The sequence below is a fragment of the Spinacia oleracea genome, chromosome 6 (genome assembly GCF_020520425.1).
Source record: "Spinacia oleracea cultivar Varoflay chromosome 6, BTI_SOV_V1, whole genome shotgun sequence".
NCBI classification, from domain to species: Eukaryota; Viridiplantae; Streptophyta; class Magnoliopsida; order Caryophyllales; family Amaranthaceae; genus Spinacia; species Spinacia oleracea.
This window is the reverse complement of record NC_079492.1, coordinates 10,333,039-10,477,217: the sequence shown is the minus strand read 5'-3', so window position 1 is coordinate 10,477,217 and position 144,179 is coordinate 10,333,039. Positions and strand designations below refer to the sequence as shown.

The window sequence follows — 144,179 nt, the reverse complement described above, 5'->3', positions numbered from 1 at the left end:
GTTTAAAATTAGTAAAGTATATAAAGTTATTGGTTTAAGTGGGAGCAATTTTAGTCATAAGCTCTTGATTAGGTCTAAAATCCTTTAATGTTAAACAACTTGATTAGAATTAATAAAGACTGAATAATTTACAGATTATTGGTGCCCTTGACTAATTGCTGCAAATATTTATGTGATGCATACAATGTGTTTTCACTAACCAATTATGTGGGCCATTCATGATAATGAATGGGTGAATGGTATATATTGTATATGTACTGTTTTGCAGGTTATGAAGTGACTAGTATGGCCCAAATAGGATAGAAAATATGGTCTGCGTACCATTAATTTGAATGTAATTGGTCTAAAGCACCAAATTTGTTTTTCAATTCAAATATGGTCTGCGTACCATCAAATAGTTGTAATTAGTTTAATTATAGCTTATCCTATTTGAAGAAAATGGCGCCTCCCACGGTGAAATTCAAGACGGAGTTTCCAATCCATTTTCAAGATGGACTTTGAAGTAGAAGCTTCAAGATGAAGTCGGGCCATACTAGATCACATTTATCTTATGCATGCTTTAAGTTATTTATTGCTTTTAAATATGTCTTAAATATGCATGAGATCGAAGCTTGATTATGTTGCATGATTAAAGATTTTAGTTCACTTAAAATCTAACCAACATAGTAAGAGCCTTAAGTTCCAAACTTAAAAATTTAGTTAAAAGGTGCCATGCCAAAATAACACTTACTTGGATATCCTTTACAATGATCTTAGTAATAGTTTTCCGTCATAGCGAGGTGTTACTTATCGATACTAAAGGGGTAAGGTACACAAATAATTGTGAGTACATGTTAGTTTTGGTGAAACTCAACGATATAAGTAAGGAGTCCTTTTATGTCGTGGCAAAATCGATAGGTTTACCTAATAAGTTCTTAGACGTACCTATCAACCAAAAGTAGTTTCTAGACTATTAGCAAAAGGCTTTTGCTTACCTAAAAGATTTTAGAATTGAGTCTAAATACATAATGTGCTTAATTCTTCAATGGATTTTAGGGTCTTGGAATCATTTTATTCACACCTACCGGAACAATAAAATCGAATAAAATGCCAATAACTTGTTTGAATTGCATGATTGCTTTAATTTTCAAGTTATTATTCATGATAAATGTTTAGACTTTGCATGCTTCAATGTATGTTTTAATTATTAAATATCTTGCACTGTAGTAAACCCTTTTAGAAAGGTAACAGTAAATTTCCTCGATTGGTAGTGAATCCAAGAACGATTCACTAAAATGAGAGAAAATGACCAATTTAAAACGTACGTTTCTTTTAGAGACTTTTTTGGTTGTTTTCGAGTATCAAAGTCGAATGGCAAACTGATTGGTGCTTGTGAATTCAAAATACACTGTAGTTTTGAGATCATAAAGCATTGAGTTTAAACACTCAGCTTTACCAATGGTTAACAACCTAAAATCTTTTTCCATTTAGTTCTCGAATGAGTCTAGTCCCTAGACATACGAATAGATCGATGCTTAGAGATCTTTAGAAGCTTCTGGTAAGATCATCTAGTTGAAACAAAAATATTCAACATAAATGGTAAGAACTTTGTTGGAGTGACATTGGACATGTCTAAACAAAGTATAAAGGTCAACACTAGAGAATTCAATTCTTAAGGCTATTAGAAAGGGTACAAGAAATAGGAAAACAAAGGAACAAATGAAAGGAGTTTACGATTCCGTTTCTACCTATAAGTTTATGTTTAAAGAGAAGTATCCTAGAAATCAAACTTCCTTGGTATCATATACCGCTTGAGGTTGTTACTTCGGTAATAACTCAAACAATGGAAGCTAGGCTACACTAATGACCTACAAGTGGGAAATGAAGCATGGCAATGCTACATTAGTTGTAGGGTCATCTGGTTTGTTTAAGTCCTTTCAAGGCTGGAACTTAATGGCTATTTTGTTCCACAATCAGCATACCTAAATTTCTGTTTTCAAACACAGAAAGACTCACATTTAGAAGAACAAAAATAATGTTTGTTTGTTTATTTGGATTAAATGGTCATTTACGGGTTGAGTAAATATGCTTGATTAAAACAAACAACTCTTTAACAATAAGAACTTTACTAGGTTCAAATCAATCTCTTAATTTGAGTTCCACAAACCTTTAGCATTGTTGCTTAGACCATATCAACAAGTTAACATTCATAAGCTCTATTTTGATGGAGTTTTGAAAGCTGATTGATTTCTAGATCATTCAAGACAAGCTAGTCTTACTTGTTGAAAGTAACAAAAGATATGAACTACTGTTAGAACGACTAGACGATAGAGTTCAAAGCTAAAGAAAGAGATTTTATGACTTTATTATTTCACCTAGATTTAAGTGAATATTGGTTTATTTACTCAAAGTGATATAAGTTTGAATCTGTTTGGCTAGTTCAAAGATTCAGAAGTATAAATCCCACTTGGCAAGAAATCATAAAGATCTAGGTTAGATCATGTTGATGATTACTTAACTCAAGAATAATCATCAATGATTGTGTGTAGTAAATTCACAATCTAGCTCCATAAGATATGGCATATCTAAGCTGGAATGATCGAAGTCAATTAGTACTTGATTTGATTAATGATGAATCATAAAGAATTTTCCTATAATTTCTAAACAAAATGCTCAACTACCTTCAAACTAAACCAAATTCGTCAAAGCTATTGAATATTAATTTCAGAATATCTTTTCAATAAATTATATATCTAAAGAGTTTCTAAACTCAGTGGGAGCTTAGTGTTTGTTATTCGACAAACTAAGGCCCAAGTATAGATATATGTTTCATTGTGATGAGACACAAGGGTATTATTTCTACCTCGAATTTTTGAGAACATAATGTTGTTTGCTCGAAATAATGTCCTTTTGGAGATTCGTTTCCAAAATGACAAGTGGGAGAAAATAGACCTCGAAAGTCTTCGAGGCGAACAACAAAAATAAACGGACATTCCGGAGGCTTTTCGAAGTTCTTTAGAAAATCCGAACAAGTATTCTTTAAGGACTTTAGAAGTGGCTTTTAAGAATAGGCATCTCTTAGAAGACTTTACAAGTGCTTCAAGGAGAACGGAATATTCAAAGGAATTTTAAGTGGCTATTGATATTCTATTGTTTACTGTTTTGTACCCATGATGAAACATGGAGTACGTTCAGGTCACTGAAGCTATGCGATTCTTCTATTAGATAGTGAAGAAACCTACAACTTACAGTCAAACTATTATCATGTAGATTAATGAGTTTGTGACTTATAAGAAAGCTATGAGGAAACCTAGATTCTCTAAAATGGTTAGAGGCCATATATAGACTCAAATGTTTTAAATGGTTAGAGGCCATAAAACATACTCAATGTTTTGATGACAAAATTGAAATTTTGTTGATTTGCAAGAATAGTTTCACACCTATTGGTTGCAAGTTTGTTTTAAGGATAAAAACCATCAAACATGAAATTGTGTTCACACACAAAGCTAGATTAGTTGCTAAAGGTTACAAGCAAATTCACGGTGTGGATTGTGTTGAAACCTCATGCAAAATCGTAATGCTTAAGTCTATAATTCAAGCAATATGGCAATTGGATGACAAAACGTATTCCTCAATCAAATGTTGGAAGAAAACTATGTACATGGGATGTCATAGGATTTGTGGATCCAAATAATGCTTGAAAAGAATAGCTAGCTTATGAAATCTAAGTACAGATTTAAGCAAGCAATTGGGAATTAGAAATTTATTTTAGTGAAGCTAATAAGTATTTTAGTTTCATAAAATGTACATGATTCTTATAGATATATAAGAAGTTTAGTGGGAGTATATAAAACTTAATTGGTCCTATGTATATCACACAGATATCTCTCTATTGTGAAATGACATTCAAATGCTAATGACTTAGATTTGAAATTATTCATCAATGATGGACCATGGCGAAACTTAGTACATACTGGGTATTAAGATCTATTTACAAAGATCTTATAACATTGTTTTGGATTAAGTAATGGCATTTACTAAATCAAACACGAAAGACTCCTTAGGAGATATTCGACCCATGTGAATAAATCTAAGTAAAGAATGTTTGAATTATGTATAAGCATTTACTAAGTTAAACATCAAAGGATCTAAATGAAATTCTTCACCTATATGATGATACGGTTATGGATGAAAGTGATAGTCTTATGCTAGCAATTGGAACCAAAACTGATTTGGGTTCAATGGCTCATTTTGTGTGCATGGTGACTTGGATTGAGTGAGCTCGTTATATGGTCCTTATTATCAAGGTGGTACGTTAATCAAACTGGTCCATTTAATCACATTGGTCCGTTTGTTTAAACAGATTGTACGCACTTATTATTTTTAATTGCTTTGGTTAAAGTCGGTTTAATAAAGAGATATTTGTTTAAATCCCCAATTTAAATTCAGTCATTACTTAGCTTTGATTATTGCTGTTTGTAAGGAGAGTTTTAAGCCTTTGTAACCTCCAATTTAGTGACTGAATTAGGAGGCTTTAGAGCTTGTAACTGCCAGTTTTAAAGGCTCTTAAATGGCTCTTAATTAGCCGTTTAAAGCTCTTGTAGCTGTTGGTTTTTGGCTATTTATAGTCAGCTTCTTGATTGGAATAAACAACCAACAGGATGATTAAAACACTTGTTTGTTACATTTCGAATTATAGTTTATAATTCAGCCTTTTTCTTTGTTTTGGACGCGTTTCCTATTCAAAGAACTGATTGTGAGTCAATAGGTCTTGTCTTGCATTCACGATCAACGAGTTAAAGGTCTAGCTTGTTAATCAACTATCCTTGTTTATACAACGAGTTTTTAAACTCGTATCATTAGTGGTATCAGAGCTGCTGTTCGTGTGATCCGCCCAAAAAAAAAAAAAAAAGCTGCTGTTCGTAATTCTTACAAACTGAAATATGGATTTTGATGATCCTGACTTTCTACAACATCTCCAAGAAGCCTTGAAGAACGTTAGAGATGGGGGGTATCGTAGGCCTCCTAGGCGTGATCTACGGGCTATGGATGAATTCAAAGTCACCGAACTTTCCTTAATTTGTTGGTGGAACAGATCCGGAAGCCTATTTGGAGTGGGAGCGCAAAATAGAGAGAATGTTCGATTTCAAGGACATTGATGATGAGAAGCGTTGCAAATATGCCATATTGAAGCTAGGACGAGGGCTTCATTGTGGTTCGAGGGACTGAAATCCAAGAGAATACGTGAAGGGAAGGAGAAAATTACCTCTTGGGAGTCTTTGAAACGTAAGCTACGTAAAAGGTATGTGCCAACAACTCATAGAATAACAACTTATCGTAAAATTGCCGAATTGAGGCAAGGAAAAATGAGTGTGGCTGAATATATTGATGAGTTTGAAAAGTTGTCCTTAATGGGAGAAATTGAGGAAATTGAGGAACAAAAACTGTCCAGATTTTTAAGGGGTCTAAATTATAATATTGCCAATACCGTAGACCTTTATCCATATTCTGATTTTGACACTCTTTGTGGACTTTGTTTAAAATTGGAAAATCAAGGGAAGGAAAAATATGGGGGAGGGTCTAGTATGGATGGTAAAGCCAAGTCTTGGGCTAAATCCAAACCTAGCTTGAAACCAAACACATCACCTAGTACCGTAGGTTCAAGTAATTCTACGGCTGCCCCTAAACTATCTAACCCAACCAAAGAAACAAGTCTGTCCAAGGTGCGTTGTTTTAAGTGTCAAGGGTTTGGGCATTATCAAAATGCGTGTCCAATTAAACGAGTAGTGACCTTGAGAGAAGCTGTTGAATGTCGTGAGGAGTTGTTTGAAGAGGAAAAGAAGTTGGGGGAAGTATTTGTGTTTGATGAGAGTGGTGATGAGGAGGAAGAGGAAGGGTATGAGGCTCCAATTTATGACACAAATCTGGTTCTTAGAGCGCTACAAACTCAAATTTCACCTACTGATCTAGACCAACGAGATCAGTTGTTTCATACTAAATGTCTAGTGAAAGATAAGTGGTGTAGTGTAATTGTTCATGGGGGGAGTTGTACCAATGATGCTTCTAGTGAAATGGTGTCAAAATTAGGCTTAATCACTACTGCCCATTCTAGGCCATACGCACTCCATTGGCTTGATGATGGTAATAGTGTAAAAGTGTCGAAGCAAGTAAGGGTTGGTTTGACTATGGGTTCGTATGTGGATGAAGTTCTTTGTGATGTTATTCCTATGGATGCTTGTCATATTTTGTTGGGTCGTCCTTGGCAGTTTGATAGGGACGTGATTCATAAAGGGAGAAGCAATGAGTATGAATTGAGAGACAAAGGCAAGAAAATTGTGCTAAAGCCTATGTCATCTCAAGCGGTTCGATCCATGAGTGTGAAACAAAAGAAAAAGCCGAATCTCACCATGTTGGCTAGTGAACGAGAAATTGAGCAAGCTCTTGATCATGGAGAGTTGGTGTATTTGCTCGTGGCTAAGGAGAGTCCAATTGAAGGCCAAGATTGGAAAGAAGACAGTCCCATTGCCGAATTGCTGTTTGAGTTCAAGGATGTATTTCCGGATGAATTCCCACCAGGTTTTCCCCCTATTCGTGGTATTGAACATCAAATTGATCTTATTCCAGGAACTTATTTGCCTAATAAGGCTGCCTATCGTTGCAATCCGGAGGAAACAAAGGAATTACAAAAGCAAATTGATTAACTTGTGAATCGAGGCTATGTTAGAGAAAGCTTGAGTCCATGTGTTGTTCCGGTGTTGCTTGTGCCTAAGAAAGATGGAACATGGTGAATGTGTGTTGATAGTAGGGCTGTGAATAACATTACCATCAAGTATCGTTTTCCAATTCTGAGACTTGATGATATGTTAGATGAGCTCCATGGTTCGAAGTTGTTCTCAAAAATTGATTTGCGAAGTGGTTATCATCAGATTCGGATGCGTGAAGGAGATGAGTGGAAAACGGCTTTCAAGACAAAACATGGTTTGTATGAGTGGACCGTCATGCCATTTGGTCTCACTAATGCTCCTAGTACGTTTATGAGGCTAATGAACGAAGTGCTTAAATCATTTTTGGGCAGATTCGTTGTGGTATATCTTGATGACATCTTGGTGTATAGTAGGAACGAAGAGGAGCATCTGATTCATTTGAGGGATGTTTTTGAAACACTTAGAGCTCAAAGACACTATGGGAAGCTAGAGAAGTGTTCATTCCTTGTTGAGAATGTTGTATTCTTGGGCTATGTGGTTTCAAAAGATGGAGTGTCCGTGGATCAGTCCAAGATCGAGGCTATCAAATCGTGGCCTAATCCTAAAACTATAATTGAGGTGCGTTCATTTCATGGTCTTGCTTCATTTTATAGACGTTTCATTCGTGATTTCAGTACTATTACTAGTCCTATCACTAGTTGCTTGAAGAAAGGTGCTTTTGTGTGGGGAGAGGACGCTCAAAAGGCGTTTGATGTGATTAAAGAGCGTTTGTGTGCTGCTCCTATTTTGGCGCTGCCAGATTTCTCTCAACCTTTTGAGGTCGAGTGTGATGCTAGTGGAGTGGGGATTGGTGCTGTTTTGATCCAAGGTAAGCGTCCCATAGCTTATTTTTCGGAAAAGTTAGGGGGTGCTCGTTTAAATTATTGAACTTATGATAAAGAGTTCTATGCCATTGTTAGAGCTTTGGATCATTGGAGTCATTATTTGCGTTCTAGCCACTTTGTTTTGCATTCTGATCATTAATCTTTGAAGTATATTAATGGGCAACAAAAATTGAGCCCAAGGCATGCTAAATGGGTTGAGTTCTTGCAATCCTTTCATTTTTCTTCGAAATACAAAGATGGTAAAAGCAATGTGGTGGCTGATGCATTATCACGAAGGTACACTTTGCTTGCTACACTTGATGTTCGTTTGTTGGGGTTTTAGACCTTAAAAGATTATTATCATGATGATGGTGATTTTGGAGTTGCATTCGAGAAATGTGCAGTTGGTGCTTATGGGGAGTACATGTTGCAAGATGGGTTTCTTTTCAAAGGTAATCGCTTTTGTATTCCTAAGCATTCAATTCGTGAGTTACTAGTGCGTGAGGCTCATGGTGGAGGATTGGATGGTCACTTTGGCATAGCCAAGACCTTGGAAATCTTGAGAGAACATTTCTTTTGGCCTAAAATGTTAGGTGATGTAACGAACATTGTGAATAAATGTGTGACTTGTCATATGGCCAAGAGTTCTTTCAAACCCGGTTTATACTCACCTTTGCCGGTTCCAGTTCGCCCTTGGGAAGATGTATCCATGGATTTTATAGTGGCTTTGCCTCGTACTCAAAGAGGTAAGGATGCTATTATGGTCGTGGTGGATAGATTTTCAAAAATGGCTCACTTCGTTGCTTGTCACAAAACGGATGATGCTTGTAATGTGGTTGATTTGTATTATAAGGAGATTGTTTGTTTGCATGGAATTCCAAAGACTATTGTTTCTGATCGAGATTCCAAGTTCTTGAGTTACTTTTGGAATACATTGTGGAGAAAGGTGGGAACCAAGTTGTTGTTTAGCACTTCACATCACCCTCAAACTGATGGGCAAACAGAGGTGACAAATCGAACCTTGGGAACGCTATTGAGAGGGTTGGTAAGTAAAACGCAAAAGGATTGGGATGTCAAGCTTGCTCACGCTGAATTTGCTTATAATCGGTCTCCTACTTATGCTACTGGTCATTCTCCATTTGAGGTAGTATATGGGATTAATCCATACTTTCCCTTGGATTTAATTCCATTACCAAAAGATGAGTTGGTTCACAACGATGCCGATGCTAAGTTAAAATCTATGATGAAACTGCACCAACAAGTTCGTGAGCGAATTGAAGCTATTATTGCCTCTTATAAACAGAAATCAAATAAGAATCGCAAACAGAGGTTGTTTGAAGAAGGTGATTTGGTTTGGGTTCATTTAAGGAAAGAGCGTTTTCCAAGAAAACGCAAGAACAAGCTTATGCCTAGGGCTGAAGGTCCCTACAAGGTGGTTGCACGTGTGAATGATAATGCTTAAAAGATTGAGCTTCCGGGAGACTATGGTGTCCATGCTACTTTCAATGTAGGTGATCTTTCACCTTATCTTGATGATGATGGCCTTGCTGAATTGAGGTCAATTCCTTTTAAAGCGGGAGGGGATGATACGGTTATGGATGAAAGTGATAGTCTTATGCTAGCAATTGGAACCAAAACTGATTTGGGTTCAATGGCTCATTTTGTGTGCATGGTGACTTGGATTGAGTGAGCTCGTTATATGGTCCTTATTATCAAGGTGGTACGTTAATCAAACTGGTCCATTTAATCACATTGGTCCGTTTGTTTAAACAGATTGTACGCACTTATTATTTTTAATTGCTTTGGTTAAAGTCGGTTTAATAAAGAGATATTTGTTTAAATCCCCAATTTAAATTCAGTCATTACTTAGCTTTGATTATTGTTGTTTGTAAGGAGAGTTTTAAGCCTTTGTAACCTCCAATTTAGTGACTGAATTAGGAGGCTTTAGAGCTTGTAACTGCCAGTTTTAAAGGCTCTTAAATGGCTCTTAATTAGCCGTTTAAAGCTCTTGTAGCTGTTGGTTTTTGGCTATTTATAGTCAGCTTCTTGATTGGAATAAACAACCAACTGGATGATTAAAACACTTGTTTGTTACATTTCGAATTATAGTTTATAATTCAGCCTTTTTCTTTGTTTTGGACGCGTTTCCTATTCAAAGAACTGATTGTGAGTCAATAGGTCTTGTCTTGCATTCACGATCAACGAGTTAAAGGTCTAGCTTGTTAATCAACTATCCTTGTTTATACAACGAGTTTTTAAACTCGTATCATTAGTGGTATCAGAGCTGCTGTTCGTGTGATCCCCCCCAAAAAAAAAAAAAAAAAAAGCTGCTGTTCGTAATTCTTACAAACTGAAATATGGGTTTTGATGATCCTGACTTTCTACAACATCTCCAAGAAGCCTTGAAGAACGTTAGAGATGGGGGGTATCGTAGGCCTCCTAGGCGTGATCTATGGGCTATGGATGAATTCAAAGTCACCGAACTTCCTGAATTTGTTGGTGGAACAGATCCGGAAGCCTATTTGGAGTGGGAGCGCAAAATAGAGAGAATGTTCGATTTCAAGGACATTGATGATGAGAAGCGTTGTAAATATGCCATATTGAAGCTAGGACGAGGGCTTCATTGTGGTTCGAGGGACTGAAATACAAGAGAATATGTGAAGGGAAGGAGAAAATTACCTCTTGGGAGTCTTTGAAACGTAAGCTACGTAAAAGGTATGTGCCAACAACTCGTAGAATAACAACTTATCGTAAAATTGCCGAATTGAGGCAAGGAAAAATGAGTGTGGCTGAATATATTGATGAGTTTGAAAAGTTGTCCTTAATGGGAGAAATTGAGGAAATTGAGGAACAAAAACTGTCCAGATTTTTAAGAGGTCTAAATTATAATATTGCCAATACCGTAGACCTTTATCCATATTCTGATTTTGACACTCTTTGTAGACTTTGTTTAAAATTGGAAAATCAAGGGAAGGCAAAATATGGGGGAGGGTCTAGTATGGATGGTAAAGCCAAGTCTTGGGCTAAATCCGAACCTAGCTTGAAACCAAACACATCACCTAGTACCGTAGGTTCAAGTAATTCTACGGCTGCCCCTAAACTATCTAACCCAACCAAAGAAATAAGTCTGTCCAAGGTGCGTTGTTTTAAGTGTCAAGGGTTTGGGCATTATCAAAATGCGTGTCCAAATAAACGAGTAGTGACCTTGAGAGAAGCTGTTGAATGTCGTGAGGAGTTGTTTGAAGAGGAAAAGAGGTTGGGGGACGTATTTGTGTTTGATGAGAGTGGTGATGAGGAGGAAGAGGAAGGGTATGAGGCTCCAATTTATGACACAAATCTGGTTCTTAGAGGGCTACAAACTCAAATTTCACCTACTGATCTAGACCAACGAGATCAGTTGTTTCATACTAAATGTCTAGTGAAAGATAAGTGGTGTAGTGTAATTGTTGATGGGGGGAGTTGTACCAATGCTGCTTCTAGTGAAATGGTGTCAAAATTAGGCTTAATCACTACTGCCCATCCTAGGCCATACGCACTCCATTGGCTTGATGATGGTAATAGTGTAAAAGTGTCGAAGCAAGTAAGGGTTGGTTTGACTATGGGTTCGTATGTGGATGAAGTTCTTTGTGATGTTATTCCTATGGATGCTTGTCATATTTTGTTGGGTCGTCCTTGGAAGTTTGATAGGGACGTGATTCATAAAGGGAGAAGCAATGAGTATGAATTGAGAGACAAAGGCAAGAAAATTGTGCTAAAGCCTATGTCATCTCAAGCGGTTCGATCCATGAGTGTGAAACAAAAGAAAAAGCCGAATCTCACCATGTTGGCTAGTGAACGAGAAATTGAGCAAGCTCTTGATCATGGAGAGTTGGTGTATTTGCTCGTGGCTAAGGAGAGTCCAATTGAAGGCCAAGATTGGAAAGAAGGCAGTCCCATTGCCGAATTGCTGTTTGAGTTCAAGGATGTATTTCCGGATGAATTACCACCAGGTTTGCCCCCTATTCGTGGTATTGAACATCAAATTGATCTTATTCTAGGAACTTCTTTGCCTAATAAGGCTGCCTATCCTTGCAATCCGGAGGAAACAAAGGAATTACAAAAGCAAATTGATGAACTTGTGAATCGAGGCTATGTTAGAGAAAGCTTGAGTCCATGTGCTGTTCCGGTGTTGCTTGTGCCTAAGAAAGATGGAATATGGCGAATGTGTGTTGATAGTAGGGCTGTGAATAACATAACCATCAAGTATCGTTTTCCAATTCCGAGACTTGATGATATGTTAGATGAGCTCCATGGTTCGAAGTTGTTCTCAAAAATTGATTTGCGAAGTGGTTATCATCAGATTCGGATGCGTGAAGGAGATGAGTGGAAAATGGCTTTCAAGACAAAACATTGTTTGTATGAGTGGACCGTCATGCCATTTGGTCTCACTAATGCTCCTAGTACGTTTATGAGGCTAATGAACGAAGTGCTTAAATCATTTTTGGGCAGAATGGTTGTGGTATATCTTGATGACATCTTGGTGTATAGTAGGAACGAAGAGGAGCATCTGATTCATTTGAGGGATGTTTTTGAAACACTTAGAGCTCAAAGACTCTATGGGAAGCTAGAGAAGTGTTCATTCCTTGTTGACAATGTTGTATTCTTGGGCTATGTGGTTTCGAAAGATGGAGTGTCCGTGGATCAGTCCAAGATCGAGGCTATCAAATCGTGGCCTAATCCTAAAACTATAAGTGAGGTGCGTTCATTTCATGGTCTTGCTTCATTTTATAGACATTTCATTCGTGATTTCAGTACTATTACTAGTCCTATCACTAGTTGCTTGAAGAAAGGTGCTTTTGTATGGGGAGAGGACGCTCAAAAGGCATTTGATGTGATTAAAGAGCGTTTGTGTGCTGCTCCTATTTTGGCGCTGCCAGATTTCTCTCAACCTTTTGAGGTCGAGTATGATGCTAGTGGAGTGGGGATTGGTGCTGTTTTGATCCAAGGTAAGCGTCCCATAGCTTATTTTTCGGCAAAGTTAGGGGGTGCTCGTTTGAATTATTACACTTATGATAAAGAGTTCTATGCCATTGTTAGAGCTTTGGATCATTGGAGTCATTATTTGCGTTCTAGCCACTTTGTTTTGCATTCTGATCATGAATCTTTGAAGTATATTAATGGGCAACAAAAATTGAGCCCAAGGCATGCTAAATGGGTTGAGTTCTTGCAATCCTTTCATTTTTCTTCGAAATACAAAGATGGTAAAAGCAATGTGGTGGCTGATGCATTATCACGAAGGTACACTTTGCTTGCTACACTTGATGTTCGTTTGTTGGGGTTTGAGACCTTAAAAGATTATTATCATGATGATGGTGATTTTGGAGTTGCATTCGAGAAATGTGCAGTTGTTGCTTATGGGGAGTACATGTTGCAAGATGGGTTTCTTTTCAAAGGTAATCGCCTTTGTATTCCTAAGCATTCAATTCGTGAGTTACTAGTGCGTGAGGCTCCTGGTGGAGGATTGGCTGGTCACTTTGGCATAGCCAAGACCTTGGAAATCTTGAGAGAACATTTCTTTTGGCCTAAAATGTTAGGTGATGTAACGAACATTGTGAATAAATGTGTGACTTGTCATATGGCCAAGAGTTCTTTCAAACCCGGTTTATACTCACCTTCGCCGGTTCCAGTTCGCCCTTGGGAAGATGTATCCATGGATTTTATAGTGGCTTTGCCTCGTACTCAAAGAGGTAAGGATGCTATTATGGTCGTGGTGGATAGATTTTCAAAAATGGCTCACTTCGTTGCTTGTCACAAAACGGATGATGCTTGTAATGCGGTTGATTTGTATTATAAGGAGATTGTTCGTTTGCATGGAATTCCAAAGACTATTGTTTCTGATCGAGATTCCAAGTTCTTGAGTTACTTTTGGAATACATTGTGGAGAAAGGTGGGAACCAAGTTGTTGTTTAGCACTTCACATCACCCTCAAACTGATGGGCAAAGAGAGGTGACAAATCGAACCTTGGGAACGCTATTGAGAGGGTTGGTAAGTAAAACGCAAAAGGATTGGGATGTCAAGCTTACTCACGCTGAATTTGCTTATAATCGGTCTCCTACTTATGCTATTGGTCATTCTCCATTTGAGGTAGTATATGGGATTAATCCATACTTGCCCTTGGATTGAATTCCATTACCAAAAGATGAGTTGGTTCACAAGGATGCCGATGCTAAGTTAAAATCTATGATGAAACTGCACCAACAAGTTCGTGAGCGAATTGAAGCTATTAATGCCTCTTATAAACAGAAATCAAATAAGAATCGCAAACCGAGGTTGTTTGAAGAAGGTGATTTGGTTTGGGTTCATTTAAGGAAAGAGCGTTTTCCAAGCAAACGCAAGAACAAGCTTATGCCTAGGGCTAAAGGTCCTTACAAGGTGGTTGCACGTGTGAATGAAAATGCTTACAAGATTGAGCTTCCGGGAGACTATGGTGTCCATGCTACTTTCAATGTAAGTGATCTTTCACCTTATCTTGAGGATGATGGCCTTGCTGAATTGAGGTCAATTCCTTTTAAAGGGGGAGGGGATGATACGGTTATGGATGAAAGTGATAGTCTTATGCTAGCAATTGGAACCAAAACTGATTTGGGTTCAATGGCTCATTTTGTGTGCATGGTGACTTGGATTGAATGAGCTCGTTATATGGTCCTTATTATCAAGGTGGTACGTTAATCAAACTGGTCCGTTTAATCACATTGGTCCGTTTGTTTAAACAGATTGTACGCACTTATTATTTTTAATTGCTTTGGTTAAAGTCGGTTTAATAAAGGGATATTTGTATAAATCCCCAATTTAAATTCAGTCATTACTTAGCTTTGATTATTGTTGTTTGTAAGGAGAGTTTTAAGCCTTTGTAACCTCCAATTTAGTGACTGAATTAGGAGGCTTTAGAGCTTGTAACTGCCAGTTTTAAAGGCTCTTAAATGGCTCTTAATTAGCCGTTTAAAGCTCTTGTAGCTGTTGGTTTTTGGCTATTTGGCTAAGGAAGTTCATAGGTGAACTTAGTGTAGTCCCCTCCATTAAAGGACCAATAGCCCTATATTGTGATAATAACGGAGCTATTGCACATGCAAAGGAGCCTAGACAACACCAAAGAGTCAAGCATGTACTTCGTAGATTTCACCTTCTACGAGAGTTCGTTGAAAGAAAAGAAGTTGAGAAAAGCAAGATTGGAACTGATGACAACATATCAGATCCTTTGACTAAACCTCTGCCGCAGGCGAAGCACAACTCGCACACTGCAGCTATGGGAATCAAGCATATTGGAGAATGGATTTGATGCCCTTATTTAATGTTTTAAAGTTTAATACTTTGTAAAACATTATTGGTTAATCGTTCACAATAAAAGAATAGAATTCATTTTTCCATTTAATTTGTGGTTTATTAAATGATAAGTCCCTTCAATTTGACGAAATATTCAAGATAGACTGTCAGGACCAGTCCTGTGACTAAGAAATATCTATCAAGTGAACATGAATGTCAAAAGTTGAAAATGGTCCCTGGTAGGAGTTTTCTATAAAGATGGACGCATAGAAAACGTTAGACGACTAGAATGCAAGATGACTAGTAGTTCTGTTTCTTGAACTATGTGGACATGGCAATGTCATAATCATTTGCATAGATACTTACTTTGGGAAGACTAGTATCAGACAGACCTATGAAACTTTACTGTAAGAGATGAAAATATGTCATAATTAAATTTCATTAAAGTTATTAGACACTAATGAAGGAAATAATGCCCTTGGTCCAAGTATGCATATAATGTTAAGTCTAATAAATGCGGTTCAGTATTAATTAACAAGTTAATAATTCAGTGAGATCAAGTGAGCTGAATGCCTAGCTAGAGGCCGCTTCAGTTCAAGTGGAATTAATGATATTAATCCCCAACTTACTCTTGACTGAACCTGTAGGGTCACACAAATAGTACGTAAACGGATCAAGTATTTAATGGAATTAAATACTCCATCTATGGATATTCGGAATCGACGGATCTTGGTTTCAGTGGGAGCCGAGATCGTGAAAGGCAAGAAATGAATACTCCGGAAACGATGATATTGCCGGAAACGGAAATATGGATCGTATCGGAAATATAAATATTATCCAAGTCGTAGATGTTGCCGGAAACGGAAACATGGTACGTATCGGAAAATATTATTGGAAATGGAAATATTGTCGGAATCGAAAATATTGCCGGAAACGGAAATATTGCCAGAATCGGAAATATTATCGGAATCGGAAAATAATTCCGGAAACGGAAATATTAAATAATTGTTCGAAACGGAAATTAATTTCGGAATCGGAAATATTAAATATTGTTCGTATCGGAAATGAATTCCGGAATCGGGAATTTAATCGGAAGCGTATCGTACGAATTAGCATCGGACGAGGCTCGCTAGACGAAGGCCCAGCAAGCCAAGCGCAACAAACCACACGCCAAGCCTCGACCAGGCCCAGCGCAATGCCAGGCCCAGCCAAGGCCTGTGGCGCGCGTGGAGCAGTCGTGGGCTGCGACATGGGCTGCGAGCAAGAGCAGCTCGCGTGGGCCGCGAGGCTTGCGCGGATTGTGCCTGTGCTCGTGCTCGTGTGCGATTGTGTGCAATACAAATCCTAAGGCTATTAGAATTTGTTCTATGATTAAATCCTAATCCTAATAAAGATAGAATTTGTTTAATAGAGTTTTAATAAGATTCTAATTAATAAATTAGTATCCTAATAGGATTATAATTCCTTTCCAAAAACTCTATAAATAGGTGCCTAGGGTCACATATTTACATCGAGGATTGAAGTATTCACAGGTAAGATTTTCAAGCAAAAATCAGCCACAAACAGTTGCCCTGTTTAGCCGAAAATCCTAGTACCTTAAGAGCGATTCTAGTTGGTCAATCTTAAGGCGGATCCGGACGTGATGTGGACTATCTACGGAGGGACGGCACTTGTAGTCCTAAAGACTTGTTCTTGTTCGGTTCGGGCGCAGCTAGGGAGGGCACGCTACAAAGTGTATGCATCTGAATTATGCTAAATGATTATGTGTAAATAATATGTTTCCGGGCTTTATGGTTTTTCCGCATGATTTATGTTTATTCATATGTATCATAAACTAACAGTGGTATCACGAGCCTCTTATTATTTTCATAATCTAAATTGCATGAACATGGTTAAATTTTACAAATTTGCAAAGAATTAAAGGGGTGATTAATTTTCGTAATTAATTGCAAATTGCGTTTATTTAATTATATGTACGCAGTTTTTCGGCAGTTTCTTCGTTACTCATCCAAATTGAGTGATTTTTTTCGGCCGAACCCAGAATTCCCAAATTCGAAGCCTAACTATGACTTTTCGGAGCTTTTCGTTTTTCGAACGCAAAATTTTGTAAATTTAAGATGTTAAATTAAGTATTTGCAATTCTTGTTGATAAATCTTGAGTTTTTTATTGACCTACTGTATATGTTTAACAATTATGAATGCCTAGACTTGTTAATTATACAACCTAATTTGTAATTATGATTCATTTGTTGAAATTCGAATAATTTAGAATTGATTTGATTTTCATGATTAATTAATAATTTAATTAGGTACCAATGATTAAAATCCACCATAAAAATTGTTCATTTATGTTAAATTTTTAATTTTTATAACTTAGATTTGAATCCATGTTAATCGGAAATTAATTGATTAATAAATTTTCGATTTTTCGCCCTAAAATTATGAAATTAATATGATTTATTAATTTGTCATTAATTTTGGAAATAAAAGTTTTAATTTTTATGCAATTCGCTCATAAAACTTGCACACACAAAGCAATGGACGCTACGTGTTACCCTTAAGGGGTGTTGTATAGTGCGGGCATGCGACGACGAGCACGGGAGCTCGTCGCCCATGAGGTACGATGCAACGAGCAAGAGCCATGGAACACGAGCACAAGGCAGCACGCTGCCCTGTGTCGAGTGCTGTGCGCATATGGGCGAGTGGGCAAGGGCGAAGGGCCAAGGCGCAACCATCGGGCAGACGCGTGTGGGCATCAAGCAGGCGCGAGGCAAGCAGGCCCGACAAGCGAGCGGGCGCGCGCAGCGTGGCCTGCACTACTGCGTTGCGTGTGGCCTGCTTGCGTATTTCTACACGAACACTCGACGGGGCTTGGGCGCAAGCCCAAGTGCTCGCCGTGTTACGATTGTCGCGTTTTAAATTTTAATTTGAGATTTTCAGTTCGGGTAATTGTAATTAATTTTAAAATTAATAATTTAAATTGTTTTCTCGGGATTTAATTTTGATTATTATAATTATTATAAATTTTAATTTATACTAATTATTTTACTAAAGTTAAACCTTGAATTAATTTAAATTCGTTATATTCAACTGAAATAAATTAAATAAGTGGATTCAATTATAAATTTATATGAGCTTCAAATTTTAATTAAATTTGTATGTTTCCGGTTAGACTAGAAATACATTTTTATGTTTAAAATTAGTAAAGCATATGAATTTATTGGTTTAAGTGGGAGCAATTTTAGTCATAAACTCTTGTTAGGTCTACAAATCCTTTAAGGTTAAACAACTTGATTAGAATTAATAAGGACTGAATAATTGGTAGATTATTGGTGCCCTTAATTAATTGCTGCAAATATTTATGTGATGCATACAATGTGTTTTCACTAACCAATTATGTGGGCCATTCATGATAATGAATGGGTGAATGGTATATATTGTATATGTACTGTTTTGCAGGTTATGAAGTGACTAGTATGGCCCAAATAGGATAGAAAATATGGTCTGCGTACCATTAATTTGAATGTAATTGGTCTAAAGCACCAAATTTGTTTTTCAATTCAAATATGGTCTGCGTACCATCAAATAGTTGTAATTAGTTTAATTATAGCTTATCCTATTTGAAGAAAATGGCGCCTCCCACGGTGAAATTCAAGACGGAGTTTCCAATCCATTTTCAAGATGGACTTTGAAGTAGAAGCTTCAAGATGAAGTCGGGCCATACTAGATCACATTTATCTTATGCATGCTTTAAGTTATTTATTGCTTTTAAATATGTCTTAAATATGCATGAGATCGAAGCTTGATTATGTTGCATGATTAAGGATTTTAGTTCACTTAAAATCTAACCAACATAGTAAGAGCCTTAAGTTCCAAACTTAAAAATTGAGTTAAAAGGTGCCATGCCAAAATAACACTTACTTGGATATCCTTTACATCGATCTTAGTAATAGTTTTCCGCCATAGCGAGGTGTTACTTATCGATACTAAAGGGGTAAGGTACACAAATAATTGTGAGTACGTGTTAGTTTTGGTGAAACTCAACGATATAAGTAAGGAGTCCTTTTATGTCGTGGCAAAATCGATAGGTTTACCTAATAAGTTCTTAGACGTACCTATCAACCAAACGTAGTTTCTAGACTATTAGCAAAAGGCTTTTGCTTACCTAAAAGATTTTAGAATTGAGTCTAAATACATAATGTGCTTAATTCTTCAATGGATTTTAGGGTCTTGGAATCATTTTATTCACACCTGCCGGAACAATAAAATCGAATAAAATGCCAATAACTTGTTTGAATTGCATGATTGCTTTAATTTTCAAGTTATTATTCATGATAAATGTTTACACTTTGCATGCTTCAATGTATGTTTTAATTATTAAATATCTTGCACTGTAGTAAACCCTTTTAGAAAGGTAACAGTAAATTTCCTCGATTGGTAGTAAATCCAAGAACGATTCACTGAAATGAGAGAAAATGACCAATTTAAAATGTACGTTTCTTTTAGCGACTTTTATGGTTGTTTTCGAGTATCCAAGTCGAATGGCAAACTGATTGGTGCTTGTGAATTCAAAATACACTGTACTTTTGAGATCATAAAGCATTGAGTTTAAACTCTCAGCTTTACCAATGGTTAACAACCTAAAATCTTTTTCCATTTAGTTCTCGAATGAGTCTAGTCCCTATACATTCGAATAGATCGATGCTCAGAGATCTTTAGAAGCTTCTGGTAAGATCATCTAGTTGAAACAAAAATATTCAACATAAATGGTAAGAACTTTGTTGGAGTGACATTGGACATGTCTAAACAAAGTATAAAGGTCAACACTAGAGAATTCAATTCTTAAGGCTATTAGAAAGGGTACAAGAAATAGGAAAACAAAGGAACAAATGAAAGGAGTTTACGATTCCGTTTCTACCTATAAGTTTATGTTTAAAGAGAAGTATCCTAGAAATCAAACTTCCTTGTTATCATATAACGCTTGAGGTTCTTACTTCGGTAATAACTCAAACAATGGAAGCTAGGCTACACTAATGACCTACAAGTGGGAAATGAAGCATGGCAATTCTACATTAGTTGTAGGGTCATCTGGTTTGTTTAAGTCCTTTCAAGGCTGGAACTTAATGGCTATTTTGTTCCACAATCAGCATACCTAAATTTCTGTTTTCAAACACAGAAAGACTCACATTCAGAAGAACAAAAACAATGTTTGTTTGTTTATTTGGATGAAATGGTCATTTACGGGTTGAGTAAATATGCTTGATTACAACAAACAACTCTTTAACAATAAGAACTTTACTAGGTTCAAATCAATCTCTTGATTTGAGTTCCACAAACCTTTAGCATTGTTGCTTAGACCATATCAACAAGTTAACATTCATAAGCTCTATTTTGATGGACTTTTGAAAGCTGATTGATTTCTAGATCATTCAAGACAAGCTAGTCTTACTTGTTGAAAGTAACAAAAGATATGAACTACTGTTAGAACGACTAGACGATAGAGTTCAAAGCTAAAGAAAGAGATTTTATGACTTTATTATTTCACCTAGATTTAAGTGAATATTGGTTTATTTACTCAAAGTGATATAAGTTTGAATCAGTTTGGCTAGTTCAAAGATTCAGAAGTATAAATCCCACTTGGCAAGAAATCATAAAGATCTAGGTTAGATCATGTTGATGATTACTTAAGTCAAGAATGATCATCAATGATTGTGTGTAGTAAATTCACAATCTAGCTCCATAAGATATGGCATATCTAAGTTGGAATGATCGAAGTCAATTAGTACTTGATTCGATCAATGATGAATCATAAAGAATTTTCCTATAATTTCTAAACAAAATGCTCAACTACCACCAAACTAAACCAAATTCGTCAAAGCTATTGAATAGTAATTTAAGAATATCTTTTCAATAAATTATATATCTAAAGAGTTGCTAAACTCAGTGGGAGCTTAGTGTTTGTTATTCGACAAACTAAGGCCCAAGTATAGATATATGTTTCATTGTTATGAGACACAAGGGTATTATTTCTACCTCGAATTTTTGAGAACATAATGTTTGTTTGCTCGAAATAATGTCCTTTTGGAGATTCGTTTCCAAAATGACAAGTGGGAGAAAATAGACCTCGAAAGTCTTCGAGGCGAACAACAAACATAAATGGACATTCCGGAGGCTTTTCGAAGTTCTTTAGAAAATCCGAACACGTATTCTTTAAGGACTTTAGAAGTGGCTTTTAAGAATAGACATCTCTTAGAAGACTTTACAAGTGCTTCAAGGAGAACGGAATATTCAAAGGAATTTTAAGTGGCTATTGATATTCTATTGTTTGATGTTCTATACCCATGAAGAAACATGGAGTACGTTCAGGTCACTGAAGCTATGCGATTCTTCTATTAGATAGTGAAGAAACCTACAACTTACAGTCAAACTATTATCATGTAGATTAATGAGTTTGTGACCTATAAGAAAGTTATGACGAAACCTAGATTCACTAAAATGGTTAGAGGCCATATATAGACTCAAATGTTTTAAATGGTTAGAGGCCATAAAACCTACTCAATGTTTTGATGACAAAATTGAAATTTTGTTGATTTGAAGAATAGTTTCACACCTATTGGTTGCAAGTTTGTTTTAAGGATAAAAACCATCAAACATGAAATTGTGTTCACACACAAAGCTAGATTAGTTGCTAAAGGTTACAAGCAAATTCACGGTGTGGATTGTGTTGAAACCTCATGCAAAATCGTAATGCTTAAGTCTATAATTCAAGCAATATGGCAATTGGATGACAAAACGTATTCCTCAATCAAATGTTGGAAGAAAACTATGTACATGGGATGTCATAGGATTTGTGGATCCAAATAATGCTTGAAAAGAATAGCTAGCTTATGAAATCTAAGTACAGATTTAAGCAAGCAATTGGGAATTAGAAATGTATTTTAGTGAAGCTAATAAGTATTTTAGTTTCATAAAATGTACATGATTCTTATAGATATATAAGAAGTTTAGTGGGAGTACATAAAACTTAATTAGTCCTATGTATATCACACACATATCTCTCTATTGTGAAATGACATTCAAATGCTAATGACTTAGATTTGAAATTATTCATCAATGATGGACCATGGCGAAACTTAGTACATACTGGGTATTAAGATCTATTTACAAAGATCTTATAACATTGTTTTGGATTAAGTAATGGCATTTACTAAATCAAACACGAAAGACTCCTTAGGAGATATTCGACCCATGTGAATAAATCTAAGTAAAGAATGTTTGAATTATGTATAAGCATTTACTAAGTTAAACATCAAAGGATCTAAATAAAATTCTTCACCTATATTATATGTCAAAGAACTTAGCTGGATTCAGTATCTGCTGAAATTGAATGAGCTGAAGTTACATGTATAGAATTCAATTGGGAATTATTCTGCAAACGAATTTATCATGTATGATATAATATAAGGATCGCCAAAATATATCGTATGGCTTTAGGCATGACAAACACATACCAATCTCTATTGATCTAAGTGAAGATCAACTAGATTGAGATCAAGGAGAACTTATGGTACTGGAAAAGGTACATAAGAATAGTTCTTGATTCAAGGAAATAAAGATATGCTAAATATTGATGCTACACGCATAAACACTAGGCAAAGGATCAAGCAAGATCCCTTGGAGTTAACCATTGACAAGGACGAGCTAAAGAGCATCGTGTTTTGAAATGGAAACATGGATTGGAGACCATGAGTTGTTGCGTGGGAAATTAAATATTAATTTCTATGTTCTAAGATACAGCTGGAAAGTCTTCCACATATCTGTGAACTGTTTGGATAAGTAAATCCAACCAAAGCATCACTAGCAACCTATACAGTTGAAGTAAAAGTACTTATTGCCTAAGAAGCAATAAAACAGGGTTGTTTATGTTAAAGAGTTCTTCACTGAACTTGGGTAGATCACATGTCTGTTGACTTAATGGTTCTTCATTGCAAAATGCGTAGAACCACTATTGTAGCAAGAGAGACTAGATCAAAATAAACAAACTCAAAAAGATCTTATAATCTATCTCGAAGAACATTCGATGAAAAGGATATTAAGATTGGCAAAGCATGATAACTAAACCTATGCAACAAGTGAGAAGCAACACTCACATTGTAGCACTGGAAATCAAGCATAGCTTTGAATTCCATGAGCTGTTTTAGAAGATGGGTTTGAGGCCCATGGTTGTAAAACATTGGGGTTGAACATTTATCATATATGAAATGTATTTTCATATTCCATTTAATCTTCGTTTAGTATTAAATGATGAGTCCTTTCAATTTGACGATATATTCAGGATAGACTGTCAGGACCAGTCATGTGACTAAGAAATGTCTAACAAGTGAACTTGAATCTCAAAAGTTGAAAATGGTCCCTGGTCGGAGTTTTCTATAAAGATGGACGAATAGAAAATGTTAGACGACTAGAATGCAAGATGACTAGTAGTTCTGTTTCTTGAACTATGTGGACATGGCAATGTCGTAATCATTTGCATAGATACTTACTTTGGGAAGACTAGTATCGGACAGACCTATGAAACTTTACTGTAAGAGATGAAAATCTGTCATAAGTAAATTTCATTAAAATTATTAGACACTAAATCCTCAATACCTGAGTGATTTGAGATTACTTGTTTGAGAACTGGTTACTTTGACGTTGACCAACCGTCGCACCGTAAAAGGAGGCTATAAAGGCAACGCTCAGGTAATCACCTATCAAACGAAGTCTAATCTCAAGATCGCAAGATTGATTTTGTCCTCCCATAAATCGGGATGAGATGCTTAAAAGTTGTACAAGGCCACTCGGAGAGCTAGAAACTGTAAAATCCATGGCTGTGCTCAAATGAATCATAGGCTATGATTATCTGTTTATTTGATCAGTTGAACTCTGAAACCGAGAAACACCTCTGGACATTATAAGGATGACAACTCTTACCTTATGTTCAAGAGCAAGCATCGAGCGACAAAGGAATTAGGAAATGCACACTTGTCCCTAAGGACAAGTGGGAGACTGAAGGAAATAATGCCCTTGGTCCAAGTATGCATATAATGTTAAGTCTAATAAATGCGGTTCAGTATTAATTAACAAGTTAATAATTCAGTGAGATCCAGTGAGCTGAATGCCTAGCTAGAGGCCGCTTCAGTTCAAGTGGAATTAATGATATTAATCCACAACTTACTCTTGACTGAACCCGTAGGGTCACACAAATAGTACGTAAACAGATCAAGTATTTAATGGAATTAAATACTCCATTTATGGATATTCATAATCGACGGATCTTGGTTTCAGTGGGAGCTGAGATCGTCAAAGGCAACAAATGAATACTCCGGAAACGATGATATTGCCGGAAACGAAAATATGGATCGTATCGGAAATATAAATATTATCCAAGTCGTAGATGTTGCCGGAAACGGAAACATGTTACGTATCGGAAAATATTATTGGAAATGGAAATATTGCCGGAATCGGAAATATTGCCGGAAACGGAAATATTGTCAGAATCGGAAATATTATCGGAATCAGAAAATAATTCCGGAAACGGAAATATTAAATAATTGTTCGAAACGGAAATTAATTTCGGAATCGGAAATATTAAATATTGTTCGTATCGGAAATGAATTCCGGAATCGGGAATTTAATCGGAAGCGTATCGTACGAATTAGCATCGGACAAGGATCGCTAGACGAAGGCCTAGCACGAAGCCAGGCCATCGCCCAGCAAGCCAAGCGCAACAAACCACACGCCAAGCCTCGACCAGGCCCAGCGTAATGCCAGGCCCAGCCAAGGCCTGTGGCGCGCGCGGAGCAGTTGTGGGCTGCAACGTGGGGTGCGAGCAAGAGCAGCTCGCGTGGGCCGCGAGGCTTGCGCGGGCTGTGCTTGTGCTCGTGCTCGTATGCGGTTGTGTGCAATACAAATCCTAAGGCTATTAGAATTTGTTCTATGATTAAATCTTAATCCTAATAAAGATAGAATTTGTTTAATAGAGTTTTAATTAGATTCTAATTAAATAAATTAGTATCCTAATAGGATTATAATTCCTTTCCATAAACTCTATAAATAGGTTCCCAGGGTCACATATTTAAATCGAGGATTGAAGTATTCAAAGGTAAGATTTTCAAGCAAAAATCAGCCACAAACACTTGCCCTGTTTAGCCGAAAATCCTAGTACCTTAAGGGCGATTCTAGTTGGTCAATTTTAAGGCGGATCCAGACATGCTGTGGACTATCTACGGAGGGACGACACTTGGAGTCCTAAAGACTTGTTCTTGTTCGGTTCGGGCGCAGCTAGGGAGGGCACGCTACAAAGTGTATGCATCTGAATTATGCTAATTGATTATGTGTAAATAATATGTTTCCTGGCTTTATGGTTTTTCCGCATGATTTATGTTTATTCATATGTATCATAACCTAACAACTAAATCCTCAATACCTGAGTGATTTGAGATTACTTGTTTGAGAACTGCTTACTTTGACGTTGTCTACCGTCGCACAGTAAAAGGAGGCTATAAAGGCAACGCTCAGGTAATCACCTATCAAACGAAGTCTAATCTTAAGATCGCAAGACTGGGATTGTCCTCTCATAAATCGGGATGAGATGCTAAAAGTTGTACAAGGCCACTCGGAGAGCTAGAAACTGTAAAATGCATGGCTGTTCTCGGATGAATCATAGGCTATGATTATCTGTTTATTTGATCAGCTGAACTCTGAAACCGAGAAACACCTCTGGACATAATAAGGATGACAACTCTTACCTTATGTTCAAGAGCAAGCATCAAGCGACAAAGGAATTAGGAAATGCACACTTATCCCTAAGGACAAGTGGGAGACTGAAGGAAATAATGCCCTTGGTCCAAGTATGCATTTAATGTTAAGTCTAATAAATGCGGTTCAGTATTAATTGACATGTTAATAAATTCAGTGAGATCAAGTGAGCTGAATGCCTAGCTAGAGGTCGCTTCTGTTCAAGTGGAATTAATGATATTAATGCACAGCTTACTCTTGACTGAACCCGTAGGGTCACACAAATTGTACGTAAACGGATCAAGTATTTAATGGCATTAAATACTCCATCTATGGATATTCCGAATCGACGGATCTTGGTTTCAGTCGGAGCTAAGATCGTCAAAGGCAAACGATGAATACTCCGGAAACGATGATATTGCCGGAAACGAAAATATGGATCGTATCGGAAATATAAATATTATCCAAGTCGTAGATGTTGCCGTAAACGGAAACATGGTACGTATCGGAATATATTATTGGAAATGGAAAATATTGCCGGAAACGGAAATATTGTCAGAATCGGAAATATTATCGGAATCGGAAAATAATTCCGGAAACGAAAATATTAAATATTTTTTCGAAACGGAAATTAATTCCGGAATCGGAAATATTAAATATTGTTCGTATCGGAAATGAATTCCGGAATCGAGAATTTAATCAGAAGCGTATCGTACGAATTAGCATCGGACGAGGCCTGCCAGACGAAGGCCCAACACGAAGCCGGGCCATCTCCCAGCAAGCCACGGACATGCAGCCGAAGCCTCGCCAAGCCAACGCGGAGGCCAGGCCCAGCAAGGCCGCGGAGCCATAGCTCGCTGGCTGTGCATCTCGCGTGGGCCGAGTGCTTACGCGGGGTGTGCGGCTCGGGCTTGGGCTCGTGTTCGTGCAACGCTTGTGTTCGTTACGAATCCTAAAGCTAATGGAATTCGTTCTATGATTAAATCCTAATCCTAATAAAGATAGAATTTGTTTATATAGAATTTTAATAGGATTCTAATTAAACTAATTGGTATCCTAATAGGATTCTAAATCCCTTTCCATAACTCTATAAATATGAGCCTAGGTTCACAATTTTAGAGAGACAATTCAAGTATTCAAAAGTGATTTTGAGAGCAAACATTCAGTCACATTATTGCCTACAATAGCCAAAAATTCTAAGTACCTTAAGGGCGATTCTAGTTGGCCAATCTTAAGGCGGATCCGGGCGTGCTGAGGACTATCTACGGAGGGACGACATTTGGAGTCCTAAAGACTTGTTCTTGTTCGTTTCGGGCGCAGCTAGGGAGGGCACGCTACAAAGTGTATGCATCTGAATTAAGCTAAATGATTAGGTGTTAATAATATGTTTCCTGGCTTTATGGTTTTTCCGCATGATTTTTGTTTATTCATATGTATCCTAACCTAACAGAAGTGGGTTAAGAATGTGTGCCCCAAAAACAGTAAAAAATAACAGTTTGAGAGCGGGAAATCTGGTGATAAACGATCTTCATCTTGTGGTTCTTTCCTTCTGCCATTGAAGAAGCGTTCTTGTTTTTCTTGTTCTCAGTTGGATAAATCGCCCTCTGTGGGCAAGATAGTGAGTGCTCTAGGTGGTGTAGTCGACCTAATAGGCCACCACCTAATCAGTCAAGATATGTTCCTGGAACTGTAGGGTTTGGGTAATGCGGACTCACCTAAAGTTTCGTATTTGGCTTCTCTAGTTCGCTCGTTTGTTGTAGATATTATGTTTATTATGGAAACTATTGTTTCTCTAGCTAGTGCTCGTCAGAAGTTAGCTTCACTCGCTTTTTTAGGTTTTTGTGGGGTGGATGCGATAGGTTTAAGTGGAGGTTAACTTTTGTTGTGGTCCTTGCTGTACAAATTTCTCATGTCTTTGTTACTAGTCATTTTATACTTTGTACGTGTACAAATTCTAGTAATGAAATAAGTTATATGCTTATTGTGTACCGTGCTCCTCATTTAGCTGACCGTCCTTCTGTGTGGAATGATATCCCATCTATCATTTCCGAATATCCGAATATTTTACTTATAGGAGACTATAATCAGATTGAATATCTAGATAATAAACTAGGTGATTCACTTCATATTCCGGGAAGTGTTGATTTTATTCATTGTAGGTTAGAAAATGTCTTAATGGATAGTCCCTTTTGTGCCCCCCCGTTCGATCACTTGACTAATAACCACCATGATAATTCTGTTTCTTTTGAACGCCTTGATAAAGCTTATGCATCTCATGTTTTGTTTAATTTGCATCCCTATGCCTCAGCTAGTCATCAACCTATTCTTCTCTCTGATCATGTTGTAATCATTCTCAATTCGGATTCTATTTCTCGGGTGCTTAGCCTTACCGCATGGATAATTGGTGTCTTCGAGCTAAACCAGTGGTTATTTCCGCCTGGGATCAACATTTCTTATGTTCCCCTATGTTTTCCCTGTTATCAAAGATGGCTTAAATAAGTCATTTTCTTTTGCCTTGGTGTGATCAAAATTGTCGTTTCTCGGTATTAACTGGAGAGATATTACCTCGGAGGTTTTGCTTGTGCTTCTTCCATTGCTCTCGGCCCGTCTGCAACTCTTTTTCTTACTACTAGAGATGAATGTGTTGGTCGAAACCATGTTCATGTATTGGAGGCAACGCTGTAAGGTTAATTGGGATACTTTTGCGGATTCTAATTCCAAATTTGTATTTGCTTCGGTTTAGGCTCAGAAGCGAAAAAATTACATTTCAGCTTTGGAGAATAGTTCGGGGGATCGGATTTCTTCAGCTCCCGCCCTCCGTCTTTTAATTTCAGATTTTTACTCTCATTTTTTTGAGGGGAATAGGACAGATTCAGATCCCCTTCTTTTTTGTTGGAGTACTCTCCATCTCTTGTCTTTGTCAGCTGGTAATCAAGGGTCACTGATGGTTCCTTTTTCTCCCGAAGAGATCCTCGCGGCCATGTTCAATATTTCGGATTCAAAATCTCTTGGACCAGATGGGTTTTCTGCGGCTTTCTTTAAGGTACACTTGAATATTGTTGGAAGTCATGTGATTAGGGCGGTCCAATTTTTCTTTTCACATGGCTTTATGCTTAAGGATTGGAATTGAACATTCATTTTTCTTCTTCCTAAAGTTCAACATCCGGATCTTGTGTCCCATTTCTGCCCGATTGGTTTGTGAAACGTCATCTACAAGTGTATTTCTAAGTGTATTTCTAATCGGCTAAGAGCGATTTTTCCATCTTTGATTTCTAAAACTCAAAATGCTTTTGTTCCTGGTAGGCTGATTTCAGATGAGTGCCTGATTGCTCACGAGGTTATGTCTTATGTTATTGGTGCTAAGGCACAGAAAAAGTTTTTTCCCGTGATTAAGCTAGATATGAATAAGGCTTACGACATAGTTCTTTGGGATTTCTTATTCCAGGTCTTACATAAGTTTGGCTTTCCTCCTTACTAGATTAATATTATTCGCCAATGTGTCTCCACTGTAGCCTACCAAGTTCTGGTTAAAGGTAAGCCTTCTCGTTCGTTTCATCCCCGATGTGGGCAACGTAAAGGAGATCCCTTATCTCCATATTTGTTTGTCTTGTGTATGGAAGTTCTTTCGGACGGTCCAACTACTAGTTAGAGACAAAATTCTGCATCCCTAAAAAGTGATAATTTTGTAATGGACAAATGTATAAACTGAATACTAATCTATTTATTATACTAAAGCACAATTATTTTTTTCCTTCAACATTTCGCATGTTTATTTATTATTGTTATTATTATTATTATTATTATTATTATTATTATTATTATTATTATTATTATTATTATTATTATTTTAATTTAGTGGTTTCATTAGAAGCTAATTGTACAATAAATTCTTCTTGAATGTAATAAAAAGTTTAAAGTTTTACGAAGTGAATATGTTACTTTTGTTATTTTTATTACATCTAAATGACTAAATGAAGGAAACAATGCCTTTGGTCCAAGTATGCGTTTAATGATAAGTCTAAATAAATGTGGTTCAGTGTTAATTGACAAGTTAATAATTCAGTGAGATCAAGTGAGCTGAATGCCTAGCTGTAGACACCTACTTTTGTCCCCATTCCCGAAAGAGAAGGTTCGATGATGAGAACATAAATCTCCGCTTGGCAACGCATCTCCTATAAAATAACGAATCTCGATCGCCCTTTTCATTTCACCCGAACCTGCTATTTATAGAAACCTGCTAAAAATAGTAACTGCCGTAACGGGTAGTTGCTAAAAGTGGCAAGTCATAAAAGATAGAAACCTGTCAGAATTAGGTGTTGCACTCCAACATAAATCCTAAAAGAGATAGAATTTGCAAGAGGAATCCTATTCCTAGTATAATTCGAAAATAAGAGTTACGTATTGATTAAAATCCTAACGAACCTAGAGTTTGTAACGGGCCCAGACGAATTCCGTCATAAAGTTAATAAGCACTAAAAGACTCTGATAAGTCTCAAACACTCCGGATTCTAAGAGTCCAAATCTGACAAAGAACTAGGCCCAAACATCTTTTTCAACGCCCAGCCATGGGCGCTGAAATTGCCTGGATCCCATTTTCATCGCCCAAAGCTGGGCGCCGAAATCTTTAACGCCCAGCCCTAGGTGCTGAAATTACCTAGGTACGTGTTCTCTCCTAATTCTTCTTGGATTAGTGCTCTAAAATTCTATCTTTCCACGAACTCTTCCCTATAAATACAGCCCCAAATTCGACGTGAAAGGAAAACACACAATTCATATTCTGAGTATTGACTCCAACCCCTAATCCTAAGCCTCACGCTACGAAATTAATCCCGCGTTCTGTCGCAATCGATCCAATAATCGAACAGAACGTATCCTGTCCCTTGTAGCTGAAGAATTAAGCCCGGAAACTTGAGATTCGTTAAATAAAAGGAGAAATACCAAAGCCAAAGTGGTTAGTTTTCTGAGAACCATGACGCACCTCTCAAGGGTGCGTCGTAATGTGTCCCTTCGCATGATTTAATCGCTTTCCTCGCCCTTTTATAAAACTGCTAAACTATTAAATCTGATTGTTCTATCACGCCTAATAAAGATAATATCTTGGGAAATTGAACTATCACGCTAGGTCCCTTAAATCAATCTAAACAAGATAATCACGATCGATCTAGTATTATGTGTTGCATATTTTTAAAATCAATTCAGATTAGTTTAATAGTTAACGCATGTCCCTTCAATTATTTATGCTGAGCTAGTAAGGATATCCTGCCTCTGGAGTTATCGAAGAGCGAGTACTCCTCTCGGTAGTTACAGTCCCCTGAACCTTCAATCTCTACCTTGCGGGTGTACGTTGAGAGATCCCCACACCAGGGATCACAAGGGAACCTATGGCCGTCGTGGTCAAACATAATTGCACTCCCTTTATGTCACGATAACCGGGTTTTGTCATTTTTTCTCATTGTCGTTAAAAACTGCATTGGGTGTAAACTCACAGGAAATCCAATTACACTTGATTTGACAAAAACAAACGTCACGCCCAGGAGCGACGAGGTCACGCATTAGCCTCGTGATTTTTCGACCCCCTCATAGTGGCGACTCCACTGGGGAATAGTGAAGTAAATACTTGTGCTCGTAGGTAATCAAAATAGCCGAAGGGTGAAACGATCCTACCCCGCGTTTATTTCCCCATCAAGTTGGGACGACCTGAAAATCAGCATATTAATGTGAACGGGCAGAACCGCATAACGAATATTGTCTCCCTTGGATGTTTCATCTCGGGAGTTGGGACTAAGGATACCCATCGCCAACCGGGGGGTGCATACGCTTCTAATGTTGTCCACTCGGCATTTTCGCTAGTAGTACACCCGTCCCAAACCCAATCGCTCGCCCACTAGGTCCCTCTCATTGGTGCATGCCCCCTTGGCTTACATCGTGATTGGCCTCTTGGGCGAAATTCGTCTGCTGAAGGCACTACCTCGACCGGGGCATGTGTTGGATCTACGATAGAAGAGGTACCAAGCCGGTGCAAATACTACCCATAGAAGCCTATCATAAACTACATGACATATTATTATTCTGCCTCATGATGTAATGTTAGTTATGTGTAGCGAATTATGTGATTGTGTGTGACAAATAATGCTAGAAAACCAACGACCTTAAAAATTTCCCAAACATTCATAAACCAATTGGCCAAGGAGTTATACCAAAATACGTGTTCCGCAACCCCGGGCGATCGCCACAAAAATAAGCGATGCCCAGGACGGCCTGTAACGGATCCCACAACGCTGCACAACGCGTAAAGGACGTTATTAGGCAAGCACGCAAAATTAAGTCGCATGTACAAAAAATATACGCGAACAGAAAACGAGTACCAGTCAGGGACGCATTTTCAGCGCCCCTGGCTGGGCGCCAAATATTCTCATGCCCACCGCTGGGCGCTGAAGTTGCTGCCTGGCCCTTTGGTCAGGCACAGCAGCCTCGGTGCCCGCGCATAAAGAAAATACGTAGCAAAAAAAAAACTTTTCGTAAAAAAATTGCTGCGAGGGCATATGAAAAGGCACTCGGTTCTAAAAACGACTTATAAAAAATAAATAACTCTTTGTGTCGTTGTTAGACCTCCTATGACGACAATGTTCAGCACCAAAACCGAGCAAGCTAATTGAAATAACCTTGAATGTCACATGGGCAAAGTATTCAAAAAATAATGTTCAAATAAAGTTTTCAAGGAAAAAAAATGTTCGAATAAAAAAATAAATAAATCCGAGTCTAACCTAGGCTATACCAAAGTACAATCTAAATCCTAAGTCTTAGTTGTCTTATACATAGAATCGGTCCTAATGCTTGGTGTCGTCCTGCAAGTTAAAAGGTTAAACCATATTGAGTCTCCCTTCCTAACATTTAAATCAATAAGCACCCATATGTAATTGTCATCCCTTGCTAAGAATCTATGGCCTCAATACTCTCTCTCACTAATAAAAAGAATATATTATGTAATTCAAGTATTTGCAAAATGGAAACAGTCACATTCTGAAAATCATTCCCCCATAGTCGCACAACCCCCAAAGTGAACCTAAGGTGTCAATACCATTGGCAAAAAAAAAAATTAATGGCCTCAAGGCTTATGATCACATTGGGTCACGACTATCATGGTCCTCTCGAGCCACTCGCTCCTTGAAATGCTCCTAAGTACGGACTAAAAGATTTTCCATGAATGCAACATGACGAACCATGAAAATACCCAAATCGGCATGCCATAAGGCTACCATCGAGGTAAAGCAATACACACTAAGAGGGAAACCGCACTAATGATTCTAGTCTTGCAAAAATGAAAATTCGATCTCCCCGACTAACTACCTTGCCAACATTAAGCAAAATGGCGCATGACAAATGAACACCCAAGGGTTAAAATCTAATGTGTCAACCAACGAAAGTTATGGTCCAATTAGCCTAAGTCAGAGAGTTGCTTGGTCAAGTATTATAGGCTTACGCCACGTCATTATTTTGAGTCTAGGCCACCTCCTTATATTCATACACGGGTTATAATCAGAAAGATTAATGAAAGTTCGAGTCTAAATCACAACTTCCAATTAAATCCCAGAAACTGGAGTCTGAAAAGAAACAAAAAATTATTTTCGATGTAATTCTTTCGTTAAATTTCAATAAAGTAAAAACAACATTTTTAATCTACGCTATTTGCACATTTTAAGAAACGACTAAATACGCTTGCAAAGTAAGACAATTTAAAGGTCCACCCTAGGCCTACTAAAGCTAAAGGTCCACCCTAGGCCTACTAAAGTTAAAGGTCCACTATAGGCCAACCAAACGAGGCTCACTCAGTCTCGCCTCGTGACTCAAAGACCACAACCATCTACCTTTTAGCCCAATTAAAAAAAATTGAAGGATTTATGTTGGGGAGAAGTCCCAAGCAAAAACAAAAAAAGAGAAAGAGAAAAGGGAAAGCGAAAAGAGCGATCCATGAAATACTTAGCCCGTGCCTCCCAAAGTGCGGAATTTACCCAAGTAAACAAGGGAAAAGAATTGAGTCAACCAATCCAAATCATGCCACAAAAACTACATAAAATTCTACGATGTCTACCCTTTCCAATCCTTATGTTCTTAGACGCCTTCGCTCTGGGGCCCCTGTTCAGCTCATTTAACCCATCCATGTTCTCATTGCCATAACCCAAGAAACCATTACCTCGACTCTTGTTCTTGAACTTATTGTCAACTGCAAACCACGTACGGCCATTGACATGTGCGTCATACCCATTATTTCCAAGGCCCAAACCTGCTCTTACACCACCATTAGTATAATGACCATATAACTTGTTTGGATACACCCTTGAGCCGTCCCCATGCTACTCATTGGCCTTGGTTGATGTAAACTCATGACACTAGCACGAGGCTGCAAATTGTGAGTCCTAACAGATGTAATCCTCATGCTTGACTAATACCTATACAAATTATCCTATCTCATTCGACCCGTCTTTCAAGCCGTCTTGAGTCACGAATAAAAAAAAACAAATGCTCTAAAATTATGAAATTAATATGGTTTATTGATTTGTCATAGATTTTAAATTAAAATTTTAATTTTTTATAAAATTCGCTCATAAACGTTGCACGCACAAAGAAAAGGACGCTACGTGTTACCCTTAAGGGTGTTGTATAGTGCGGGCATGCGACGACGAGCAAGGGGGCTCATCGCCCGTGCGGTACGAATGCAGCGAGCAACCAAGGCATGGCGCGCGCCAAGGCAAGGGAGCCTAGGCGTGTGCGCTGTGTGCTATGGGAAAAGGGCGATGGGCGTGGCACATGACGAGGCCCGCGCGCGAGGGCGAGAGCTGGGTCGCCCAGCGATCGCTGCTCCGCGCACCAACAAGCGTTGCCTCGCCACGAGGGCTTGCTTGCGCCTAGCAAGCGAGCACTCCTTCGGTAGCTGCTGCGATGCATGCGGGCATGCAGGCTGCGCGCAAGCGTGGCTTGGCTTGCTGCGTTTGCGTGTGGCTGCTGCTTCGATGTGCCATAGGCGTGCGATCGGTCGTGCACTCGATGGGGCTTGGGCGCAAGCCCAAATGCTTGTCGTGTTACGATTGAGTCGTTTTGAATTTTAATTTGAAATTTTCAGTTCGGAAATAATTTTAATTAATTTTAAAATTAATAATTTAAATTGTTTTCTTGTATTTTAATTTTGAATATTATAATTATTATAAATTTTAATTTATATTAATTATTTTACTAAAATTAAAAACCTTGAATTAATTTAAATTCAATTAAATCAACTGAAAATAAATTAAATTAAATGGATTCGATTATAATTTTATATGAGCTTTAAATTTTAATTAAACTTGTATATTTCCGGTTAGACTAGAAATACAATTTTATGTTTAAGATTAGTAAAGCATATAAAGTTATTGGTTTAAGTGGGAGCATTTTTAGTCATAAACTCTTGATTAGGTCTACAAATCCTTTAAGGTAAACAACTTGATTAGAATTAATAAGGACTGAATAATTGGTAGATTATTGGTGCCCTTGATTAATTGCTGCAAATATTTATGTGATGCATACAACGTGTTTTACTAACCAGTTATGTGGGCCATTCATGATAACTAATGGGTGAATGGTATATATTGTATATGTACTGTTTTGCAGGTTATGAAGTGACTAGTATGGCCCAAATAGGATAGAAAATATGGTCTGCGTACCATTAATTTGAATGTAATTGGTCTAATGCACCGAAGTTTGTTTTTCAATTCAAATATGGTCTGCGTACCATCAAATAGTTGTAATTAGTTTAATTATAGCTGATCCTATTTGAAGAAAATGGCGCCTCCCACGGTGAAATTCAAGACGGAGTTTCCAATCCATTTTCAAGATGGACTTTGAAGTTGAAGCTTCAAGATGAAGTCGGGCCATACTAGATCACATTTATCTTATGCATGCTTTAAGTCATTTATTGCTTTTAAATATGTCTTAAATATACATGAGATTGAAGCTTGATTATGTTGCATGATTAAGGATTTTAGTTCACTTAAAATCTAACCAACATAGTAAGAGCCTTAAGTTCCAAACTTAAAAATTGAGTTAAAAGGTGCCATGCCAAAATAACACTTACTTGGATAACCTTTACATCAATCTAGTAATAGTTTTACGCTCAGCGAGGTGTTACTTATTGATCCTAAAGGGGTAAGGTACACAAATAATTGTGAGTACATATTAGTTTTGGTGAAACTCAACGATATAAGTAAGGAGTCCTTTTATGTCGTGGCAAAATCGATAGGTTTACCTAATAAGTTCTTAGACATACCTATCAACCAAGAGTAGTTTCTAGACTATTAGCAAAAGGCTTTTGCTTACCTAAAAGATTTTAGAATTGAGTCTAAATACATAATGTGCTTAATTCTTCAATAGTTTTAGGGTCTTGGAATCATTTTATTCACACCTGCTGAAACACATAACTTGAATAAAATGCTTAATGAACATTAAATTATGCATGTATGCTAGAACTTAAGTTTATTAAGAGAAACTGTGAATGATTATTTATATTGTTCATTCTTTTTCATTTGTAGTTTTAATTATGGCAAACAACAATCAAAACATCATCATGGGGTCTGAGCTTATGGTCAAGCTGAACCTAACGAATTTTCTTGAATGGGAAGCTAAGATAGTTGAAATAGTCAGACTCAATGGACTTGATTATGTACTGTTACATCCCATGCCAAGCTACTATGCAAGAGACATGACCCCTGAAAGATTTGCCGCCTGGGATGCGGATCTCAAAAAGGTTATGAGTCTCATGCTGAGCAATATCCCTGATGAATGGGCTAGAAGGTTTGTAGCTTACGAACCTTTTACGCTCATCAAGAATCAGAGGGATATCTGTCGTGGAAGCACGGAGGACAGGGACCTGAACGTCCATGAGTTGATTGAATAAATGTCTTGTCTAAAGTTTATTTCTCCCAATAGGTGTTATAGGATGGAAGTCGAAGAAACACATGCTCAGCTCCTTCGCACTAAACACATGGTAGGCGTCCCACTAAGGTACCATGTGGAGCTTATGCTTTCATATTTTGATCGCCTTGGTCTACTAGGAACCCCAATAAGCGAAAGGATGGCAGTCTCTATCTTGCTCAATTCACTGCAAAGTGGGTTTGGTCGCTTCAAGCAACTATACCTAAGTGAACCAATAGAAGAAACAGTTGCAGAATTTGTTCACCTTGTCAGAAAGGCTGAGATAATACTGGACTGTGAAGCCAAAGATTTACTCAAGGCTAAAGGGAGACCCTTCAAGAAAGGTGGAAAGTCCAAGGGCAATGCTAAATCAAAGAAGGACAAGTCCACATCGAGCTGTCTTTATTGTGATGGAATAGGCCATTACAAAAGAGAATGTACAAAGCTAAAGGAAGATCAGAAGAACGGAACAGTCGTTCCATCTTCAGGTATTTTCGTTATAGACTATATACTTGCTAATTCAACTTCTTGGGTATTAGATACAGGCTATGGCTCACACTTATGTTCCAATACACAGGGACTAAGAAGAAGTAGAAGGTTAAGCAAGGCTGAAGTCGACCTACGAGTGGGAAATGGAGCACGGATTGCTGCATTAGCTGTAGGAACTTATTATTTGTCGTTGCCCTCTGGGCTAGTTTTGGAACTGGAAGAGTGTTTCCATGTTCCAAGTCTTACTAAAAACATCATTTCTGTTTCTTGCATAGATGCTAAGAGATTTTCCTTTTTAATAAAAGACAATAGTTGTTCGTTTTATTTTAAAGAGATATTTTATGGATCTGCTAGATTAGTCAAGATTAGTCAATGGACTTTATTTATTAGATCACGACAAACAAGTTTATAACATAAATACCAAAAAGGCCAAAAAGGATGATTCAGATCTCACCTATCTGTGGCATTGTCGATTAGGCCATATTAACTTGAAACGCATAGAAAGACTTCAAAAGGAAGGAATTCTAGAACCATTTGACTTAGAGAATTATGGTAAGTGCAAATTATCTTTACTTGGAAAAATGACAAAGCAACCTTTCTCTAAAGTTGGAGAAAGAGCAACTGAACTATTGGGTTTAATCCATACAGATGTATGTGGACCAATGAGTACAAATGCTAGAGGTGGTTTTAGCTACTTTATCACTTTCACTGATGACTTCAATAGATATGGTTATGTCTACCTAATGAAGCATAAGTCTGAATCCTTTGACAAATTCAAGGAATTTCAGAGTGAAGTAGAGAATCAATTAGGCAAGAAGATTAAGGCACTGCGGTCTGATAGAGGCGGTGAATATCTGAGCTATGAATTTGATGACCATCTGAAAGAATGTGGAATTCTATCAGAATTGACTCCTCCTGGAACACCACAATGGAACGGTGTGTCGGAACGGAGGAGCAGAACCTTGCTAGACATGGTTAGATCAATGATGGGCCAAGCCGAACTTCCAATAGAATTTTGGGGACATGCACTAAATACAGCTGCACTCACTATAAATAGAGCTCCGTCTAAAGCTGTTGAAAAGACTCCATATGAGTTATGGTTTAGAAAGCCTCCAAATGTGTCTTTTCTTAAGATTTGGGGTTGTGAAGTATACGTCAAACGATTAATTTCAGACAAACTTCATCCAAAATCTGACAAATGTATCCTTGTGGGCTACCCAAAGAAAACAAAGGGGTATTACTTCTACAATACATCTGAGAACAAGGTGTTTGTTACTCAAGATGGTATCTTTTTGGAAAAGGATCACATTTCCAAAATGACAAGTGGGAGAAAGTAGACCTCGAAGAAATTCGAGTCGAACAACAAACTCTAGAGAATGCTCAAGATGACATTCAGGATGAAACTCAGAGATCTTTAGAAGTATCTGGTGAGAATCATGGTCAATCTAGAAATGTAACCCCGCGTAGATCGCAAAGGTATAGATCTCACCGGAAAGGTACTTAGGTTTTTTGACGAACGAGAGCTATGACGTTCTATTACTTGAAAGTGATGAACCTGCAACTTACAAGCAAGCTATGACGAGCCCTAGCTCAAAGCAATAGCAAGAAGCCATGCAATATGAATTAGACTCCATGTCAGAAAACCAAGTGTGGGATTTGGTCGATTTGCCAGATGGCTACCAAGCCATTGGAAGCAAATGGGTTTTCAAACTGAAAAAGGACAAGGATGGGAAACTTGAAGTTTTCAAAGCTAGATTGGTTGCAAAAGGTTACAGGCAAGTTCACGGTGTGGATTACGATGAAACCTTTTCACCAGTTGCAATGCTAAAGTCTATTCGGATAATGTTAGCAATCGCTGCATATTACGATTACGAAAAATGGCAGATGAATGTCAAAACCGCTTTCTTAAACGGCGTTTTAACAGAAACTGTGTTTATGACACAGCCTGAGGGTTTTGAGGATCAAAAGAATGCTAAAAAGGTATGCAAGCTAAAGAAATCAATCTACGGATTGAAGCAGGCATCAAGGAGCTGGAATATACGTTTTGATGAAGCAGTCAGTGACTTTGGTTTCATCAAGAACGCAGACGAATTTTGTGTATACAAGGTCAGTGGGAGCAAAATTGTTTTTCTAGTACTATATGTCGACGACATATTACTTATCGGAAATGACATTCCTATGTTGAACTCTCTCAAGATTTGGCTTGGGAAATGTTTTTCGATGAAGGATCTAGGAGAAGCAAAGTACATATTAGGCATCAAAATTTACAGAGATAGATCTAAAAGGATGATTGGACTTTGTCAAAGCACTTATATCAATAAGGTGCTTGAAAGGTTCAAGATGGCAGACTCCAAACGAGGCTACCTACCCATGTCTCATGGAATGACTCTAAGCAAGACTCAGTGCCCAAAAACACTTGATGAGCGTAGACGAATGAATGGGATTCCATATGCATCATTTATTGGTTCAATAATGTATTCTATGATATGTACACGCCCGGATGTTGCGTATGCACTCAGTGCTACGAGCAGATACCAGTCACACCCAGGAGAGGCATATTGGACTGCTGCCAAGAACATTCTGAAGTACCTGAAAAGGCACAAAGATAACTTCCTGGTCTATGGTGGAGATGATGAATTAATTGTTAAAAGCTAACGGACGCAAGTTTCCAAACCGACAAGGATGATTTCAGATCACAGTCTGGGTTTATCTTCTGCCTCAACGGAGGTGCAGTATGCTGGAAAAGTGCTAAGCAAAGCACCATTGCGGATTCTACAACTGAAGCGGAGTACATTGCTGCACATGAAGCAGCAAAGGAAGCTATATGGATAAGGAAGTTCATAGGTGAACTTGGTGTAGTCCCCTCCATTAAAGGACCAATAGCCCTATATTGTGATAATAACGGACCTATTGCACAGGCAAAGGAGCCTAGACACCACCAAAGAGTCAAGCATGTACTTCGTAGATTTCACCTTCTACGAGAGTTCGTTGAAAGAAAAGAAGTCGAGATAAGCAAGATTGGAACTGATGACAACATCTCAGATCCATTGACTAAACCTCTGCCGCAGGCGAAGCACAACTCGCACACTGCAGCTATGGGAATCAAGCATATTGGAGAATGGCTTTGATGTCCTTGTTTAATGTTTTAAAGTTTTAGAGTTTAATACTTTGTAAAACATTATTGGTTAATCATTCACAATAAATAAATAGAATTTATTTTCCATTTAATTTGTGGTTTATTAAATGATGAGTCCCTTCAATTTGACGAAATATTCAAGATACACTGTCAGGACCAGTCCTGTGACTAAGAAATGTCTATCAAGTGAACTTGAATGTCAAATGTTGAAAACGGTCCCTGGTCGGAGTTTTCTATAAAGATGGACGCATAGAAAACGTTAGACGACTAGAATGCAAGATGACTAGTAGTTCTGTTTCTTGAACTATGTGGACATGGCAATGTCATAATCATTTGCATAGATACTTACTTTGGGAAGACTAGTATCGGACAGACCTATGAAACTTGACTGTAAGAGATGAAAATCTGTCATAAGTAAATTTCATTAAAATTATTAGACACTAATCCTCAATACCTGAGTGATTTGAGATTACTTGTTTGAGAACAGCTTACTTTGACGTTGTCAACCGTCGCACCGTAAAAGGAGGCTATAAAGGAAACGCTCAGGTAATCACCTATCAAACGAAGTCTAATCTCAAGATCGCAAGATTAGGATTGTCCTCCCATAAATCGGGATGAGATGCTGAAAAGTTGTACAAGGCCACTCGGAGAGCTAGAAACTGTAAAATGCATGGTCGTGCTCTGATGAATCATAGGCTATGATTATCTGTTTATTTGATCAGTTGAACTCTGAAACCGAGAAACACCTCTGGACATAATAAGGATGACAACTCTTACCTTATGTTCAAGAGCAAGCATCGAGCGACAAAGGAATTAGGAAATGCACACTTGTCCCTAAGGACAAGTGGGAGACTGAAGGAAATAATGCCCTTGGTCCAAGTATGCATTTAATGATTAGTCTAAATAAATGCGGTTCAGTATTAATTGACAAGTTAATAATTCAGTGAGATCAATTGAGCTGAATGCCTAGCTAGAGGCCGCTTCACTTCAAGTGGAATTAATGATATTAATCCACAGCTTACTCTTGACTGAACCCGTAGGGTTACACAAATAGTACGTAAACGGATCAAGTATTTAATGGCATTAAATACTCCATCTATGAATATTCGGAATCGACGGATCTTGGTTTCAATGGGAGCTGAGATCGTCAAAGGCAAGAAATGAATACTCCGGAAATGATGATTTTGCCGGAAACGGAAATATGGATCGTATCGAAAATATAAATATTATCCAAGTCGTAGATGTTGACCGGAAACGGAAACATGGTACGTATCGGAAAATATTATCGGAAATGGAAATATTACCGGAGTCGGAAATATTGCCGGAAACGGAAATATTGTCAGAATCGGAAATATTATCGGAATCGGAAAATAATTCCGGAAACGGAAATATTAAATATTTGTTCGAAACGGAAATTAATTTCGGAATCGGAAATGTTAAATATTGTTCGTATCGGAAATAAATTCCGGAATCGGGAATTTAATCGGAAAGCGTATCGTACGAATTAGCATCGGACGAGGCTTGCTAGACGAAGGCCCAGCACGAAGCCAGGCCGACGCCCAGCAAGCCACACGCATCCAACACGCCAAGGCCTCGACCAGGCCCTGCGCAAGGCCAGGCCCATCCAAGCCTTGGCGCGCGACAAGCTCAGCGGTGGGCTGCGAGCATGGGCCTCAGGGTTGTGCGCTCGGCGTGGGCCGCAAGGCTTGCGTGCGGTGCTTGAGTCGTGCTCGTGTGCGTGACGAATCCTAATGCTATCAGAATTCGTGCATTGATTAAATCCTAATCCTAAAAGATTAAATTTATTATTTAGAGTTCTAAAAGGATTCTAATTAATAAATTAATATTCTAACAGGATTCGAATTCCTTTTCCATAGTCCTATAAGTATATATGCCTAGGGTCATAAATTTATATACGAGTTTTCAACAAGTATTCATACAAAAAACAGAGATTTTGAGCAGAAAAATCAGTCACTTTCTTGCCCCGTAATAGCCGAAATTTATAGTACCTTAAGGGTGATTCTAGTTGCTCAATCTTAAGGCGGATCCGGACGTGCTGTGGACTATCTACGGAGGGACGACGCTTGGAGTCCTAAAGACTTGTTCTTGTTCGGTTCGGGCGCAGCTAGGGAGGGCACGCTACAAAGTGTATGCACCTAAATTATTCTAAATGATTATGTGTAAATAATATGTTTCCTGGCATTAAGGTTTTCCGCATGATTTATGTTTTGTCATATGTATCATAACCTAACACTAAATGCAACTCCTTTTATGTTTGCATTGGAAAATCAAAATTCTATAGGTCCGTTCCCGTTATCGTTTTATTTCCGGGCTTTATGTTTTAAGAAAAGTAAAAAACAAAATTATGGAAACTACACAAAATAGTTCCCATATTTTTGTTGCCTGTTTTCAAAATTAACACATTTAAAGTAGGTGATTTTTTTCATGATTCAATTTAAATAATATGTGATGCTGAAGGGGCCTAATTAATAATTTTTATTAATACTCATTTTGAAATGAACTAATTGTTTTAAAATATTTATTGAATTCGTGCATTGCACAGGAGCTAACTGGTAATATATATATATATATATATATATATATATATATATATATATATATATATATATATATATATATATATATATATATATATATATATATATATATATAGGTTCACATGAGCACCATCTTAAGTTGAGAACCTCTCTTATGATGAGAACTATAATATTAACTGTTCATTATTTAAATTTCACCTTTTCAAACAATTTCATCCGACGGTTGACATTTCACACGGATCAACAACCACATAATAATGTTATTTAAAAAAACAACTGAACCCACGACAATCAAAATAAGGTTTATGCACCCGGGTTCACAATGCTCACTATGCACCCTGTTTTTAAATGAACATATAATTCAAATACAAAGTACATATTGTTCATACCCAAAGAACATATAGACAACGAATAGCTCAAATCCATAGAACATATAGTTTAAATATTTCAATAGTACATGTACATTGAAATTGTCCTCTATGTTCATTAGATTTTCAATAAATGTTCAACGGGGTGCACAATGAGCATTGTGCACCCGAGTGTATAATCCAAATTGCCCACGACAATAGGACATTCACGATTCATACAAAGTATTAAAACCCACCCAACTCTTTCTCTCTCCTTCATTTTCATCTCACTCCCCTCTTGTTCACTGCTAATTGTTTCTTCCATGGAAGCAATGTTTCGATCCCTTAACCACCGCCTCTCTTCGTTGTTTGCATCAACCATACTTCTATAACTGATCCTTCTCTTAAATTCTCTCTCCTTCCTATATTTTCTCTGCCCATAAACCACATCTCTGCTAAAAATTGTCTCAGCAAAATTGACTCTGATTCCATATATGAGGTCGGACTGGCGGAGAAATTAATCAAGGTGATAAAATTGAGGAAGATTGGGAATTGTTGATTTCTTATTTTTGACTCAAATCTTTGTATTCTCGATTGCTCATTTGAATGACCTAGAAATCAATTAACCAATTCGAGGGTGTGGGCGATTGTATAAATGAGTCCCGAACAAATTAATACGAATTTTAATCAAGGGATGTATACTGGAGTTTTGGGATTACTGTGTTGTAGCTTTATTGATGGAGGTTTTCATTCAATTTTTTGTTTTTTAATCCAATTGCAAATTACACATTTATGCTTTTTGCATTGTGTTAATGGTTAGGGAGGAAACTGCTTGGTTAATCATCCCCCTTTGGGAAAGTTGCGCTTGAGAGGGTTCGAAGCAGGAACCTCTCCTTCGTCTTCGACGCCATGGTAAGGCCTCGCAAGCACAACCAATCATCTCAGAAAGGGAAGAAGACAGGACAAGCTCCTTCCTCACACAGACCTAATACACGTGCGACCACAAAGGAATTGCTGAACTCATCAATGGAGGTTGAAGGAATCGATTCTGGGAAGAGCGAGGTTGAATACCCAGACCCAGATGAACTGATTCTCTCACCCAAAACAGCACTAAAAGATTTGCAGCATCAATCTCAAGTGCGGAATGATTTCAATGCCTGGCTTAATGGCCTCCAATCAGGTAATGATGTTCGAACCCATTTTCTCTCTCAAATTGGCGGGAATGCGAACAGAGTAATCTCCCCTGTTCTTCCTTGCAATTTTAATCAAACTGTTGATGCTGATCTTATTCCTGTGATTGATAATGCTGAAACATTGAATAAACCCCCTCCTGTTTGTATTGATTTTGATGATATTGCGGAGGAAATCAATTTTTGGGAATCAGCTGTCATTTGCTATGTTTTGGGGGCTAATCCGCCACAACATGTGATGGAAGGCTTTTTCCATAGAATTTGGGGTAAGATGGGGGTTGATAAAGTGTCATTAGTTGGAAAGGGTATCTTCCTTGTTCGATTTACAACAATGGAGAATTGTAGTAAGGTGTTGCAGGGAATGCCCAATTTTTTGATTCAAAACCCCTGATCATTAAACAATGGTCTGCTGATGCCAATATTGCCAAAGAACGTGTGAAAAATTTACCTATCTGGATTAAACTACCTGCTCTGGATGTGAAATACTGGGGTGAGAAGAGTTTGAATAAGATTGCTGGCCAGATTGGTCAAGTCATTAGAGTAGACAAGGCCACCCTTAAGAGAGACAAGCTTATGTTTGCAAAGGTGCTAGTTGAGGTGCAACTAGATCAATCATTTCCTACCACAATTCAGTTTGTGAATGAGAAGGGTGCATTGATTGATCAACAAGTTACTTATGACTGGCTGCCTTTGACTTGTTCAAAGTGCAAAGGCATGGGACATCTAGCTAATGACTGTCAGACCCACACCAAAAAGCCTATTACCAAGAAAGTTTGGGTCCCTAAACAACCAACTAAGAAGGCCCCTCTAACTGTGACTAACACAGTTGCTGCTGATGTAACTACTGATGCACAGGATGAAGGGTTTATACAGGCTACCGGTTTTAGTTGGCAGAAATGTCAAGAGTTAAGGCCAGTACACACTAGGAATAGCTTTGCAGTGCTACATGAGGTGGAAAGTGTGTGTTCTGATGTGGTGGAAGGGGATGGTTTATTAGGCCAGGGGGTGAAATCCCCTTTGCCTAATGGATAATACCATTTTTTGGAATATGAGAGGACTGAACAGGGTTGAGAAGCAAAATAAGGTGAAGAAATTCCTCCTCTATCACCAAATTAAGTTGTTCAGTTGCCTTGAAACTAGGGGTAAGGGGATTAAGATGGGTCCTCTTTACCTCAATCTGTGTCCTGGGTGGTGTTTTACTACCAACATCAGTCAACATAAGAATGGAAGAATAATAGTGGGGTGGGATCCAGATGCTTTTGAAGTTAACATCATCTCTATGAGCCCCCAACTTGTCCACTGTCATGTAACTGCTAAACCAAGTGGCAATAAGTTTTATTGCACCTTCATATATGGCTACTCAAATAAGAAAGGGAGGGAATCCCTTTGGATGGATCTTTGCTCTCTTGCAACTATGATCTCTTCAGCTTGGGTGATCATGGGGGACTTCAATGCTATTATGGCAATTGAAGACAGGATTGGTTCTACTGTTAGAATAGCTGAAATTCAGCCAATGAGATCCTGCATGACAACTTGTCAGCTTAATGAAGTCAAAACTGTGGGGAGACATTATACCTGGACCAACAAACAAGATGGTTCAGCTAGAGTGTTCACTAGAATTTAGGGTTCTTGCTAACAATCAATGGGAGGACACTTTCCCATCTGCTGAAGCTGCTTATTTACCTGAAGAAGAATTGGACCACTGTCCTATGATCTTGAGTTGCTATAAAACTGTCCAGCAGAAGAAGCCCTTCAGGTTCTACAATATGTGGATCCATTCTGATAAGTTCATGCCCTTGATTGAAACAAACTGGAAAAAAGATGTTCATGGCTGCCACATGTTTAGAGTTCTACAGAGATTGAAATGGATCAAAGTAGAATTGAAGATTCTGAATAAATCTGGGTTTGATGTAGTGGAAGCTACTGATATTAATACCCATGCTGAACTCCTTGTGGCTCAGAATGCTCTCCATGCTGCACTTGGTGACAGCCAGTTAGCTACTGAGGAGAAAGAAGCTAATGCAGCCTACCAACAGGCTCACCAGAATTATCTATCCTTCCTTCCTCAAACAGCCAAACTCAAATGGCTTGAACTAGGAGATGAAAACTCTAGACTCTTTCATTTGAGTATAAAACAAAGGAGGAAGCAGAACAAGATCAACTCTATTCATGATCAAGAGGTGAATTGGGTTCAGTCCAGTGATGGGGTTCAAAATGCTTTTACTCAATTCTATACCACACTCTTTGGTGTAACCATGGAAAATAGGACTGCAGTGAAGACAATTGTGATAGATCAAGGGGCTAGACTGAATGAGGATCATCTAGCTATTTTGAGAGCTCCAATAGATTAAAATGATGTCAAAAGAGTTCTCAACACAATTCCTAACAACAAAGCACCTGGTTTAGATGGATTCAGCAGTCAATTCTTCAAAGCTACTTGGCCAATTATCAAAGATGACATTTGCTTGGCCATTGGGGATTTTTTCAAAACTGGGAAAATTCTCAAGGAAGTGAATGTAACTTCTATCTCTCTTGTTCCTAAACTGACAGTGGAAAACTCTGTCAGTGACTTCAGACCTATTGCTTGATGTTCTGTGATTTACAAGTGTATCTCCAAGATCATGTGTTCTAAACTCAGGCAAATCCTTCCAGCTATTATCTCTCCCACTCAAGTGGCATTTGTTGCAGGCAGATCTATCTTACACAATGTGCTGATTTGTCAAGGTATCATTAAGTTATATAATAGAGGAAACTCAAGGCCAAGTTGTATGATGAAACTGGATCTCAAGAAAGCCTATGACACTGTTGAGTGGAAGTTTATAGAAGAAGTAATGCATGCTTTTGGCTTTCCCTCACACTTTATTCAGCTGGTAATGACTTGTCTTACCACTACCCAGTATTCTCTTCTCATCAATGGGGTTCCTTCTCCACTGATCCAACCTAAGAGAGGACTAAGACAAGGAGACCCTCTCTCCCCTCTCATGTTCACCTTATGTATGGAATACTTTTCTAGAGTAATGAAATTGGTTGCAGCACACCCCAATTTCAAATTCCATTCCAGATGCAAAACTCTTCAACTCAATCATCTTTGCTTTGCAGATGATCTGCTGCTTTTCTGTCATGGGGATGTGACTTCTTTTCAGCTGATGTAGGAAGGCTTAAATCTCTTCTCCTCTACTACTGGTCTACAGGTGAACCCTAGCAAATCCTCTATCTACTGTAGTGGGTTAGACTCTTCCACTAAAACTTGTCTTACTGAGCTCTCTGGATATACTGTAGACACTCTTCCCTTTAAATACTTAGGGGTACCAATTAGCTCTAAGAAAATCCAAGCTGGTGATTGCAATTTGCTGGTAGAAAAAATGGTTTCAAGAATTAAAACATGGAGTTCTAGGCATCTTTCTTTTGCAGGAAGGACGCAGCTAGTGAATTCTGTGCTTATGAGCATTAGTGTGTACTGGTGTCAACTTTTCCTCATCCCATCCACCATAATCAAGAAAATCAATGCCATTTGAAGATCATTTCTCTGGTTTGGAGCTTATGATGATGCCAGACCAGGGAGTGTTAACTGGGATAATTTGTGTTTCACCAAAGAGCAAGGTGGGCTTAGCTTTAGAAATCTTGTTGTTTGGAATCAGGCAGCTGTTGGTAAATTGGCTTGGGCCATTGAGCAAAAACAGGACAATCTTTGGGTGAAATGGATCCATGCTCTCTATGTTAAGAACAAAAACTGGCAGCTCTATGTTCCACCATTAGCTTCTAGCTGGCCTGTCAAGTTCATTTGCAAGGTCAAAGATGTCTGTAATGACAAATATCAGGGGTCTGCTTGGCTTACTACACCCAACTACTCGATTAAAAACACTTACACTAGTCTGTGTACTCAACCTGAAACTAATCACTGGTCTAGTTTTATCTGGAACAGACTGACTATTCCTAAACACAGGTTTTCTCTGTGGCTTGCTCTACTTGACAGACACAAAACCAAAGCTAGATTATTCCAATATGGCATAGGGGATGACAACCTGTGTGCTATATGTGGCAGTGCTCCTGAAACCAGTGCTCACTTGTTTTTTGAATGCTCTTATAGTACAGACTGTCTGGTTAGAGTGCTTAGCTGGCTAGGCGTCAATCACACCAGGAAGAATGTGTTACAAGACCTTCATTGGACAAGAAGATACTGCAGGAATTCTTTCAAAAGGAAGTTCATACTTGCTGCTGTTGCTGGCTTAGTTTATCACATTTGGAGAGCAAGAAACAGCTCAGTTTGGGAAGGAGCTGTCCCCACAGTTCCTACTTTGATTCATGCCTTAAAAAGTGATGTGAAGCATCGAGTTCAACAAGTCTGTGCAAGTAGACTAAACAGTGAAAATAGGGAATGCTTACAAGCTTTGTAATTAGCCTAGGTGTTTGTTTGGCTCACTGTGTTTGAGTCTTGTTGCTGCTTTGGGGTGGCGTGTCTCCCTTAGCTTGTGTTTTTCAAAGTGTAGTTTCTAGGCCTAGGCCTTTCTGTTTGCTTTGGGGTGAAAGACCTCTCCCCCTTAGCTAGGTTGTAATTGGTTGTTGGTGATTAATATATTCCCCCTTGCTTTCTTGGCAAAAAAAAAAAAATTGTTAGAGAGCTATGTAATTCCCTGAAACAAAACACAGAGAGCGTATATTGATAATTCTACTCATTTTGAGAACATAACTATATAAGCGCCTAAAGATTTCGATGTACACTTTTTTGAACTAAATATGCATATTTTATAAAATAAATGTGCATATATTGTTTACTAAATATGCATATTTTTTCGTTTTAAAAAATCAAAAATTATATTCATCTCAAAAAAATGTGCACATATAATTAAAATATTATGCACATTTTGTTCAAAAAATATGCGTATTTGGTTCAAAAAATATGCACAAAGGTTCTCACAATAAGAGAAGTTCTCATAATAAGAGAGTTCTCACCGGAACCTCACCCTATATATATATATATATATATACATATATATATATATATATATATATATATAGGCTGAGAGAGAGAGAGAGAGAGAGAGAGAGAGAGCGAGAGAGAGAGCGATTTCCTTCAATATTGCATAAAGATCCAATAATTCCCAAAATACGTTACTTTCTAATTTAATTTCCACCATACCGTCCACGTTATTAAGGGAGAAAGAAAATTAGTTTTTTTTCCGGTTCAGCGTTGAACCGCCATCTGAGATGGCGGTTTTTGTTTTAAAAGAAAACCGCTATCTCAGATGGCGGTTCAATGGTATAAACCGCTATCTGAGATAGCGGTTTGCTTTAAAACAAAACCGCGCGGTTTTATAATAAAACTGCGTGGTTTTATAAGGGGTTAACCGCTACCTGAAATGGCGGTTCCTTAAATACATAAGCCGCTATTTAAGATAGCGGTTTACCCCTTTAAACCGATGTTTCAGATAGCGGTTTATTGTAGATTTTAAAAAAAAAATTAGATAGGCTTTTTTGCTGACGTGGACGCGCGGTAGAGTGGGAAATAAGTAAAAGAGTAGCGTATGTTGGAAATTTACAAATCTTCAAGCATTATTGAAGGAAATCGCTAATATATATATATATATATATATATATATATATATATATATATATATATATATATATATATATATATATATATATATGTAAAAAAAAAGGCAAATTCATCAATCACATGAAAATTAAAACATCCATGAACTTTGATAATTTAACTAAGTAGCATCAATAGATGAATAAACTGTTGGATTTAGTGCTTCAAATTAGTGTGTTAGTGGTCCTTAATTTTAGGAACATGTATCGTTAGTGGGTAGTAATTAGTTGGTGGGTTATTTCACATTATAGCACTGTTAGTATGTATTATGAGCCTATAAAAGGTTTTTTTTAATGTACCTTAATTAATAGGATTGATTGAAATAGTAGTATAAATTTTGCTACATTTTTTCCCCTCTCTCATCTATATTATAATTTCAACATGGTATTAGAGCTTCAGTTTAGATCCTTAAAAAAAAGGGCGAGAGAGAGAATGAGAAGTAAGCCATTGCAAGCAATCTTCCGTTGTGTGAGTAAGAAAATGAATAGGCAGACAACCAAGGCAAGAGTGGTTAAAAAAATTAATTGTTGGTGATCCTTAATTTTAGGAACATGTATTGTTAGTGAGTACTCCATCCGTTTCTTTTTGTTTGTTACGTATTCCTTTTAGGGTGTTTCACAATGTTTGTTACGTGGGAGAATCTTTCCTTTTATAAACTTATTATATTATCATTTCTTGTGCCAACTTTTGATTTTAATTGGTCCAATTTTTTCAACTCATTAATTTTTCTTACAATTTCCCAAGTATGTTAAGTTAACAATCTTTGTGCTTTTCCATTATTGGTTCATTTTGATAAATAAAACAATCTTATTGGTTGTTGTAGTGATTAGTGGATTGAAGTTTTACTTGGCTTTATTTTTTAATAAAAAAGAAAAAGAATCTTTATTATACATTAACAAACGTGCAAAAATTCAAACGTAACAAACAAAACGAAACAGAGGGAGTAGTAATTAGTTGGTGGGTTATTCCACATTATAGCACTGTTAGTATGTTTAAATGAGCCTATAAAAGATTTTTTAATCTACCTTAATTAATTGGATTGAATGAAATAATAGTATAAAATTTTGATACATTCTTTCAACATAAACTCAATTCAGTTCATCTCTATTATAATTTCAACATAAACTTAATTCAGTTCATCTCATGTACCTCGATCTTTCGTCCCAACATGATCAATACATTGTAGATTCAATCCCAGAAAATGAATTGTTGGATCTGCTAGTGGATTTAACAGAATGTTGCCCACTTGTTCCGGAGCTTGATCCAGATTTAGTAGATTTGTCAGTAAAGTCGTTGGTTGATCCTAACCCGGACAACCCCTTTCGTCTACTGATCAAGAACGCAGGTTGTTGCGGTGTTGGAAGATAAGAGCTGCAGTTAAGATAAAAGACAATAGATAACATTGAAGGTCTATCCTCTACATCTCCTTGTACACATAACAAGGCAAGGTGCAAGCATCGGATGATTTCGTTGCTTGAATATGAATCTCCCCCTAGCGAGGTGTCTACCAATTCCAATGGCAAGCCCTCGCTCCAATGCATCCATGCCTGTAACATATATGCACAAAGTTGTTAACACTATATGATAAGGGTTATAAGTTGCGACAACTTTTAGTTGTCGCAATCTTATGTGTCGCAGTTTAATTGGCACATATAGGCGTCATGTAAGCTACGCGTCATCAGATTATTTTTACTACAAATGCAATATTTTTACTATGAAAATAGGTAAATAAGGTTGTCGATATAAAGATGGAAGCAAATTAGAATATTAAGATTTTCCTACCTATTTTTGTAACATGTATAATAGGTTTTATAAGTTAAATATTTTAGTTTTCAATTTAAATCATGACACATAAGTATGTCATGTCATTATTGTGACACGGCTTAAAGGTCGCATGGTGTGACCTTTATCATTTTCGTAACACTATTACCTTCGTTAGCCTCTACTGCAATATCTAACGCTAATATATCCGATTTCGTATGACCAAAAAAAAATTGTAAAAGGTTGATATTTGAAAAGTCCATTTTGAGACCAATCTAACAGGATCTCACATGATAAATTGTTGATACGCATATATACTACGTGTATATAGTAGTGGGAATATATGATCAAAATTTTTGACTTTGAAAGCATCTTTAAAAGTGCAGAGAACTTAATGAAACAATGGTAGTACATATTAGCAAAGGTGCAAGAGAAGTATTGTTTGTTGTGCTCACTAGAGTAAGAAGATTTTCAGCTAACTCTGATTGGCGATCACTGATCTTCTTGCCACTTATGATCTCTAGTACCAATACGCCGAAACTGTATACATCTGATTTCGTGGAGATTTCACCATATTCTATGTATTCTGGAGCCATGTAACCTCTACAAATCAAAACATCACAATTTCAGTGGCTTCAACTCTTCGAGCTAGTTTAAATATATTTCTTTCCCCAACTCTAAAATTGATCTTTACACTTTTTGATTTAATCTGTTTCATAATTTTCTTTACATTGTGCTTTATTACTATTTGTGGACATAAAATTTCACTGTCTTACCCTTCTTACCCCACAAGGCCACAACATTTACACATTTTCACTCAATTTCTCTTACTTTATACATTTTTTTGTTATACCCACCCACCTTTTTACATATTTCTCTTATTTTATCCCACATTTTTACACATTTCTTTATTGTCATAATATTTGTGCAAATAGTAATAATTGTGCAGATTATTTTGAAACGGAGATAGTACGATTAACTTTATTTTTCCTTATTTTAAGGAAAAAAGAGATTTGTAGAAAACGTCACTATTGTTGGGAAAAATTAAAAAACCAAAGGTTGCTAAAACTAAATAGTTTTTCTTTGCTGTATGCAAAACATAATAATTATCACATTTTTTTTTGGTTTATAGTAGGTTTACTAAATCAAGGTTTGTAAAATGATGGTATCACTATTGTTGGTAAAAAATGTTCATTAAATCAAAGTTTGCAGGTGAAACCATGCTTTCATTGAAATTCATGAATTATATATGCAAAATTTATAAATAAAAGAAAAGCTTACAAAGTTCCCGCTAGTCTGCTTGTCTGATCTTGCTTTTGATTCACCGAAAACTTTCTTGCTAGACCAAAATCTGAGATTTTTGGGTTCATGTCAGCCTCTAACAATATATTACTGGCTTTCAGATCACGATGAACGATTTTAAGTCGAGAATCTTCATGGAGATACTGTAATCCTCGAGCAATCCCATGTATGATTTTGTACCGTATAGACCAGTCCAACAATCCTCGTGTTTCAGGATCTGTGCACATAATATGTCTATTAAATTCATGTACCCAATCTACAATTCTACATAGTGCGCACGTACATGTAAAGTTTCTATAGAACATAGAACATAGAAAATGAAATGAAGCTGTGTGTAACTATATTCTACTTCACCTGTTTCATAATGATGTTCCAGAATTTAATTTCATGTGTTTCCATGCACATTTTTCTGTTTTTATCTATAATTATACGATATTAGAAATTATGATCGAAATTTTGACATTTTTAAATTACTCATTGACCAATTAAACAAGACCTTATATGTGTATGGGGTATGATACACATCACCATCTAGAGCACGCGTGAATGACAATGTGAACACGACGAGCATCAAAGAGAAGGCTTAACCCCAAGTTCAAGCCAACTCTCAAGGGACTAGTTGTACAGGGTCGTATAAATGGGTATCAACTAGACCAAGAGCAGCATCTCGAGCAAAGGTTTAGTCAGGGCAAAGCAAAGACAGTTAAGAGAGTCAGGACCTCAAGGCCAGGCAAAATTGATCTGCCTTACCAAACTTCCAAGGAAAGACCAAACCTCCCAAACAGCATGAGTCCAAAGGAAGACCGTCAAACAAAGAGACAAAAGAAAGTAAATCGTCATCATACACGTGACAACATATGAATAGGCCAAAGTACTGAATAGTACGCCTATACATACCCCCACCTCATTTATGAGGGGACACACAATATTCACGGTACTTGCTACGCTTTCTCTTTACTTTCTCTCTCTAAGAAATACATTACACTTTTAACTTATTTGTTGACTTTGCATCGAAGCGGGTTTTCTCGGTTAAACTCAAGAGATTAGCTTATCTTTACTCTGATTCACATGACAAGGTGCATCCAGCTCTTCCCCCAGTTTCATACCCGGAACAATATGAATATGTTTTTTCTTTTATATTGTAAAATTTTTAGAAAATTCACTTCAATCGTTAATGGTGTCAAAATCCTGAAATGTGGCCTATTATGAAACGGATAGAGTATGAATATTAGATTAAGCATACCAAATAAAATCAAGTCAAGGCTCTTGTTTGGAATATATTCATATCCAAGCAACATCTCATCTGGTGTTTGGCAATATCCCAGCAACCGAACAAGATTCCGGTGCTGTAGCTTGGCAACAAACATAACCTCATTCTGAAATTGCTCTGCACCTTGAGTTGAGTCTTTGGATAGCCTCTTCACTGCTATCTCTACTCCGTTTGGTAGAGTTCCCTGTCATGGAAGTTTATGTTTAGGTATAAATAATGATGTACTCTGTATAAGCATTTTGTTTGCTCGTGCAGTATCTTAATTATAACATAAAGTTTTTATAAGATACACTACAAGAAAATATACCACTAATGACGGGTAATTCTGTCGTTAAAGTCTAATAATCATTGATTAACGACGGAATTTCTTGTCGTGAACCCGTCATTAATGGGAAATCCCGTCGTTAACCTGTCATAAAAGACATTTGTGACGTTGTTCCCGTCTTTGTTTGGTTGTTATCCCCGTCGCAAAAAAACTTTTGCGACGGGATTTTTTATCCGTTGTTATTAGGTTGTCATTAAAGATACAAATTCTTGTAGTGATAGTGCCATAGTACTCATAGAAATTCAATTTTATAACGTAGTTTTTGACAAATTTTGCCTTAACAAGATAAAGCAATTCATTATAATTCTTTGAAAACAGAAATCTTTGGCAAACACTACAAGAAATTGTACCATTAATGACGGGAAACCCTGTTGCAAAAGGCCAATAATCGTTGATTAACGACGGGATTTTCTGTCGTTGACCCGTCATAAAAGGGGGCCGTCATTAATGGAAAATTCCGTCGTTAACCCGTTGTAAAAAATATTTGCAACGGTTGTTCTCATCTTTGTTTGGTTGTTATCCCCGTTGCAAAAGTTTTTTGCGACGAAATTTTTGACCCGTTGTTATTAGGTCATCATTAAAGATACAAATTCGTATAGTGAAATTGAAGAAGTGTAACCTTGTAAACACCACCAAATGCTCCCTGGCCTAATTTGTTATCTTCAGAAAAGTTGTTTGTTGCTATCTCAAGTATTGCAACATCAATACGGAGAGACTCGACGGACATGAAACTTTCTCCAACTGTTCATCACAAATTCACAATACAAAGAACATTATAATATATTGTCTGCTTCAAAGAATAAGAGAGCATAAGTATTTTGACAAAGAGATAGTTAGGATATAGTGGTATACCATTTTTAAAATTCGTAATATGATTTTCCCGCCTAGAGTCGTTTGTTATCCTTCTCTTTGTACATAGAAAGTAGATGAGAAGAGCAACTAGAACAATCAGGATTGCGACTAGAACACCAAGGGAAATATTCAGTATATGAGATCGATCCGCCTTACTCTTTCCTGCATCAACAAAAGTGATCACCATGACATTTTTATTGCTTGGTTTTGCCTCCAAATTCGATTACAATTTGTAAGTTTACCCTCTGAATCTAAATGTTATTCCTGTTTCCTTTTTTAGTGTCCCAAAATAATCTTCTCATTTCTTTTATTTTCTTTTTTATCTCCATTTTAGTTCCTGTTATACCCTCATAAAATATTTTAAATACCGGAATTGTCCTTAATTTGTTGTGCAAAGTATTTCTTGAAATCAGAATTTTCCATTTTATATTCAACATTTTGTGTTGAATTCAAGCCACATTTATGAATACTCCTTGTTTTACTCATAAATACCGTAATATGCCCTTTGTTTTTTTAAAGTGATTTATGCTTAATCTGTGTGATTTAAACAATGTAATCTTATTGGTTTATCAATATAAAACTATGCAATCTCATTGGCTAGTTTAACTATTAATGGATTGATGAGTTGTCATTTTGATTTCTTAAAAATCAGAAAAAACAACAACTCCCCATAAAGTACAACTTACTCCTTCAATGTTGTTTATTTACTTCTCCTTAATTACCGCGTAAAATGACAAACGGGAATAATGTTGATCCTAAAGTTTTGATGATGACAAAGCAAACTCCTGACTATTGGTTAAGTTATGTTGCATAATAGGTTCCGAGATCCTTAGAGGGATAATGCTAAGTTAAGGAGATCCTGAGTTGGATAAACTAAGCAACGTGGAATATAAGCAAGTAATTGGACCATGTCAGACACTACATTGAAGATATAATCATTAAGCAAGTTTACCAAGGCGAGATCCTTAGGCGAGTTCCTAAGGCGAGATCCTCATATATTATGTGGATCCTCGATGTTCCAGAGAAGGAACAAATTGGGAAGTCTTCGAGTGAAGCTTCTAAAGGTGCAACATGAATACTACAACATATGAGTTTATGTTTAGGATTTATGTAAGTATTTAATATTGTTTATACGTAATTTGGAACAAAAGGAACCTAAGTATTTTGGTACGTTTTAAATTGAAATATATTAACTGTAATTATAAAAGAGTTTTAAGTTGGAAAATCTTTGTTAATAAATAAAATGAATTTAATTAATAAATGTAAACATAGGATTCTGTTTTCATTCTCCTTGTTTCTCAAGCAAAAGATTTTCCATGATCCTTAAAACTCTCCCACGTATTTCTGTTTAAACGTGCAAGTAGTGTTTTGATTTGGTCTCCCTGTTTCTCTCCAATTATGCCCATGTTACTGAGCAGTAACAGTTAGTGGGTAGTTGAGGAGAACATGGGTATCCAACCTTAGGTAAAACTCCTCTATAAAAGGAGATCAAGATGAGTTTTGGCTTTTCAAAACACAACTGATTTCTACAAAATATATCTTAAAGAGCTTAAACGTTTTAAAAGAATCAGTTGGCAAAATAGAGTGTTCCTTGAGTTCCTTATTATTAGCTTTATTACGTACTAGAATCTATCTATCATATTGTATTTTGGGTTTAAGGAATTGAGTGATCCTTGAGTGACTTAGAGTTAAGTCAAAGAGAGAAAGAGCGAACTTAGAGTTTAGTCAAAGAGAGAAACAGTGACTTAGAGTTAAGTCAAAGAGAAAAGGAGCGACTTAGAGTTAAGTCAGAGAGAGAAAGAGTAGCACAGTAATCGAAGGGGATTGCTGTGGGGAACTCGTGTTCGAGAGGAACTCGAGTTAAAGAGTGTATTTGTAATAGAGTTATTGCATTAATACAAAAGAGTAGTGAGGTTCTTCTTGATTAGGGTCAAGAAGGTTCCTCCGTTTTATATCTTTCTTCGCTCATTATTCTCAGTCTCTTTATTGTTTAAATTCCGCAAGAAACTTACCCAAGTTCCCAAGAAACAATTCACCCCCTCTCTTGTCAAGTGTTCCTACTGAACTATCAGTTGGTATCAAAGCAGGATCTCACAAAAATACAGGAAACCCTGTTGAGAAAAAGTTTCTGGAAAGTATGAACGCTTACGAGAAACTCGAGGAAGGTTATTCCACTCAAAGACCTCCAATGTTCAATGGAAAAGTCTACACTTACTGGAAGAACAGGATGGAGATCTATATCAAGGCAGAGAACTATCCAGTCTGGCGAGTCATAGATGAAGGAAATAATGCCCTTGGTCCAAGTATGCATTCTATGTTAAGTCTAATAAGTGCGGTTCAGTATTAATTAACAAGTTAATAATTCAGTGAGATCAAGTGAGCCGAATGCCTAGCTAGAGGCCGCTTCAGTTCAAGTGGAATTAATTATATTAATCCACAGCTTACTCTTGACTGAACCCGTAGGGTCACACAAATAGTATGTAAACGGATCAAGTATTTAATGGCATTAAATACTCCATCTATGGATATTCGGAATCGACGGATCTTGGTTTCAGTGGGAGCTGAGATCGTCACAGGCAAGAAATGAATACTCCGGAAACGATGATATTGCCGGAAACGGAAATATGGATCGTATCGGAAATATAAATATTATCCAAGCCGTAGATGTTGCCGGGAACGGAAACATGGTACGTTTCGGAAAATATTATCGGAAATGGAAATATTGCCGGAATCGGAAATATTGCCGGAAACGGAAATATTGTCAGAATCGGAAATATTATCGGAATCGGAAAATAATTCCGGAAACGGAAATATTAAATATTTGTTCGAAACGGAAATTAATTCCGGAATCGGAAATATTAAATGTTGTTCGTATCGGAAATGAATTCCGGAATCGGGAATTTAATCGGAAGCGTATCGTACGAATTAGCATCGGGCGAGGCCCGCTAGACGAAGGCCCAGCACGAAGCCAGGCCATCGCCAAGCGAGCCGCACGCAGCAACGCACGCCTCGACCAGGCCCAGCGCAAGGCCAGGCCCAGCCAAGGGCGCGCGCGCGCGCAGCACCGCACATGGGCTGTGCGCTTGTCGTGGGCCGCAAGGCCTGCGCGGGTGCACGGCTTGTACGATGCGTGTGCGGGAAATCCTAATCCTATTAGGATTCGTGCGAAGATTAAAATCCTAATCCTATTAGATTTGCTTTGTTATTTAGAGTCCTAATAAAGTTCTAATTAACAAATCCACATCCTAGTAGGATTACAATTCCTTATCCATACCTCTATAAATAAGGGCCTAGGGTCATTATTTGAAAAGACGATTCAAGTATTCAAAGTGATTTTTGAGAGAAAAAATTCAGTCATATAATTGCCTACAATAGCCGAAAATTCTAAGTACCTTAAGGGCGATTCTAGTTGGTCAAGCTTAAGGCGGATCCGGACGTGCTGTGGACTATCTACGGAGGGACGACATTTGGAGTCCTAAAGACTTGTTCTTGTTCGGTTCGGGCGCAGCTAGGGAAGGCACGCAACAAAGTGTATGCATCTAAACTATGCTAAATGATTATGTGTAAATAATTAATATGCTTTCCTGGCTTTATGGTTTTTCCGCATGATTTATGAATTGTCATATGTTTCATAACCTAACAGTGGTATCACGAGCCTCTTATTATTTTCATAATCTAAATTGCATGAACATGGTTAAATATTACAAATTTGCAAGAATTAAAAGGGGTGATTAATTTTCGTAATTGTTAATTAATTGCAAATTGCTTTTATTTAAATATACGTACGCAGTTTTTCGGCAGTTTCTTCGTTACTCATCCAAATCGAGTGATTTTTGTGTCAATTCCGCATGTAAAAGGCATTCTAAAATTTTGACAAAAAAGGTATTTTTTGGCCGAACCCAGAATTCTCAAATTCGAAGCCTAACTATGACTTTTCGGAGGTTTTAGTTTTTCGAATGCAAAATTTCGTAAATTTAAGATGTTAAATTAAATATTTGCTATTCTTGTTGATAAATCTTGAATTTTTTATTGACCTACTGTATATGTTTAACAAGTTTGAATGCCTAGCCTTGTTAATTATGCAATCTAATTTGTAATTATGATTAATTTGTTGGAAATTAGAATAATTTAGAATTAATTTGATTTTCATAATTAATTATAATTTAATTAGATACCTATGATTAAAAACCACCATAAAAATTGTAAATTTATGTTAAATTTTAAATTTTTATGACCTAGACTTGAATCCATGTTAATCGGAAATCAATTAAATAATAAATTTTCGATTTTTCGCCCTAAAATTATGAAATTAATATTATTTATTAATTTGTCATTAATTTTAAATATAAATTTTTAATTTTATGCGACTCGCTCATATAACTTGCACGCACAAAGCAATGGACGCTACGTGTTACCCTTAAGGGGTGTTGTATAGTGCGGGCATGCGACGACGAGCAAGGGAGCTCGTCGCCCATGCGGTACGAATGCAGCGAGCAAGGGCATGGTGCACGAGCACAAGGCAGCAGCCCTGCCTTGTGTCGTGGGCTGTGAGCCATGGGCGTGTGGCCAGGGGCGAGAGCAAGGCACGAGTAGTCGCGTGTGGGCAGCAAGCGTGCTGCGCCACAGCGCGCACTGCCTCGCGCAAGCATGCGGAGCCTCGCGCGCAGCGAGCGCAAGCTCGCGTGCCACGAGCGCTACGCACAGCGTCGATGGCTCGCGCGCAGAGAGCGCCAGCTCGCATACTGCTGCCTCGTGCGATGAGCGCAAGCTCGCGTGCGGGAAAGGCAGGCGCGCAGCGAGCGATGGCTCGCATGGATCGAGCGCTGGCAAGCGAGCGCAGCGAGCGATGGCTCGCGTGCATCGAGCGCTGGCGCGCGCAGCGAGCACCAGCTCGCGTGTTCGATTGATGCCTTGCGATGGTGAGCAGCAGCGATGCGACGCAGCGCATGGGCTGCGCGCACATGGCCAGCGATGGCTGTGTGCGTGTGGCCCATGGGCGTGCGTTGCGTGGGATTGTTGCGTTGCGATTAGATCGTTTTGAAATTTTAATTTGAAATTTTTAGTTTACGTAATTTTAATTAATTTTAAAATTAATAACTTAAATTATTTTCTTGGATTTTAATTTTGAATATTGTAATTATAATAAATTTTATTTATTCTAATTATTTTACTAAAATTAAAATCATGAATTAATTTAAATACGACTGAAATTAAATTAAACTTTTTGGATTCAATTATAAATTTATATGAGCTTTAAATTTTAATTAAATTTGTATGTTTCCGGTTAGACTAGAAATACATTTTTATGTTTAAAATTAGTAAAGCATATGAATTTATTGGTTTAAGTGGGAGCCCTTTTTAGTCATAAACTCTTGATTAGGTCTACAAATCCTTAAGGTTAAAACAACTTTATTAGAATTAATAAGGACTGAATAATTTGTAGATTATTGGTGCCCTTGATTAATTGCTGCAAATATTTACGTGATGCATAATGTGTTTTACTAACTAGCTATGTGGGCCATTCATGTTAATGAATGGGTGAATGGTATATATTGTATATGTACTGTTTTGCAGGTTATGAAGTGACTAGTATGGCCCAAATATGATAGAAAATATGGTCTGCGTACCATTAATTTGAATGTAATTGGTCTAAAGTACCAAAGTTGTTTTTCAATTCAAATATGGTCTGCGTACCATCAAATAGTTGTAATTAGTTTTAATTATAACTTATCCTATTTGAAGAAAATGGTGCCTCCCACGGAGATTTTCAAGACGGACTTTGAAGTTGAAGCTTCAAGATGAAGTCGGGCCATACTAGATCACATTTATCTTATGCATGCTTTAAGTTATTTATTGCTTTAAATATGTCTTAATTATGCATGAGATTGTGGCTTGATTATGTTGCATGATTAAGGATTTTAGTTCACTTAAAATCTAACCAACATAGTAAGAGCCTTAAGTTCCAAACTTAAAAATTGAGTTAAAAGGTGCCATGCCAAAATATACACTTGCTTGGATATCCTTTACATCAATCTAGTAATAGTTTTCGCTCAGCGAGGTGTTACTTATTGGTCCTAAAGGGGCAAGGTACACAAATAATTGTGAGTACATGTTAGTTTTGGTGAAACTCAACGATATAAGTAAGGAGTCCTTTTATGTCGTGGCAAAATCGATAGGTTTACCTAATAAGTTCTTAGACGTACCTATCAACCAAGAATAGTTTCTAGACTATTAGCAAAAGGCTTTTGCTTACCTAAGATGTTTTAGGATTAAGTCGACAAACTGTGCTTAGTTCTTCAATGATTTTAGGGTCTTGGAATCATTTTATTCACACCTGCCGGAACACATAATTCGAATAAAATGCTAATGACTTGTTAAATTGCATGATTGCTTTCATTTTCAAGTTATTATTCATGATAAATGTTTAGACTTTGCATGCTTCAATGTATGTTTTAATTATTGTTTATAATTAAATATCTTGCACTGCAATAAATCCTTTTAGAAAGGTAACAGTAAATTTCCTCGATTGGTAGTGAATCCAAGAACGATTCACGGAAATGAGAGAAAGTGAGCAATTTAAAATGTACGTTTCTTATAGCGACTTTTATGGTTGTTTTCGAACATCAAAGTCGAATGGCAAACCAATTGGTGCTTGTGAATTCAAAATACACTGTAGTTTTGAGATCATAAAGCATTGAGTTTAATACGCTCAGCTTTACCAATGGTTAACAACCTAATATCTTTGTCCATTTAATTCTCGAATGAGTCTAGTCCCTAGACATTCGAATAGATCGATGCTTAGAGAACTTTAGAAGCTTCTGGTAAGATCATCTAGTTGAAACTTAATATTCAACATAAATTAAATGGTAAGAACCTTGTTGGGGTGACATTGGACATGTCTAACAAAGTATAAAAGTCAACACTAGAGAATTCAATTCTTAAGACTATAAGAAAAGGTACAAGAAATAGGAAAACAAAGGAACAAATGAAAGGAATTTACGATTCCGGTTCTACCTATAAGTTTATGTTTAAAGAGAAGTGACCTAGCAATCAAACTTCCTTGGTATCATATACCGCTTGAGGTTCTTACTTCGGTAATAACTCAAACAATGGAAGCTAGGATACACTAATGACCTACAAGTGGGAAATGAAGCATGGCAATGCTACATTAGTTGTAGGGTCATCTAGTTTGTTTTAAGTCCTTTCAAAGGCTGGAACTTAATGGCTATTTTGTTCCATAATCAGCATACCTAAATTTCTGTTTTCAAACACAGAAAGACTCACATTCAAGAAAAACAAAAACAATGTTTGTTTGTTTATTTGAATGAAATGGTCAATTACGGGTTGAGTCAATATGCTTGATTAAAACAAACAACTCTTTAACAATAAAAACTTTACTAGGTTCAAAACAACCCCTTGATTTGAGTTCCACTAATCTTTGGCATTGTTGCTTAGACCATATCAACAAGTTAACATTCAAAAGCTCTATTGTGATGGACTTTTGAAAGTTGATTGATTTCTAGATCAATTCAAGACAAGCTAGTCTTACTTGTTGAAAGTAACAAAAGATATGAACTATTGTTAGAACGCCTAGACAATAGAGTTCAAAGCTAAAGAAAGATTTTATGACTTTATTGTTTCACATGGATTTGAGTGAATATAGGTTTATTTACTCAAATGTGATATAAGTTGAATCTGTTTGGCTAGTTCAAAGATTCAGAAGTATAAAATCCACTTGGCAAGAAATCATAAAGATCTAGGTTAGATCATGATTACTTGAGACCAAATAGGATCATCAATGATTGTGTGTTGTAATTTCACAATCTAGGTCCATAAGATATGGCATATCTTAGTTGGAATAATCGAAGTCAATTAGTACTTGATTCGATTAATGATGAATCATAAAGACTTTTCCTATAATTTCTAAAACAAAATGCTCAACTACCACCAAACTAAACCAAATTCGTCAAAGCTATTGAAAAGTAATTTCAGAATAACTTTTCATAAAATATATCTAGAGAGTTGCAAAACTCAGTGGGAGCTTAGTGTTTGTCATTCGACAAACTAAGGCCCAAGTATAGATATATGTTTCATTATGATTTATTCAAATGAGATACAAGGGTATTTTTTCTACCACGAATTTTTGAGAACATAATGTTTGTTTGCTCGAAATAATGTCCTTTTGGAGATTCGTTTCCAAAATGACAAGTAGGAGAAAATAGACCTCGAAAGTCTTCGAGGCGAACAACAAACATAAACGGACATTCTGGAGGCTTTTCGAAGTGCTTCAGAAAATCCGAACTTATTCTGTAAGGACTTTACAAGTGGCTTTAAAGAATAGACATCTCTTAGAAGACTTTACAAGTGCTTCAAGGAGAACAGAATATTCAAAGGACTTTCAAGTGGCTATTGATATTCTATTGTTTGATGTTCTATACCCAAGTAGGCATAGAATTCAAGTCACTGAAACTATGAGATTCTTCTATTAGATAGTGAAGAAACATAGAGATCAGGTCAATGAAACTATGAGATTCTTCTATTAAATAGTGAAGAAACCTACAACTTGCAGTCAAACTATTATCATATAGATTAATGAGTTTGTGACTTGTAAGAAAGCTATGACGAAATATAGATTCCCTAAAATGGTTAGAGGCCATATATAGACTATATGTTTAATTGGTTAAAGGCCATAAAACATACTCAATGTTTTGATGACAAAATTGAAATTTTGTTGATTTGCAAGAATAGTTTCACACCTATTGGTTGCAAGTTTGTTTTAAGGATAAAAACCATCAAACATGGAATTGTGTTCACACACAAAGCTAGATTAGTTGCTAAAGGTTACAAGCAAATTCATGGCATGGATTGCGTTGAAACCTCATGCATAATCGTAATACACAAGTCTATAAATTCAAGCAATGATTGCATATTGGTACATATAGCAATTGGATGACAAAACGTATTCCTCAATCAAATGTTGGAAATAACTATGTACATGGTATGTCATAGGATTTGTGGATCCAAAATAAATGCTTGAAAAGGAAAGCTAGCTTATAAAATCTAAGTACATATTTAAGCAAGCAATTGGGAATTGGAATTGTATTTTAGTGAAGCTAATAAGTATTTTAGTTTCATAAAATGTACATGATTCTTATAGATTTATAAGAAGTTTAGTGGGAGTACGTAAAAACTTAATTGGTCCTATGTGTATCACACACATATCTCTCTATTGTGAAATAACATTCAAATACTAATGACTTAGATTTGAGATTATTCATCAATGATGGACCAAGGCGAAACTTAGTACATACTGGGTATTAAGATCTATTTACAAAGATCTTATATTAATATTTTGGATTAAGTAATGGCATTTACTAAATCAAACACGAAAGACTCCATTGGAGATATTCGACCCATGTGAATAAATCTAAGTAAAAGATGTTTGAACTATGTATAAGCATTTACTAAGTTAAACATCAAAGGATCTAAGTAAGGTTCTTAACCTATATTATATGTCAAAGAATCTAGCTGAATTTAGTATCTACCGAAACTAGAATGAGCTAAAGTTACATGAATAGAATTCAATTGGAATTATTCTGCAAAAGAATTTATCATGTATGATATAATATGAGGATCGCCAAAAACGTATCGTATGACTCTAGGCATGACGAACATATACCAATCTCTATTGATCTAAGTGAAGATCAACTAGATTGAGATCAAGAAAAACTTATGTTACTTGAAAAGGTACATAGGAATAGTTCTTGATTCAAGGAAATAAAGATATATGCTAAATATTGATGCTACACGCATAAACACTGGCAAAGGATCAAGCAAGACCCTTTGGAGTTAACCATTGATAAGGACGAGCTATAGAGCATCGTGTTTTGAAATGGCAACATGGATTGGAGACCATGAGTTGTTGCGTGGGAAATTAAAATAATAATTTCTATGTTCTAAGATATAGTTGGAGAGTCTTCCACATATCTATGAACTGCTTGGATAGGTAAATCCAAACAAAGCATCACTAGCAACCTATACAGTTGAAGTAAAAGTAATTATTGCCTAAGAAGCAATAAAACAGGGTTGTTTAAAGTTCTTCACTGAACTTGGGTAGATCACCTATCTGCTGGCTTGATGGTTCTTCATTGAAAAATGCGTAGAACCACTCTTGAAGCAAGAAAAACGTCTGCTAACTTGATGGTTCTTCATTGCAAAATGAGTAAAACCACCATCAAAGTAAGAAAGACTAGATCACATAATAAACAAACTCGAAAAGATCTTATCATCATATCTCGAAGAACATTCGATGAAAAGGATATTAAGATTGGCAAAGCATGATAACTAAACCTATGCAACAAGTGAGAAGCAACACTCACATTGTAGCACTGGAAATCAAGCATAGCTTTGAATTCCATGAACTGTTTTAAAGATGGGTTTTGAGGCCCATGGTTCTTAAACAATGGGGTTGAACATTTATCATATATGAAATGTATTTTCATATTCCATTTAATCTTGGTTTAGTATTAAATGATGAGTCCCTTCAATTAGACGAAATATTCAAGATAGACTGTCAGGACCAGTCCTGTGACTAAGAAATGTCTATCAAGTGAACTTGAATGTCAAAAGTTGAGAATGGTCCCTGGTCGGAGTTTTCTATAAAATTGGACGCATAGAAAATGTTAGACGACTAGAATGCAAGATGACTAGTAGTTCTGTTTCTTGAACTATGTGGACATGGCAATGTCATAATCATTTGCATAGATACTTACTTTGGGAAGACTAGTATCGGACAAGACCTATGAAACTTTACTGTAAGAGATGAAAATCTGTCATAAGTAAATTTCATTAAAATTATTAGACACTAAATCCTCAATACCTGAGTGATTTGAGATTACTTGTTTGAGAACTGGTTGCTTTGACGTTGACCAACCGTCGCACCGTAAAAGGAGGCTATAAAGGCAACGCTCAGGTAATCACCTATCAAACGAAGTCTAATCTCAAGATCGCAAGATTGGGATTGTCCTCCCATAAATCGGGATGAGATGCTTAAAAGTTGTACAAGGCCACTCGGAGAGCTAGAAACTGTGAAATGCATGGCCGTGCTCGGATGAATCATAGGCTATGATTATCTGTCTATTTGATCAGTTGAACTCTGAAACCGAGGAACACCTCTGGACATAATAAGGATGACAACTCTTACCTTATGTTCAAGAGCAAGCATCGAGCGACAAAGGAATTAGGAAATGCACACTTGTCCCTAAGGACAAGTGGGAGACTGAAGGAAATAATGCCCTTGGTCCAAGTATGCATTCTATGTTAAGTCTAATAAGTGCGGTTCAGTATTAATTAACAAGTTAATAATTCAGTGAGATCAAGTGAGCTGAATGCCTAGCTAGAGGCCGCTTCAGTTCAAGTGGAATTAATTATATTAATCCACAGCTTACTCTTGACTGAACCCGTAGAGTCACACAAATAGTACGTAAACGAATCAAGTATTTAATGGCATTAAATACTCCATCTCTGGATATTCGGAATTGACGGATCTTGGTTTCAGTGGGAGCTGAGATCGTCACAGGCAAGAAATGAATACTCCGGAAACGATGATATTGTCGGAAACGGAAATATGGATCGTATCGGAAATATAAATATTATCCAAGTCGTAGATGTTGCCGGAAACGGAAACATGGTACGTATCGGAAAATATTATCGGAAATGGAAATATTGCCGGAATCGGAAATATTGCCGGAAACGGAAATATTGTCAGAATCGGAAATATTATCGGAAACGGAAATATTAAATATTTGTTCGAAACGGAAATTAATTCCGGAATCGGAAATATTAAATGTTGTTCGTATCGGAAATGAATTCCGGAATCGGGAATTTAATCGGAAGCGTATCGTACGAATTAGCATCGGACGAGGCCCGCTAGACGAAGGCCCAACACGAAGCCAGGCCATCGCCCAGCGAGCCGCAAGCAGCAACGCACGCCTCTACCAGGCCCAGCGCAAGGCCAGGCCTAACCAAGGGCGCGCGCGCGCGCAGCACCGCGCATGGGCTGTGCGCTTGTCGTGGGCCGCAAGGCCTGCGCGGGTGCACGGCTTGTACGATGCGTGTGCGGGAAATCCTAATCCTATTAGGATTCGTGCGAAGATTAAAATCCTAATCCTATTAGATTTGCTTTGTTATTTAGAGTCCTAATAAAGTTCTAATTAACAAATCCACATCCTAGTAGGATTACAATTCCTTATCCATACCTCTATAAATAAGGGCCTAGGGTCATTATTTGAAAAGACGATTCAAGTATTCATAGTGATTTTTGAGAGCAAAAATTCAGTCATATAATTGCCTACAATAGCCGAAAATTCTAAGTACCTTAAGGGCGATTCTAGTTGGTCAAGCTTAAGGCGGATCCGGACGTGCTGTGGACTATCTACGGAGGGACGACATTTGGAGTCCTAAAGACTTGTTCTTGTTCGGTTCGGGCGCAGCAAGGGAAGGCACGCAACAAAGTGTATGCATCTAAACTATGCTAAATGATTATGTGTAAATAATATTCTTTCCTGGCTTTATGGTTTTTCCGCATGATTTATGAATTGTCATATGTTTCATAACCTAACAATAGAAGCTGGCAATTTCGAGGTAACAACGACCAATGCTCAAAATGAGGTAGTTCCTAAACCTATGTATGAATTTGCTTAGGAAGATTTTGAGAAATTTGAAATCAATGCAATGGCTGTGAAAATCCTGCATTGCGGCCTTGGATCTTACGAACATAACAGAGTTATGGGGTGCAAGAGCGCAAAGCAAATTTGGGATCTCCTTCAAATAACTCATGAAGGAACTAATGAGATCAAACGTTCAAAAATTGATTTATTAATGTCTAAGTATGAACGTTTCGAAATGCAAACAAGAGAAACAATACAGGAAATGTTTACACGTTTCACTAACATTACTAATGAGCTAGTTTCTCTTGGAAGAATCATTCCCTCTGATGAACAGGTTAGGAAGATCCTAAGGAGCATGCCACAGGATGATAGATGGACAACCAAGGTCACGGCACTGTTTGAAACAAAGGACTTCACCAAATTCAACGTTGAACAATTGGCGGGATCCTTGATGACTCACGAATTACATCTACGAGCAGCTGTTCCTGAGAACCGAGGCCTTGCTCTCAAGGCTGAGGAACACGAGGCCTCAGAACCCGATGAAGATGAGGTTGCTACGTTGGTCAGAAGAATAAAAAGATTTTACAGGAACTCTAAACCTGGAAATCTAAGAGGAAGGAACTCAATGAGAAAACCAAGCAGTTCCAAGTCTGACCAAGGATGTTTCAAGTGCGGTGATTCTGACCATCAAATCAAAGACTGCCCTCAGTGGAAAAATGAAAAAGGGAAAGGCAAGGGAAAGGATCAATACAAGGAAAGATTCAACAAATCCACCTTTGCCAAGCCCAACTTCAAGAAGGCAATGATCGAAGCTTGGGAAGAAGCCACTGACTCGGAAGAAGATGAGGATCAACCAGTAGAAACAGCAAACCTTTGTCTTATGGCAAAGATTGATGAATCAACCCAAGATCCATCAAGTGAAGTAAGTTCCTCAACTCTTCAATCTTTGTCTGTAAATAAATTAGTGGAATTATTGATAGAAACTCTAGACAATTTTAAAAAGCTTAGCGTAATAAAGGCTCAAAGTGACAAGGCAATGGAACTTAGCAAAGAACACATAACCTACCTCAATAATGTTAAATCTGATGTACATGGTAGGTTCTTTCAGTTGCCTGACAGGAACACCTCTCTTAAAGACTCTTTTGAAAGAGTTAAAATTGTATATATTATATATGTTTGATGAAGCTGACAATCTTGATGAAGTTCAGGAACAGGAAGATTTCGAAATTGGTTTAATTCGTTTTACAGATAATGATGAGGAAATCTCTCCTGGAAGACAGCAAAATGAAATAGCAGATCCACAAACACGAGAAACTACCACTAACCAAGAAGTTCCTGTAAAAAGAAATCCAAGAGATCCTGAGGAACCAGAAACTGCTGATCCTGAGGAACCAGAAACTGCTGATCCTGAGGAACCGGAAGAAGATCAAGAAACTTCTAATGGAGAGGATCTATTGGAAGTTATAGTTCAATAGGAACAAGGATCTCAGGAAAAAGAAGGAACTGAGGAGACCTTAGATGTTCCAGTGGCACAATTTCAACCTAAGCCCTGGAAACAACAAAGTTCTCACCCAATGGATCTGATCATCAGTGAAATTAGGAAAGGAACTCAAACAAGGTCTCAACTAAGGAACTTCTGTGCTTTTCATGCGTTTCTCTCCACAATCAAACCAAGGAACCACACTGAAGCATTGGAAGATGCTGATTGGATCACTGCCATGCAAGATGAGTTAAATGAGTTCCAAAGAAACAAGGTGTGTCATCTGAAACCCAAACCAAAGAATCAGAAGGTCATAGGTTTGAAGTGGGTGTTCAGGAACAAGCTCGATGAACATGCAACAATCATCAGGAACAAGGCAAGGTTAGTAGTAAAAGGCTACAATCAACAGGAAGGTATTGATTTCGAAGAAACTTGTGCACCTGTTGCTAGATTAAAAGCTATTCGTATATTAATTGTTTTTGCAGCCTTTATGGGATTCAAGATGTATCATATGGACGTCAAATGTGCTTTCTTAAATGATTTTCTTAAAGAAGACGTTTATGTGGAACAAACCCCCAATTTTGAGAATCCCGAATTTTCGAACCACATCTATAAGCGTGACAAAGCTCTCTATGGGTTAAAGCAGGCTCCTAGATCGTGGTACGAGAGATTATCCAAGTTTCTTTTACAAAATGATTTTAAACGAGGAAGAATTGATAAAATTCTATTTTTAAAATCAAAAGGATCTAACTCACTAGTTGTACAAATATACATTAATAATTTACTGTTTGGTACAACTAATGAATGTTTTTGCAAGAATCTTGCAAAGTAAACAAGCAGAGAGAAGCACGGGAAAATGAGATTGGACATCGGGATGATCAAGATAAGATAAGTAAGCAGGACAGTTCCTCGTCACAAGGTATGACTTTTATAGATTTATGCATAACTACTGTATACCATTATAAATACATGTGCGTAAAGCATAACTGAAGTTTACCATTGTTAAGGAACAACCAAAAAATTACAATTAAAATTTGTATTTAATTAGTCAGTAATATGAGATACGTGATTCAAATAGTTCTACCAAAATAGGAGGATCATGGATATATTCTTTTTGTTACAATTTTTTTTCCATCTTTTATTTTTCCACAAATTACTTTTATTTTTTTATTTCTTTTTATATATCCATATTTTTATTTATTTATTCCATTAAATTTTATTTTTTCCAAAATTAAAAGCTAATGGATCACACCTATGGATCTCTCATACCCAAATCCACCACAAATTCAAAACTCATCAATTTCACCACCAGAATCCCTAAAAATAACAAATCCCCAATTTCAAACCCTAAAATTCAAAAACCTCCAAATTAAAACACCAACCACCATCACCGGCGGCCCTAGTTAGCCAGCCATGACCTATGGCCTCGCCCATGGTGACCCAGTGGCCGGTCTCGTCCCCCTCTCTCAGCCGCGCACGGTCGTTGTTCCCTACGTCATGCCAGCCACCCTAAATAGCACCACAATGAGACGCGGGCCACCAGCGACGGCGACCCACGTCCCCTCGTTGGTGGTTGTCGCTTCCCGTAACCCAGCCGCGAAGGCTGCATCTAACCAAGCGGCGCCGGTAACCCACAAACCCACACCTGATTCCGCCCAGCCACCACCATCCCTTGTCCCATTACTTCCCGACCCGACCTCAAACAACCAATCCAGCCCCGACCCGTCAGAGACCGAACAACCCAGCCCCAAAAACCCGAAGAAAAAAAAACCCAGAAAAAGAATAAGGGGCAATGCTCGTTCTCAGGGGGAAAGTACAACAAATCGTGTACCTTCGGTTGATGATGTAAATTTGGTGAAGAGGTTTGCAATTGATATTGAGGAACTTATGGGTTATGATGTAAATATTAAAGGGAAGACGTTGTTTTATTTCTCCAAAAAAAAAGTATGAAAGGGTTAAAAAGTGGTTCCTAAGGTGAACAGTCCTCTGTTGTTTGTTGATACATCTTTTGATAATGAGGATATTGATGAGAAAGTGGAAGAATTAAAGGAAGCAGTAGAAATTGAGAAAAGATGTGGATCGATATGAAGTTGTGAAAGGACCAACCTACACTTGCTACATACCAAAACCATCCTCCCTGATCCTAGCTGTGTTACATTATGCTTTTGATTTTTTTTTGGAACTTTTTATTTTATTTTTTATATTCTTTTTGGTATGTAACCCTCTGTTGGGAAACATAACGATTTTTATTCTTTTATTTATGTGGAACTCCTAAAAGATCGTATCTCTAAAAACTTGGCTTGTTAATTATCATGTTTTATATTCGAATTTAGTACGATGGAACTTAACTTTGAGGCTAACTTAGTTTGCCAACCGTTGATCGGAGGGCGCTATAATCGGTATATATTAGTACTGTATTTTTCTAATTTATGTTAATGTCAACAGGGGGAAATGAATGCAAACTTAACTTAAATTGATCACTTGAGTCCGTCTCACTACTCTCTTCTCGATGTAAGTTTATAAAATTTTATTTCTCGTTTTTAATTTTATTTTCGTTTATTAAAATTAATTTCAATTTTCATTAATTTCATTTAGGAAGTTTAGATTAATTTTTATAAAAATACGTTATTTAATTTATTGCTTTATATTTATGCTAATTGATTATTGTTACATTTAGTGAAAGTTTGCTTTTGTTGTCATCACCAAAAAGGGAGAATATTGTTGACCCTAAAGTTTTGATGATGACAAAGCAAACTCCTGACTATTGGTTAAGTTATGTTGCATAATAGGTTACGAGATCCTTAGAGGGATAATGCTAAGTTAAGGAGATCCCGAGTTGGATAAACTAAGCAACGTGGAATATAAGCAAGTAATTGATCCATGCCAGACACTACATTGAAGATATAATCATTAAGCAAGTTTACAAAGGCGATATCCATAGGCGAGTTCCTAAGGCGAGATCCTCATATATTATGTGGATCCTCGATGTTCCAGAGAAGGAACAAATTGGGAAGTCTTCGAGTGAAGCTTCTAAAGGTGCAACATGAAAACTACAACATATGAGCTTATGTTTAGGATTTATGTAAGTATTTAATATTGTTTATACGTAATTTGGAACAAAAGGAACCTAAGTATTTTGGTACGTTTTAAATTGAAATATATTAACTGTAATTATAAAAGTGTTTTAAGTTGGAAAATCTTTGTTAATAAATAAAATGAATTTAATTAATAAATGTAAACATAGGATTCTGTTTTCATTCTCCTTGTTTCTCAAGCAAAAGATTTTCCATGATCCTTAAAACTCTCCCACGTTTTTCTGTTTAAACGTGCAAGTAGTGTTTTGATTTGGTCTCCCTGTTTCTCTCCAATTATGCCCATGTTACTGAGCAGTAACAGTTAGTGGGTAGTTGAGGAGAACATGGGTATCCAACCTTAGGTAAAACTCCTCTATAAAAGGAGATGAATTTTGGATTTTCAAAACACAACTGATTTCTACAAAATCTATCTTAAAGAGCTTAAACGTTTTAAAAGAATCAGTTGGCAAAATAGAGTGTTCCTTGAGTTCCTTATTATTATAAGCTTTATTACGTACTAGAATCTATCTATCATATTGTATTTTGGGTTTAAGGAATTGAGTGATCCTTGAGTGACTTAGAGTTAAGTCAAAGAGAGAAAGAGCGACTAAGAGTTTAGTCAAAGAGAGAAACAATGACTTAGAGTTAAGTCAAAGAGAAAAGGAGCGACTTAGAGTTAAGTCAGAGAGAGAAAGAGTAGCACAGTAATCGAAGGGGATTGCTGTGGGGAACTCGTGTTCGAGAGGAACTCGAGTTAAAGAGTGTATTTGTAATAGAGTTATTGCATTAATACAAAAAAGTAGTGAGGTTCTTCTTAATTAGGGTCAAGAAGGTTCCTCCGTTTTATATCTTTTTTCGCTCATTATTCTCAGTCTCTTTATTGTTTAAATTCCGCAAGAAACTTACCCAAGTTCCCAAGAAACAATTCACCCCTCCTCTTGTCAAGTGTTCCTACTGAACTATCAAATAACATTTAGATTCGGAGGAAGGAGTATATTTAGTGTCGGGACAACAACAACGTCATGATTACCGTATCTGTTCAATTTTGTTAATTTATCATTTTTCTATTTTTCAACTACGCCTTTTACCCCTACATAAACTTTTGGCTCCACATAGACTATATTCTGCAGGTCATTGACTCATTTCACGCACGTTAAATAACACGGAGTAAATATGATTAGAGTTGTTTGGCAAACGTATTAAATGTAGAACTTAAGATCTTAATTAAATGAACGTACTTAAATTGAGATGTTATTTTAAGTAATGTATAAATTTCATGTCTTTAGATTTATATGAAATATATTCCTAATACATTATTTAATACAAATATACAACCATTTAAAAAGTTTACCTACATAAAATAAAAGGATAAATTGTTTTTTACCACCTAAAAAAATCAAAAAATAGTTTTTTATCACCTAAAAAACTAAAACTTGTATTTTACCACCTAAAAAAATTTTAAAAATTGTTTTTTACCACCTGAAAAATGAAAAAATAGATGAAAATGTTATGTAGGGGGTCACAATAACGGTAATACTTCTAGTATGTTCTATTCTTCCACAATTTCATGTATTTAACTCTATTTTCTTCCCCCGCTTCCTTATTTTCAATTAATTTACATAATTTTTCACAACCATTAATTTATAAAATTGACAAAATTTAATGGAAGTAAATAGCGAAGGGTGAAAGAGTTAAAGAAAATCACACAAGGAATGTATAAAATTGGAGGAAACTTGAATTAGGTAGCCATACATAAAGGTTTCATCTATTTTTTCGTTTTTTAGGTGGTAAAAAACAAGTTTTAATTATTTTTTAGGTGGTAAAATACAAGTTTTAATTTTTTAGGTGGTAAAAAACAATTTTTCGATTTTTGTAGGTGGTAAAAAATAATTTGTCCAAAATAAAAATTATGTTTTACAAAGTTAATTAGTCACCCCAAAGTCCCCAATCACCACCTCAATGATGTTGCACTCTGTCTTGGGAATTATTCCGTACTATTAATTCTATAATTACTCTCATACTACCTTCGTTTCAAAATTATATTTACCCTTTTTCGTTTTACCCTGTTTTATAAGTTTTTTACACTTTGTTTTATTATATTTTTGGACATGAAATTTAATTATCCTTCTTACCCTCATAATATTTTCAATTTTCACTCTTTTTCTTTTACTTTATTCATTTTTTCCTTATATCCACCCACCTTTTTACACATTTCTTTTTATTTTATCCATATTTTATTATATTCAATTAACTTTTCTACTTTTGTCTTAGGCCATGTTCTTTTGGACTTTAATGCAGTTACATTCAGTTCAGTTCGGTTCAGTTCAGTTCCATTCAGTTTAGTTTAGTTCAGTTCATTTCAGTTCAGTTCAGCTTTATTCAGTTCAATTCAGTTCAGTTCAAAAGAACGGATTCATCTTTCCTTGTAATTATTTTTATTCTTGATATTGCAATTAAAATTGACAATTATTACTTATACTTATATAAATTATTATTATCACTTAAATATTACTCCCTCCATTTCTTTTTGATGTATCCATTTGGAATCTCGTGTGGTTTTTAAGAAAATTGGAATATTAGTTTGTATGAGTATAAGTGTAATGATTGGGTGTAAGAGATTATAATAAATAAAGGAGTGAGAAAATAATAAAAAAAAATAAGGTAAGAGAGAGAAGTGATAATGATGGGTGATAAAGGAGGTGAGAGAGTGGGTATATGGAGAAGGGAAAAGAATTAAATATTATGGGTGGGGAAAATTAGGTGGGAATATGGGTAGAATATTTAGGTATTTTGGTAATTAGATAGAAATTTAAGGTTATTTTAGAATAAAATGTATGTCCAAAAATAGAATAGATTCTAAATGGATACAACAATATGAAACGCTTAAAATGAAAACGGATACAACAAAAAGAAACGGAGGGAGTACTATTATTATATTAATATTATATGTAATTATTGTTATTAATAAATAATTATGATTATTGTAGTTATTATTTATTATTATGAGTATTGTTATAAATATTAATTATTAATTATTAATTATTAATTATTAATTATTAATTATTAATTATTAATTATTAATTATTAATTATTAATTATTAATTATTAATTATTAATTATTAATTATTAATTATTAATTATTAATTATTAATTATTAATTATTAATTATTAATTATTAATTATTAATTATTAATTATTAATTATTAATTATTTATTATTAATTATTAATTATTAATTATTAATTATTAATTATTAATTATTAATTATTAATTATTAATTATTAATTATTAATTATTAATTATTAATTATTAATTATTAATTATTAATTATTAATTATTAATTATTAATTATTAATTATTAATTATCAATTATCAATTATTAATTATTAATTATCAATTATCAATTATTAATTATTAATTATTAATTATCAAAAATTGTGTCCTAGGCCCGCCTCACGACCCACGACTTGGTGCACGTGTCGGGCCGTGTTTTTCGTGCCGGGTCGGGTTGAGCCATGCTCGACCCACAACCATATTTACTATTATGTACGTATGGCATTGGCTTGACCGACACAAGTACGATACAGTCCACAACAAAAAAACACGGCGCGACACGAACACAAAAAGAACGGCCTGAAGCGATTGTGAAGTAGCTAGTGAGCTGGGCTCGGGCTATAGATTTTTTGGAAAAGGTACCGTAAAAGTTAAATTGTGAGAATTAGCCTCTTGTGAAGTTTTGACACGACCGACCCTACACGAAATAAGTGGACTCAGCAAGGACCGGGTCCAAGACATAAAGTTCGGTACCCTACATGACCCACATTCATCTTTAATATGTACGTAGCCTCTCAACTGTTGTTGATTTTGACAAACTACTTTCCTAACCAAAACAAAAACATTAAAAGCAATTGAATAAGTTTGTACCTGGATTAGTCATAGTAATCGGGGAGCTTGATGAGGTAGGAGCTGGTGGTTTAGGGACTAAATCGTCGTAGAATTGTACTCGACCATATCTCAATTGACAACTTGGAAAGAAGATTCCAATTGCTACACTATTGTTGAAGTTAGCAATAAACATGATCCTCAACGCTATATGAAGACAATTATTGCAGTCACGCCCACTTAAATCAGGGGTGCACTGAGCCAAGCAATACACAGTTTCGTACGACGACCATCGCGCACGCCTCGTAGCAAAATGTCCCGAAGATGTAGATAGGGCAGCTTGATCAATAACCTTGTCCATTTCACTTGCCAATACTGGAGAAAACTGGCTATAATTTGAAACACCGATGGAACTATGTTTATAGTCATGTACAGACATATCGAGTAAGGAGAAAATGGAAGATTTGGAATATCTTAACATACATTCAAGATACCATACAATCGCTTCTTTCTTTAAGGGGCAAACTTGTACAATCTTTTGTGTAGCTTCCTTAATACACTGCCTGCATATCTCCAGGCTTACGTCTTCTCGGCATTGATAGAGGCCATACACTTTGTCAGGGTCATCTCCAATAGTGGAATTATAGAACTTTTGAGTTGAGGTTTTGGAGGAGAGGTCGGAGAAAAGGAGATTGAGGTTTTTCTGATATACGCTATTTATGGTGTAATTAGCAACGGACACAGAACAAGCTTCATCCGAAAAGTTTATGCCTGTGGCAACTCTAATGAGTTGCCACAGGCTTACCATTAGTGAGGCGAAAGAAATAAACAGAGTTTTCCCCATGGGAGAAGAGGAGAGAGTACTTGAAAATGAATATCAAGTTTAATTGTATTAGTTCTCAACAAAAGATATTTAATCAACCTCCTCCACAAAAATGTTATACTAGTATCTTTAACAGGACGTTTTGAACTTATTAGAAGACCTAACTAGTCAACTACCTATACAGGTAAGTCTACTTGTACGACAGGGTATGTAAATTACTCAAAAGCCATTACCAAGTGGACAAGTAGGTACAAAATCGTCTGCATGCAAACAAATCTACGTGTATATATGTGAGTCGGTCATTGATTAATTTTTGCAGAAAAATAAATATATAAGTTGGTAGGGTTGGATGAGAACTCAACTTGAAAGGCAGAAGTAGAGGTGTCCGAAGCTGACCCGACTTCGAAAAACCAACTGTTTTGAACTCTAATCGAACTGGTTTGACCCGGAAAATTCAGGACCCAAACCAGATCTGTAACCGATTTTACTTTACACGACACCCGTTTCACCCGATCAGAACTCCGCCCGTAACTAGTTTGATCCAACCCGAACTCCACTTGTCGCCGGTTAGATTCCACCCAAACTCCACCCGACACCGATTTGACTCGACCTGAATTTCACCGGACACCGATTTGACCCGGTAAATATCTAATTTGACCCGATTTGGTTTGACCCTAACTGTCACTAGTACAAAAAAGGGATATTGCTTCGAGCCTAAAAGGGGTTATTGATTCGTATTATGTGCGAAGCATATAGACTCGATGCAATTGAAGGCATTCAATTGCTTCGCACAAGTGCGAAGCATTTAAGACTCCTATTGCATTGCACTTACCAATATTTCGAAGCATTTGATCGTAGCAACTATTAAAACGTACTAGCAATTGCTTCGCGCCTATCAATTGTTCGAAGCATTAAAAGTTCTAATTGCTTCGAACTTATGAATTATTCAAATCAATTGATTTAAGTAATTGCTTTGGTCTCAATCGTAAGCCCGAAGCAATATATGCAACTTTTCTATTTTTAAAAAATATTCCACAAAGAGGGAATAACACCTCCATTTACAACGAGGCAATCTAGTATACCACACATCCCATCATCTATCTCCAAAGCGCTTCATTTTGTACCAATAATAAGCAATTAAAATCAAAAAAAAAAAATCAACTATCATAAAATATTGCCCATGACCAATACAAAATCATTAACCATTCAAAATCCATAAAATCATCCTAAAACGACATCTGTTACAAGTTGTCCAAAACATCAAAATATTTCAAAACAAATAAAACTGCAATGGAAGATAAGCTTTAACAGTTACAAGTAAATATCTTCTAATAATAGTAGCTTTTAATTCTAACAAAATACTATACTTCAGGAGAATACAAAGTCCAAAAAGTATAGAGCCCAACAAGTTAAAACTTCACGAATTTGCCCATTAGTATAAGGTTTAGTCACCTTAAAATCCTGGAAAGAGAAAAAAAACAATGTTAACATATATAATATCTATAGAGATCATTAACTTAAATTTATTTAAAAAAATTCGTACCTTGAATAGATTTTCACTTCCACTATATGAGTGGACTATGTCATACATGAACCTTGAAGTAAAATACCCGCACTCAGTACCCCCATCCTGTTGAGCACACTAGAGAAAACCAATTTAATATTTCATAGGTCAACAAGTCATCACTTAAATTAAATTTCCAAAAAAGAAATGATAAAAACTGTAGATATTTACCACAGCAGCACCCCATTGTAATTGTGGACCTTTACTTTTCCCACCATATGCCTTGTAAGTTTCGAAAGCACTGTTCAATTATCATTATTCACAAATATTATGAGATAATTGTACAAATTAATCAATTTATAGATAAATGTTGAAAAAATAAATATGAACTTACCTATCCAATACCACTCTTATTGCTAGGCTGCGTTTCTTCTTAATTGAATCAAATACGTGAACCGTATTTATGGTAGGGTAAATCACAAGAAGCACCCAATGATTGCTACATGTTTAAAGAACCAATGAACAAAATTAGCTATTGTTTATATGATAAAGGAAATCCTATAATAATAAGAATGTCAATAGCGTGTGAAATAATATTTACCACTCGTACTGGTTCTGCGAGTAGAATCATTCTAGTCTGAATCCAACCTCTATTGTGAATATTTCCTTTTCTTTACATTTATAGTGGGCTTCATCAGTGGAATAGGGCTATTACTGGTTCTGCGAGTTCCCTTTGCAAATGTTTTAGCTCTAATTTACTTTCTAAAGCATACTACGGGGACTTATGTGCAGGGTTAGCAGAACAGTGACAAAAAAACTTCTGATGCACGTTGGATGTGATGTCTTGGCTGTAGCGTCTAGTGAGGAATGTTTGTTAGCTATCTCCCGAGAATACAGGGTGGTATTACTTGATTTGTCTATGCCGATTTGATGGCTTTGAAGTTGCTGTTCAAATAAGAAAAGGGTTCTCAAAGCGTCATGAAAGGCGTTAATTGTAGCACTCAATGGGAGTGCGGACAGGTTGACCCGAGAAAATTATGTCAGGGTTGGTATGGATGGTTGCGTATTGAAACCTATATCTGTTGATAAAATGAGAAGTGTTTTATCTGAGCTCCTAGAAAGACGAACTGTGTTTGAGCCGCTCTAGGTATTTGTAGAACACATGGTTCAGTGATATAAAGGAAGGGAGAAACATAGATTATTCTAGGCATGACAAGATAGTGCTGCCAAATTTCTCTCTTGTTTTTACTTTCTTTAATTTTTCTTTGTAACCAATCGGGTGACTGGAGGTGTTGGTGTCTGACATTCAGTTCCAGGTGTTCATTCAATGTATATACCATAGTGTTGAGAATATCACAAAACATTCAATGTATATACCATAGTGTTGAGAATAGCACAGAACTACAGAAGAGGCAGTTATCAAGCAATGCTAATTAAACAGATATAGAATAGCACTTTTAACAGATTGCCACAGGGGAGCTAAAATTGACAATTCTGTGGCAATTTTGCGGCTTTTTTTTAATATTTATTTTGGACAATCATTGGTAATTACAGTAGTTAACTACCAAATGTATGATATTACTCAAGTGTACATAAAATTTCAAGCTGCAGGAAGGGCTTCAACTAAACTGAGATCAATGGTGGTGAGCTTTTGGTGTTAACTTTATCAAAGCTTGGCTCGAGATGTACTACCTAAGAAGCCTAGGCCAAACATGAGGCCTGATTAGTGATTACACTTGTTCTGCCTTTTATTAGAGTTTCTATTTTTGACAACTTAGTTTATTTGAAAAGAATATACTTCGTATTTATTTTGATGTCAAAAATATTACTCCAACAACAAATATATTTCTTTTGATGTAAAAATAATACTCCAACAAATCTATATCTATCAAGAGTAGGTGTTAAGATTATCTTACTTCTGATGATATGGGGCTAGGATCTTTTGATTGTTTTCGGAAGCTGCTTTCATTACCCTTGCCATGTATTCACATGCTTCATCTATGTTCTCCGAACTTGCCAACAATGTAGTTGCTGAAATCAATTGCGGACACATGAATGTGATTGAGTCAACACTCAAGTTCTTGCATTTTTCGTGTAAGGCCCTAAACATATTGCACAAGAAAAAATAACCATTAGATATTAAAGTCCAGTTTTTATAACTATAACATAAAGCTATTAAAATTTAATAAAGAAGTTTAAGATATCTGACCTGATGAATATTTGTATGGTTGATATATTTAACCAAGCCCCGCTGAGAAGTTGGACAACATCCTCCTTTGAGATATAGCTAGAAAAATTTTCCTTGTATCCGAATACCTCAGCATCTAATTGAAAAGATATGGATTCCACACCAGGGGGCAGATCAGTAAGAATATTAGCGAGTCGTTTGCATGACTCACTCAAATGCTTCATTACACTATGTGAAACAAGCGGCGTCCTTTCCATAGTGAACTCAACAGTGTTTTGAGTATCAACAATTTTTTCCTTATCCCGCTTGTCCTGTTAAGAAACGCACAATTTAATTAGGGAAATTTCCATTAGTACACTCCTACTATTGACTTTTACCAATAGTACACTCACTTCTAATTATATTGCCAATGGTACACTTAAACTATTTAGTTTCTTATTATCCTTACTATTTTCATTAAGTAGCTTAACTATAGTTAATTATTAGAAAATAAAAAAACAAATAAAAACCTAAAAAGTTGATGAACGAGAAACCTAGACACGTTTTCTTCCTCCCTGTACTCCTCTCTTCTTCCCCTGTCATCTAAAAACCTAGAAAAATTCTACAAGGTCTACACTTCTCTTTGGAATTGTAATCTTTAACAGCAAAATTGTTGGGAAATTATTCAACTTGACCTCAATTGGTGAATCAGTTTTTGGGGCAATTTTGTTGCCACTTTGATCGAGTATATAATTGAAGCGATCATTGACGGTGGAACAAGGAGGTGTGTTAATTACTCACTTTAATTCAAAAATTCTTTAAATTTGGTTATTATCTGTAACTTTGCACCTTCTATGTGATCAATTTCAATTTGTAACTTGATTCCCGGTTGTTAATTAGGTTTTGCAATTTCACTCTGTTTAAGCGTTGATAACAAATACTCCTTATGATATATGAATCATGTCTCAAGCAAGATACTACTGATGTTGCTTGAAGGTAATTTTGCTAATTCCATTTACGACACTTTTGATTATTACTAAAGCTCCTTATAAAAGGAACACATCAAGAAAAGGATTTTAAATCATGGAATTAGCAAAATAGATACTCGAATGATGAATGACTGATGTAACAATAATGTAAACGCATATAATAAACCATTAATAATCAGTAACAATTTTTGCAAAGGCCACATTCTAATACCATACTAATAACGTAATAGTAGAATATTAGGATTATACTAACATTTGTAGTTTAAGACTAGTCTAACTCTTATCTTAACAGTAGCCAACATCCATCTGATTGTCTCTTGCCAGCTCCATATTTTCATTCAGTTTATTGTTTGCTCTTGTATTAGCTACTCTGGGTTAACATGGGTATGCCAATCGGTTTTGAATTGTGTTATAAAACCATGAAACTATAAGATTGTCAGGACATTGTTTCCGGTATGTGTATAAAAGCTTGAGTTGTATTGATTGAGCAATGCTCATATTTATAGTACAAGAGTTGACGCAAGACAATCCTAAAACAATTAGGTATTGAACTCTAATGAATCCTATATAATAATACTACTGCCTACGTAACTTTAATCTAGGCTAACTAAACCACTAAGACTTAGGAATAGTAATATTAGTTAACCTCTAACTCTAAAACTTGTTCAGTTGCATTGGAATTATAATTATACCATAATTCTGCAACAGTATCTCTTAGGTAAGTGAATTTATGCTTGAGATAAAGTCCCAAATCCAGGAAAAAAAATCTGGTGTTTGACTATATGTGTGACAGTACCTATTTCAGGAAAGATAGGATGCAAACCCCTTATCTGAACTATCCCACCAATACAAACTCTCAATTACTTTGCCATATAGTAAACAAAGAAATTGGAATTCTAATTTAGAGTTGACCTTGAATGAGCCAACAAAACATATACATATACAAGTATACTACACCACCAAGGTCATTAACTTCTCTTTCCAGGTTGGTAGAAAAATAAATTTAGACACCTGATACATGTATATATTCTGCCAATACTTCACAGAATTCTCACATTCATAACCCCAGATAATTCTTCAATCTTACAGGATGGTGTGATTTATTTGATTAGCACCCATCTCTTAATGGAAGCAAACATATGAAATTATATGCAAAAACTGCTCATGCTCCATAAAATAATTTGGGGTTGCCTAAGAAACTAAAAACAGTGGCAATTATCTTTTTGTTTGCTATACTGATACATGATTTTCAATTTTTTTTTTTTTTTTTGCAGAATGGATAATGATGGTAGAGTTTAAATAAATAAATCATACTCTATACCTGTACCTTCAACTTCATAGACGAATCAGGCTCCACAACGATATCACTACTAACAGCAACATTAATCGCTAACGGTTGGTCGCTACTCATCTTGCGTCGCGGAACAAACTCCTAATAAGAGGTCAAATTGTCATCATTTATGCTTCGAGATTAATATTAAAATTACATGAAATTAGAATATTAAACAAATTACCTTGTCCCCTATAATCAATTTTCTAGGCCATTGGACGAAACTTTTTACGGCTCCCCCAACATCCTTCATCTCTAAGTTGGGTACAGGTAGAGGTGCAGTTTCATAGCCAGGAACACATGAGTTCACACTAACTTTCAAATAACCAGGCTTCATTGCAGAATGGTGTACTACATCTTCAGCATTGAACGGATATGCTACACCCCTAGCCACGACTACTAATTGTTGGGAATCATCAAGTTGGCACAGACGACATGCTAAAGGACTCTAAAACATTATTCGACACCCAGCATTAGTAAAGTACTAAAGTACAGTAAAATACTATAGTGAATTTACGAATAATTTAATATACATATAATATATACTTTGTCCTTGACTAATGTCACTTTAACCAATTAGAAAAATATCATTTACAGCAATGACAACAGAAAAGGAGAAGTGCAACTTAGATCATACCTTCAACTCCGCAAATGGGTCAGAATTAGGCTCTAGCTCCACAGAAGGTGAGTTGCTACGACTCCGCGTAGTGGTTGTAGTGGTTGTGGTCTTTCCAATCTCCATCCCAACCGGCAATTTTAGACCTAATTTTGTCACCAAGTTAATGAATTTTTCCTCAACTACGGCCTCCATTTTCTTTTCCATCATAGCTATAGTTTCCTTTCGCACTTGCTCTATTTTAGCCTCAAAATCGCCTTCAATCTTTTTTAGTTCGGCTTGTGAGAAATGATCATATTCTCCATTATTTCGAACCGGTTTCCCCCAATATGCTTGATGGCCGATTGTTCCTCCAACTGCAACCACACGTCCACGACGGTCTTTCTTTCCAAGGGAACGGGATAAGACATCATCTTGCCTATGTGGAGTCCAAATTCCTTGCTCGACTTCCTGAACCTCCTTGTCCTATTGACAAACACATGCATTTATTAAAGAATTACAAAAACACATTTTTTAGCAAGAAATAAATATATTAATCGACGAACAAAAGTGTATGTACAAAGGAAAAACTACCGCAACTTACTATTTTTTCACCAACCAGGCGTGCTTCATCTTTAGGGAAAACATATTCTCCTTTTTCGTTTTTCTTTTGCCGGCCAAAAATCCAATTTAGATGTCGTTTTCTCATGGTTGAATCTGTACTTCCGACTGAAGGGTATCTTCCTTCAACCTCCCATTCAGTTTCCTTCTGTGAATAGCTTTTTTGCCCCATAAAATGAGGATGCAGATTGTGCGACTGACTCTTCCGTGCCTTCTCGCTTATTTCCTATTAGAAAAGAAGAAATTAGTATGGCAGATTGTATATAAGTGTAGATGATTGAACATGATGAAGATTAGTGGGCAAGGTTGTTGGTGCATCTAATTACCGAATGCATAACAGTGTAATCATAATATATCATGCATTGAATTGTGTTTTACCTTAAATGTATCGGTGGTCTTAGCTGCAACAAATTGCTGCCATATTTCTTCAGTGATGGCTTCATATACAAGGTAAGGTGGTTTGGCATTAGGCGAGATTTTTCTTGTCTTTGTGATATGTCCACTTACCAACTTAGCTTTCCAATCCCTAAACCGGTCACTCAAGTGTGCCATTACATACTTTTTCTTCAGTGGATTGTTGTCAATATGATACATAGTCTACATGGTAAAACAATAATAATTAGACAATCATTAGTAGAAAACTTTCCACTAGTCATGTAATTGGATGATGCATATAATGTAACAGTTGATCTATTCTTACCTTAATGTAATCCCAAAGGGTGTCTTGAAGACCTTGAGGTACCTCTTCCCATTTGTTTGTCAAAATACTGATCTTAGTATGCACTGTCTTCCCAATTTGTTGCCTATAGTCCTTCAACCAATGACCAGTTGGTCGATTAAATGAATCCCATTCTAGGAATTTTGGCACATTAGGGGACTTTAACCCTTTTACTTCACCTCGATACCTTTTAGTGCCTTTTTGAGAAATATCATGCTCCGTCTCAGTTGGATGCTCATAACACAAGGGATCATTGTCCCTAGACATCCCATCATTATACAAGTCTTCTATATCCTCCATGCATAAAGACCTGCATTATTAAAAGAAAAAATAAATCATTAGAACAATGCCCGACTTTTTAGGAGTTATCCTCCATGCATAAAGTTTCGTGATTCTAGCTATTCAACTTGCTCATTTGAGGGTTTTTAAATATTGTGTGCAAGTTTCGTGAACTATGCTGATTATATGTGTTCATTGGTTGTTAATTGATGTAATTAGTTTCCTTTGTTCGCATCCTTCTAATTTTCAATAATTTTAATTCAACTATGCTGATTTTGTTGCTGATGTTATACTTGATAGAATGCCAGCAATATCCAGCTTCAGAAAAACGCTTAATTGTTCTAATTCTTTGTTAATTTGATGGGATTTTTCTGGGTTTTTTCAGGGAGGAAGGAAATAAAATTATGCCGCGATATAAGGATGAACCTCTTGATGTTCGTGTATATACCGTCTGTGGTGAATCAAAGTTCGTATTTTTTTTGTTTAAATTACTTTCTTCTGGGTAGATTTTTTATTTAATTTTGCAGTTTTAGTTTAAATTTGAAGAAATTTCCCTCAACGTTTGCCTGATTTATTAATTATAGGAAATATCCAATTCCTTTTAGTAATTGGAATTGGTGGTTTTATTTCAGTTTTAGGGTTTTAATTCCAATTAGTAATTATCTCTTATTTTTAATTTTCTGGGTTTTATTTCAGTTTTAGGGTTTTATTTCCAATTCCAATTTTTTTTATTCAGTTTTAGGGTTGATTTCTTTAGTTTCATCCCTTTCAGCTATTATACTTTTGTCCATGTAATTCATAACCATCACCGCTGCACGGCTAGAAACACAAACAAATAGTCTGATTAAATCAATAATCAGACACTATGCGCAATTGTGTACTTTCTTCAGCTAATGCATTGTTACATTTAGTTATGATTTTACATTGTTTAGTTAAGCTTAGTGCCTGTCAATGTTCCATGGCTTCTTGCTCTTCATTACGTTGCCCTTTGGCTTGCCCTTGACTACTTTCTGCTTGATCTTTTGATTATCCAGGGATGAACAACAATTTGGTCCAAAATGGAGCTCCACAAGGTGGTGCAGGAATGAGTATGGTTGGGTTGGGAGGAGGTGGGGCACTTGGTGTTCCTGATGTATCTCCTGCAGCTTTGTCATCTGATGGTCGTGGAAGGAGCAATGGGGATTGATCTTATGTTTCACCAGTTCCATATAAGTTTGAAGGTGGTCTTAGAGGGAGAAAAGGAATTCATGTTGTTGACAAAGTTGTTGAAAGGAGGCCGAGGAGAATGATAAAAAATAGAGAATCTGCTGCAAGGTTCTGAGCACAAAAACAGGTTTTACATATTGTCCTTTTCTTCTTTGCTTTACTATCATTTTAAAGACTGCTATGTTTTGCTTGCTTGGTTATATTTTTATTTATTTATGGTGTATCTTTAAGCTTTAAATGCAAGATATTCATGTTAAGGCTGATTGGTTAAACATTGGATGGAGTAGTTTGCAAGCATATTGCAGTTATCATAGTCCAACTTTGTATTATTATTCTCATATTAAGAGAAATTAATAGAATTTTAATTGAAATACTAATAGATTAAATTGTGTCTGTTTATGAAGATGTTATAGTTTGACATGAATCCTACGATCACTGTTTTTGGTATGTCAGTCTTTCCCTTCCCCGCTTCTTTTAACTTTTGAATGATTCTTTGATCATGTTTATGAATTTTGTGTTGGGAATTTGAATATAGTCTGTCTGGATGATTTGGTTAATTATATTTAGTGTTTGGAAAAGTGTTGAAGGTTGTGTGTCTGGAGTATTTTTGTTGTAGAATTCGAGTAGGATCACTTATTCACGTTTGTATATTGTTTTGAAATTATACGAATCTGTCTGATTTTGTTTCTTTATTTTGTTTAATGTCGATGATCTCAATGAGATTTTAGATTTCTTAGTCATTGATTTGTTTTTAGTATGACTTTTGAAAAATAGTTAAGTGTTGCAATTAGATGGGCTGCTGTGGAATTTAAAATGAGTCAATGATAAACAGAAGGAAAGATAAACAGAGGGAAAGATCTGCTTGAAGTATAACTTAGTACATATATCTTTCCAGTAAGTCGGAAATGTAAACGGGCTTGCAGAGATGAAACACTCCCTTCCTACAATGAAAAATTCGAAATATATCCAAAAGGTTGTACAATTGATGACTATCTCCTTTTCTACTCATACAATGATACAGAGCCAAAACATCTATCATAGATGTTGATACATATGAAGTAAAAGGACTCAATTTCTGATGCTTATTCAACAACTTAGTCAATTCATGAAGTACCTCCATAAATCCAGTCAAATCAGTAAAGTGAACTGATTCACTTAAAATTTTGAACATATAATGCGTGCAGTCTTAAATAAAATCAAAAGATTAAATTGTGTCTGTTTATGCAGATGTTATAGTTGGTTGCTTACCTTGATATCCATCCTCAAATTTAATTATTGTACACCATTTTATATGCTTAATTTCTTTACTTTGACATTATAGTTTAGATTTCACTTCTCTAAAGGCACAATTAATTGAGTACAGGCTGGTAGCTTCTGCATCTGCCTTGCTGTTTTCAGATTGCATTCAGCTTTTCTTTTGGTCTTTTATGGACTAGGCTGCTGTTTGTTTGTTCTGGTGTATGCAGGGGGTTTGGACACCTCTGCTTCTGGTTGTAATTGTAGCTGTTACTTTCTCTACAGGCTGCTGCTATGGATCCTGTTACTTATGCAGGATGGTTCTATTGCTCTTGCAGTGTGGTTTGCAGGCACCTTCTCCGTGTTTCTGGTGTGCAGGCTCGCTCTGCGTGCTTCCTGTTTGTTGTGCCTTTGCTTTGAGTTTCCGTTAGGCTGGTTTGGTTATGCCGCTTGCCTCTGTGCAGGTTGGATGCTAATTTGCTGCTTTGTATTTTGTTTTGTTGAGGGTGCGGTTGTGCTCCCTTAACTGGTGTTTGTTGCTTCTATGGTTGGATTTTGATTATTTTCTACGTTTTGGTAATAAAGTTCGCTGTTTTACCCAAAAATACAAGGATGATGTATAATTTTTCTTTAGATGAACTTTGTGAACAATATTTGTGGCATATTATTTTTGGTGATTAGTTGCAATTACACAATTTAAAGTTCTTATATTATCTCGCACGCATCGCGTGCATATAAGACTAGTACTAAAAAATCAAAGACCATACATAATAGTAAACATGTAATTCAAAATCATTTGGATTTTTCAACCCATAAGCCTTCACAATGATCAGAACGCATATAATTTGCATCAAATGCATCTTCCCCGTTTGACTTAGGTAAGCCATTTGATAACGGCGGGTCCTCATCAAATTGATCATACTCTTCTTCGTCCTCCACATCACCAATACCAAGAATTCTTCTCTTTCCTTGAACAACAATAGACTTTTTTTTATCTTTGGGGTCAACAATGTAAAATACTTGCTTAACTTGTGATGCCATGATGAAAGGCTCATTTTGATGACCCAAACGCTTAAAATCAACTTGTGTATATCCATCCTCAACTCTTCGCACACCACGCCCATTGTCAACCCACTTGCATCGAAATAGAGGGATTCTAAATTTGGTGTAGTCAAGCTCCCAAATATCTTCAATCACCCCGTAGTATGGCATAGTTACTTCTAGAGGGCTAGTATCTTTAGCATTAGCGTACTCTATTGATGATGCAACCACACTTACACCACTATTTTGATTAACAGACTTGGCATCTTGGCGCTCCGTATAGAATGTATACCCATTGATATCATAACCTTCATATGAGTCAACTAGAAGCTCAGGACCATATGCAAGCCACTTAATCATTTCACAAACTACTTTTGGAGTTTTAGTGCGTTGAGACATAACCTTGACTTGGAACCATGCTATAAAAGTGTCATTGTGCTCCTTAGCTAACCACTGATCATCTTTCAAAGGATTCTTCTCCTTCAAATAAGCCATGTGATCATCTATATAGGGTTGAACCTTAGAAAGATGTTGTAGTACGTACAAATGAGCCTTAGCCTTCATCTTACGATCCACCACGATCCTTTTATGGCCAATTATACCATGACCTTCTAGCCTCTCTTCGTGGCGAGACTTCGAAAGTCCAACCGGTTCTAGCCCTGCTAGGTATTGAGCAACAAACCCCATAATCTCTTCAGCAATTGTGCCTTCAATAATACTACCTTCGGGATAGTATCGATTCCGGACTTTATCTTGTAAAGTGCCCAAATGTCTCTCAAACGGATACATGTTCCTCGCCCACACTGGACCACAAATCTTGATTTCTCGAACGAGATGCACGACCACATGTACCATGATATCAAAGAATGAAGGTGGAAAATACATTTCAAACTGACACAATGTGACGATAACTTCTGATTGCAGATCATCCAAAGTCGAAGGATCAATCTCCTTACTACATATAGCATTGAAAAAGAAACAAAGCCTCGTAATGGCATTCCTCACGTGCTTTGGCAATATCCCTCGGATCGCAATTGGAAGAAATTGTTGCATCATAACGTGGCAATCATGAGACTTCATACCCACCATTTTCAATTCGTTCTTGGACACGAGTCTTTTTATGTTGGACGAGTATCCAGATGGAACCTTTATGCCACGCAAACACTCAAAAAAACTTATTTTCTCATTCTTAGACATAGTGTAGCATGCTGGAGGAAGATATTTTCCTTTTTCCTTATCTTCAGGCGCCAGCTCTGGACGGATCTTCAATTTTTGCATGTCTTTCCTAACATTTTCACCATCCTTTGTCTTTCCCGTTATATTAAGCAATGTCCCAATAATACTTTCAAAAACATTTTTTTCAACGTGCATAAAATCGAGACAGTGCCTGACCTCTAAATGCCTCCAATACGGGAGATCCCAAAACGGGGACTTCTTCTTATAAAGGGCTCCTTTTACAGCCTTGTAAGGCTTTCCATAGACTGTGTTGATATCTTTGACCCGCTCGTACACCTCGCTTCCAGTAAGAGGAGGACGGGCAACTCGAACCTCTGTTTTCCCATTGAACGGTTTTTTCTTCTTTCGATAAGGGTGATCAAGAGGTAACAACCTACGAGTATGCCAATATATGTTCTTCTTACAATGTTCTAAGTACTCTCCCACCATATCATCTTCACAAATCGGACATGCTTTTGCTCCCTTGTTAATATAACCCGATAAGTTTCCGTATGCCGGAAAGTCATTCACAGTACAAAATATCATAGCACACAAAGTAAAGTTTGTTTCAGTGTAAGAGTCAAACACGGGAACACCTTCATTCCATAGCACTTTCAAATCATCAATAAGTGGTGCTAAGTAAACATCAATATCATTTCCCGGCTGTTTTGGCCCTGATATCAAAAGGGACAACATGATGTATTTTCGCTTCATACAAAGCCAAGGAGGGAGGTTATATATGGATAAAAGAACCGGCCAAGTGCTGTGTTGAGTACTAAGTGTGCCAAAAGGGTTCATTCCATCCGTGCAAAGACCGAGCCTTAAATTTCTCATTTCCTTACCGAAATCATCGAACTTCTCATCAAAATTCTTCCATTGTGGAGAATCGGCGGGATGTCTAAGATATTCATCTTTCTTTCTCCCTTCTTCGTGCCACCTTAAATTCTTTGCTTCCTTCTTATTCGCAAACAAACGTTTAAATCTTGGTATTATCGGAAGATACCACAACACCTTTGCCGGAGGTCCTTTCTCATCTGGTGTACCATCCACTTTCTTCCGCTTGTAGCGCGATAACCCACATCTTGGACACTTGTGGAGATCTTGATACTCTTTCCGATACAATATACAATCATTCGGACATGCATGTATCTTTTGGTACTCAATACCCATAGGACAAAGCATCTTTTTTGCTCGATAGTTAGATATCGGAATTTCATTCCCTTCCGGAAACATATCTTTCAAATCTTCCAATAGAGAAGTGAAACTCTGATCACACCAGTTGTATTTTGCTTTCTTATTATACAGCTTCAACATAGCAGATAAGATGCTGTACTTAGAGCAACCAGGATACAATGGCTTACTCGCGGCACTCGATAAAGTCTCATACATACTAGGTTGATCATTGAGATAGTCTTCTACATCCTGCATCATCTCATTTATCTCATCATCCTCAACGTAGTCCAGCTCATCATTATCCATATCATCGCTACCATTATCGTCATCATGGATATCATTATCACCTCCGAAGTTGCTTCCTGAGTGCCCATAGTTAATATTGCACTCCCCATGGTTAACACTCTCACCATGCCATATCCACCTTGTATAGTTCAACCTAAAGCCACGACGAACTAAATGTTCCCTAATCTGATCAACATTACGAAACCTCCTAGAACAATCACAATTAGAACAAGGGCAAAGTATTGACTCGTCACCATTCTTCAACTGATACGCAACTGCACATGCGATGAACTCCTCAACCCCTAGAATGTATTGATTCGTAGTTCTTGAACCGTACATCCAATTGCGATCCATTTCTAACAACTAGAGGCAAACACAACAACCATATTAAACAGGCCCGACTATTAAGAGGCCTATCCGGAGAGGCCTATCCGGACCTACATCACAGGGCCCAATTATTTGGGCCCTAATTGGGCCCTAAAAAAATTTGTTGCAGTTTAATACAAAGGAAACGATTCTATTTCCTGAGTAATTACTCGTCCCTTGTGAAAAGACTACCCCATTACCAAAAATTTCAAGTTCTCAGTTTCTCACCGATTAATTGCTTAGTTATCTCTTCCATAAAAATCCTCTAGTCCATCAATTATGTTCATAATTTGACTAAAACTTGCATTTGCTAAACTAGCTTCACAAATACAAACTCAAAACTGATTCTAATCATGTAGGACTATTTATAGTTTCATAGTTGATGCAACAAGGAATAAAAGGGAATTTGTTCAAACAAGTTACATATATAGACAAAGACAATTAGACAACTACTAGTATTAGTTTGAAATTTTTGACATCTTATAGTAGGTGGTCCAAAAAACCTCCTTGTGCACTCGTACTTAATCAAATTCAACATAGGAGCTAAATAAGCCTTACTTTGCAACAAAACACAGGGGGGGGGGGGAATTTGAAATAATTGAAAATGGACATAAAATGAAGAATTTGAATTAATTGACCAATGGAACACCAATTTATAGTGTTGAAAGTGATTAAATATAGAAATTAACCATTTTTCAATTTCGACAAGCCAATCATTGAAATATATTCAAGTTCACTAACAACAAGAAATCAAAACTATAGGTCTGAAACTCGATGATAATCCAAAAAAATTACATACAAATATATACCCATGCAAAAAAAAATGGCATTAAAGAAAGAGATCAAAGAAAATAAAAATGTTACCTTAATCAACAAAGAATATATATCTGCTACTACTAGTCACCAACACCTAAAACAAGAAGAAGAAAAAAACAACAAAAAGAACCCATTAATTAATATTCAAAATTTGAAAAAATAAACAAAAACGACATGAAATTAATATCTTTAAAGGGTGCCCATACACGGGACGAAGTTAATTTTTTGTTGAAACATTAATTAAATGGTTTGGGCAAGTGGTTAAGATAAGGACAAATTATTTTTACCACCTTTTTTTCACCAAGTTAATTTGTAGTTAAGTTCAAAATTTGGTTCGAAAATGTGGAATTTTACCCTAAATATGACATAGAATGACCCAATTAGCCTTAAATATGGAATAATTGATTAGAACGAGTCTTAGAAAGTTATAACTATGCATATGAGACATGTAATAAGTTTGAAAACAATCCTTAGGTTGTTTAGTTCAAATTTGGGTTCGAAAACGCCATTTTAGCCTAAATATGACCAAGAATGATCCAATTGGCCTTAAATGGGGAATAATAGATTAGTACGAGTCTTAGAAAGTTATAACTATGCATATTAAACGTGTAATAAGTTTGAAAACATTTCTTAGGTTCTTTATTTCAAAGTTGGGTTCGAAATTTGCCTAAATATGACCTAGAACGACCCTATTACCCTTAAATGTAGAATAATAGATTGGAAAGAGTCTTAGAAAGTTATAACTATGCATGTTAAACGTGTAATAAGTTTGAAAACATTCCTAAGGTTCTTTAGTTCAAAGTTAGGTTCGAAAATGTCATTTTTGCCTAAATATGTACTAGAACGACTCAATTAGCCTTAAATGTGGAATAATAGATTGGAAAGAGTCCTATAAAGTTATAAATATGCATATTAAACGTATAATAAGTTTGAAAACATTCCTTAGGTTGTTTAGTTAAAAGTTGGGTTCGAAAATGTCAATTTTGCCTAAATATGACCTAGAACGACCCTATTAGCCTTAAATGTGGAATAATAGATTGGAAAGAGCCTTAGAAAGTTATAACTATGCATATTAAACGTGTAATAAGTTTGAAAACATTCCTTAGGTTCTTTATTTCAAAGTTGGGTCGAAAACGCCATTTTAGCCTAAATATGTACTAGAACGACCCAATTAGCCTTAAATGTGGAATAATAGATTATTACGAGTCTTAGAAAGTTATAATTATGCATATTAAAAGTGTAATAAGTTTGAAAACATTCCTTAGGTTCTTTAGTACAAAGTTGGGTCGAAAACGCCATTTTAGCCTTAGAGGGGGAATTCTTAGAGAATGTGCTGAGAATTACAACCAAGATGCTCAACTGTTTAATTCTAAGCTATCTGATGAACTTGATTCTTTTCACTCAAAAGCTTCCAAACCCAAAAATTGTTTATACTGACATCTACACCCCTTTGTTTGATATGTACTGTATCATTTATGTTCCTTCAATAAGAGAATGAAATTAGTAGTTTCTGTAAGTCTGTAACTACGTACCATGAATGCAAGAGTTGAATATTAATCTATTGTTGATCAGAACTGTGCAGATCAGTGCACGGAACTGATCAGTTCTGAACAAAACTGTGCACTGATCTGCATAGAACTGATCTGAGCTGTGCAGATCAGTGCACAGTTCTGATCAGAACTGATCAGTTCTGTGCACTGATTTGCAATGTTCTGATCTGAGCTGTGCAGATCAGTGCACAGAATTGATCAGTTCTTATCAGAACTGTGCACTGATCTGTGTTAGGTTATGATACATATGACAACTCATAAATCATGCGGAAAAACCATAAACCCAGGAAAACATATTATTTACACATAATCATTTAGCATAGATTAGATGCATACTCTTTGTTGCGTGCCTTCCCTAGCTGCGCCCGAACCGAACAAGAACAAGTCTTTAGGACTCCAAGTGTCGTCCCTCCGTAGATAGTCCACAGCACGTCCGGATCCGCCTTAAGATTGACCAACTAGAATCGCCCTTAAGGTACTATTATTTTCGGCACTTTATAGGCAAATGTGTGACTGAATTTTTCTCTCTCAAAAACTCACTTTGAATACTTTGAAACTTGTGTTATAAATTGTGAGCCCTAGCCTCATATTTATAGCGGTATGGAAAGGGAATCGAAATCCTATTCAGATACAAATTAATTAAACCTAGAATCCTATAAGAACTCTAATTTAATTAATTTATCAAATAGAATTAGGAATTTAATCATTAACCGAACTCTGCATGTTTTAGGAAACGTGCACGAACACAAAAACTTGCACACACACGCACGGCAGCCACGATGGGCCCCATGCGTGCGCGCGAGCAGCAGCCCAGTCAGCGCCCGCGCGCGCTGCGCGCTGCGCGTGCTGTGCGCGCTGTGCGCGCTGTGTGCTGCGCGTGCTGTGCGCGCTGTGCGCGCTGCGCGCTGCGCGCAGCCTGCTGGGCCTGGCCTTGCGCTGGGCCTGGCCTTGCGCTGGGCCTGGCGTGGCTGTTTGTGCGGCGCGCTTGGCTTGCTGGGCGATGGCCTGGCTTCGTGCTGGGCCTCGTCCGGCAGGCCTCGTCCGATGCTTATTCGTACGATGCGCTTCCGATTAAATTTTCCGATTCCGGAATTCATTTCCGATACGAACAATATTTAATATTTCCGATTCCGGAATTAATTTCCGTTTCAAACAAATATTTAATATTTCCGTTTCCGGAATTATTTTCCGATTCCGGTAATATTTCCGATTCTGACAATATTTCCGTTTCCGGCAATATTTCCGATTCTGGAAATATTTCCATTTCCGATAATATTTTCCGACACGTACCATGTTTCCGTTTCCGGCAACATCTACGACTTGGATAATATTTATATTTCCGATACGATCCATATTTCCGTTTCCGGCAATATCATCGTTTCCGGAGTATTCATTCCTTGCCTGTGATGATCTTAGCTCCCACTGAAACCAAGATCCGTCGGTTCCGAATATTCATAGATGGAGTATTTAATGCTATTAAATACTTGATCCGTTTACGTACTATTTGTGTGACCCTACGGGTTCAGTCAAGAGTAAGTTGTGGATTAATATCATTAATTCCACTTGAACTGAAGCGGCCTCTAGCTAGGCATTCAGCTCACTTGATCTCACTGAATTATTAACTTGTTAATTAATACTGAACCGCATTTATTAGACTTAACATAGAATGCATACTTGGACCAAGGGCATTATTTCCTTCAGTCTCCCACTTGTCCTTAGGGACAAGTGTGCATTTCCTAATTCCTTTGTCACTCGATGCTTGCTCTTGAACATAAGGTAAGAGTTGTCATCCTTATTATGTCCAGAGGTGTTCCTCGGTTTCAGAGTTCAACTGATCAAATAAACAGATAATCATAGCCTATGATTCATCCGAGCACGGCCATGCATTTCACAGTTTCTAGCTCTCCGAGTGGCCTTGTACAACTTTTAAGCATCTCATCCCGATTTATGGGAGGACAATCCCAATCTTGCGATCTTGAGATTAGACTTCGTTTGATAGGTGATTACCTGAGCGTTGCCTTTATAGCCTCCTTTTACGGTGCGACGGTTGGTCAACGTCAAAGCAACCAGTTCTCAAACAAGTAATCTTCAAATCACTCAGGTATTGAGGATTTAGTGTCTAATAATTTAATGAAATTTACTTATGACAGACTTTCATCTCTTACAGTAAAGTTTCATAGGTCTCGTCCGATACTAGTCTTCCCAAAGTAAGTATCTACGCAAATGATTATGACATTGCCATGTCCACATAGTTCAAGAAACAGAACTACTAGTCATCTTGCATTCTAATCGTCTAACGTTTTCTATGCGTCCAATTTTATAGAAAACTCCGATTAGGGACCATTTTCAACCTTTGACATTCAAGTTCACTTGATAGACATTTCTTAGTCACAGGACTGGTCCTGACAGTCTATCTTGAATATATCGTCAAATTGAAGGGACTCATCATTTAATAAACCACAAATTAAATGGAAAAATGAATTCTTTTCATTTATTGTGAATGATTAACCAATAATGTTTTACAAAGATTTAAACTCTAAAACTTTAAAACATTAAACAGAGACATCAAAGCCATTCTCCAATATGCTTGATTCCCATAGCTGCAGTGTGCGAGTTGTGCTTCGCCTGCGGCAGAGGTTTAGTTAATGGATCTGATATGTTGTCATCAGTTCCAATTTTGCTTATCTCGACTTCTTTTCTTTCAACGAACTCTCGTAGAAGGTGAAATCTACGAAGTACATGCTTGACTCTCTGGTGGTGTCTAGGCTCTTTTGCCTGTGCAATAGCTCCGTTATTATCACAATACAGGGCTATTGGTCCTTTAATGGAGGGGACTACACCAAGTTCTCCTATGAACTTCCTTAGCCATATAGCTTCCTTTGCTGCTTCATGTGCAGCAATGTACTCCGCTTCAGTTGTAGAATCCGCAATGGTGCTTTGCTTAGCACTTTTCCAGCTTACTGCTCCTCCGTTGAGGCAGAAGACAAACCCAGACAGTGATCTGAAATCATCTTTGTCGGTTTGGAAACTTGCGTCCGTATAGCCTTTAACAATTAATTCATCATCTCCACCATAGACCAGGAAGTCATCTTTGTGCCTTTTCAGGTACTTCAGAATGTTCTTGGCAGCAGTCCAATGCGCCTCTCCTGGGTCTGACTGGTATCTGCTCGTAGCACTGAGTGCGTACGCAACATCCGGGCGTGTACATATCATAGCATACATTATTGAACCAATCAATGATGCATATGGAATCCCATTCATTCGTCTACGCTCATCAAGTGTTTTTGGGCACTGAGTCTTGCTTAGAGTCATTCCATGAGACATGGGCAGGTAGCCTCGCTTGGAGTCCGCCATCTTGAACCTATCAAGCACCTTATTGATATAAGTGCTTTGACTAAGTCCAATCATCTTTTTAGATCTATCTCTGTAAATCTTGATGCCCAATATGTACTGTGCTTCTCCTAGATCCTTCATCGAAAAACATTTCCCAAGCCAAATCTTGACAGAGTTCAACATAGGAATGTCATTTCCGATAAGCAATATGTCGTCGACATATAATACTAGGAAAGCAATTTTGCTCCCACTGACCTTCTTGTATACACAAGATTCGTCCGCGTTCTTGATGAAACCAAAGTCACTGACTGCTTCATCAAAACGTATATTCCAGCTCCTGGATGCCTGCTTCAATCCGTAGATTGACTTCTTTAGCTTGCATACCTTTTTAGCATTCTTTGGATCCTCAAAACCTTCAGGCTGTGTCATAAACACAGTTTCTGTTAAAACGCCGTTTAAGAAAGCAGTTTTGACATCCATCTGCCATATTTCGTAATCGTAATATGCAGCGATTGCTAACATTATTCGAATAGACTTTAGCATTGCAACTGGTGAAAAGGTTTCATCGTAATCCACACCGTGGACTTGCCTGTAACCTTTTGCAACCAATCTAGCTTTGAAAACTTCAAGTTTCCCATCCTTGTCCTTTTTCAGTTTGAAAACCCATTTGCTTCCAATGGCTTGGTAGCCATCTGGCAAATCGACCAAATCCCATACTTGGTTTTCAGACATGGAGTCTAATTCAGATTGCATGGCTTCTTGCCATTGCTTGGAGCTAGGGCTCGTCATAGCTTGCTTGTAAGTCGCAGGTTCATCACTTTCAAGTAATAGAACGTCATAGCTCTCGTTCGTCAAAATACCTAAGTACCTTTCCGGTTGAGATCTATATCTTTGCGATCTACACGGGGTAACATTTCTAGATTGACCATGATTCTCACCAGATTCTTCTAAAGATCTCTGAGTTTCATCCTGAATGTCATCTTGAGCATTCTCTAGAGTTTGTTGTTCGACTCGAATTTCTTCGAGGTCTACTTTTCTCCCACTTGTCATTTTGGAAATGTGATCTTTCTCCAAAAAGACACCATCTCGAGCAACAAACACTTTGTTCTCAGATGTATTGTAGAAGTAATACCCCTTTGTTTCCTTTGGATAGCCCACAAGGATACATTTGTCAGATTTTGGATGAAGTTTGTCTGAAATTAATCGTTTGACGTATACTTCACATCCCCAAATCTTAAGAAAAGACACATTTGGAGGCTTTCCAAACCATAATTCGTATGGAGTCTTTTCGACAGCTTTAGACGGAGCTCTATTTATAGTGAGTGCAGCTGTATTTAGTGCATGTCCCCAAAATTCTAATGGAAGTTCGGCCTGACCCATCATTGACCTGACCATGTCTAGCAAGGTTCTGTTCCTCCGTTCTGACACACCGTTCCATTGTGGTGTTCCAGGAGGAGTCAATTCTGATAGAATTCCACATTCTTTCAGATGGTCATCAAATTCATAGCTCAGATATTCACCGCCTCTATCAGACCGCAGTGCCTTAATCTTCTTGCCTAATTGATTCTCTACTTCACTCTGAAATTCCTTGAATTTGTCAAAGGATTCAGACTTATGCTTCATTAGGTAGACATAACCATACCTACTGAAGTCATCAGTGAAAGTGATAAAGTAGCTGAAACCACCTCTAGCCTTTGTACTCATTGGTCCACATACATCTGTATGGATTAAACCCAATGGTTCATTTGCTCTTTCTCCAACTTTAGAGAAAGGTTGCTTCGTCATTTTGCCAAGTAAACATGATTCGCATTTACCATAATCCTCTAAGTCAAATGGTTCTAGAATTCCTTCTCTTTGAAGTCTTTCTAAGCGTTTCAAGTTTATATGGCCTAATCGACAATGCCACAGATAGGTGAGATCTGAATCATCCTTTTTGGCCTTTTTGGTATTTATGTTATATACTTGTTTGTCGTGATCTAATAAATAAAGTCCATTGACTAATCTAGCAGATCCATAAAACATCTCTTTAAAATAAAACGAACAACTATTGTCTTTTATTATAAAGGAAAATCCCTTAGCATCTAAGCAAGAAACTGAAATGATGTTTTTAGTAAGACTTGGAACATGGAAACATTCTTCCAGTTCCAAAACTAGCCCGGAGGGCAACGACAAATAGTAAGTTCCTACAGCTAATGCAGCAATCCGTGCTCCATTTCCCACTCGTAGGTCGACTTCACCCTTGCTTAACTTTCTACTTCTTCTTAGTCCCTGTGGATTGGAACATAAGTGTGAGCCACAACCTGTATCTAATACCCAAGAAGTTGAATTAGCAAGTATACAGTCTATAACGAAAATACCTGAAGATGGAACGACTGTTCCGTTCTTCTGATCTTCCTTTAGCTTCAAGCAATCTCTCTTCCAATGCCCCTTCTTCTTGCAGTAGAAGCATTCGGATTCAGAAGTGGGTTGACTGACCTTTCTCTTTGCAGATTTGGCGCCAGTTTGCTTAGTTGGGCTGGCTTTGTTGCCACCTTTCTTAGCATTCCTCTTCTTTCCAGATTTCTTGAACTTGCCCCCACGCACCATAAGCACATCCTGCTTATCACTTTTGAGCGTCTTTTCAGCGGTCTTCAGCATACCATGAAGCTCAGTGAGCGTTTTGTCCAGACTATTCATACTGTAGTTCAGTTTGAACTGATCATACCCGCTATGAAGAGAATGGAGGATGGTGTCTATAGCCATTTCCTGAGAAAATTGCTGATCCAGCCGACTCATATTCTCAATGAGTCCAATCATTTTGAGAACATGTGGACTTACGGGCTCGCCTTTCTTAAGCTTGGTCTCAAGAATTTGCCTATGAGTCTCGAATCTTTCGACTCGAGCCAGATCTTGGAACATGTTCTTCAACTCACTGATGATTGTGAAAGCATCTGAGTTGATGAACGTTTTCTGCAGATCCGCACTCATGGTGGCGAGCATTAGACATTTCACATCCTTGTTGGCATCAATCCAACGATTGAGGGCTGCCTGAGTGACCCCGTCGCCTGCAGCTTCGGGCATCGCCTCATCTAGGACATACTCCTTTTCTTCCTGCATAAGAACTATTTGCAAGTTCCTTTGCCAGTCAAGGAAGTTTTTCCCGTTCAACTTCTCCTTTTCGAGAATTGATCGAATGTTGAATGAATTGTTGTTTGCCATATTAAAAACTACAATTGAAAAGAATAAACAAATAAATAACCATTCACAGTTTCTCTAATAAACTTAAATTCTAGCATACATGCATAATTCAATGTTTATTAAGCATTTTATTCAAATTATGTGTTCCGGCAGGTGTGAATAAAATGATTCCAAGATCCTAAAATCATTGAAGAACTAAGCACAGTTTGTCGACTTAATCCTAGAACATCTTAGGTAAGCAAAAGCCTTTTGCTAATAGTCTAGAAACTATTCTTGGTTGGTAGGTACGTCTAAGAACTTATTAGGTAAACCTATCGAATTTGCCACGACATAAAAGGACTCCTTACTTATATCGTTGAGTTTCACCAAAACTAACATGTACTCACAATTATTTGTGTACCTTGCCCCTTTAGGACCAATAAGTAACACCTCGCTGAGCGAAAACTATTACTAGATTGATGTAAAGGATATCCAAGCAAGTGTATATTTTGGCATGGCACCTTTTAACTCAATTTTTAAGTTTGGAACTTAAGGCTCTTACTATGTTGGTTAGATTTTAAGTGAACTAAAATCCTTAATCATGCAACATAATCAAGCTTTTAATCTCATGCATTTTAAGACATATTTAAAACAATAAATAACTTAAAACATGCATAAGATATTTGTGATCTAGTATGGCCCGACTTCATCTTGAAGCTTTGACTTCAAAGTCCGTCTTGAAAATCTCCGTGGGAGGCACCATTTTCTTCAAATATGATAAGCTATAACTAATTACAACTATTTGATGGTTCGCAGACCATATTTGAATTGAAAAATAACTTTGGTACTTTAGACCAATTACATTCAAATTAATGGTACGCAGACCATATTTTCTATCCTATTTGGGCCATACTAGTCACTTCATAACCTGCAAAACAGTACATATACAATATATACCATTCACCCATTCATTATCATGAATGGCCCACATAGCTGGTTAGTAAAACACATTATGCATCACGTAAACATTTGCAGCAATTAATCAAGGGCACCAATAATCTACCAATTATTCAGTCCTTATTAATTCTAATCAAGTTGTTTTAACCTTAAGGATTTGTAGACCTAATCAAGAGTTTATGACTAAAAAGCGCTCCCACTTAAACCAATAAATTCATATGCTTTACCAATTTTAAACGTAAAAATGTATTTCTAGTCTAACCGGAAACATACAAATTTAATTAAAATTTAAAGCTCATATAAATTTATAATTGAATCCAAAAAATTTAATTTAATTTCAGTCGCATTTAAATTAATTCATGATTTTAATTTTAGTAAAATAATTAGAATAAATAACATTTATTATAATTATAATATTCAAAATTAAAATCCAAGAAAATAATTTAAATTATTAATTTTAAAATTAATTAAAATTACGTGAACTGAAATTTTCAAATTAAACATTCAAAACGATCTAATCGTAACGCAAACACCCTACGCGTAGCACGCCCATGGGCCGCACGCACACAGCCATTGCTGGCCATGTGCGCGCAGCCCATGCGCTCGTCGCATAGCTGCTGCATCCCTATCGCAAGCCTCCGCACGCATTGGTGCTCGCTGCGCGCGCCAGCGCTCATCGCACGCGGGCTATCGCTCGCAGTGCGCGCGCGACATCGCTCGCTGGGCGCGCGAGCCATCGCTCGCTGGGCGCGCGACATCGCTCGCTGGGCGGGCGACATCGCTCGCTGTGCGCGCGAGCAATGCTAGGCGCAGCGCTCGTGGCACGCGAGCTTGCGCTCGCTGCGCGCGAGGCTGCGCGCTCTTGTGCGAGGCAGCGCGCGTTGTGGCGCAGCTCGCTTGCTGCCCACACGCGACTGCCTTGGCTCGCCCTACGCCCATGCCCATTCGTCCATTGGTCGTGGCACACGACACAAGGCAGGGATGCTGCCTTGTGCTCGTGCACTACGCCCTTGCTCATTGCATTCGTGCCGCACGGGCGACGAGCTCCCTTGCTCGTCGTCGCATGCCCGCATTATACAACACCCCTTAAGGGTAACACGAAGCGTCCATTGCCTCGTGCGTGCAAGTTATATGAACGAATCGCATAAAATTTAAAATTTATATTTAAAATTAATGACAAATTAATAAATAATATTAATTTCATAATTTTAGGGCGAAAAATCGAAAATTTATTATCCAATTGATTTCCAATTGTTATGGATTCAAGTCTAGGTCATAAAAATTTAAAATTTATCGTAAATTTACAATTTTTATGGTGGTTTTTAATCATAGGTTTCTAATTAAATTACAATTAATTATGAAAATCAAATTAATTCTAAATTATTCTAATTTTCAACAAATTAATCATAATTACAAATTAGATTGCATAATTAACAAGACTAGGCATTCAAACTTGTTAAACATATGCAGTAGGTCAATCAAAAATTCAAGATTTATCAACAAGAATCGCAAATATTTAATTTAACATCTTAAATTTACGAAATTTTGCATTCGAAAAACTAAAACCTTCGAAAAGTCATAGTTAGGCTTCGAATTTGAGAATTCTGGGTTCGGCAGAAAAATATTATTTTTGTCAAAATTTTAGAATGCCTTTTACATGCGGAATTGACACAAAAATCACTCAATTCGGATGAGTAATGAAGAAACTGCCGAAAAACTGCGTACATATAATTAAATAAACGCAATTTGCAATTAATTAACAATTACGAAAATTAATCACCCCTTTTAATTCTTGCAAATTTGTAATATTTAACCATGTTCATGCAATTTAGATTATGAAAATAATAAGGGGCTCGTGATACCACTGTTAGGTTATGATACATATGACAACTCATAAATCATGCGGAAAAACCATAAACCCAGGAAAACATATTATTTACACATAATCATTTAGCATAGATTAGATGCATACTCTTTGTTGCGTGCCTTCCCTAGCTGCGCCCGAACCGAACAAGAACAAGTATTTAGGACTCCAAGTGTCGTCCCTCCGTAGATAGTCCACAGCACGTCCGGATCCGCCTTAAGATTGACCAACTAGAATCGCCCTTAAGGTACTATTATTTTCGGCACTTTATAGGCAAATGTGTGACTGAATTTTTCTCTCTCAAAAACTCACTTTGAATACTTTGAAACTTGTGTTATAAATTGTGAGCCCTAGCCTCATATTTATAGCGGTATGGAAAGGGAATCGAAATCCTATTCAGATACAAATTAATTAAACCTAGAATCCTATAAGAACTCTAATTTAATTAATTTATCAAATAGAATTAGGAATTTAATCATTAACCGAACTCTGCATGTTTTAGGAAACGTGCACGAACACAAACACTTGCACACACACGCACGGCAGCCACGATGGGCCCCATGCGTGCGCGCGAGCAGCAGCCCACTCAGCGCCCGCGCGCGCTGCGCGCTGCGCGCGCTGCGCGTGCTGTGCGCGCTGTGCGCGCTGTGTGCTGCGCGTGCTGTGCGCGCTGTGCGCGCTGCGCGCTGCGCGCAGCCTGCTGGGCCTGGCCTTGCGCTGGGCCTGGCGTGGCTGTTTGTGCGGCGCGCTTGGCTTGCTGGGCGATGGCCTGGCTTCGTGCTGGGCCTCGTCCGGCAGGCCTCGTCCGATGCTTATTCGTACGATGCGCTTCCGATTAAATTTTCCGATTCCGGAATTCATTTCCGATACGAACAATATTTAATATTTCCGATTCCGGAATTAATTTCCGTTTCGAACAAATATTTAATATTTCCGTTTCCGGAATTATTTTCCGATTCCGGTAATATTTCCGATTCTGACAATATTTCCGTTTCCGGCAATATTTCCGATTCTGGAAATATTTCCATTTCCGATAATATTTTCCGACACGTACCATGTTTCCGTTTCCGGCAACATCTACGACTTGGATAATATTTATATTTCCGATACGATCCATATTTCCGTTTCCGGCAATATCATCGTTTCCGGAGTATTCATTCCTTGCCTGTGATGATCTTAGCTCCCACTGAAACCAAGATCCGTCGGTTCCGAATATTCATAGATGGAGTATTTAATGCTATTAAATACTTGATCCGTTTACGTACTATTTGTGTGACCCTACGGGTTCAGTCAAGAGTAAGCTGTGGATTAATATCATTAATTCCACTTGAACTGAAGCGGCCTCTAGCTAGGCATTCAGCTCACTTGATCTCACTGAATTATTAACTTGTTAATTAATACTGAACCGCATTTATTAGACTTAACATAGAATGCATACTTGGACCAAGGGCATTATTTCCTTCAATCTGCACAGAACTGATCTGAGCTGTGCAAATCAGTGCACAGTTCTGATCGAAGCGCAGAGTTTTAAAGGAGAAAGATAGTTTTGGGGTAAGGGATGGAAAAGGACTCTGTAATGGAAAATTAAAGGAGAAATTTTTGGATTTTCAGTGCTGAAGGAGAAAGTTTTAGGAGGAGAAAGATTGGATTTTTCAGAAAATTAAAGGATTCATGTTTCTATTGCTGAAAATTCAGACACTTCTATAATATCTTTTGCAGAAAATTAAAGGATTCATGTTTTTATTGCTGAAAATTCATCTTCGCATATGTGTTTTGCCACAATCACAAACTCCAACACCCCAATATATGCAAACCGCCTTTTCTTGGATTCACATGCATCTTCTTTTGCAGAAACATGTGAAATACCCACTCTTAACAATTGCCAATTCTCATTCAAGATTATACTTTCACCTTAGACTTAGCTAATTGCCAAGAGTTTAAGTAGTTTGACAATTTACCATTTTTATATTCAGGAATACAAACAGACTGGATAATATCATAACACATTTGTTTCGTACTTTTTACACGACTTATTTTCACTAAACTTGACTTATTTTGGATACTCTGACCTATCTTATTTTGGATACTCCGGCCTAGCGACCAACCATTAACTAACTGATAATTATATTGACACTCCAAACTCTACAATAAAGTCTAAATAATACAAAATATAGCTAAAGTTTTTTTTTTGACAAAAAATATAACTATAGTTGAGTGCCACAATTCTCTTTAACCTATAACAACATGCTCCTTTGATAATCCAACTAACAAATATATGTTGTTGCTTTCACACATCTATTCTAACTTTCTAAGGCTAAGCTTGATTTAATACAAGCAATCATTCATACTCTTCACCATGAACTACAAGAAGGATATTAAACTACATTTATCAACTACCCTACTACTCCAACAGACCATACCAGCGACAACCAAACAGAACCAACACACCATCAGAAAGAATCCAGCAACCAGAAACCACCAACAACCAAACACTCAAAACGGAGTATAACAAATAATTCCAAATTAAATCGCAATAATTTCTAGTTAGGAATTGAGAGACATGAAGTTACTTAGAGCATTCAAGGTACATCAAATCACCAAGTCCTTTGAGAACAGAATAATGTTCCAATTTCAATGGACAAAAGGGGGAAACTGTTATGCGTGCTAACCTCTAGAATCTCCTTCGCTATGTCTGACTTGTTCACTTTGTCCAGGACAGGAACTTCTCAGCTAAAACTTCAACTTCTGAACCAACTTCAAAGGATAGCAGGAGCGCCCTTCTTTATCTGCGATATGAGTTTCAACAAATTATTAGTTTCCATCCTCTTTAAGCAATCAATCTAAAACAATTAAACCAAATTAAAATTCTAATTATTTTATACAAGTATAATCAGTTATGGTAAAGAAAAGCAGTAGTCATTTGCAATGAATACCTCACAACACCACCAACGCCATTGAAACAGACATTTGGTGGGCAAGAAACGCGAAAACCCCCCCTCAACTCCGACTAATTACATCATAAATAATAGGAAATTAAACCGGTAGTGCAACTAACCTTTCAATTCCGATGAATCTTCGAATGAATCTTCCAATTCCAATGAACTCGAGTGCAGAACCGATCGATGAAAGTAACAGCTTACTAGCAGCAACAATGGTGGGTGGTATATTTTGGTTGTTTTTTCTAATTTACTTTTTATGATTGAATTTTCTTGCGCATATGTATGATGTTCCATAGTGAATCACGTCGCCCTGTGACCGGAGAAGTGCGCCGTAGAGACCGGAGAAGTGCGCCGTGGAGACCGGAGAAGTGGAGAGAAGTGGGAGTTAGTAATGGAGGTTGCTCGTGGTTCTGTATTTTTGGGGAAGGAGGGGTAGAGGTCAGTCGTGGGTTAAGGTATACTGGTATAGTAATTAGTAATTACAGCTTGGAATGGGCCATCAAATGAATTGAACTTTCGCGTGGCCGATTCAATTGGGCCTGCGCAGCAACAATGCATCCAAGAATTTTATTGCACCGTTTATAAATAGGCCCGAAGCGTTTTCTTTTTGGCGGAAATATTAAATATTTTGGCGGATTTATTTCATGCTTAAATGCTTCGAACTCTATTAAGTCCGATGCAATATACTTGACAGAATCTCAAAATCTATCAAATGCTTCAATCCCAAAAATAGTACCGAAGCAAATGTAACTTAATGCTTCGAGCATGTTTAGGTTCAATGCATTTAAGGTGAAGCAACATGCATTTTTTGTACTAGTGTGTTGTCTAACCGACACCGATTTGACCAGACCTAAACTCCACCCGACACCGGTTTGACCCAACCTGAACTTCACCGGACATCAATTTGACCAAGAAAATATCAGATTTGACCCGATCTGAACTTATCGGAATTTAACTGAACTTATCCGAACTTATTTTCTTTGAAATAAGTCAAAAAAAAGTCGAATAGAACAGGGCCTAAATGTGGTCAACGGGTTATATGTGGTTTCAAACCTAGTACAGATAGGAATATAATAATTACATATTTCTTCTTATTACATATTGTATTGTTGGATAGTTATAGTCTTATACGAGTATAAGTTATATGAAGTACTCTATAGAATATATTTCGTATTAATTAGTCGTTCAATACATTGATCTCTAATGATATATATAGTCAACTAAAAGAAATATCATAGATTACGTCCCGACATGTGTCTCAATATAACGTTATCAGATCCAACTAGCTATTTACAGTTAAGTACTTTGTATACTAGTAATAATTGATAATTTGTTGACCCTAAAGTTTTGATGATGACAAAGCAAACTCCTGACTATTGGTTAAGTTATGTTACAAAATAGGTTCCGAGATCCTTACAGGGATAATGCTAAGTTAGGGATATCCTGAGTTGGATAAACTAAGCAAAGTAGAATATATGCAAGTCACTTGATCCATGTCAGACACTACGTTGAAGAATTAATCATTTAGCAAGTTACAAAGGCGAGATCCTTAGGCGAGTTCCTAAGGCGAGATCCTCATATATTATGTGGATCCTCGATGTTCCAGATAAGGAACAAATTGGGAATACTTCGAGTGAAGCTTCTAAAGGTGCAACATGAAGACTACAACATATGAGTTTATGTTTAGGATTTATGTAAGTATTTAATATTGTTTATACGTATTCGGAATGAAAGGAACCTAAGTATTTTGGTACGTTTTAAATTGAAATATATTAACTGTAATTTAATTAATAGAAAATCTTTTTAATAAATAAAATGAATTTAATTAATAAATGTAAACATAGGATTCTGTTTTCATTCTCCTTGTTTCTCAAGCAAAAGATTTTCCATGATCCTTGAAACTCTCCCACGTATTTCTGTTTAAACGTGCAATTAGTGTTTTGATTTGGTCTCCCCTGTTTCTCTCCAACTACGCCCATGTTACTGAGCAGTAACAGTTAGTGGGTAGTTGAGGAGAACATGGGTATCCAACCTTAGGTAAAACTCCTCTATAAAAGGAAAAGAGTTTTTGCTTTTTAAAACACAACTGATTTCTACAAAATATATCTTAAAGGGCTTAAACATTTTAAAAGAATCAATTTGCAAAATAGAGTGTTCCTTGAGTTCCTTATTGCTATAAGCTTTATTATGCACTAGAGTTTATCTATCATATTGTATTTTGGGTTTAAGGGTTGAGTGATCCTTGAGTGACTTAGAGTTAAGTCAAAGAGAGAAAGAGCGACTCAGAGTTAAGTCAAAGAGAAAAAGTGCGACTTAGAGTTAAGTCAAAGAGAAAAGGAGTGACTTAGAGTTAATTCAGAGAGAGAAAGAGTAGCACAGTAATCGAAGGGGATTGTTGTGGGAACTCGTGTTCGAGAGGAACTCGAGTTAAAGAGTGTATTTGTAATAGAGTTATTACATTAATACAAAAGAGTTGTGAGGTTCTTCTTGATTAGGATCAAGAAGGTTCTTCAGTTTTATATATTTCTTCGCTCATTATTCTCAGTCTCTTTATTGTTCAAATTCCGTAGGAAACTTACTCAAGTTCTCAAGAAACAATTCACCCCCCCTCTTGTCAAGTGTTCCTACTGAACTATCAGTTGGTATCAGAGCAGGATCTCACAAAAATACAGGAAACCATGTTGAGAAAAAGTTCCTGGAAAGTATGAACGCTTACGAGAAACTCGAGGAAGGTTATTCAACTCAAAGACCTCCAATGTTTAACGAAAAATTCTACACCTATTGGAAGAACAGGATGGAGATCTATATCAAGGCAGAGAACTATCAAGTCTGGCGAGTCATAGAAGTCGGCGATTTCGAGGTAACAATGACCAATGCTCAAAATGAGGTAGTTCCTAAACCCATGTCTGGATTTACTAAGGAAGATTTTGAGAAATTTGTGCAATGGCTGTGAAAATCTTGCATTGCGGCCTTAGACCTCACGAACATAACAGAGTTATGGGGTGCAAGAGCGCAAAGAAAATCTGGGATCTCCTTCAAATAACTCATGAAGGAACTAAAGAGGTCAAACGTTCAAAAATTGATTATTAATGTCTAAGTATGAGTGTTTCGAAATGCAACCAAGAGAAACAATACAGGAAATGTTTACTCGTTTCACTAACATTACTAATGATCTAGTTTCTCTTGGAAGAATTATTCCCTCTGATGAACATGTTAGGAAGCTCCTAAGGAGCATGCCACAGGATGATAGACGGAGAACCAAGGTCACAACACTGTTTGAAAAAAAGGACTTCATCAAATTCAACATTGAACAATTGGCGGGATCCTTGATGACTCACGAATTACATCTAGGAGCAGCTGTTCCTGAGAACCGAGGCCTTGCTCTCAAGGCTGAGGAACAGGAGGACTCAGAACCTGATGAAGATGAGGTTGCTACGTTGGTCAGAAGAATAAAAAGATTTTACAGGAACTCTAAACCTGGAAATCTAATAGGAAGGAACTCAATGAGAAAATCAAGTGGTTCCAAGTCTGACCAAGGATGTTTCAATTGCGGAGATTCGGACCATCTAATCAAAGGCTGCCCTCAGTGGGAAAATTAAAAAGGGAAAGGCAAGGGAAAGGATCTGTCCAAGGAAAGATTCAACAAATCAACCTTTGCCAAACCTAACTTCAAGAAGGCGATGATCGCAGCTTGGGGAGATGCTACAGACTCGGAAGAAGATGAGGATCAGTCAGATGAAGAAACAGCAAACCTTTGTCTTATGGAAAAGATCGATGGAACCACCCAAGATCCATCAAGTGAAGTAAGGTCCTCAACTCTTCTATCTCTGTCTAAAATTAAATTAGTGGAATTATTGATAGAAACTCTAGACAATTTTAAAAAGCTTATCGTAATAAAGGCTCAAAGTGACAAGGCAATGGAACTTAGCAAAGAACACATAACCTACCTCGATAATGTTAAATCAGATGTACATGGAAGGTTCTTTCAGTTGCCTGACAGGAACACCTCTCTTAAAGCCTCTTTTGAAAGAGTTGAAAATGTATATATTATGCTTGATGAAGCTAACAATGTTGATGAAACTCAGGAGCAAGAAGATTTCAAAATTAGTTTAATTCGTTTTACAGATAATGATGAGGAAATCTCTCCTGGATGACATCAAAATGAAATAGCAGATCCACAAACACATGAAACTGCTACTAACCAAGAAGTTCCTGTAAGAAGAAAGCCAAGAGCTCCTGATCTTGAGGAACCAGAAAATGTTGATCTTGAGGAACCAGAAAATGCTGATCCTGAGGAACCGGAAGAAGATCAAGAAACACCCGATGCAGAGGAACAAGGATCTCAGGAAACAGAAGGAACTGAGGAGACCTTAGATGTTCTAGTGGCACAATTACAATCTAAGCCCTGGAAACATCAACGTTCTCACCCAAGGGATCTGATTATCAGTGAAATTAGGAAAGGAACTCAAACGAGGTCTCAAATAAGGAACTTCTGTGCTTTTCATGCGTTCCTCTCCACAATCGAGCCAAGGAACCACACTGAAGCTTTGGAAGATGCTGATTGGATCACTGCCATGCAAGATGAGTTAAATGAGTTCCAAAGGAACAAGGTGTGGCATCTGGAACCCAAACCAAAGAATCAGAAGGTCATAGGATTGAAGTGGGTGTTCAGGAACAAGCTCGATGAACATACAACGATCATCATGAACATGGAAAGGTTAATAGTCAAAGGCTACAATCAACATGAAGGTATTGATTTCGAAGAAACTTTTGCACCTGTTGCTAGATTAGAAGCTATTTGAATTCTAATTACTTTTGCAGCCTTTATGGGATTTAAGTTGTATCAGATGGACGTCAAATGTGCTTTTTTAAGTGGGTTTTCTTGAAGAAGACGTCTATGTGAATCAACCCCCCCGGGTTTGAGAATCCCGAATCTCCGAACCACATCTATAAGCTTGACAAAGCTCTCTATGGGATAAAGCAAGCTCCTAGATCGTGGTACTATAGATTATCCAAGTTTCTTTTACAAAATAATTTTAGACGAGGAAGAATTGATAAAATTCTATTTTGAAAATCAAAAGGATCTGACGCACTAGTTGTACAAAGTTACATTGATAATTTACTGTTTGGTACAACTAATGGAAGTTTTTGCAAGGATCTTGCAAAGTAAGTAAGCAGAGAGAAGCACGGGAAAATGAGATTGGACATCGGGATGGTCAAGCTAAGATAAGTAAGCAGGACAGTTCCTCATGAGGTATGACTTTTAGAGATTTATGCATAACTACTGTATACCATTATAAATACATGTGCGTAAAGCATAACTGAAGTTTACCATTGTTAAGGAACAACCAAAATTTTATAATTAAAATGTGTATTTAATTAGTCAGTAATATGAGATACGTAATTCAAACAGTTCTAGTAAAATATGAGGATCATGTATATATTCTTTTCTGTTACATTTTTTTTCATCCTTTATTTTTCCACAAATTATTTTTTATTTCCTTTTATATATCCATAAATTTTTTATTCTATTAAATTTTATTTTTTCCAAAATTAAAAGCTAATGGATCACACCTATGATCTCTCATACCCAAGGCCACCACAAATTCACATCTCACCAATTTCACCACCACAAACCCTAAAAATAAAAAACCCCCAAATTCAAACACCACAAAACCCTAGAAATTAAAAATCCCCAAATCTGAAACCCTAACCACCACCACCGACGGCCGGACTCAACGAGCCACAACCACCGGTGGACTCGGCTCGGCGACCGGAGACACCCCGACCAACCGACCGAGCACCACTTTGTCGTCGGCCGCTCAAATCAACCACGACCCACACGCCGTCAAACAGCCACAAACACACGCCTCCCCTTCCACCGCGACACCAACCATGTCGTCCGACTCCGCCCTCGACACCGACCAACCACACACACCGGTGACCATCCTTCCATCACCAACACCGACCACCTCCACCAACCATGTCCCCTCAACTCTGTTCGCGACCCACAACCCAAACCCATAACCGTTTCCCTCAAACCTGTTCGCGCCCATCGTGGACTCCCACACCCCGACCCGTCTTCCTCTCGACCACCCAGCCCACACAACACCCCCTCAATCCTCCTCCTCTCCTTCAGATCGGTCCGACAAAGAGTCCGAGGAGACCCATCACCGACCCGCGAAGAGTCAGCGGCGGTCGGGTGGTGGGGGTCTTGCAAAAATCCGAAAAAAAGGAGGATTGTTCTAAGGGGGAATTCACTCCAACCCATGTTCCTTCGGTTGAGGATGCACATTTGGTGAAAGGATTTGGAATTATTCAAATTTGGTGAAAGGGTTTGTAATTAATATTGAGGAATTATGGGTTGTGAATTATATATGAAAGGGAAGACGTTGTTACCAAAAAAAATAAAAAAGAAAAAAAAAATATATATATATATATATATATATATATATATATATATATATATATATATATATATATGTATATATATATATGAAATGGTTAAAAAGGTGGTTCCTAAGGTGAACAGTCTTCTGTTGTTTGTTGATATATCTTGTGATGATGAGGATAGTGATCAGAAAGTGGAAGAATGAATGGACGCAGTAGAAATTGAGAAAGGATTTGGATTGATATGTAGTTGAAAAAGGACAACCTACACTTGCTACATACCCAAGCCATCTTTCCTGATCCTATCCCTTTGTGTTACATTATGCTTTTGATTTTTTTTGGAACTTTTTATTTTATTTTTTATATTCTTTTTTGGTATGTAACCCTGTGTTGGGAAACATAACGATTTTTAATCTTTTATTTTCAGTGGAACTCCTAAAAGATCGTATCTCTAAAACTTGGCTAGTTAATTATTATGTTTTATATTCAAATTTAGTACGTTGGAACTTAACTTTGAGGCTAACGTAGTTTGCCAACCGTTGATCGGAGGGCGCTCTAACCGGTATATATTAGTATTGTGTATTTCTACTTTTTGTTAATGCCAACAAGGAGAAATGAATGCAAACTTAACATAAATTGATCACTTGAGTCCGTCTCACTACTCTCTTCTCGATGTAAACTAATTTTTTTTTGTTAAATTTTGTTTTTTCATTTTCATTTTTATTTCTTTTTATTAAAATCAAATTTGATTTCCCTTAATTTCAATTTCGGTAGCTTAAATTGATTTTAATAAACCACTTTATTGTTTTGTTTTATACTTATGCTAATTGATTATAATTATATTTAGTGAAAGTTTGCTTTTGTTGTCATCACCAAAAAGGGGGAATATTGTTGACCCTAAAGTTTTGATGATGAAAAAGCAAACTCCTGAATATTGGTTAAGTTATGTTGCAAAATAGGTTCCGAGATCCTTAGAGGGATAATGCTAAGTTAGGGAGATCCTGAGTTGGATAAACTAAGCAAAGTGGAATATATGCAAGTCACTTGATCCATGTCAGACACTACGTTGAAGAATTAATCATTTAGCAAGTTACAAAGGCGAGATCCTTAGGCGAGTTCCTAAGGCGAGATCCTCATATATTATGTGGATCCTCGATGTTCCAGATAAGGAACAAATTGGGAAGACTTCGAGTGAAGCTTTTAAAGGTGCAACATGAAGACTACAACATATGAGTTTATGTTTAGGATTTATGTAAGAATTTAATATTGTTTATACGTAATTTGGAACGAAAGGAACCTAAGTATTTTGGTACGTTTTAAATTGAAATAAATTAACTGTAATTATAAAAGAGTTTTAAAATTAGAAAATCTTTTTAATAAATAAAATGAATTTAATTAATAAATGTAAACATAGGATTCTGTTTTCATTCTCCTTGTTTCTCAAGCAAAAGATTTTCCATCATCCTTGAAACTCTCCCACGTATTTCTGTTTAAACGTGCAATTAGTGTTTTGATTTGGTCTCCCATGTTTCTCTCCAACTATGCCCATGTTACTGAGTAGTAACAGTTAGTGGGTAGTTGAGGAGAACATGGGTATCCAACGTTAGGTAAAACTCCTCTATAAAAGGAAAAGAGTTTTTATTTTTTAAAACACAACCGATTTCTACAAAATATATCTTAAAGGGCTTAAACGTTTTAAAAGAATCAGTTTGCAAAATAGAGTGTTCCTTGAGTTCCTTATTGCTATAAGCTTTATTATGTACTAGAGTTTATTTATCATATTGTATTTTGGGTTTATGGGTTGAGTGATCCTTGAGTGACTTAGAGTTAAGTCAAAGAGAGAAAGAACGACTTAGAGTTAAGTCAAAGAGAAAAAGAGCGACTTAGAGTTAAGTCAAAGAGAAAAGGAGCGATTTAGGGTTAAGTTAGAGAGAGAAAGAGTAACACAGTAATCGAAGGGGATTGCTGTGTGGAACTCGTGTTTGAAAGGAACTCGAGTTAAAGAGTGTATTTGTAATAGAATTATTACATTAATACAAAAGAGTTGTGAGGTTCTTCTTGATTAGGATCAAGAAGGTTCCTCAGTTTTATATATTTCTTTGCTCATTATTCTCAGTCTCTTTATTGTTCAAATTCCGTAAGAAACTTACTCAAGTTCTCAAGAAACAATTCACCTCCCCTCTTGTCAAGTGTTCCTACTGAACTATCATATATAATTGTTTAATGATATAATCCAATTCCTAATAGTTATTTCCGCCGAGTTGTTATACTTTCAATTCTTACACTTGTAGAGTACGTTATTGTCTTGTGAATTTTGCGCTCTTATATGCCATTATGATCGTTAACAACTGACACATTGGTCGTGTTTGGTTTCCTGTGGACTGGTACAATCTCATAGATTTATGGTTTCATACTTTAATGTCTATGTTATCTCGATATAACGTTATCAGTTTCAATTAGCTATTTTCTGTTAATTAAGTACTTGTATACGTGTAATAATCATTAAATGTCTAATGATATGATCAAATTCATGATATAAAAATGAATATTAGTTCTTTAAACTTGTTAGGACTACTAGTAAATTGAAGAATTGTTGTGATAAGTTATATGAAGTAGTTGTTTTGCTGTATTTGGAGTATATTTACGATGTATGTTCTTATACACTACAATCATTATTATTTAGTAAGTTGAATTTCGTGTAAACTTAAAGAGTTATGTTCTTAATTTCTTATAGATTTATATATATTGTGTATCTAGTGTTTACATATGGTTCTCGATATATGATTATTAATCATCTTATAACTTACAAAAAACTATAATTGATATAACGATGTTGTAGTTTAGTAAATTAAAAATACTCGAAAAAAGGTAGATTAATAACTTGTTTAATTAAAAACAGAATGAAAACATTAATCGATAATGACTTGAAAAGACCTAGAATGAAATCGATCCAGCCCGAGACCTAACTGAGATGACCCGAACCGAAATCGAACTGGTATTGAATTGACCCGAACTGAAATGATCGACCCGAGTCAAAGTCTAACCGACCCAAAGTTACCAGACCCGGTTCGACCCGATAAAACCCGTATAGAACCCGACACGGGATCACCGGGTCCGTTTTTTTACCTAAACCGAACTTGACCCGACCCGAAGTTTACCCGGACCCGACAACAATTGACCAGAAATTGACCCGAACTGAATAGACCCGACCCAAACCCGATCTGATCCGATAACTTTTGACCCAAACTAGAACCGAACCGAATAAACCCGAACAGTCACGTATCAACCCACAACCCATTCGGTGACCCGATTTGACACCTCTAGTCACAAGGTCGAGTCTTGTTAGCTGCGAAATGTATGTGTAGCTAGGCTAATAGGCTGGATAACCACTGATAGGTGTTGATTTAATAGGGTCTTTTCTTGTTACCTAATTAAAAAAAAAAAAGAGACAAATATACAATATGAAGTATTTACAAAGAAAGAGAAGGGAGAGAGGAACATAGGGTAAGAAAGAGACTCTTCCTTGTATGCGCTCTTCGCGTGGGCCTATACAATTACAGGTGCACCAAAAAAAAGGGATCCTACAAGGCTCATAAATGCAAGAAAGGGATGAGAAAGATTTAAAGAATGAAGGCCATTATATGAAGGAAAATTTAATTTTAATAATCTAACCTTTTAGCGATTTGCTTTTAATAATCCAACCTATCGATTATAATCTAATAATCCAACCTTTATAACCCATCTACTTTTATTACACCCAAATGACCGGCAACCTACAAAATAGGTCACCACTTTTATTTTTATATTATTTTTTTAAAAAATCACCCTTCTTTCCCAAACAAAAAGCAACTCACCGAAAATGGCCAAACTAAGATTATGAAGGTTAATGGTCACCATTAAAAAAATGACAATAACAAATATGAGAAATTAGTGGAGTACATAAACATGATTCCCCCACCAAATAACTTCAATGCGGCTATGGAGGTGGAAAGTCAACATAAAGTATAAACAAAAACAATTAAACGTTACTGGTTACTCATCCAAACTATTGCAAATAATTTTTGAACTTGTAAACTGCAAATTTTAGTGCATTGCTCCAGCTTATCTCCACCACTGCACCACACCTTAATTCCTTCACCAGTTAATCACCAATGTCTGAAATAATGAGTTATAATGTCTCATTCTTCAATGGGACCAACGGACCAAAAGTTAAAGTACATAACACATTATTTTCGATGAAGAAGCAAGACAAGGAAGGGTAGGAATGTCTCTTCGCTATGTTGATTTCGCCCCGAATCCCGCAGAAGGAATATTCAAACAAATAAATTTGACATTGATCCGTTCAGGCAAGACTAATCTTGATGTGCCGGAGAAGGATTTCAAGATTTCGCCGGTTTGACAACATTAAAATCGATGCAACAAGCTAAAATTTACACATCCGATCACATAGTTGGTGTTCAATATTTCCCAAACTCGACAATCGTGCACTACAATTTTCTTTGAGTTTAAACAGGAATTTTAATCCAAAGAAAATTTCAGCCAAAAATTGGGTGAATTTCAAACTGTAATTTAACAAAAAATTATTTGAGGCTAATAAACAGCTGATGACTAATGCATAAGAGGGCAGCGGGGAGAGATTAGAGACTGCTGATGGTGAATATTCCTATGAGAGATAGGAAGTGAAGGGTGTTACTCCTTGGAAGCTCAAAGCTCACCCTCGAGAATGGAGATATCTAGACGGAGGTACCTCCGTTATAAACCAGGAAAACAAAGTAGAGGGGAAGATAAAATATTAAGAGATATTTCAAAAAAAAAATTATAAAAGTAAAAATTATAATGGTAATATGCCACGTAGGACGAATGACTTGCTACATCAGGTCATTTACCTGTTAGATGCAATGAAAGAAAATGGGTAATAAAGGTTAGATTATTACATAATAATCAATAGGTTGGATTATCAAAAGAAAACCATTAAAAGGTTGGATTATTAAAAACAAATTTTCCTTATATGAATCAATCACTACAACGTACATATCGATAACTAATCAACCAATACATTTCCTTGACACTTCAATTCCTAGATATACTGTCATGTTTCTTAGGTAATGAGCTGGCTTCGTACCCATTGCATTTCTTACCGTTTTCTTTGTTGTCACCGATGATTAGTTACTTCCTCCGTCACTTAATACTCGTACCGGTTTGACATGGCATTAGATCTGTCAAAAATCGATCGATTCGAAAATCGACTCGAATCAGACCTGAAAATATTGGGTCTTGAACAAAATTTTATGACCCTTAACCCAATTTTATCCGAAGCCGAGAAACCCGAAAAGTAGTGAGTCATAACCCGACCGAACCCATTTCTGTCTCGACCGATTGAAAATCATAAAATTTATAGTAATAAATAAGAGTGTGAAGAACTTTAAACATAGTAAATACGTTGTTGTTACAATTGTTGGATATAATATGATTTTAATTTGAATTATACGCCCTTTTATGGTTGAATTTGACTAAAATATAAATTTGTGTAGGAAAATTTGTGAATTTGTGACCAAATTTTGTATATTATTTACCTAAATAAAGGAAAATATAATAGGCGTTATAAAATATCTCAACCCGTTGGGCCGACCCGAACCCGAAAATTCTGGGTCTTGAACAAGCATTTGTAAACCCGAACCCGAAAGTGACTGACCCAATTAACTCGAACCAGAAAATAATTTTTTAGAACTTGACCCGACCGACCCGTTTGATAGGTCTGCATTGCATGCTTATGTGTCATGATTTAAATTGGAAACTAAAATATTTAAATTATATAACATATTATGCATGTGTTAAAAAAAAGTAGAAAAATATTAATATTATATTTTTTTCCTTCTTTATACCCACTACCTTATTAACGCGTCTTTTCTGTGGTACGCCACACCATCAATTGTTAGTGTGACATGTTCACACTCACAGAATTGGGCACACGCCCTAGGCCCTAGCATCAATGCCAGTATATGTATTAATTGTGTTGCATTATGACAATGCAACTTTTAATAGGTCAATGTGTTAGGTTATGAATAATATAAACAATATAATTCATGCGGAAAACCATAAAGCCAGAAATCCAAATTAATTGTCACATAGTCAATTAGCATAATTTAGTATACATACAATGTGATGCGTGCCTTCCCTAGCTGCTCCCGAACCGAACAAGAACAAGTACATGACTCCAAATGTCGCCCCTCCGTAGATAGTCCACAGCACGTTCGGATCCACTTTAGATTCAATCACTACTAGAATATTCTCTAAGGCTTTATGTACACTCGGGAAACTCACAATGGTGATAGGCAAGTATTAAATTCTCCCTTGAATTTAATGTGTTGGAATAGGTTAATAAATTGTGATCATGAACCACATATTTATAGGGTGGAAATAAGGAATTACAATCCTACTAGGAATCAGTTAACTAAATCTATTAGGACTCTAGTTAATTAATAATATTAGAATTCTATGGACAATCAAATACTAAGTATTTCAGATCTACCCTTAATATCTATTTTTAGTAGATTTAGGAAAACTATAACTTGTGGCCAAAACTACTTGTCGCGCAAGTAGCTTGGCGCACAAACTTGCTTAGCGTGCAAGAAACCGGCCGGCCAAGGGCCTTGCAGTGTGTGGCCTAAGCGCACGTTGCTGCGCATTGCTTGGTGTGGGGGTATTTTTTGTGCATGCAATTCCCTACAAGGGGGGCGGTTTTTATAAACCATCGTATTTTTGTACCTCGAAGGAGTCGCCACCAAACATTGTTTAGGGTCTTGTTTGGAAAGGCCGTAAATGACCCTATTAGGATAAGACTTGAATCTTCGAAACGGACGGGTGAGATCCGGGCACGGGAACGAGATGCTTATTCTGCGAGCTTTAGAAATTATTCGAGTACGTGACACAACATTTTCGAAAAAATACCCTAGTTTAGACTATGTGGGTTTAAATTTAGAGCAAATAGAATCTCTACTTTGTATGGTGGTCACTTTGCTTTAAAGTTAATTTAAGGGAACCTAAGATCGGTTTGTCCAAGAAATTATCTTTGTTAAGCGTGATGTAACCTTGCGTTTTGTTGTATTTAGCATGTATAGTGATGAAAGCAATAAAGCAAATAAAGCAACATCACAATAGTAAATAAGAGCGGAATTAGTAAATACAAGACCCCCCAGAGATGGACTAGGGAGTAGGTCCACATTGCCTAGAAGGACTAGGAAAGTAAAGATGCTGAATTGAAAGAGCGATATTGAAATTGGGGAATTGAAAGTGCGATATTGAAATTGCGGAATTGAAAGGTGCATAATTGAAATTGCAATATTGAAAGGTGCATAATTGAAATTGCGATATTAGAATTTGTACTTGGCACATGAGATTCGAACGCCAAGCGGCTCCTTAAAAATAAGTGCGCACGACACGAATTCAAAGCAAAAAATCTCAACTTGGGAGAAGTTGCTCATCCCAAAGTGTCCTAGATTTTGCATATAGAACTTGAACTTGAAAGTTTGAATCTTGAAATATTGAACTTGAAATACTTGAACTTGAAATATTGAACTTGTACTTGAAATATTTAAACTTAAGAGACTTGAATCTCAAAGATCGGGCCTTTTAATGTTGAAAAGGTTAGATCTTTGATGTGCTCTTACTTTGAAAGGATCCTAGCTAGTTTAGGGAAGTAGTCATGAGCAACCCTAAATATTGTTGGATCTTGAAATTTGAAAACTTGAACTTGTATATTGAAAAATGGAGTCTTGAATCTCAAAAGACTAAACCTTTATAAGTTAGAAAGGTGTCATCTTTGATTACTCCATACTTGAAAGGGATTCTAGTTCAAAGAAGTGATTACAAACAACTTTGAACATCCTTGAATCTTGAAAGTTTGCATTTTGTATTTTGAAAAGTTTGGATTTTGAAAAGATGTATGATTGTTGCAAGTGACATTTTTAGTAGTAAAAATGCAAATTTGCTAATCATTTTTGAAATAGGAAAATCAAAGAAAGATGATTGAATATGGTGGGATTCGGAATTACCTATTTAGGTTTAGGCAAGAATTCCTTTTAGAGCTCCCAATTGCTTAGAACTTGAAGTTTGTATGTGTTTTTGAAGGATTTTTTGATTTGGATTTGAGGCGTAATTTTTGTATTACGACGTTGTTTATTGAATATGCCTCCCTTAATGCTGGAAATTAGTGGGTTTTTATAGGAAAAATGGCTGCAAAACGCCAGCCATTGCCAGCGCAGCACGCAGCTGGCAGCGCTGGGCGCTGGTGACGTGGCGTGGATGCCGCCAAAATAAGGACGCGAGCTCCGTCCTTGGTTTGTCCTGTATTAATGTACCTTCGTACAAATAGTACGATGCTTGGAACGTAGTGTTTTCTTGGGGGTTAAGACTTGATTTTGCGTCTAAAAACAAGCCGTTTCGGGTTTTGAATTTCGGTTTTACGGGACGAAGCCCGGCTTGCTCGGTTTTGTGGGTCGGCGCCCGAATTTGACTTGCCTTATATGATTTTAATTGGAAAAGGCTTAGTAAAACCAATGGAATGGTCTACTAGATGAGATTGTACTTGGATTTTGAAATTGGTTTTTGAAAATTGTATTTTGTACCGAGTTCTGGAAGGGGAACGGCCTCGGGAGTTGGATTTTGGATCTTGTATTTTGGAGATGTTCTTAGCAATTGGGATTTCCGCACGGAGTTGCTCCAACCACCTAGTAAGGATAATGGTATCGTCATCATCCCTGAGGGGAGACACGAATTAGGTGTCTACAGAAGCCCCCACTTTGACTGAGCGTTCGGTTAGGAAAGCGCACGTCAAAGTATTTCGAAAGGGACACAGAATGATCAAGACGTTCTGCGATCAGGACCATTATTTGTACGCCGGGTACCTGCACAAAACAGGCGTTGGGAAAAAGGATAGAGTCTACCTCCGTGCGGTTGTGATGACTCCGATTTGTACTTGTACTCTTCCGCCTTTGGTTCGGAACGGAGCTTGGCATCGAAAATTTGAATCTTGAATTTTTGAATTTTGAACACCCGGAGTTGATCCGTTGGGGATGTGCTTTGCTGGGGATAAGAGCTTTTTACTGGCCCTTAAGATTTTGAAATTTCGGCTGACTTTCCTGGAGCTTGGGTCCGTTGGGATTTGAACGCCTGAGTCGTTGTATTTTTCTTGAATCTTGTACCTGGTATTTGTAGATAGTAGTCTCACTGGTGACCTTGCGGGGTCTTAGGAGAGAATAGGCTAGGATGCGTGGGTGTTGTTTGTAGAGTTTTGGAATGCTGGCTTCGGCATGGGTAGCCAAGGCGTTGGTGTTGAATTTGTATACCTGCTTCGACGTGGATAGCCTAGGCGTAGGTGTAGAACTTGTATACCTGCTTCGGAGTGGATAGCCTAGGCGTTGGTGTAGAAATTGTGTACCTGCTTCGGCGTGGATAGCCTAGGCGTTGGTGTAGAACTTGTATACCTGCTTCGGCGTGGATAGCCTAGGCGTTGGTGTAGCACTTGTATTTTGAACTAGAGGTCCCTGGCTGAATTAGTACTGCCACTGGGGAGTTTTGAATTTTTGACTTTGTACAGGCTAGTATAGGATAGCCTCTGAATTTTGATTTTTGCACAGGCTAGTATAGGATAGCCCCCAGTTTGGAATTTTGACAATTTGTACTCTGCTTTATTTAGAATGCCTCGTCATACACGGAGGAAGCTCGCCGAATCTTCGGTGGTTCGAGCTGCTGAGGAGGACGCTTCGGACGATGAAGCGGCTGCGGTAAACGCACCGGATGGGGGTATGGTTCCCTGGAATGCACCTGCCTTTGCTGGTACTGGTTGGAGTCCTTCCGATCCGGTATTTTGACCGGAGTTATGGGAATCTGGTTGCAGACGGGCCTGGTTGACTTCTGGCGTGCCATGGGAGGTACTTCGAGGAGAGCGGGGATCAAACCCCGGCTATGGGCTTTGCTAGAGCGGTGGTGGGATACCACCAACACTTTTCATATGGCATGGGGGGAGATCACCATTACCCCTTTTGAGTTTTCCATGATTAGGGGTTTTCCTTTTTCTGAGAGGAACGTGACCTTTGATTCGGAGCTGACGTGGCGTTCGGCCGCTGCCAGAGACTTGCTCGGCCTTGTTGTTGACTTATCAGAGGACGACACCCACACTTCCGTGATGGTGATTGCAGACGCTATCCGTGGTGTGGGTGTGTCTGCAGAGCAAAGGGTTAGGCTATTCCTCTTAGCTTTGGTGAGTAGGGTGGTGGCCCCGAGCAGGAACAGTCGGGTGCATATTAGATTCTTGTCAGTTTTGCAGGACTTGAGAGCTGTTTCGAGCTACAACTGGGGTGGTTTGGCATATAGCCACCTTTTGTACGAGATAAAGTGGGCCTCCCGGACTGCGCCGGAGAGCGAGCCGAGCATGGCTGCTCTATGGAGTGTGCTGGAGGTATTTAAGACTCCTTGTACTTTGTGCCTTGTACTTGTATGTTTTTATTTGAACTGGACTGATGTTTTTCTTGCTTTTTTGAAAGATTTGGATATATGAGCACTTTCCGACTTTGGCGCCGGATCGTACTGGAGATGCGGCTTACCCGTATGCTACCTCTTGGATAGGAGCGGTGCGCAAGAGGGTGCCTCTGGCGGCCTCCCGCAGAGCTTGGAGAGTTCTACCTGCTGATGAGGTAATATTTTTGTACTGTTTTGCTCTTTTGTATTTGTATTTGTATAATTGCCTGAGTTGTTTGCTTTGATGGTGGTGTGGCGTCCTTTTGCTAACGCGCCTGTGCCTGCCTCGGCTGCTCGTGCCCATTTCTTGTCTGGACGGGGGGTTTTGCTCCCAGGGGTGTATCGCCACATGTGATATCTGGGGGAACGAGTGTCCCTTCAGCACAGTTCGGGGAATAGGTTTGTCCCCAAGGACCCACCGGAGTCCATGCTGGCGTCGAATGAAGAGCTTGCTCGGCTCTATGTGAATGCTAGAGGCGATGCTGTTTGCCGCTCTTGGAGGGACTTTGTACAAAGGAAGGGTAGCTATGACGACTTCCTGAGGAGGCTGGCTCCACCAGTACGCTTCGTACTGCCGGTGAGCTTTTGAACTTTATATCTTGTATTCTTTTATTCTTGGATGATTGTATGTAGGAGGAGGAGGTTGATCCCGAGGACATCCCCTATGCTGATAGGGTCCTCCGCTATGAGAACTCGGACGGGGAACAGGTGGAGGTTACCATTTCGGTAGCTTCTCCCCCGAACCGGAGATCGTTTGATGCTGTACCTGAGCATTATGCAGCTGTGAGTACTGTTGCATTTTCTTGAAACTGATTGTAATCTTGTATTTGGGGAATGATCTTGAATTTTGTATGCAGGCGCCTCGGGTGAGAGTGCGTCGCTGGATGCTCTTGATTGATTCCTGGAAGAGGTATTGTGTCAAATTGACCAAGAAGCTTTCTGGCCGGGACAGAGAGGTGCTTTTCTTGATTTTGAAATTTGTATTCTGGAAACTCGAACTTGGATGTTGATTCTGGGAATTTGTATTTTGTATAGGAGCGCCGTCGAGGCCGCAGAGGTTCCGTTGATAGGGAGCCTCAGGTGGAGACTTCTTCGAGGCGGGAGGGACCAATCTTGGACCTAGGACAGGGTCCGGTGCTGGTACTCACATGAGGCATTCGGATGCTGATTGGGGAGCTGCCCCTTTTGTACATGCTGATCCTACCAGGCATTCGTTTGGAGGTGCAAGCATTTCGAGGCCCTTTGTTCCTCCACTACAACAAAAACATTAATTAACAGCGCTTAAGTAATAGCGCTTATCAAAAAGCGCTAATACTTAAATAAAATAACAGCACTTTATTTTATATTGCTGTTAAAATAAGCAGCCTTAATTTCCACCTTAATATAATACAACACTTTTCTGTAAACGCAGTGATTCATAGCTATAGTAATTTAAAAACAAACAAAAAAACCTATAGTAATACAACTTTTACACCTGCCGCGCCAAAACCAAATTAAAGAAACAAAACCCTACCCAGGATCAGCACCACCACCGCCTAAGTATTTCCCCACAATCTCCATCTTCTTTCCTTCTCCCACCACGACTTCCACAGTTAAGATTGAGTTCCCAATCGAACTCAAGAACTCAAGAGTTCAATCCCAATCCAAGTTGACTCAAATCGAAATTTCCCAAATCGAAAATTAAAGAGTTCTCTTCAATCCAGATCCAGATATTTCCGTATGTATCTTCTTCTCCGGCGAACGTTGGCGGCGATTATTATCCGGCGAACATATTTTCCCGATGCGTGTGATTGAATTATCAATTGTGAGTTTCTTCTAAATTAGCTATTCAATTGGGTTTTCAAATTTTCAATTGTAAATTTGCAGTTTTATAGCAATTTGATATGCCTGTTTATCACCCACTTATACTGGATGTTGGGGTTTATTAGAAATTTTTGATTATGTGAATGTTAGAAACTTTCTGATTCTGGAAATTTTAGAAATATTGTTTTTGGAATTAGGAGTTACAGCGTCGTTATTGTTCTTTTTGATTCTCATGGTCTTCATCTGAAGTTGGAACATACTTTTGATATTTAAGGGTTGCGGGCTTATGATATTACTTGGGATTATTGGATGTATGAGTAGTTTAGCACTGTTAGTTCATTCTTTCATTTCATAGGTGTACTTTTAATGGACCATTAGATGTATGAGGTTGGGTTCTATTGAGGATTATGGATGGTAAGAAAACAGAAACTAACGTTTGTTTGCTGCAAACTATGAACTGTTGTATCATTCTTTTACAGGAGATGTTTGCTTTTAGACAATACTATTTTAAAAAGAGGCTTTGGTGACGGGAAATCATCAAACGTGACATGGAAATATGCATACTCTTGTATGTATGTATCTATGTAAGAAATTGTAGCCACAAAAGGATAAATGAATTGTTTAAACAGGGGAAATAACTTGTGTTGTACTTAAATTCTCGCTACTTCCTTCATGAAAGATCTTATTCTTGATGGTTTGGTTAAGAGGCGAGAATCAAAGAGTTGAAATTGAAAAGGCAAAGTTTCTATGCTATATACCATGCTTGAGTTTCTTTCTTTCTTTATCATACCTTAATTAAAATAGAAGTTTTGTTAATAAAAGAGGCATGTAAAAAGCTGGATATCTTCCATTTGACCAGTTCTCTGTTCTTATTTTCTCTCCTGTTGTTTAACATCATATACTTTTCTCTGATCTAAGCTCAGAAACTTGAACATTTGGATTAAAGATGTTGCTTTACATAATGTATCCAGTAATTTTAGTCGAACTTCTTCTGATTTTAATCCTTTTGTTTAGAACTCCTTTGAGAAAACTTCTATTGAAAGGGCTAAGCCAGTTGAAACTTGGCAGAGGTCCTATGGTTGCCCAAACGTTGTCTTCAACGATGTTTGTGTTGTTTCTCTCAAGCGTATATGGTCTCCTCGATGCTCATTGGCGCTTCACGGATGGTTCTGCCATTAGTCCAACATAACAAGTCCTTATAGTTCATCACCTTCTCGAAGCAACTTTTCTTGGTACAGGTTTTCAATTTTTTTCTTTACTGGTAAACTTTTGAAACAGTTTTTAGAACAGATAAAGTTGTGTTTTTGATCCACCATAATCTTTATATCTTCCATTTTTGTGTAGGAATCTCCTTGTTCCTTGCTCTCATAATTGACAGACAACACTATTATATAAATGAGATTCGTCTTTTGAGGAACAAGTCAGAAGATAACGAGCTTCATCAACAAAAAGGAAGAAGGATGTAAGTGAAGTACTTTCATAATTAAGGAGGCCGACAATGTAAGTTAATACAGTTAATACGCTCAACGCTTACTTAACAGGAAGCGGTAAATAATTTTAGTTATTCAAATATCTGTGTGGATAAAAGGCATGAGTGTTCATTTGTTTGTCACGGGTATTAAGATCACACCTTACAATTTGACTTTTACACGATTCATATATACTTCGTAGTTTATTTTAGCTGCGTGGTGTGAATGATAGGTACACATGTTCGAATCCTTATTCATGAATGTTTGAGCAACAACTTCATTCACGATAAAAAGTATTTGAAACTCCCACGAGACCTATCTGTTAAGCCTGTCTTCGTAGTCGCACCATATTGGCCTTGTGTTCCTGTCTTCCCTGTGATCTTGTTAGCCCGCATAGTACCATTCGAACCCCTGGATTACTGCCCCATGTACTGTTGCTGCTAGTACTACTGCGACCACTTTAGCCTCTACTTCTTCCAGCCCGTAGAGATGCAAGAATAATCCGTAACAAGCTCTTCTCCTTGCTTAGATTTTGGTTCCTCATCATCATTGGCCATGATTAACAGCCTATTTTCTAACCTCAAGGGCCCTTGTTTAGATACAGAACAGAAGCTAAATTGAACCAAACCGTGTCAGTTGCGTTTTACTTATGAGAAATCAGACCCTAATCAAATGCATACATCTTGTTTAGGTCATAAATAGAATATAGTTGGAAGTAAGAACTACAGAAAAGGCCAGCACCAGATCAGACTGACTGACAGCAATAACTTGGTCAAAATTGACCAGGGTTAACCAGAACCAAGCCCTAGAAACATCTGATTTAGCACCAACCAGACTGACTGTTGGATTATCTACAAATTATGTGGCTACTGCGTTACTGATTCAGGCACATGAGTCCGAACGCTATGTTGAATCATTCACTATATATAACGAATTGCAGATAAAATTAACTTCAACAGTAGCCAATCTTTTCTTTTTCATACCACAATAGAAAATACAGCAGGGTTTAAGTTCTTCCGAATGAAGTATGACTTTAAGTGACTTGTTTTTTAAGCGAAAACTTCACAGAGAAATACACAATCCTTTAGTTCATTTCTCATATGAATTCTCTGTTGTTCATTAGTAGTCAATGCAGGGGGTACAACCTGTGCACCAGGAATTCTCTGTTGTTCATTAGTAGGCAACGCAGTAGGTGGTTTACCCCCTGCAGATGATGGGGTTCTTTTCTGATTACAATGATTGATTTCTTTATCCAATTCTGCAGACAAAACATCTAGCGGAGCTCAGATTATACAGTCTAATTCAACACTGAAGTATAGATGTATAATATATGTTGTCTTACAGTGTGCAGACGCAGCCTCTAGTTGAGCTAAACTCCCATTTCTGGCACTAGAACTAAGTCTCTATATAGATGTATAATATATGTTGGTTTTGTTTGCAGAGCACTTTTTGGTTTTCGAACCGAAAAAGGATTGTTGAAGAAAATTAAAATGAGCACCAAGTGGATACAGATACAAGTATGCCCTATGATTTATGTTTATTGGAATTTTTATTTGTTTTTTTAAAGTATTCAAAGTAATTGATTGTATTTTGCCTGTGTAGTGTCCTCGGCAAAAAAATGTCATGGATTCTGGATATTATGTCATGAGATACATGAAAGAGATCATCGACCATAAGCAAACTCGAATATTTGAAGATGTATGTATTTTTATTTGTTCAATTAAGCCTAGAAATTATTATATGCATTGTCACTAATTATGTTAATTTTCTCATTTTGTAGTACTTTCATGATTGCAATGTTCCACATTATGATCAAGGAGAAATTGATGAAGTCAGAGCTCAATGGATGCGTCATGTTCTTCCCATGTGAATATTGTGATGTATTAATTATGTTTTTCGACTAGAATTTCTCTAGAACGTTTTAATTTTATTTTATTGGTTTGAAATTAAAAGAAGTACTATATGACAATGATACTTCTTTCTGTTTTGTAGTGTGTTTTTATTCTACTGTGTATTTAGGAATATATGATTTTAAGTTATGTACGAGACATCGCGACGTTTATTTGATATGATAGAAATGAAGTTGGATGTTATATGTATTCAATTTGATTACTCTGTATAGGCTCTAAAATGTTTTTATATTTTATTACAGGTATTTAATAATTAAAAATTAAAATTTGAAAAGAGCCTGACAAAAATTAAAAAAATGCACTTAAACAACAACGCTTTTTAGTTACACGTTATTAATTAATTTAAATTAAATTAATCATAAAATTTCCCGCCATACTGAAGCTTTAATAGCGCTTATATATTGAATGCTAGTAAATGAGGAAAAAATGACATCGCTTTTTAAAAGCGTTGTCATTCTTTTAACACCGCTGGTAATTAACAGCGCTTTAAAAGCGCTGTCTTTCATTGAAAAAAGCGCTATTAAAAGCTTATTTTGTTGTAGTGCTCCTCCCGGTTACTACTTCGGAGGGAGTGGTCCTCAGCCTTGGGGTGCAGATTCATGGGCTTACTGGTCGGAGATGGAGAGGATGCGTCATGCTCAGATGTTTGCGCCGTACCAGTTCATGGCGATGCCACCGCCTTATCAGTATCCTTCTCCTTAGCAGGGAGTTCATCTCTCTCCTGGCACTCTTCGTATCTCGGAGCAGGATCCTGGTACCCCTGGGATAGAGCTGGATCGGGATCTGGAGCACCTTAGGAGGCGAAACAGGGACAAGGAGCTTGTGGTTGACATTACAGCTGATGATGACTCATACTGACCCTGCATGGTAGCGAGTTCCAGCTTTCCTGGGTTGATTTTGTATAGGCTGGGTTGTATTTGTATGGATTTGTACAGTTTGGAACTTGAATTTGTATGGTTGTATGGTTTTGAACTTGAATTGGTTTGGAAATTTTTTGAAGATTGGCTTTTGTATGTTTGAATTTTTTAAATTGTATGTGTTGTGTGTGCTTTGAAATTTGTAGCTATATGCATGCATGGAAAATTAGCAAAACATTTGAAAAAAATTGCCCCTTTTTTCGGGTGTATATACCCACTATAAGCCCCCACTTTGACTGAGGTTTTTTGGTAAGAAAAAGCGCAAGTCAAAGTATATTCAACTTTTGCTTATGCATATGCAGACACGACTTATGACGCCGATCTAGGACTAGAATGCTTGAATTTTGAATAATTTGAACCGAAATCTGCCCGAAGCGTTGATCCGGACTGCTTGAATTTGCGCGACTTGCGGCTTTGGAATCTTGAATAATGGAGGTTTGTACTTTGCTGTCCGAAACACTAAAGAGTGTGTACTCGGAGTCATAAAAGAGGACGGTGGCCTCGTCCTTCGCTGCAGGCCCCTGCGCCTAGCGTAGGACATGGAGCCTGGCGCCAGCATGCTGCCGTGCAAGCCGACTCTTGTATAAATAGGGAGTATTTCGGATCATTTCTTGCATTAATCCTTCCCTGCTATTCCTTGTATACCGCTTCCTCACGAAAAAGAAGAGAGAAGATGGCTATGTCCTTTGAAAATGCCTTGAACTCGGGGCTTGGTTTTCGCTAGGCAAATTGGAGAAAAGGGAGCTTGATGGCATGCATCTTGGGGTGCCCCCTCCTTCTGGTTTGTAAAGCTGGATGTGCACTTCATTCTTGCAGCTTTGGAGGCTTAGGATCCGAATCATCATGTCTTCCGCTTTTGGGAATAATGAGGTATGTCCCCTCCCTAAAGAGTTTAGCGCCATATTGGGGTGGCCCATTATGCCGGAGCCATGCATCCCCAGTGTTGAAGAACACTTTTTCTTGGGGTTTGAAAGATATTTGGGCTTGAAGCCCCCACTTTTGAGTGCTGTTGTATATGGCAGAGGGGTGGATTTGTCCCTCCTTGTCACCTACTTTGCTGGGCTTGATGTTCCCAAAGTTTTCCGCTTGAGGGCCTTGAGTTTTTGTATCTTTGCTCGCTTCCTCTTTTCGAAACAGGGGTTTGGCAATGGTGATGCCTCTCTAATAGAAATTGTAGAGCAGTTTGCTAATGGTCGGGACCCAATGCCGCTTGTGATTGGCGAAACATTGATGGGCCTTGACATGCTGAAGTCGGACCCCTCTTCTTTGCCGTCGGGAAGTCCGGTATTACTCCAAGTAAGGATCTGGAGCCTTCCTGTATGCTGAATTTGTACTTGTATTTGAATTTTGAATGTTGAATTTTTAAATGCATTTCTTGTATACTCCCCAAGGTTTGGCTTATGGAGAGGCTCATGCTGGTGGCACCACCGGAGAACATGGAGAGCTATAATAGAAAAGGGTTCACCGTGCGGCCCATGATGTATAGCCGGCTTTCATTGGACGAGTGGCGAAGCCCACTCTCTCGGATTGAATCTTGTATAAGGTGGGTAGTTCCTTGGTGGGGAATTGCTGCCATGAGACATGCCCCTGATTCTACTGCTTTGAGGGTTCCAAGCCTCACAATGCTGGTCTTCTACTCGCCTGCTCAAGTGATGAGACAGTATGGCTTGAAACAGGAGATCCCGGACTGTACTGAAGAGAACCCGAAACCTGTTGCACTGAATGCCAATCAACTTGAAGTTTGGAGGCGGTATTGGGTCGCCAAACCATTCTTGAGTATTCAGTTCCCACCTGAGTCAGTTACTCTGCCTGCGGGGTACATTGTATGGATGTGAGGCCTAAGCCAGATGGACATTTCTCTCTCCGGACCAGCTAGAGTCCGAGGTTCTAGAGCTAGACGTCCTTCATCAACTGACTATGAGGAAGGTGACGGGAGTGTGGCCCATCCGGTGCCTGACCGTTCGGAGTCCAAAGGAGGTTCGTCATCCTCCCAACTTGGAAGATTAGCAAGTTCCTTCTTCCGCCGCTTGGGCAAGGGGAAGATTGATGATTGATTGCGGGAGGAGCTAGGGGATAGTACTCAAGGTGCCAAGACTCGAGAGAATAGTCTCCCGACCCTAAATCTTTGTAGGCTAAATGTGTTTGAAATTGTATTGGAAGGAATTGTGTCTAGAATGTGTTTGGAAGATGTGTTTAGAAGATGTGTTTAGGAAGTGAAAAGGCTTTGAACTTTGCTTCACTTGATCCTGACTTTGTATTTGAATTATCTTTGAAGGCCTTAGATCCAAATAAAGAGTTATTGTGTTAAATTCCGCTTGAACATGCTTTGCTTTGAATTGGCACATTTGGAATAAAGACAACAACAATAGAATTTTGAAATTTGATTTGATTTTTAGGATGCCCTTAATTGAGGAAGTTTTGAATTTTTTTGTATTAAAGTGGTCGGGCCTCGAAATAAGGATTCCTACGTGTCCCGTTAAGGAATCAGGCCTGACGTAGTTCTGACGACCTTACAGGACTTTGAATTGGATTCTTGAATTTGAACATAGAACTTAGACATAGAACTTCTTGAGTTGATCGAGGTTTGTCAAAGATCTGAATTCTGTTCCATCGACGTCTGTTAGTTCGACTGCTCCCCCGGAGAGGATCTTCTTGACAATGTATGGGCCTGCCCAGTTGGGTTTGAATTTTCCCCTTGGGTCCATGATGCTTTTGCGAAGGGCTTTCAAGACAAGCTCGCCTTCTTTGATGTTTCGGGTTCTGACCCTTTTGTTGAAATGTCTGGCCACTCGGCGCTGATAGACTTGTACATGGTGAGCGGCTTGAAGCAGACGCTCATCGAGCATGACTAGCTCGTCGTATCTTGCTTGTACCCATGCAGCTTCTGGGATTTTTCTTTCGAGGACTATCCTTAGAGAAGGTATCTCCAGCTCGATAGGTTGTACTGTTTCCATTCCATAGACCAATAAAAATGGAGTTGCACCAGTTGAAGTGCGAATTGAAGTTCGATACCCCCACAATGCGAAATGCAGCTTCTGGGGCCAGTCCTTGTAATTGGTAGTCATTTTCATGATGATGGTCTTGACATTCTTGTTGGCTTCTTCGACTGCCCCATTGGTTTGTGGGCGATAAGGCGAAGAGCGATGATGTTGAATCTTGTACTCGGTGAATAGATCTTCACACTCTCCTTGAAAATGGGTTCCCTGGTCACTGATGAACTCGTGAGGAACGCCGTATCTGCATATGATGTTTTCTTGTATGAACTGGGCCACTTGCTTGGAACCCAACACTTTGAATGATCTGGCCTCGACCCATTTGGTGAAGTAGTCGATAGCAACCAGTATGAACTCATGACCCCCGGTGCCTGTTGGAGTAACTTTGCCAATGACGTCGATACCCCGGGCTGAGAATGGCCACGATGATGATTGAGAGTATAGCAATAATGGGGGAATGTGCTTTAGATTCGCACACTTTTGGCAGGTAGGACATTTCTTGACAAAGAAGTAGCAATCCCGTTCGAGGGTAGTCCAGTAGTATCGAGCCCTGATGATCTTGAGGGCTAGGATCTTCCCATTCATATGGGTGCCACAGACTCCAGCATGTATGTTGTCCATGACTCTTTGAGCTTCGTGCTTGTCAACACATCGGAGGTTAGGACCGCCAAGGGACCTTTTGTATATAATACCGCCTTCTATTACGAAATTGGCTGATTGTAGACGTAGAGCCCTTTGATTCTTTCTTGAAAAGTGCGGGGGATACTCTGAATTTTGTAGATACCTTTGAGTGTCTGTGAACCAAGGTTCATCTCTGTCTTGCTCGACGTCGTCAATAACATGGACATATGTTTGGGATGTTGATCATTGAGGCCAGCTTTGCCAGTGCATCGACGAATTGGTTCTCCTCTCTCGGGAGGTATGTATAGCGAAGCTCTTCTATTTGCTGAGACAGCTGCTCAAGATCGGACTGGTATGGAGCCAAGCTCTCGCTACTTACTTTCCATTTGCCGGAAATTTGATTGATGATTAGGGAAGAATCCCCGTATACTCGAAGTTTCTGGACACCTAATGCTAAGGCGGCTTCCAGGCCCATGATGCATGCTTGATATTCTGCCGCATTGTTTGTGACGTTGAATTGCAGTTTTGCTAATATAGGAATGTGGGTGCCGTCTGGGGCTACTAGAATTACTCCAACACCACACCCGTTCTGATTCAAAGCACCGTCGAAATGCATTGACCAACTGTCATCACTGGTCATTAAGATTTGCTCGTCGGGTAAGTCGTAATCCTCCTCTTCTGCCTCGACGGGACAGTCAGCTAGGAAGTCTGAGACTGCTGAACCCTTGATAGACTTCTGCGGGATGTATTTGAGGTCAAATTCTGCTAGCATGACCAACCACCTGGACAACCGTCCGTTAAGAGCTGGTTTTTCGAATAGATACTTGAGAGGATCCGCTTTGCTGATCACATGTACTGTATGGGAGAGCATGTAGTGCCGTAGTTTCTTTGTGGCCCAAACCAAGGCGATGCTGAATCTGTTGTTGCGAGGTAGAGCCTGAGGGGAATCCCTGGCAAGGCTGTCTTTAGCACTGGCGGGTTGGAAAGGTAGTTTTTGATAGTGTCGAATACATGCTGACAGTCGTCATCCCACACTTTGGGCTCGCTTTTTCGAAGCTTTTGAAATACCGGTTCACAGATCATTGTGAGTCTTGAAATGAACCTACTAATATATTGTAGTCTGCCGAGACCCCGAATTTCCTTTTTATTCGTTGGTGGTTGCATCTCGAGAATTGCTTTGATTTTCGAAGGATCAGCCTCTATGCCTCGAGAGCTGATAACATATTCGAGTAACTTGCCTAACGTTACCCCGAATGCACACTTTTGAGGATTGAGCCTCATGTTGTATTGCCTGAGCCTGTTGAAAAACTTTCGAAGTACTGAGGTATGCTCGTGTCGCTCTTTGGATTTGACAATCATGTCGTCGACATATACCTCACTGTGAATCATATCGCTCATGATGGCTGTGGCTGTTCTTTGGTAGGTTGCTCATGCGTTCTTCAGTCCGAACGACATAACTGTATAGCAATATGTACCCCACTGAGTGATGAAGGTCGTCTTCTCCATGTCCTCCTCTTCCATGGGAATCTGATTGCAGCCTGCATACCCGTCCATAAAAGAGAGTAAGGCATGATTTGCGGTGTTGTCGACCAGGATGTCGATGTGGGATAATGGAAAACCGTCTTTAGGGCTGGCCCTGTTAAGATCTCTGTAGTCCACACACATTCGTACTTTGCCGTCTTTCTTTGGAACTGGGACGACATTTGCGATCCATTCTGGATACTTTGCTTCTCGAATAAACCCGACCTTTAGCTGCTTGGAGACCTCTTATTGAATTTTGAGGGAAACGTCTGGTTTCATGCGAAGAAGTTTTTTCTTGATGTGCTTTGAACCTGGAATGAGGGGAATTGTATGCTGACCGATGCTTGGATCAACCCCTGGCATATCATGATAGGACCATGCGAAGACGTCTATGTACTCTGAAAGTAGCTTGATAAGATCATCCCGCTCTTCTTGAGAAAGAGTTAAACCAATCTAAACTAGTTTTGAATCACTGTTGTTAGAAAGGTTGATTTTTTCTGTTTCCAAAATTATGGGCGTCCTGTTTTCATGATTTTCGATAGCTTTTAGAATTTCAAGGTCAGTTTCTTCTGAAGCAAAGTTATTTGGATTAGGATTGTGTTTTGAATTATAACTCGAAGAGTAAGTAGAAGTTGAAGTATTTTTGAAATCAGCAATCATTACATCGACTGTTTTGACTTGAAGCTCGGCCTTTAGAGACTCTTGATTGATGCAAGACTTGAAGGAAATAATTCCCTTGGTCCAAGTATGCATATAATGTTAAGTCTAATAAATGCGGTTCAGTATTAATTAACAAGTTAATAATTGAGTGAGATCAAGTGAGCTGAATGCCTAGCTAGAGGCCGCTTCAGTTCAAGTGGAATTAATGACATTAATCCACAACTTACTCTTGACTGAACCCGTAGGGTCACACAAATAGTACGTAAACGGATCGAGTATTTAATGGCATTAAATACTCCATCTATGGATATTCGGAATCGACGGATCTTGGTTTCAGTGGGAGCTGAGATCGTCAAAGGCAAGCAAGTGAATACTCCGGAAACGGAAATATGGATTGTATCGGAAATATAATATTATCCAAGTCGTAGATGCTGCCGGAAACGGAAACATGGTACGTATCGGAAAATATTATTGGAAATGGAAATATTGCCGGAATCGGAAATATTGCCGGAAACGGAAATATTGTCAGAATCGGAAATATTATCGAAATCGGAAAATAATTCCTGAAACGGAAATATTAAATATTTGTTCGAAACGGGAATTAATTCCGGAATCGGAAATATTAAATATTGTTCGTATCGGAAATGAATTCCGGAATCGAGAATTTAATCGGAAGCGCATCGTACGAATTAGCATCGGACGAGACTTGCTAGACGAAGGGCCAGCACGAAGCCAGGCCCGCGTCCAGCAAGCCAAGCGCCCAACACAACGCAGCCAAGGCCACGCCAGGCCCAGCGCAAGGCCAGGCCCAGCAAGGCCAAGGCGCGCGCGCGTGGTCTGACGTTCGTGGGCTGCGAGCAGCGCCTGCTCGTGTGGGCCGCAAGGCCTGCGCGGGCTATGCGGTACGCTCGTGGTCGTGCAACGTTTGTGTTCGATACGAATCCTAAAGCCAATGGAATTCGTTCATTGATTAAATTCTAATCCTAATAAAGATATAATTAGTTTAAAAGAGTTTTAATGAAATTCTAATTAAACTAATTAGTATCCTAATAGGATTAACATTCCTTTCCATAAACTCTATAAATAGGTGCCTAGGGTCACATATTTACATCGAGAATTGAAGTATTCAAAGGTAAGATTTTCAAGCAAAAATCAGCCACAAACACTTGCCCTATTAGCCGAAATTTATAGTACCTTAAGGGCGATTCTAGTTGGTCAATCTTAAGGCGGATCCGGACGTGCTGTGGACTATCTACGGAGGGACGACACTTGGAGTCCTAAAGACTTGTTCTTGTTCGATTCGGGCGCAGCTAGGGAGGGCACGCTACAAAGTGTATGCATCTGAATTATGCTAAATGAATATGTGTTAATAATATGTTTCCTGGCTTTATGGTTTTTCCGCATGATTTATGTTTATTCATATGTATCATAACCTAACAAGACTCTAGTTCTAGACTCTTAGACTCATTCCTAGACTCGAAAATTGAAAGACAGACCCTGGACTTGGACAAAGACACTAATCGTAAAGATAGTTCTCGGGGTATTCCCAGATATCCACGTCATCGTCATAATCATCATAAATGGGGCAAGATGCACAGATCTTCGATGCTTGATCCCAGACCTGATCCCACGTGCTGTAAGGAAATGCGGTGAAGCTGCCTTTGCATGAAGAGTTGAGCCCTAGGAGGAATATTCTCACCATTTTCCCCTCTGGCAACTCGGGCTTGATCGTACGAGCGGAGGTTGCCCATCTATAGTAGTATTCTTGAATGCACTCATCCTTTTCCTGGCGTACAACCAGCTTTTGTTTGATGGAAGTGTCTCGGAAGCTTGAACCTTTGAGGGTGAGGAAGGCAGGGCCATCCAATATTTCCTCGAACCAAGGTTCTCCGAATAGTAGATCGAAGTTGGCAGGCACATCGATAACTAGGAATTCAGCACTGTTGTGATAGGTGTCGAAGGAGAAAACCAGTTCGAGGATTCCAAGGACTTTGTATGTGACACCCTGGAGTTTGACAGTCTGTTGAGCACTCAGCATGAGACCGTACTCAGAGAACCCCAAAGCTTTCAAGGTGGCGAGGGGACAGATGTTTTCTTGAATGTCGGTGGTTACCCTAGGTTCGAGGATCACCCAGTTTTGAGCACTTGGAAGGAGATGGCAGAAGCTTGGAGCCATCAGTTCGTAACTTGGCTTGTATGTAGAGATTAAATTGCATGGAAATTCCTCACCCTCATCTTCTCAGTCATAGGAGATGGCTTGGACCAAGGGAGTTTGTTTGGCTTCGGGAGGTAGGGGTAAGGTCTTGTTGTCGACCATGTTCTGGATCAAATGCTTAAGCTTGTAACAGTCTTCGATGTCATGACCCTTCCCTTGATGGTACTTTCAATGGGCTGCCGGATCCCAGCTCTTGGACCTTTTGTCCACTAGAGGATCGGGTGTTGGACCGATTGGTGTTATGACTTGCTTTTCGACCAGCCGATCGAATGCGTCGCTGTAAGACATTCCGAGGTTTGTAAAGACCCTTTGTGGCCTGCCTTGATAGTTGCGCTGGTTAGCATTGTTCTTGAAATTGTTTGACTCTGGACCTTGAGGAGCCTCTAGGGCGTTGACCTCGTGAACTTTGTGCGTTGCCTCAGGTCTCTTTCCCTTCCACTTTTTAGCTTGTGGAGCTGGGGCTGCTGGTGCTTTCATCAGGTCATCTTCTATGTCGACCCCGATGTCGTAGGTTCTCTTGAAGATTTCCAAACCTAGGTACTTCATGTGAGTATTGTATTTCGGAAGAAGACCAGCAATAAAGATCTTGACCAATTCTCTCTCGGAGGGTCGAGTCACCATTTGGGATGCCATTTCTCTCCACCGGTTGAGGTAATTAGTGAAGCCTTCCTGAGGCCCTTGCCTGAGAACCTCCAGTTCCCTTAAAGTAGTTTGAAGTTGAATGTTGGGCTGATACTGCTCCATGAATGCTTGAGCAACTGCTTCCCATGTACATGTTTGATGTTCTTTGAGTGAATAGTACCATTTCTGGCAGAGAGGTTCCAGAGACATAGGGAATACCACAGGGTATAGCTCGAGTTCGACCCCCTTGATGGCCATTGTAGCTCTGAAGTTCTTGAGGTGGTATTTAGGATTGTTGGTGGACTTGAACTTTAGAATATCATTGGCAGAGAATTTGTCTGGCAGATTCCCCCTCCCCTTGAGGTTGTCTTCCATTGAGGTGTCAAAATAGTTCTCTTGATTGGTGACCTTACTGACCAGACTCTCGATCTTCTTGGTTAAGTCATCAGTGGGCGCGCCCTGTTCCACAATACCCAGTCGGTTGCTTATGTTCTCCACATTGGCGCTGAGGCTGGTGAAAGATGCTAGGAGTTGAGTGAGTCGATCGGGGGCAGACATTTGGACTGATTCTTGAACGGGACTGGAAGTGTGATTTGTAGGAGATGAACTGCTGCTCGTTCGATGCCGGCTATGAGGGAGGCTAGGGCGGATGGAGTTCTTTTCAACCTCTCTCCTCTACGGCAAACCCACAGGATCCTTGGACTCCTATTTAGGACACACCACATGATTTAGAACTTGGACTTCTCGACACATGATATGATATGCATGCAATGAATGAGACCTAGACTTGACTCTAAGTGCCACTCCGAAGATTCGGGATTTTGGATTTTTGTACTTGTATTGGAGATTTGCAACCCGTTGGAAGTGTTTGAGAGGAGCCTTCATTCTTTTGTGGAAGTTGACTCTTTGTACTAGAACTCGGAATATCGAAAGAATATTTCGACCTATTGGACCTTGGACTATTTTAGGGGAATTTCAACCCATTGAGAATTTCGAAATTGGACTTGTACTAGGAGATTGAATTTTGTATTATTTCAAGGGAATTTCAACCCGTCAATATTTTAGGGGAATTTCGACCCGTTGGATTTTGGAATATTTTAGGGGAGTTTCAACCCATTGAAATATTTTAGGGGAATTTCAACCCGTTGATAGGATTTGGAATATTTTAGGGGAGTTTCAACCCATTGAAATATTTTTAGGGGGATTTCAACCCGTTGATAGGACTTGGAATATTTTAGGGGATTTTCAACCCATTGAAATATTTTAGGGTGATTTCAACCCAAGAATAGGATTTTGAACTTGTACTATTTCAGGGGATTTTCAACCCATTGGAAAGTTGGACTTGTATTATTTCAGGGGATTTTCAACCCGTTGGAAGTATTTGGAAATGGGGTTTGTATTATTTCAGGGGATTTTAAACCCATTTGACAATTGGACTTGTAATATTTCAAGGGATTTTCAACCCATTTGACAATTGGACTTGTATTATTTCAAGGGATTTTGAACCCATTGGAAGTATTTGGAAATGGGGTTTGTATTATTTGAGGGGATTTTCAACCCATTTGACAATTGGACTTGTATTATTTCAAGGGATTTTAAACCCATTTGACAATTGGACTTGTATTATTTCAAGGGATTTTCAACCCATTGGAAAGTTGGACTTGTATTATTTCAAGGGATTTTTAACCCATTGGAAACGTTTGGGATTTTGAATTTGAGAGTAATGGAAAGCAAGGATTTGTAGCTCGAAAATGAGTTTGAATTTTGAATTTGATTCGAAGTTTGAAATTTGAAATGGAAAAGACGCACTTTTGTGAGGCTTTGAATATGGAAAATCCGGCATTATGCCGCCACGGATTTGAGACATTGAATTTGGGAATTTGAAAGTCCGGCATTATGCCGCCGTGGACTTGGAATTTTGAAGTGTTTGAAAATGAGATTGAATGAGGGAAATTATGCCATCATGGATTTGGAATTGGAAGCTTCGAATATAGGACTTGAGATTTGAAGGTTTGGAATCTTTGAACTTCGAATTTGAGGTTTGAAATATGGAATGGAAAAGTCGGCATTACGACGGTATGAATTTGGAACTTGAAACTTTGAGCATAGGACTTGAAACTCGAAAGATTGACATGGGATTTGAGGTTCGAAAGTTGGAGTTGAAAAAGTTGGCATTACGCCGGTCATGAGCTTGGACATTTGAACTTGAGGTTTTGAGATTGGCAACTTGAGTTTGAGGTTTGAAGACTTGAATGTTGAAATAGAAAATCTGGCATGGCGCCGTTGGATTTGAGTTTTGAACTTGGAATTTGAAATTTTGACTAGAAAATCCGGCATTATGACGCCGTTGGATTTGAGTTTTGAACTTGAAAATAGGAGTTTTGACTAGAAAATCCGGCATTATGGCGCCGTTGGATTGAATCTTTACTTGAAACTTGAAACTCGAAATTTGAATTAGAAAATCCGGCATTATGACGCCGTTGGATTTGGACTTGAAAAATTGAGGTTTGGACTAGAAAATTTGGATTGGACTTGAAGCTCGAAATTTGGACTAGAAAATTAGGCATTTTGACGCCGTTGGATTCGAGCTTGAATTTGAAACTTGAGATTTGAAATGGAAAATCCGGCATTATGATGCCGTTGGATTGCATTTTGTACTTGAAATTTGGAATTCGGACTCGAAAATCTGGCATTATGACGCCGTTGGATTGAATTTTGAATTTTGCATTTGTGCGTGAGGCGTGTTTGAGGGTTTTGAATCAAATGGAGTGGCACTTCTAAAAGACCTTAGATCGGCGATTTAGATGCATGAGGTTTGAATGATGCTCCTAGGGGTTTGGTTTCCTAGTTGGAGGCTAATTGGTTTTGGCAAGCTAAAACGCGAGGTTAGCCATTCATGCGTGCAAAGACGCCCACACAATGCACAAGTAACACGTTGTCACACTAATCATGAATATGAATGCGGGCTTTTAGACCCCTGTTGCAGCGTACATCGTATGCTGCAACTGGGGGGCCTGCAACAAGTCTGAACTTGTTGCAGCGTACAATGTTCGCTGCAAAAAGTGATTTGTTGCAGCGGGCTTTTAGATGTACGCTGCAACAAGTGCCAAAAAATTGGCAAAATTTTAGACTTGTTGCAGCGGGCTTTTAGATGTACGCTGCAACAAGTGCCAAAAAATTGGCAAAATTTTGGACTTGTTGCAGCGTACATATATATGTACGCTGCAAAAGACTCAACTTTTTGCAGCGTACATTTATTTGTACGCTGCAACAAGTCTGAATTACTCAATTTTTTGCAGCGTACATTTATTTGTACGCTGCAACAAGTCTGAATTTTTGCCAAATTTTTTTCCCTTGTTGCAGCGTACAACATATATGTACGCTGCAAAAAAGCACTTTTGGCGGGAAAATTCTAATTTTGTTTAGGGATACCTAGAGTGCCTTGCACCAAATATAGATCGAAACCTGTCAAAACAATAATAGAATAACGCAACCTGTATAACAAATATAAAAACAACAACTGGAGTTTTGTATACTATATATCCCAAAACCAAAGTGCACATATTACATTTAAATATATGTTCCAATTTCAACATAAACATACATTTTAATATAAAATTTATTCTATAACAACTAAACCAACTCGATCAAGCGCGCTAAAGCCAATAATAAATACTTGTTGGTAAAAAACTTAGCCCATTGCTCACGAACCACATCAAATTCCTCGCATAAGGCGCAATCCTCGGAGTGTAGACCTTTACAAAAACAGAAATTTAAATTAAACATTAGATTAAATACAAATTAAATATCACATTTTAACATTCAAGAAACTAATGACAATGTCCTAATAGTCTAAAATGAGTCCTTAGGTTCTTTAGTTCAAAGTTGGGAGCGAAAATGTCATTTTAGCCTAAATATGACCTATAACGACCCAATGAGCCTATAGGTGCATAAATAGATTGGAACGAGTCTTAGATCGTTAAAATTATGCATATTAAACATGTAATAAGTTTTAAATGAGTCCTTAGGTTCTTTATTTTAAAGTTGGGAGCGAAAATGCCTTATTTTAGCCTAGATATGACCTATAACGATCAAACAAGCATTAAATGGGTATAAGTAGATTAGAATAAGTTCTAGAAACTCAAAACTAAGCTTATTAATCATATAATAATTTAAAAATGAGTCCTTCGGTTCTTAAGTTCAAAGTTGGGAGCGAAAATGTCATTTTAGCCTAAATATGACCTAAAACGACACAATGAGCCTTAAATATGCATAAATGGATTGGAACGAGTCTTATAAAGTTAAAATTATGCATATTAAACATGTATTAAGTTTAAAATGCGTGCTTAGGTTCTTTATTTTAAAGTTAGGAGCGAAAATGCCTCATTTTAGCCTAAATATGACCTATAACTATCAAACAAGCATTAAATGTGCATAAACAGATTAGAATAAGTCTTAGAAACTTAAACTAAGCATATTTATCATATAATAAGTTTAAAATGAGTCATTAGGTTCTTAAGTTCAAAGTTGGGAGCGAAAATGTCATTTTGGCCTAAATATGACCTATAACGACACAATGAGCCTTAAATGTGCATAAATGGATTGGAATAAGTCCTAGAAAGTTAAAACTAGAATATAAAACATTTAGTAGGTTTAAAATGAGTCCTTAGGTTCTTTAGTTCATAGTTGGGAGCGAAAATGTCATTTTAGCCTAAATATGACCTACAACGACCTAATGAGCCTTAAAGGTGCATAAATAGATTGGAACGAGTCTTATAAAGTTAAAATTATGCATATTAAACATGTATTAAGTTTAAAATGAGTGCTTAGGTTCTTTATTTTAAAGTTAGGAGCGAAAATGCCTCATTTTAGCCTAAATATGACCTATAACTATCAAACAAGCATTAAATGGGTATAAGTAGATTAGAATAAGTCTTAGAAACTTAAAACTAAGCATATTTATCATATAATAAGTTTAAAACGAGTCATTAGGTTCTTAAGTTCAAAGTTGGGAGCGAAAATGTCATTTTAGCCTAAATATGACCTATAACGACACAATGAGCCTTAAATGTGCATAAATGGATTGAAATGAGTCCTAGAAAGTTAAAAATAAGCATATAAAACATTTAGTAAGTTTAAAATGAGTCCTTAGGTTCTTTAGTTCAAAGTTGGGAGCGAAAATGTCATTTTAGCCTAAATATGACCTATAACGACCCAATGAGCCTATAGGTGCATAAATAGATTGGAACGAGTCTTAGATCGTTAAAATTATGCATATTAAACATGTAATAAGTTTTAAATGAGTCCTTAGGTTCTTTATTTTAAAGTTGGGGGCGAAAATGCCTTATTTTAGCCTAGATATGACCTATAACGATCAAACAATCATTAAATGGGTATAAGTAGATTAGAATAAGTCCTAGAAACTCAAAACTAAGCTTATTAATCATATAATAATTTAAAAATGAGTCCTTAGGTTCTTAAGTTCAAAGTTGGGAGCGAAAATGTCATTTTAGCCTAAATATGACCTAAAACGACACAATGAGCCTTAAATGGGCATAAATGGATTGGAATGAGTCCTAGAAAGATAAAACTAGAATATAAAACATTTAGTAGGTTTAAAATGAGTCCTTAGGTTCTTTAGTTCATAGTTGGGAGCGAAAATGTCATTTTAGCCTAAATTTGACCTACAACGACCTAATGAGCCTTAAAGGTGCATAAATAGATTGGAACGAGTCTTATAAAGTTAAAATTATGCATATTAAACATGTATTAAGTTTAAAATGAGTGCTTAGGTTCTTTATTTTAAAGTTAGGAGCGAAAATGCCTCATTTTAGCCTAAATATGACCTATAACTATCAAACAAGCATTAAATGTGCATAAATAGATTAGAAT

At 37.5% G+C, this 144,179-nt stretch overlaps 5 protein-coding genes and 3 long non-coding RNA genes across 12 annotated transcripts in view; 3 read left to right on the top strand and 5 right to left on the bottom strand.

Annotated features, from left to right (window-relative positions):
• The first annotated feature begins 45,442 nt into the window (after positions 1–45,442).
• LOC110792469 (uncharacterized) lies at positions 45,443–46,637 on the top strand. The gene is made up of 2 exons (XM_021997268.2): positions 45,443–45,775; positions 45,837–46,637. The coding sequence occupies exons 1-2, from the start codon at positions 45,443–45,445 to the stop codon at positions 46,635–46,637; spliced, it is 1,134 nt and encodes a 377-aa protein (XP_021852960.2).
• A 270-nt stretch (positions 46,638–46,907) lies between these two features.
• On the top strand, positions 46,908–48,680 carry LOC130462911 (uncharacterized). The gene is made up of 3 exons (XM_056831893.1): positions 46,908–47,300; positions 47,439–47,740; positions 47,840–48,680. The coding sequence occupies exons 1-3, from the start codon at positions 46,908–46,910 to the stop codon at positions 48,678–48,680; spliced, it is 1,536 nt and encodes a 511-aa protein (XP_056687871.1).
• A 2,137-nt stretch (positions 48,681–50,817) lies between these two features.
• On the bottom strand, positions 50,818–77,423 carry LOC110792466 (cysteine-rich receptor-like protein kinase 10). 3 transcript variants are annotated; one of them, XM_056830893.1, is made up of 8 exons: positions 76,973–77,113; positions 76,532–76,878; positions 55,387–55,548; positions 55,154–55,275; positions 54,183–54,393; positions 52,919–53,156; positions 52,093–52,240; positions 50,818–51,423 (listed from the first exon to the last, which is right to left on the bottom strand). In XM_056830893.1, the coding sequence occupies exons 2-8, from the start codon at positions 76,848–76,850 to the stop codon at positions 51,049–51,051; spliced, it is 1,575 nt and encodes a 524-aa protein (XP_056686871.1). In that variant the 5' UTR covers positions 76,851–76,878; positions 76,973–77,113; the 3' UTR covers positions 50,818–51,048. The 3 variants fall into 3 exon arrangements, with proteins under 3 accessions (XP_056686871.1, XP_021852956.2, XP_021852957.2); XM_021997264.2 differs by having other exon boundaries at positions 76,532–77,420; XM_021997265.2 differs by lacking the exon at positions 52,093–52,240 and having other exon boundaries at positions 76,532–77,423.
• Positions 77,424–77,669: 246 nt separating this feature from the next.
• LOC130464411 (uncharacterized) lies at positions 77,670–79,113 on the bottom strand. The gene is made up of 3 exons (XR_008924812.1): positions 79,048–79,113; positions 78,856–78,954; positions 77,670–78,773 (listed from the first exon to the last, which is right to left on the bottom strand). It is a non-coding gene; the product is annotated as an uncharacterized lncRNA (long non-coding RNA).
• A 93-nt stretch (positions 79,114–79,206) lies between these two features.
• On the bottom strand, positions 79,207–85,282 carry LOC130462910 (uncharacterized). Its single transcript, XM_056831892.1, has 9 exons — positions 85,219–85,282; positions 84,897–85,115; positions 84,502–84,744; positions 83,940–84,383; positions 83,487–83,750; positions 83,294–83,404; positions 81,026–81,315; positions 80,733–80,918; positions 79,207–79,315 (listed from the first exon to the last, which is right to left on the bottom strand). The coding sequence occupies exons 2-9, from the start codon at positions 85,110–85,112 to the stop codon at positions 79,207–79,209; spliced, it is 1,863 nt and encodes a 620-aa protein (XP_056687870.1). The 5' UTR covers positions 85,113–85,115; positions 85,219–85,282.
• A 21-nt stretch (positions 85,283–85,303) lies between these two features.
• LOC130463386 (uncharacterized) lies at positions 85,304–107,101 on the bottom strand. The gene is made up of 4 exons (XR_008923806.1): positions 106,769–107,101; positions 106,383–106,499; positions 92,902–92,947; positions 85,304–85,546 (listed from the first exon to the last, which is right to left on the bottom strand). It is a non-coding gene; the product is annotated as an uncharacterized lncRNA (long non-coding RNA).
• A 17,838-nt stretch (positions 107,102–124,939) lies between these two features.
• Positions 124,940–128,922, top strand: LOC110792468 (uncharacterized). 3 transcript variants are annotated; one of them, XR_008924102.1, is made up of 5 exons: positions 124,940–125,361; positions 126,375–126,598; positions 126,705–128,346; positions 128,432–128,527; positions 128,610–128,922. It is a non-coding gene; the product is annotated as an uncharacterized lncRNA (long non-coding RNA). The 3 variants fall into 3 exon arrangements; XR_008924101.1 differs by having other exon boundaries at positions 124,945–125,361; positions 126,429–126,592; XR_008924100.1 differs by having other exon boundaries at positions 124,946–125,361; positions 126,375–126,592.
• A 12,873-nt stretch (positions 128,923–141,795) lies between these two features.
• LOC110789646 (plant-specific TFIIB-related protein 1) overlaps positions 141,796–144,179 on the bottom strand; it is a 7,051-nt gene continuing 4,667 nt past the window's right edge. Inside the window, exon 6 of the mRNA XM_056833179.1 lies at positions 141,796–142,042. Coding sequence (XP_056689157.1) covers positions 141,944–142,042 — 99 coding nt within the window. The 3' untranslated portion in view covers positions 141,796–141,943. The remainder of the gene's footprint in view (positions 142,043–144,179) is intronic.

Bases quoted from the DNA above. Each gene is read 5' to 3' on its own strand.
- LOC130462911 (XM_056831893.1), top strand. From the start codon at position 46,908: ATGTGTTCTAAACTCAGGCAAATCCTTCCAGCTATTATCTCTCCCACT. The intron at 47,301-47,438 runs GTAATGAAATTG...CAGCTGATGTAG, and splicing joins GTATGGAATACTTTTCTAGA to GAAGGCTTAAATCTCTTCTC. The intron at 47,741-47,839 runs GTACTGGTGTCA...TGATGATGCCAG, and splicing joins GTGCTTATGAGCATTAGTGT to ACCAGGGAGTGTTAACTGGG.
- LOC110792469 (XM_021997268.2), top strand. From the start codon at position 45,443: ATGGGTCCTCTTTACCTCAATCTGTGTCCTGGGTGGTGTTTTACTACC. The intron at 45,776-45,836 runs GTTAGAATAGCT...AGCTTAATGAAG, and splicing joins AAGACAGGATTGGTTCTACT to TCAAAACTGTGGGGAGACAT.
- LOC110792466 (XM_021997264.2), bottom strand. From the start codon at position 77,333: ATGGGGAAAACTCTGTTTATTTCTTTCGCCTCACTAATGGTAAGCCTG. The intron at 55,276-55,386 runs GTATACCACTAT...TGTGATGAACAG, and splicing joins TATTACGAATTTTAAAAATG to TTGGAGAAAGTTTCATGTCC. The intron at 51,424-52,092 runs GTGAGCACAACA...TATATGTTACAG, and splicing joins CTGAAAATCTTCTTACTCTA to GCATGGATGCATTGGAGCGA.
- LOC130462910 (XM_056831892.1), bottom strand. From the start codon at position 85,112: ATGTATCATATTGACAACAATCCACTGAAGAAAAAGTATGTAATGGCA. The intron at 84,745-84,896 runs GTAAAACACAAT...CTTTTCTAATAG, and splicing joins AGACCACCGATACATTTAAG to GAAATAAGCGAGAAGGCACG. The intron at 80,919-81,025 runs GTCAGATATCTT...CAATATGTTTAG, and splicing joins ACCATACAAATATTCATCAG to GGCCTTACACGAAAAATGCA.